A 140,941-nucleotide genomic window follows, 5' to 3' on the forward strand; every position below is an offset into this window, starting at 1 on the left:
CTGCCTCCCGAGTGCTGGGATTAAAGGCCTGCGCCACCATGCCCTGGCTACTTCTTGGGTTTTAAAGTCAGAAAGAGTTCTGAATTTAAAGCTTAAGCCATTTTAATTCAAAATGAGAATGGTAATACACCACAAGGCAAATGACTAATGAGGGGATATAACTTAGAAAGGAGGTCTATGGTTTTCTACTTTACAAATGTAAAAATGTTTCAAAACCAGCCAGATGTGGTGGTTCCTGCCTTTAATATCAATCGGCATTTGGGAGGCAGAGCAGAGGCGGGCAGATTTCTGTGAGTTTGAAGCCAGCCTGATCTACATGGCAAGTTCCAGGAAGCCAGGGCTAGGTAGACAGACCCTGTCTCAAGACAAAAACACGCTATGAAACAAACAAAGAATGTTACAGATAAAACACAAGTTTAACTGCTCTGTTGGGCACAGAACAAAATGAGGGGCTCAGTGGGGAAAGAGCTTGCCACACAAGCATGGAGATCTGAGTTCAGATCCCTAGAACCCACGTCAAGCCGTGTGCGGCAGTGTGTCTGTGGTCACAGTGCTTCTACAGCAAAGTGGACACTCACTCACCTGCTGTGCACAGGACTGACCTCTGAGGCCATCCTCTGACCTCCACAGGTCACTGGGGCACACATATACCTGCACCAACACACACACACACACACACACACACACTTTTAAAACAAGAAGCTAAGGACAGGTACCATCACAGGACAGCAAGAACAAATAAGGCTGGGTTATAAGGTGAGAGGGGACATGCTAGTGACCCACTCCGGCCGCATCGAAGGCAGACTGGACAGTCAGCCTGTTGCTGTGAAATGCTTCCACCCTGAGGACAAGACATCTCCTGTCTTCCTGGGGAAGCAGCTGGGGGAAGACTTACCAAGTGCATAGCTTGCCAGCCTCTGGCTTGTGTGCACTCACAGATCTGCTGGCATCTGTGCTCATACAATGCAACGAGGTGCCTTTCCTTAAATGGGAATGTTGCCACAGCTAGTACTAGTGCAGCTGGCCACTGCTCATCCTGTCTCCACCCCTCTATGAAAACCTGGTATCCAAAGTCCTACAGCAGACCGCACCGCAGGAGTCCCAGCAATCACCTTCTGAGAGCTGGCCACATGCAAGGACATACAGACGCATTTATGCCAGCCGTGGTGAGACTGGAGAGCAAGTTTCTAGACTCAGATCTCTCAGTCTCCTCAGGAGGAGGCTGATAACTTTGGAGGTTCCCGTGGCTTGGTGGGGGAAACGCATACAATAAGAAAAGCATCCAAAAGGATACAGCGTAGCATGATATCAGCTAGTGTGATGCAGAGCCAGGTGATGGAGAACTTTGGGAGAGGCGAGGGGTCGCTCCCACCACATCAACTTCTCTCAGAGTGGAGGGAATCTGGCAGGGGCCCAAAACCACTGCTCTATGTCTTGTGCCTAACGTAAACGAGTAAAAGGTGGCAGTTACTCCCAGAGGTGTGGGATTGCCAAAAACACTCGTTTTCTTTGAACTCTGCTGTTGCCCAACAGCGCCCAGTGATGGACACTGGCTTCACAGGCAGAGACACAACAGGAGAAAGCAGGGCTTGGATTTCAACACTTTATTGCAATTACTCAAGTTTTTACTGCTGTTTACAAATGTCTCATTTTTAAAGGACCTTTACAAGTTTGTCTCAATGATGTAGCCTTTGCCCATGGCCTCCACATGCCACCAGCCTCACCCTGGGGATGGAGGAGTAGAGCGCATCACAGGAGCAGGGACTAGGGACACATGATTCAGCCCTGCAAGTCACGTGATGTCTGCAAACTAACAGGACACCTGTCAAATTCTGGATGTCCAGAGAGTCAGTCCCTGCCCCAGGGACAAAGACATATCCAAGGGTAGATATGAAAACACATATGCACACATTAAAGAAAACCCATCATGTCCACTTGTACTACACATATGGTTTTGGGTATGTGGGCATGCAGTGGGGCATGGTCAGCGTACCAGTGGCTACTTTTAAAGAAAATGGACTCTCCCTCTCCCAGAAACTATAGCTGTTGATACATTTTTCTATCTTTGAAATCTGTTGGCACCTCAGCCACCAGTGGAAGTTGTGCAGTCAGACTGCCTGGCTCTGGGAACCACGTGACTTCTCTTAATGTAATACTATACTGACTGTGGACATGCGGGTCAGTCTCCAGACAGGATAGCTCCCATACAAAAGTATGGTCAGGCCAACAGGTGGCTGAGGTGACCACTGCATGGCAGGATGGGAAGCACAGACCCCAAGATCTGGGAGGACCCAAGGGGACCTGAGACTTAGTCCTCATTGTTGGGAAAAGCCATACATCCAGGTGGAGGGGATCGTCTGTGAATACCTGGTCCACACAGTCGGCAGGGACTCCAGCAGGCAGGTCCCTACTGGCCTGGAGTGGGGCTCTGAGAGAGGGCTGAGCCAGGGCAGGGGGAGGACTGACCATGAACAGGGTGGTGAAGAGACAGGCTATTGGGTTCGGCAAGCACCTGGGGCTGAGAACAGCCCATCAAAAAGGCTAAGGCTGTGGGATCTCTCCCTACAGCAGAAGGGATGGTATCACGGCTCCTGTGCCTTTCACAGGCTCAAGGGTCTGCTGTGGCCAGTGTAGCAGGGTCACGCCATGTGTGAATTTGCTTGGTGAGGGACAGATGGCACTGGGCATTTCTCCCGTTTTAGGAACAAAAGGGCCGAAGCCATTGCCAGCCACTCAGAGACACAGCGGGGATGTGGATGGTGCGTAGACTGGACGTCCCCACCACTGTGCCTCTGTGCGGGCACTTCCTTGGTGGAGACTTCTGATGCCACCAAAGGAGCTAATAAAATATTTTTCCCCATTAAAATATTCAAATGATGTCATTCTGATGGTCCATGGTACAGCAGTAAGTGGCAAGTAAACAGAGGTATGGGCACACCACAGTGGGATAAAAAGAAGCCGAAAGCAGCATAGAGAAGAGAGCTTTGCAAAAGTCTCCCACAGATCCCAAAGTTCACCTGAGCAGAAGCCTTCACTGTGAGCCCCGACTTTACCCTTCCTATCTGTATCACAAGGGAATAAAAATAAAATCCTTTGTTAAAATCCCAAGACCTTCAGGGAGCCACACTGTGTAAAAACTCCCTGTAAGACTCATTTCAGGATGGGTATGACAGGTTGACCAGGGACAAGGACAAGGTGTGGTATGAGTGTTTTTCAGTGTGGGTGTCTTGTTGTCTCCTGGAGCTCCATGTCTGGGCTCAGGCCTCTGGGTCAGCTGCTCCTGCTGTGGCTGCCCCTCCCACTGTGTCTACATCTGGGACTTCAGCCTGCCGATCACAGGTTTGTTGGCAGTGAACTCAGGCCACCAGGCGGCACGTTCCAGCACCCCGTTCTGCTGCAGGATAGCTCCCCACAGGTTTTTATAGAGCTGCAGGAGACAGACCAGGTAAAAGTGAAGGGCAGGGACCAGCAGAGTCGTCAGAGGACAAGTGACCAGTGCCCTGCCTTCTGGTCTTGTGAGGACAGGAAATTCTCCATTGTTGCTTTTTAGGAAATGTTAAGATGATGTATGGCTAATTTATATAAGCCTTTTATTTTTTAGTAGGAAGCAATTAAGAAAACTTAATTATAAAACTGCATAAAAGCATTTCTGATGGGAACCATCCCTTGTGGGATATTCTCTCGCGGGGAGCCATGGTGGCCACTCCTATCTGCACCCTTGTCCCTAACCCCTACTTTCACCTCCCACATCTGCCAGGCCATGCTCTTATTTTCTCTGAGACTTGTCCTCAGCTACCCTACAGCTCAGGACGCACAGGCCAGCAGTGACTAAAGAGCGGGTGGGTGGGCAGGAATGGGGGCTTGGGTCCCCGATAGCCCCGACTGGAGTCTAGCTGTTCTTAGTCTCAATGGAAAACAGCTAGAGTGGATGCTATCTAAGAGGCAGAGCTGCGCAGATCCAACCTGGCCAGATCCCACACCTGCTACAGACACAGACACATTGGGCAGGGTCAGCTAGGGCAGAGCCACAACAGAGCAGATGGCTCAGAGGGACTCATGGCATGTAGCTGCCCTCCTGCACTGCAGACCTGGACTGCAGCCCTGTGGGGTGGGCACGTGGCCATGTTCCACAATGCTGAGCACCGTGCTGCCATCAGTGCTCTCTCAGATCCCCAGCTGAGTTTCCAGGTCGGAGGCCATATTTACCTGGGAGAGCCTGGGCAGAGCACCACTTCCTTAGGGTGAGGGGTGTGTGCAGCTTGTCACCACGGCAGGCAGTGCCTCGGTGGCACGAGCCTCGGCACTCACAGCCAGAAGTCCCTCTCTATTCAGGGACAGCTCGTCTCTACCTCTAGTGATTCCTGACCAGAGAGCACGAACTACAGTTCCTTCTGCAGGTGACAGGCCCCGGCGTGTGTGTGTGTGTGTGTGTGTGTGTGTGTGTGTGTGTGTGTGTGTGTGTGTGTGTGTATGTGTCTCCTATAATGCAGGTCCTGCTTGCACATACCTGAGTGTGTGTGTGTGTGTGTGTGTGTGTGTGTGTGTGTGTGTGTCTCCTATAATGCAGGTCCTGCTTGCACATACCTGAAAGGCCCATCCTTCTTGGGGGGAGGGGGACCCACATGAGCCAACCCCACTCCTCAATGATTTCTCTACACACAAAGTCTCCCATCATAAGTTCTAATACCAGGACCCTGATCTCTGTCCACGACTGTCCATCTAGAAGGCTTCTCTGTACTTTCTGCTCTTATAAAAATTATGTGGTACACACAGTGGGCCAACAGGCCTGCCTACAGGTGCTCTTGATGCTCTCTGCCCAGCCCTGGCTCATATCTGCTCCCTGGACACCCACCCCAGGGTACATGCAGTCTGAATCTGTCAATCTTGATGTTCAGACCCCACCCCCCGTGCCCCGCCCCTCACAGGCCCCTCACAGGCTTGATCCCAGTACAATATAAAGACAGTGGACTCTGTGCCTTTACCATTGTTCTCCATTTCACAGAAGGCCACCCTGGTCTTGGGGTCAGTAAGCGTTAAACCTACCCCACAGCTCACAACCATCAGACCCCAAGCACATGGCTGGAACACTTTGCCACGCCATGTTGCCGGAATAATGGGGGCATGGCCCCATGGCTAGCCAGGTAGTATGGAATGCCAGGCTGTGAGTGTCTCCTACATGGGAATCACCTTGTGGTAGGGTGTCATACAGGAAGTTACTTCTGAGCTGTCAAGGGCCACCAGGCGTTTGTGTGAGGGAGACAGAGAAGGCAGGACTCAGGCCAGGCTGAGCAACACAAGGGTGCTCCAAACATGGTGTGGTATGTGCAACAGCCTAGCATATTAGAACAAAGGGAAGGACAGGGGCTGGGGTTGGAGGGCCGGAGCACCACAGTATAAAATGACAGGAGAGAAGCACCAGAGCCAGGTATAGCAAGGGCAGGCGGGTACAGTGAGGGCAGAAGAGTCCAGTTGCATCCTGGGTGGCTGGTTGTTGACAAGTCGAACATACTGTGGAAGGAGAGGCCTAAGCCACTAATTGCTTCTGAACAAATCATTCCATAATTTGGTAGCCAGTGGGCATCAGGAAGTTATGGGGCTGTAGAGGCAGGCACAGAGGGGAAATGGCCCCCACAGACGCGATAGTCAACTGGAGTTTGGAGGGCAGGCAGGGTAGGGGAGAACTTGAAGATGCCATGGTTATAAAGCCAACCAGACAAATGGAGTCCTGTCTGATGAGAAGGACCAGGGCCTGGGTGGATAATGGTGGTTGCCGTGTCAAGTCTATGGCTTTGATGCCTGTCTGTGACGGAGCTACAGGGCCATGTGGAGAGCAGGTAGGGCGGGACTAGGAGGGTGAGACCTCAGGCCTCACAGAGGAACTGTGTGTCACTCCCGGGCAGCAGTGCAACCTCCCTGTTTCATGGGGTACAGGGCGTTCAAGAATGGTACCCAAGACCACAGAGCTGGAGTGACAAAGGGCTGTGACACCACCTGATTTCTCTTGTCCCCAGAAGGCTCCCCAAGGTTGACAATGTCTAGGAAGGCACCCAAGAATGCTCATTACCTTAGGACCCACATAGACTCCAGGCAAGTTTCAACAGCCACAGGGGCACTCCCCTTACCTCACCGTCAGCTCTGGCAATCGGGGAGCCCAGAACAAAGTCGGAAGGGGCGATCACATCCACCAGGGCCACCGCATCATCTTTTAGCTGTTGGGAAACAGAAAGTCCATCCACTTGGCGCCGCCCTACAGTCTCCAGGGCAACCATGGAGTAACAGAGCCACGCAGCTGGTTGCTACAGCATGGTGGAAACCTGAGCAGGCGCACAGTGCTCTGTGGCCTCATCGGGTCTGGGTTGTGGGCTCCCTGGGTGTGTGTTTGCATATTTCTACCATGTCGCCATTCACTCTGGACAGCCAGCATTTGTTGTTGCGGCAAGGCTGGGAAGTTGGCGGAAGTGGTGAGTGTAGCCTGTTAGCGTGTCCCCTGAGGCTCATCCCCAGCCTATAGCCAACCTGCCGACTGCTGTTCCGAAGCTGGAAAGGAAGTCCAGAAGCCACAGGGGCAGAAAGTGCTCCTGAGCTCCTGCAAAAGCCATCATATTTGCAGCTGAGGTGGTGGTTGCGTGACCCCTGCTTCCTTACACAGACTATTATGAAGCCCCACAGAGCAATCTGCTGTGGAAACGCCCAAGGATTTTCTTGAAATGCAAACAATTTTTTTTTTCCTTCAAATAACTCCTGCCAAGCACACTGAAGTTTAAGTTAACGTTTGGGTGTTGGCAGAACTCTGGCAGACAGCCTCAGGATGATGGTGGAGGCTGCACAGTATGGACAGAGAGGATCCCAACAAAGGTGACGTAACTCACCTGCCCACACAGCGCCAGGATGGCATCCTCCATTGCTCTTCCTGTCTGGTCACCAGAAATGTAGCCACCTGAAAGCACAACCTTGTCATACATGCCTCAACCCTGAAGCCACAGCACATCAGAAATGGCCTTTCCACTCAGCCCCATTAAATCTTGGACAGAGATGTCAGGGTTTCACAGCACTGACCAGCCAGCCTACTGTGATGCCTGGAAGAAATGTGCTGGCTCTAGGCCAGTTCTGAGGTTCGCTGCCCCCATGGGCATGTGTCAGGCTTGGCTAAGAAGCAGTGAGGGAGGCAAGGTCCTGAGGCTTGGCGCTGAGTGCACTCCTACCACGGGAGGAACAAGGAATCCACGGGTAGGCAGGTGTCTGCATCAGACTGCATGGGGTGCCCAGATGCACTGCAGGTGGACAGGAGGGGCTGGCAGTAAGCAGGGTCACAGGGCTGTGGTATATGGGACGTGCAGGCCTCTAAAGCCACCAGGGGACAGAGTCAGAGACCCAGCCCCTTGGTGTCACCTCAAGGCTACAGCAGCCTTCCTGGAGACTCTCAGCAGTGCTCTGTGAATCGGGGAATGTGCTGGGAGCAGGAGCTGCTTTTGTGATGTTTTCACCAAAGAGAAAGGTGCCTGATTACCAGACTTTCTCAGATAGAGCTCCAAGTGGCAGCCTTACCTTGGTAGAGCAGAGCCATGTGCTGGCTCAGGGACCATAGGCCGTAGAGTGTGCTGAGCCGCTTAAGTACAGCCTGCAGAGTTGGAGGCACGCTGGAGCTATGTGCATGGGCGTGGAACCGCTGCAACACGGTGAACTCCATGAAGGCCAGGGCCAGGGGCCGGCAGAAGTACACCTGCAAACAGAACAGAGGCCGGGTGGGGGCTGGAGGTAGCGAATCACTGCAACTGTGTAACCAGGTCTCACATGAGGAGGGGCTACAGGGAACTGTCAACCAAGGCCCACACTCAAACACTCATCCTAGGTCGGTACTGTGAGGCTAACTAGCATGAGGACACAGTATGGGCCCCATACACAAAAGGATCTCTGAGTGAAGCTAAGCCCTTGGAGAAAAACTACAGCATTTACACACTTCAAGATAGCCCACTTTCACCTGGCCCCATGCCCGACTCTCAAGAGAATATAGGCCCAACAGCCTATCACCCTGGCACTGTGACACCAGCAAGCGGTTCCTGGGCACAGAGTGTGTCCTCTTCTGTGGCTGGAGAAGGTGAAGGAGCACAGGTTCCACTGGACAGAGCTAATGCTGCACTGTTCTGCAAGTCCCCCTGTTCCTATAGTGAGACTGGCGAGTGGCCACAGACTCTGCAGGATTCCCTCTTGAGCCATAGGCTGATCACCTCTCTAGGGAGGCTAGCCACGGAAGACTTCTTGGGTGGCCTTCTCTGGTACCCAAACTGGCTGCTAGCACATCTTTCCCTGCTCCCGGTGCACTGCCTCACCAGGGCTTTTAAATCCACAGAGGATTTTAAGTCCACACATGTGCTGCCTGACTGTGAGCCCGCCCGCACACATGCTGCCTCTGAGAGTGGGAGAGACACCAGGCCGGGTGGGTAGAAAGCAGGAAGCACTGCGGCCCATCTCCACCAAGGCCCACGGCAGTGGGGTGGGTAGGAGTGAAGGGCGGGCTGTGGGAGGCGCTGCCCCATGGAGAGCCCTTACTGTGAGTTCATGTTCTTACACCTCACGCCTCACTCCAGCTACTGGTTTCCAGCAGCCACCACTCGGCACTATAAATACCCTTCATCTCTCTCACAGGCAGCCAGGCTCGTACTGATACTTTACAGTGTAAGGGTGGGGCCGGCAACTGCCAGGACACTGACTTCTCACGGCAAACACCAGAGTGAACAGAGCAGACACAAAGTGTAAAACAGACCTACCTGGCTGTTGTTTCTCGCTTCAAAGTCATTGCCTCTGGACTTTTTCTCTTGACAGTATCTCTGATGACTCCCTTGGAGCAGGTAACAAACAAGCCAGTGGTACGCTTCCAGGGCGGCTTCGGAGGGGACACAGGAAACAGAACACCTGTCACCACACCTGCAGCCCTGGGCAGACAGCGCCACTGGCCATATGTACACTGGTGGTCATGATGGGGACGGTAGAAGATGGGGACAGGGAAACCCAGTCACTGAGGGTAGCTGCCCAAGGCCCTCTACCAGGTGGAGTTGATGGGGTAGGTGTGACTGACAGCATTTCCACACTGTCATCGCAGCTTTGAGGCTGCAGATCACAGAGCCACTTAGAGCTGCTCTGACAGTGACTGCTCTGACAAAGACAAAGACAAAGACAAAGACAAAGACAAAGACAATGGCTACTCTTTTGGGAGATGAGAGGATGGATGCTTGTATTCCCATCCTCAGGCTCACTGGCCAGCTAGAGAGAGATGTAGGTTGGCATTTGCTCTGTCAAGGCCTCAGCCTGGCATGGTGCTCCTTACAAGCTCTCACAGGCAGCAGAGAGCCAGCTACAGCGAGGGGAGGGGAGGGTGGGGGTAGGGGTGGGTTGCCAGCCATGTGGCAGAGAGGCAGATGCGGGGCTCACCCTCCCTAACATACCTACACAGACTTCTCACTACCCAGGGCATAGGGACCCAGTGAGCAAGGACATACAGCCTTGGTTGGGAAATAGGGTCTGGCCAGTCTCACGGCAGAGTCCACGCTCTCTCCACACCCCCACATGCCAGGGAGAAAGGGCCCAGTCACCTAGTCCAAAGGACCTGCAGGTTTCAGGGACCAAGGAGCAAGGAGAACTCTTTTGGGCAGCTGGTCATGGCTCCTGGGAAGGAAATAGAGGTCTGGCCATGACAGGTTTGGGCCCATTTCCTCTAGTGCCACAGAGCCTCTTCACAGGGAGATGATGCCACAGAGTAGCTGGCTGTCATATCCTCATGGCTCAACCGAGAAGCCTCCAGAGAGGTCTAGTGGCCCACACATGGCCACACAGCAACCATGAGAGAGAGCTGCAGTGGGAAGGCAGGTTGTTGTGACTTGAGCCTTAGGTGTTCCAAGGAGCACGTGAGGCAGGGTTGGGGTCTGGAGTGGCATGCCCTTCTCAGGGTCCTTTCAGGTGCAGTGTAGACAGACAGGTGGTTCCCAAATATCTACTGGTTCCTGACGCCTGGTGTCTGTGGCTGGCTATTTTAAAAGGGCCTGCGCAGATGAGAAATAGTTCCTGCTAACAAAGCGAGGGTACCCTGGATTAGGGAAGGCCTCCACTCCTTATACAGAGACAAAGAGAATATCCTGAGATGACAGAGGCAGAGGGTGGAGTGTTACAGCCACAAACAGAGAGTGCCTGGAGCCCTGGGATCGGGGAGGGGCAGGGAGCACCCAACTTAATATTGGATGTCTTCTTCTGCACTGTGAAGCGGTGGATGTCGGGTACACTGAGAACCCAGACAACCCCAGGACAGGATCTGCCCGATGCTCATCCTTGAACTGTAAATGTCATCCTCAGCATGTCAAAAACCCACATCAACTTCTGGAGGTTCCAGCCAAGGCTGGGCGATGCCCACCCATTCTTAGGTTCACATGATTCACGGCTCCCGAGGCTCCTCCCACAGGATCAAGACATGGGCAGCAGGAAGGTGGGTGCCACAGAGACTTTCCCAAGATTCATGTGTGGCAACAAAACCAAGGAAGCACTGCAAGCCAGAAGAGCACCTGCTCCCATGGATGGTACCCCCAGCCTAAGCACAACAGCAACAGTCTCCATCCCTCAGTCCCTCCTCCTGTGGCCAGGTGCATCCTAGGGCAATGACAGGAAATGCAGGATGGATGGATGGGAGAGTGCTAGTACCTGCTGAGTCCAGCCAGTCAGCCTTGCTGGAGCCCGTGAACTTCCGGCTCAAGATTCCAGGATAGGCTTCCAGAAAGTCCATTGTCCTGAGAGGGCTTGTGAAGTGAGTTCCGCCTAGGGCACACACTTCTGTGACTTTGGAGAAATACAAGGAGTCCCCATCCACAGAGCCTGGCCTGCTAGCTCATCCATCTCTGGTTAGGCACCTCCACTCGGCTGGCCTGCCCCAAGACGCTCCTGTGCTACCAGATGGATGACCTTTATATCTACCCTGCAGATGACAGGATGTTAGCTTTTTTTTCTTGAGACAGTGTCTTTTTATTTTATTTTATTTATTTATTTATTTTGGTTTTTCAAGACAGGGTTTCTCTGTGTGGCCCTGGAACTCAGTATGCACACTAGGCTGGCTTCGAACTCACAGAGATCCTCCTGCCTCTGCCAAGTGCTGGGATTAAACGTGTGCACCAACACTGCCTGGCAAGCAATATCTTGCTCCGTAGCCTAGACTTAGCCTCTAACTTGCAATGCTACCACCTTCCCCTCCCAAGCACTTAGATTATGGGACTGTGCTACCATGTCTGGCTGGAGGACACATCCTAACAGAAGCTTGGAATGCCCAGAGCCTAAGAGAGTCCTGGAGGCGCCTACCTTGGAGCCGCTGCTCCAGGAGGTTGAGCAGGTAGTTGCTAGTCTGCTGGAGCAGGACATTGTTGTCCCCTTCGTAGGTGCAGTTTGGATCGTTGTCATTTCTGAGGTTCCCAAATCGACTCACTGCAAAAAAAAAAAAAAATCCACAGTGTCACTCAAGATGTTCTGAGAAATGCCCCTCCCACAGCCCCACCCAGCCAGGGCACAGGAAGTGCTCACTCGCCTCCCTGCCCGCTTGGCCCACATCTGCTGGCTGTGCCTCTGCCACCCTTAGGGAAGAGAAAGCCTTCAGGGAGGCTGTAGGATGGCACGTGGACACTCAGTTGGAGGCAGTGGGCACTGTCCTCTTCCTGCCTGTTGGTATTACCAACTGAATCACCTGGCAGTGCTTCCCCTGAGTGTGGGGACCACTCCAGAGATGGGACATGGGGCTACTCATCTTTTATAGCTAAACCAAGCCTTAAGAAGACAATTACTGGGGTTGGGGATTTAGCTCAGTGGTAGAGAGCTTGCCTAGCAAGCGCAAAGCCCTGGATTTGGTCCTCAGCTCTGGGGAAAAAAAGAAAAAAAAAGAAAAAGACAATTGCTAACTCTGAGATTGCCACGTGAACAGCCAGGGTTTGTGTGCACTTTGTCAGATGTGCTTTGCTCAGGGCCTGCCTGAGGTGAGCTGCCTGGACTCAGCCTCTTGGCCTTCCTCTTTAAATGGAAAACATTCCCTTTGAGAGAGATGGAGCAAGAGGAGAGAGCCAGCCTCTCCATGCTATAGCTAACCCACTAGATAAAGGGCTGGGATAGACTTCATGGGGACCCGGACAGTTGACATTTAACCTTGATAGGGCTGTTTGCACTGCTGTTGATTTTGGTCTCTGCATCCTTACTCGGTAGGTCATGAGCTGTGAGTCGGTAATGTCTACATCTACGGTACTTCGAGATGTCATTTCCTAATTCTATTTAGAGCTAAACCGTTTATGTGTTTCTGTGAGTTACAGTGACAAATAAAAGCCCTACCAAGAACACTGCAGAAAGGACAAAAACACACAAATAACTCATATATGGCCATTGTGAGGTAGTGCTGGTAAGAGCCAGAGTATGGGGGAGTGCAGGCCAGGCCAGAACACGCTGAGCAGCTGGGACAGGCTACTGGGAGCAATCAAATCCAGACCATCATGGGAACATTGAACAGCTCCACAGGAACCTGATTCATCTCTCTAGCTACTGAGGGCTTGGCAGGTCTGCACTGTCGGCAGCAGCGATGGCCGTCTCTGAGCAGCTAGTTATTAGTGATTTATGACGTGAACAGCAGAAGGCCTGCAGGTGAGTGGCAGAGAGCGGAGGTCAGAGTAATCATTCTAACTAATAGCAGAGAAGTGTTACCTGGCCACTTCTCTACTATAGTATAATACTATACACTATAGTGCTATACAGTACCAAATAGCACTGTATGCTATGGTGCTATAGGCCAAGTCCTCTAACCATTTATATGCACTGACTTGAAAGAATCAACATGCTCTATGTAAAGCTGTGGGCACAGTGAGGGTAACCTGCCCAGTTACCATGGAGACCACACCAAGCTCTGACCTGGTCAGCTGGTTGTTTCCGGTCACGTAGTAGCTGTGTGCATGACATGATGCTTGGTATCAGTAAAGCTCTTGCCCAAGTTTCAGAGCTACATGAAAACTAGTGCTAGTTTCCTTCCATGTCATGTGCCAAATGTCACAATGAAATAACTGGTTAACTCTGCTCAGCTGCCTGCTGGAATTGCACACATTTCAGACTTCCTCCTTATCCCAAATGTTGACCAGGAAGCACAAGGCATCAGAAAGTGTTGGGATCTGGCTAGGACAGGGGTTGGGGAATTTTCCCTGTGACTGGCTAAAGGGTAAATATTTCAGGTCTGTGTATTGAGGACTTAGTACTGTCCACTGCAGTGTGGAAACAGAGAAAGTGTGTACCTGAGTGGGTATGGCTGGAAAGAAAGCGTGTGCCTGAGTCGGTATGGCTGTGTCCCAATAAAACCTTATCAGAAAAACAGGCGGCACTTTGTGGGACCGTGGCCCAGCAGCCTATGGGAGGACTGAGGCTGAGAAACTGCCTCAAACTAACCCAAACTTACTGGCCAGATAGCCGTGACCCCCGCATGCCTCACGGCACTCCTGGATTCCCCGTTGGGCAGTCCACGAGGCTAGGGGCTTGCCAGCTGATGCCAATACATGGAGCTCCCGTCCAAGCTCCGCCTGAGGGAGAGAACCCGGTGAGAAGAGGTGAAGACAGGCTGACAGTGCAAGTCAGGCTGTAGCTTCAGCACTAGTGTCAAAGAACGGAAACCCAGCTACAATGACGAGGGGTTAGGAAACACAGAGAACAGAGATAAGACGGATGTGCTCCACTGCCCAGGCCCACAGCATGAAAATAAGTGCATCTTGGCTCTGTGTGGAAAATACATGTCAAGGGCAGCATACCCCCTACAGGCACAGACTCCTGGAGAATGCCTCCTACTAGACTTCGCTCCTACCTAGTGGATGCGGAGTGAACGTGACCATCTGCAGAGAGGGCCACAAATCAGGGGCAGAGGCTGCCACCACACTGGAGCCAGTGCAGCCCTCTGGGGAGAGGGGGAATCTAGGATGATGGTCACGCAGATGCTTGGTGATGCTGGCAGCATGGGCACTCCTTGGCCTTCCTTCCTGAAGCTCACATTTGTTTCATATACATCCTCATTTCTAGTTCATTGAGTGCAATGCCTGCTCCATAAAATGATCCATTTAGCCAACAGTATCTGTCTCACCTAAGGACAGTGTCAGCTGCCACTGCAGCTGGCTGAGTTTCACCAGGGGTTTCAGAAAGACGAGACCCAGAAGAACGACGTCAACAGACCCGCTAGGGGGAGCAGGTTTGGCCCCTTTGTCTCAGCAGCACCTCTCAGTAGCCAGTTCCTCTCAAGGGAACCATGCCAGCATGTGCGATGATGTTCCACCTCTCACTCCAGATTTGCGCTGGGCACCCCAATGCAGCTCACTTGACAGAGTATGTAGCCCCAATCTTCAGCTTCTAGAGCCACGTCTTTTGATTCACATCTGATTTCCAGTCAGGGGACAGCGCAAGGAGGGACCAAACACCAACCTGTAGGCCACCTACAGAGAAGCCAGCCACGGACCTCACTGTGCACAGCAGCTGGCCCAGTGGAGATGCATGCTCACTTCTGGCACAAAAGCTGGGCTGTCAACTCAGAGAGAGTGGATTCAGACCTCTGTGCAGCTGCTTTTGAAAGGACAAGAGCTGAGACAGCCTCTGAGGGTGGCAATGCGGAGTGTGAAAACCACTGTGCTCTCAGAGAAGCTGTGACTTCTTCTCTGCCAGCACATCCCCAAGATATGGGGTGATAGACACAGCCCAAACTGCAAGTCACTGGGCAGGCCAAACCCCAAGATGGTGGGGCAGCGGAAGGGATTCACGCAGGCTCTGTTCCCACAGCCAGCTGCTTTTGTTTGGCCCCACTGTTGAAACAGGGCCGCTCAACCCCGGCAACAGTAAAGCAGATGCCTCACCTGCTTGGCACTTTGTTCTCTCTTGAGCAGGACACGATGGAGCCCTATCATATCCAAGAAGAGTGTCTTAGAGAAGTGGTCCAAGGCATAGGCAGCTGCCAGGTAAGGAAGTAGGCGCCATTGCTGAGGGAAACAAGACACACAACAGGTACTCAGAGTTAGCCACCCTACCACTGACCAGGGGAACCTGCAGGCAGCTTCCTGAGGAATGAAGGAAACCCACTGCTGGTGCTCGGTCAGCCCAAGACAGGCACCATTTTTCTTTATATGCTTATCTATTTTACGTGTGCAAATGTTTTGCCTGTGTGTTCTACATATATGTATCTCATGTGTGTGGGGTACCCAAGGAGGTCAGAAGAAGGTGTCAGATTCCCCAGAAGCTGGAGTTACAGATGGCCGTGAGCCACCAAACAGGTGCTGGGAATCAAACCAAATCCTCTGGAAGAGCAGCAGGGGCCTTAGACCACCAAGCCATCTCTTCAGCCCTGGCACCACACATCTTAAACCCATGTGAGATGATCAATCTCGCTGAGGTTGGGGGGACTCCTACACCAGGACGTGACACACATACCAAACACCCACTTCTAGATGGACAAATGGATGAAGAGAAGAAGGGATTGGAAGAGACAGGCGGAGCCTGAAAGGGACCCAGTGAGCTGTCACCATGTCTGTTCCATGTGTGCAGAGTGCCAGCCGTCACGCCAGCTATCTCCATGTGCCAACTCTGCAAGCCTGTTGCAGCCCCTAGGAAGTGGCAGCACCGGCAAGGACCTAGGTGGACTTCCCTTGGCACCCAGAGTAGTCAATATGTTGTTGCATGGGGAGACACTACTTTTCAATATTCATTTCCTAAACAGAAAAAGCTAATTGCCAACATAAGAGGAAAGTAAAGAGAACGGGAAGACGCTGTCTCATTTGCTCCGACTGTCACTCAAACACTACTTATGCAGCACTCAGGCACAGGCCTAAGTCAGACGTGGCAACCAGGTAACCTACCTGACCCTTGTCCTCATAAAGTGGGGCCATAGCTGCCCCCCCTGGCTGCAAAGGGCACCTGAGCAGAACATGCAGAAGGGCTCTGACTGGGGAGCACAGGAGGTGGCTATGATGCACCCCTTTCCACCGAAGGCCTTCTGTGCTTTGCCACGTAGCTGCCTCTGAAGACGAGAGGCCGGGTGCCCCTTCTACTGCTTTAAATGTCGTAGTGTTTAAAAGGGCTGTGCTCACCTGCAGTTTCCAGAAATGGCTTCCTCAGGGCCATTTCTTAGGGATGCGACACATGAGTCGAGGAATGTAGCCTGCCAAATGAGGGTGACCGCATGTGCACGCACATTCAGCTGGCTTGCACCTGCCACCAGAGGGTCTCCTCCTCTACTCTGCCTTTTTAATTAAAAGCCACCCCAGGGCCCTGGTGCCTGGCAGGAGTGCTCCTGTCCTTGAGAACTCTCACCAACTCCCAGGGGCCGAGAAGAGCAGAAAGCAGGAAATGACTCGGACGGTCAGTACCTGCAGTGGATATTCAAGGACAGGAATTTCTTCCTTATCCGTGGGTCCAAACTGACAGCGTGTGGCTGAGAATCGGACAGCTATGGACACTGCCAGCTTCAGGTTGACCACGGATATTGCAATGATGGAGACGCGTCCTGAGGACAAGCTGCCTAAAGATGCTCCGAGACGCTGCCGGACATCCTGGGGAAGAGAAGCAGGTGTCCTATCAGCCAGATGTTGTGTGGCCTCAGAGAGCATCCCAAAGAAGAAGATGCACGCCCAGATGCGTTATGAGGAGAGGAGAGGGATCCCAGCTGCCCAAGGAAAGGAGCTCTGAGTAGAGAAGCAGTGCGACTAAACTGCGCGGGCGCCTCCTCTTTGGTGACCTGTGACCTGTCCACCTGAGGGCACTGTGCCCTGCCTTTTCTTAGATGAGAATGTAGGGTGGTCAAGCATGGTGCTCTGTATCCGCCAGGCACTCTGCTGGTGCAATGGCTCCTTGGACCCCAGGTGTCAAGCTTCTGCGGACTCAGTGTTCCAGCCTTCACTGCCAACTCCACATCCATCCTGCCCTTCACTATGTATGGCAGAAGCTGGGCTCAGGCCCCTCAGTGGTGCTCTGGGACAGCCTAGTGTCCTTGCTCCCTGTTCCCACTTCCTGCTCCAGAGTTAGTTTGGGTTCTTTTTCCAAAACTGTGGTGTGTGCATGGCAGTCTTCCAAATAGGGAACATCTGTCACACTCTCATGTAAAGAGGACAGTTTTGTTGGTGTTAAAAATGTTCAAATTCGCTGGGCACGGCAGCGCACGCCTTTGATCCCAGCACTCGGGAGGCAGAGGCAGGTGGATTGCTGTGAGTTTGAGGCCAGCCTGGTCTACAAAGCGAGTCCAGGACAGCCAAGGATACACAGAGAAACCCTGTCTCGAAAAAAAAAAAAGTTCAAATTCAGCCTGGTGCATAATCCCAGCACTCAGGGGGGCAGAGGCAGGTGGATCACTGTGACTTTGAGGCCAGCCTGGTCTACAAAGCGAGTCAAGGACAGCCAAGGCTACACAGAGAAATCCTGTCTTGGAAAAAAAAAAGTGTTCGAATTCAGTGGCATGCCTGAGGAGTGGAGGTAAGCGGTCACCTGCGTCTGGCAGCACACTGTCTGAATCTCCTCTCCACTGATCCCATTTTCCCTACGTGTCCGCAGACAGCTTTTCCTTGGTCTTCCTCTTTGGAACAGCACAGATACTTTTCACCATTCTTTCTTTCTCTAGCTGGGGACATTTGACTGTCGCTTCTCTGAATCCCTGCTGCCACAGGCAGGACACCCACCTCTTCAGGACCTTCAACTGAATTCTTCCTTTTCAAGTCTTTCACATTATGCTAAATTCTAATAGGCTGTTTTCATATTCCTCTGTTTCTTATGTGGCTTCTTGGGTCATGGGGCTGATTTCTCTCAAGCAACTTTGCTGCATTTCATCCTTGCTTTCCCCCCAGGCAGAGGGTGAGGGTTGTCTGGGCAGTGTCCTTCTGGGAAGTCTCCCCCTGGAGCCCTGCTTTCAGGGTCAGCCAGCTGCCTTTGTGCTCACCACTGCCCAGGGCTGTGGGCTGCCCCACGGTCCATCTCCACATACAGGCTTCACACTCTCAGTTATCAGCACATCCAGGTACCCCATCTGTGTACAGCGTTCCCTGTCACCCGTCTGTGAATGACAATGGCCCCCCTATTTGAATATTGTCAGTGGGACTGTTTGGGAAGGACGGCCTTGCTAGAGGAGGTGTGTGACTGGGGGAGGGGCAGGCTTGGGGTTTTCAAAACTCTTGCACCATTCCCAGTGTGTCTCTCTCTGACTTGTGAATCAAAATGTGAGCTCTCAGCTGTCATTGCTGCCATGCCTTTGCCACCATGGACTCTGACCTTCTGAAACCACATGTCCCAAATTAAACACTTAAAAACTCCTTTTTATAAGTTGCCTTGGTCATGGTGTCTTTTTGGGGGGGTTGAGGTTGAGACGGTAACCTTGCCTGTCCTGGACTCACTTTGTAGACTAGGCTGGCCTTGAACTCACAGGGATCTGCCTGCCTCTGCCTCCCAAGTGCTGGGATTAAAGGTGTGTGCCACCACACCTGGCTCAGTCATGGTGTCTTATCACAGCAATAGTAACCAAGATAGTTTTCCACTATACACTCTGGGAGAGCAGCCCCCTACCCAAGCAGACCTAGATATCCAGGCACAGCCAGAAAACACTGCCAGATCCAGGCAACCTCTGCCCACCAACACTGTGGCTAAGTCCCTTCTCTCTGAGGGGACCAAACGCAACCAAGAGAGCTGTGTGGTAACGCAGGGCCAGCTGCTCCTGGGGTGATCTCCAACACCGCAGGGACAGGCACGTGGGAAGTTCGACTTACAAACACCCACAGCTCACTGGTACCTTTAAGGAGGTGTTGTAAGTGCCCTCAGAGGTGACAGTCCCAGTCCTGTCCAGGAGGTTCTCTCGAGGAATTCGAACTTTGTGGAACATGGCAAATCTGTACAGGAGAAAAGGTGGGCTTCGATCATGCGAGTCCTCCAACAGCCTGTCACATGGTTCCTGAGCTTTCCTCCTCTCCCCAAGAGCAGCTGAATGTAACATCACCCCCAAAGACAAGGCATGTGTGATGGGACCATGTGTGGATCATCCAGAATCCCCAGAACAGAGAGATGAAACCAGCAGATGGAGCTTGGCTCGGTGGCACACGCCTGTAATCCCAGCACTCTGGGAAGCAGAGGCAGGTGGATCTCTGCGAGTGCAAGGCCACCCTGGTCTAAAACGTGTGTCCTGGACAGCCAAGGCTACAGAGAGAAACCCTGTCTTAAAAAACCAAACCAAACCAACCAACCAATCAACCAACCAAACAAACCCAGCAGATGGTGGTTTTAAAATGCTAAGTGAAAACAAATGGCCCTGCAGTCTAGGCTCCCTGCTTAGGAATAGTGATCTGCTTCTAACAGGTGTCGCTACAAATACTGGGCACTGACGATCCAAGATGGGTTTGTAATGGTTTAAGGAAGAAGCTTGTCCAAAATTACGAACCTCCGTCAACTGCAAAATAAAACCATTGAAAACCTCACTGGTGCCTATCACAGCGTTCTGATGGCTAAGATGCTATGCAGACACAGAGGACCTTATCAGTTGCCAGCAACCATCTGTGCTGATGGTAGGACCGCCTGCTGCGGCTCGCCTGCCTCTGACCTCCTTCAGTCTCTGGTTGGAGGCAGCCCCACTCCACCTGAGTAGCCAGCTGCATTAAGCAGCAGGCACGAGCAAAAGCATTTCAAAAAAGGACACGCCCTACTCGAGACCACCATGCTGTGACATTGGCCCCTGGCTGGGCTCTCTGCTGACCTGCGGCTCCCTGCCTTTTCCCTGAGAACCCTCAGTCTCCTTCAGAGTGAAGCAGGCTGCCACTTCCTCTAGAAAGTCCACATGATTTCCCACCCATCCAGCAAGGATCACAAGGCAGACCTTTTTAGTTGTCCCTGTTCCTCAGTGAGCCATTTTCCTGTCAGCGGATTCTTGGGGTTGTCATGTTTTTCTTACAAGTCCCAGCACCTGGCCCCTACCAGGCACTTAGTAACAAGGAACAGAGGTGGTAGGTAGGATGGAATCCTCCAAGGTGACAGAGCCACCCCCCCAAACTCCCGTATCCTGGGAATACACTGCAGTCCTTCCTGTACCACATGACAGGGTTAAAAAGAGCCCTGGGGCTGCAGACACTAACACAGCACACCCAGCTAAAAGAGCACACTGTGTCTGGTGACCACCTGGCCTGTGCCCAGCATGCAGGCTGCACACAATGGTCCATTTTTAAGAAAACCCAGCTTCACTGCCAAGCTCGAGGTGCTCCAACTGTTTACTTGAAAGCCAAGGAATGCTTTTCAAGTGCAATGTTGCCAGCGGAACGCACACTTTTTAAGGAGTGGAAAATCCTCACCCTTTTTTTTGCCACAGAGGTAGAACAAGTCTGAACACACTTGTGCTTGTAAAATTCCCACTCTAGTTTAAGATAGCAAATCTCAGCTGGGTGTGGTGGCGCACGCCTTTAATCCCAGCACTCAGGAGGCAGAGGCAGGTGGATCGCTGTGAGTTCGAGGCTAGCCTGGTCTACAAAGTGAGTCCAGGACAGCCAAGGCTACACAGAGAAACCCAATCTTGAAAAACAAAAACAAAAACAAACAACAAAAAAAAAGATAGCAAATCTCACAAATCATCTTTGGGTCACTTTTATAGCTGCAGAAATGGTCTCAGATGGGTTCAACTGGTGGGCGACAGACACACCACGATTATGGGTTCCAGAGGGCAGGGGATATGTATACAGCAGGGTGTGACAACATGACACAGGGACTGCGTAGCACAAGGCATGTTCACACATGTGTGGTATGTGGGAAATGGGGAGGTTCAAGGAGGCGTGTGTGTATGGGGGTATATGGATGGGGGTTGAGGAGGCTTAAGGGTGTGTGTGTGTGTGTGTGTGTGTGTGGGAGTGTGAGTGAATTACAGGACAGTGACATGGGATAGCTATATGACATGAGGCATGTGGAGTGAGGAAGGACAGAGTAGGGGCTAGGGAGAATGCTGTAGGCATGTGTAGATGACACAGGGCAGCGACCTGGGGCATTTAGTGTGAGCGTGACAGGCATATCAGAAGGGTGCCAGGGGATGACACATGGCAGTGATATGGAGCATACATGTAACACGGGGCATGCGGTCTGAGTGTAACAGACCTGTTAGAAGGGGGTCGAAGGGGTGTGTGTTACAATAACTTCTACCCCAGTCTCCTGCTGCAAGTTCCAGCAACTTCCTCTCTGGAGGCCCCCTCCAGCACCCCCAGCCCAGGCACACCTGGAGCAAATCCTCAATCTGGAGCTTCCACCCCTCCCCCCCAGCTCTTGGGGAGCTTCCCTCATGAAGAAGTACTCCCCAGGGCCAAAGGCCCAGCCTTATCATGAAAAGTACTATGGCCACCTTGAAGGTTTGACTCAAAGTGTCCCCTAGAAAAAACCTTGTCAAGCCGGGCGTGGTGGTGCACGCCTTTAATCCCAGCACCCGGGAGGCAGGCAGATCGCTGTGAGTTCGAGGCCAGCCTGGTCTTCAGAGTGAGTCCAGGACAGCCAAGGCTACACAGAGAAATCCTGTCTCGCAAAAACAACAACAAAAAACTTGTCATTAGAATGTCTGATCGAAAGTGACCCGTGTGCATCTGACTCTGGATGGACTCTGCTCTGGATCCCTAGCCAGTCATGACAGGTCCCCAGGATGCTGCGCATCTCTTGGAATTGAGGCAGAGCTGCCACTCAGCTCTGGAGCTCTGGCATCCTCTGCTGGTGACTTGTGGTCAGCGCAGGCAGGAAGCCTAACAATTTAGTCTTTTCCAAGGACCCAAGGATCCAGTGGCCAAGCATGTCAGGGAGGTCCCAACAGGCCATCTTCCTGGCCACTGCTTTGCTGGAACAGCTGCTCAGGCTGCCCCACTGCGTGTCCATGGTGAATCTCAGCTGAGCCTTTGCCACACCTACGTGCTGGGGCTCCTGTAATGTGTGACTTGGTGCCTGTGATGTGTGTCCCAGAAAGAGACTACCCATTCTTTAAAGACAGGAGTTGCTGTGATGGGCCAAATACAAGCTCTCTGTGATGTTCTAAAGTTACTCTGATGGATCTAATCTGTAGCCCCGGAGGAACAGCAGACAGAGGCCCTGAGGTCACAGGCCACAAGTTACAATGTGCCACCAGGACAAGCCAAGGGTACCTGACAGATACCCTCAACAGAGGGAGTTCTGGGATTTCTGATTGCTCTCCTTAAGTTTAGACAGTTAGGTACTGGTGCTTCCAGCCCCCTCTACACTGTCTGTGACCAACCTATAGATTCAGGAGGCCTGAGCCCTCCCCTGGCCCTGCCCTAGCCTTCTGCTGATGGGCAGACAGACGAGTATCCAGTCCAGCCTTGAGAAGCCCCTGGCCCAGGTCAGGATTCTCTCTCTGGAGGTGGCTAGTCTCAGTAACCAGCCACAGCAGTTGTTCCTGGGGACTCTAAGAGCCCAAGTACACACAGAAGGAGGGCCTACATAGTTGGGCACCCCCAAGCATGAGGTCTCCTCAGGAAATAGGGAGCACCCCTAGTCTGACCTGAGAGCTGGGAGAGTCAGGTGGACCTCTGGGAATTAAGACGATGCAGGCCATAGTTGGTGCTCAAAATGCAGTATATCCAAGGCAGGCCCCGGATGAGTGTGGCACTGGCAGCCTGCTGCGGCCTGTGGCTTTGGAACGATCCCTGGGAGGTAGGACTGCAGGAGCCCCAGGGAGGTAGCAGTTGCCTGGTGAGGCCAGTGACACTTACCCATTATCCAGGCCATTCTGTCCCAGCTTCCTCCCCATGTCGCCAACCATCACCCCTGGCATGGGAAGCAGGGTCTTCGGGTCTCGAAGCTGCACAAAGCCCGGAAGGATAATGGCTAGTTAGTCTTTCAGCAGACAAAGAGGCATACCCATGCAAGCTGAGCATTGACGGGGTGACTCTGAAAAGCTCTGGCTCATTCTGGGTCCTAAGTGGAGTGATATGTCCAGGTCAAGAGATGGGGCCTCTGCAGCTGTGTGGAGCACAAACCTCACTCAACACAAGATCACCTGGATTCCTGGGTGCACCGTAAATCCATGGTGAGAGTCCTTACATAAGAGAGGCAGTGTAGAGGGAGGGACGCAGAAGCTGGCATGATAGGGTCACTAGGGAAGGAAGCCAGGAGCAGGGACAGGTAGTAACGAGCTTCCTGAACTGTGAAAAAGCACAGATTCCTGACTCCAGATTTTAGAGACCACTGGCTCTCTGGTCTTAGTCCTAGCTATGGTGTGTCACTACACCAGCCATGGGGCAGGCTGGGGACCCACACTATTTCAGGGGTGTTGAGAGATCCTGTTCATACCTCAGACAGAGGGCCTGCAGTATCATGACAAAATGGCTGTGCACATATGTGCTGTGGGAAGGACGGCCAGGGCAAGCTAGGACAAGCTCATCCCACCCCACCCCACCACACCCCACCACACCCCCAAGTGTCCACTAAACAGTCCCTACAGAATGCAGGCAATGGCTGGCTATAGACTCCCGACCTAAGGACGCTGTGGAAAAAACAGGTTTCATCCACCTGAAGTGGGACTGCCAGCCTTAAAGCAGAGGCCCCACTGTCTCTCTTCCCCTCAAGAGGGTGAGGACAATATCAAGAGCTACTGCTGTTCTCGGTCACAGGTCCTGCTGACACACAGTAGTGAGGACCAGAGCTGCCGCTTACCCACCCAGAAAACACAGGACTCTTCAGTTCAGAAGGCCAGAAGCACCGAGGTGGGGGCATTTAGAGGCTGAGAGTGCAGCCCGGGGCACAGTATGGACTTAGTGTGTACGAGGGAGACCTTGGTCCAAACCCCAGAAGCAAGAGAAGAAAACAGGGAGAGAGGGAGGGTGGGTTGGTCGAATCTAGGCATTTGGGACTTAGCTGTCTGTCTAAGTCACTCGCTTTTATTTTGTGGATCTGATTTTATTGAACTTCAATACATATGATAGTAAGGCTAAAGCTTAACATTTTAATTTTCTGTAATCTTTCAGTAAAGCTCAGCAAAGATTTAGACACAAATCCTTTTTAAATAAATGCCATAAAAACAAGATAGTTGGGAAGACAGTGGAGATGACCAGGAAGTGTCAAGGTTTGGATCCTGGTTCCCAGAGGTAAATGGCATCAGTCCACGGTGCTGTGGGGAGGAGGGACACGGTGGGAGGAAACCAGGACATGGAGAGTATGCACTTTAAGAGACTAATGAGCTGGGCAGTGGTGGCACACGCTTTTAATCCCAGCACTTGGGAGGTAGAGGCAGGTGGATCACTGTGAGTTTGAGGACAGCCTGGTCTACAGTCTCGGAAAGAGGGGGGGTGGGGTGGGGCGGCTATTGAGATTCTGGCTAATTCTTGTTTCTTCTCACTTTGTCCCCAGACACAGCTTACTCAGCCACATCCCTCAGCCTGGATATCTGGGCTGTCACAGGCTGGCAGCAGCACCAGTGCTGGGGACTGCGGGTGGACACGTCAGAAACTGTGCTAGAATAAACCTTTCCTCCTTTGAGGTTAGTTTGTTAGCGATTTTTGTCACAGCAGAAGAAAGCTAGCACAGGAGGAGCAACCAACAGGGCAGGACCAGTTGACATTTTTCAAATAATTAAACAAAAAAAAAAAACCACCGGTGGGGGCTAGAGGGATGGCTCAGTAGTTCTTGCAGAGAACAAAGGTTTGGTTCCCAGCACCTATGTCAGGCAGCTCACAACCAGCTGTGCTTCCAATTCTAGGCTGATGCCCTCTTCTGGCCTCCATAGGGACTGCATGTATGTGGCATACAGGTGTATACTCAAGCACTCTGTACACACACACATAAAATAAAAATAAATAAGTCTTAAAAATAATGTGACTAGTGGCAGTTTCCAGCTCATCTGGAAAGTGTTCTAAAGTGAAAAGCCAAACTAGTTAAGGCTATGTTTCACTCATAAATATTAACTGTGCAACTTCACCTGTCCATTCCCACAATGTGTACAACGGCCAAGCCTGCAGGGCAGCACAGGCTGTGCTGTCTACATAGGCACTCAGCTGGAGGGGGATGGTGAGGTGTCACTGAGGTGCCCTGAGTACAGGCACTCAGCTGGAGGGGGATGGTGAGGTGTCACTGAGGTGCCCTGAGTACAGGCGCTCAGCTGGAGGGGAATGGTGAGGTGTCACTGCAGTTTTCTTGCAGCTGTTATTGATTTTTGAGACAGAATCTACTCCACAAGCCAGATTTGCCTCAAACTCACAATCCTGCCTCAGCCTGCTGGGCGCTGGGATTACAGATGTGTGCCAAAGCCGCAGGCCTGCTGTGTGCTTTTAGTATCGCTCCCAGAGACTCTGGCAGCACTGAAAGCAAGGCCACTGCAAGGAAGCCACGTGTCAGCATGCATGTCTTCCACAGCAGTACAAGTCTGCCTGATAACATCGCACACATGGCTTCAGGTAGCTGTCTACCCGTGCCGGCCCCACCCAGGTCTTACCTGCACCATGAAGGAATGCAGCCCATGGCACTGGCCATCTGGCGTGTACAACTGAGCAAACACTACTGCATGAGTTGCCGTCTTCCCCATGTTGCCCACCCAAAATTTTGCAGCCTTGAAATCCGGGGAATGTAAGATGAATTCCTGTGAAGGGGAGATTGGTAGCCTTGTAATAGCAGCTGAGATCAGAGAATGCCTTTCTCTCCACAGCAGGCTGACCCTAAGGCTCCAAGCCTCTGAGGCAATGGTAAAAAATGGATGGAACATTTTATTTCCTTTGCGGGCCAACCTGACTTTATTTTTGTTCCAGGGTCACCTGACTGAGGAAATGGAAACCGAGGCTCAGTCTCTCAGGTAGTGAACTGGTGGCCGGGCAGCACTCACCCACAGAGGCCGCCACTGGTCTCACTCTGGCAGTAAAGGTCTGTTCTTCTTCTTGCCACGCCCCCTTCTGACAGCTAATGAGGGGTGTCTGTTTTCCTTCTGTTGCTTTGAATGTGTGGGCGCCCCTCCCCAGCAGGAGAGCGTTGGAAAGGAACTTTGGGGATGAACATGTGAGGCACAAAGCAGTACATGAGTTAGGGCCACACATCAGTGACAGGGATGTCTGAGACGAGCTCTGGTTCTGCTGAGTCAGCAGCTGCCCCCCACAGGCTACGGTATGACTCCAAGGCACTGCCCTCTGCTACCAGCCAGCACAGGCTTCCTACCAAGTCCCTTAGAAGCCGCAGGCACCAGAGGACAGTGGGAGCAGACAGGGCCAAGGAATCAGAAAGACCTAGATGAAAGTCTTCGTCAAGAAACTATGGGGGCCTATGTGATGGCAGGTATGACCGCCTGCATGGCGGTCCCTCTGTCACGTGTTCTGCCTTGGTAGGGCCTGGTATGAGGCTCTCCACTTCCACCACACAGGAGCCCATGTCTGCCTGCATGCTGCCATGCTTCCTGCCACCATGATAAAGGACTAAGCCTCTGAAACTGTAAACCAGCCCCAATGAAATGTTTTCCTTTAATAAGAGCTGCTGTGGTCATGGTGTCTCTTCACAGCAATAAAACCCTGAGACAGAAGCTGGCACCAGGGACTCGGGTACTGCTGTCATAGGCCTGAGCATACTTTTGCTTGGAGGAATATGGAACACCTTGGGACTTTGGATTACAAAAGCAGTTTAACACTTAAAGGGAAGCTTAGTGGGCCATCCTAGTGGGAACATGGAGGACAGTGGTGCTGGGGTGGTGACCTGAACTGTGGGAGTCCAGCTCAAGAGTTTCAGAGAAGAATTTTAGTGTGTGGCCTAAAGGCTGTTCCTGTGATATTTTGGCTAAGAATGTGTCTCTTCACAGGAATAAAACCCAAACTAAGACAAGACCCATGTCCCTCTCCTCATACTGTGTACTAAGAGCTTATAGAGGACCAGGCATGTGGCGTGTGGCCTGTCTCCACAGTACCTCTTTGCAGAGGGCAGTGTCCACACAGAGCACTGTTTAGCAATGCCCCACCAGTGGTCAGCAACACAGCTGTCTCAAGGATGCCAGAAATGTGGCAAGGAGCAGAGGATTTAGGCAGCAGTGGGCAGAACAGACTGCTCAGCCACCAAAAGGCCTGTGAGCTTGATTAATTATTGTTCGTTTACAACATGTCATGTGCTCCGCCCAGGGCCCAGAGGTATCCAGAACCTACCTGGGTAGCTGGATCATAGTGAGCTGTCGTTCGCATGGCCTTCGTGTTACTCCCATGACTCAGTTCGGTGAGAGCGAAACAGCCAAAAATCTAAAATCAAGGCGCAGAATGACTCCAGGTGAGAGGTGCGTTCCTGTGTGCATTCCTACAGGGACCTTGCCACGGTGAGCCCTGGAGGACTACAGCCACAGGCATACCGCGAAACCTTCCCTGTCTATGTAACCAGAATATGACATGGCTGAGTCCTCCTGTTGCGCCGGATACTACTCTCACCTGCTGGCAGCAGCCTATGTTGAGGATAGTCTGCAAAAACCTTTACAGTCAGAGGGGGGCCACAGGGGCATTCAGTCAGAAAGGAAAGCTAAGTCCACAGCCAGTCCGGATAGGCAAGGAAACACACCAGCCCGAGAGGACTTCGATGAGCAGGGCCTGGCTTCCCACGCCCCTTCTGTGGCCTGCCCTGTCCACGGCTAAGTGTGGCACTAGCTTCACAGCTCGCCATGGCTGACTTACCTCCATGGTAAAGATCTTCTCAAGGTATTTGAGATGTCGCTCAGAACCAGAACTGAAAACTGTAGATCCAAAAATCTGAAATGTAGCACAGATCAGGGGTAGAGGTGGGTGCTGCCGCTCCTGGCTCAGGGTAGGCACACCTCACACCTATCTCATGCACGCCTCACCCTACCTCTTCCCACTGACTGTTGTAAATTTTGAATATATTTTATCCAAGAATGATGCACGGGTACAAATCTGCACCAAAAGCTGAAGCTGAACATCTGGTCTTGTCGCTGAATCTTTTTTTGTTTTGTTTTGTTTTTCGAGACTGGGTTTCTCTGTGTAGCCTTGGCTGTCCTAAGCTCACTTTGTAGACCAGGCTGGCCTCGAACTCACAGAGATCAGCCTGCCTTTGCCTCCTGAGCGCTGGGATTAAAGGCGTGCGCCACCACACCTGGCTTTTGCTGCTGAATCTTAAATGCTGCATATTTTAGGAGCCATGTGGCTGAGGATTGTGTCTGATGTGTGTGGTCCTGTGTGGACATGGGTTCCCTGCTCTCTGCCACACACTCACCATCATGTGGAGGATATATTTGTTGGCGAGGGACCAGTCATACATGCCCAGGCAGCTAATAAACACTAGAATCTTGAGGGGGTTCTGTAACATGTCCTCAACATCGAAGAACTCATACTCAAAGATCCGCTTGCAGCGAAGGAAGGTCAGCTCTCTATGCTTCTCAAGAGGCAGATCATCCCCATAGGAGCGGGCAAAGAGAGGGTCATTCTCTAGAGCTGTGAAGATGGTTTTCTGTAAACAGAGATCACAGGGTGCCAACTTGAAGGCCAAAGGTGGGTTTCACACAATGCTCCTACACATTTGGTTTCTCTCAGGGCCATGGCTGCCTAAGACCTAGTCTGACCCAGAAACTCCCAGATGAAAACATCTGTCCCGGTGGAGAGAGGAGGACATGGGAATTTCAGAATCTTTTTTTTGGGGGGGGGGGGTTGTTTTTGTTTTTGGTTTTTGGTTTTTTGAGACAGGGCCTCTCTGTGTAGCCTTGGCTGTCCTGGACTAACTTTGTAGACCAGGCTAGCCTTGAACTCACAGAGATCCGCCTGCCTCTGCCTTCCAAGTGCTCGGATTAAAGGCGTGCGCCACCATGCCCAGCTTTGGTGAATTTCAGAATCTTGTCCATTCCTTCCTCTAGCATCCTGGGACCCATCTTGGGGCACAAGGTGGCAGACCCACACTGTCCCAAGACCACACCCATCCTACAGAACCATCAGGGCCTGGAAGGCCACTGGGTTTCAGAACTTCAGAGCCACTTCTGTGAGGGAATGAAGCCAGGACCAGGCTCCTTGTGGACCTCACCTTGAAGTGCAGCATGTCCAGGCCATCCCAGAAGAGCAGCAACTCCTCGGAACTGAAGGAGGCTCTTGCTCGGTAGGCACTCAGGGGGCCCTCAGGGACGTCTGGCCATAAAGCGCCATCTCTTCCTTCTGCTGTGGATGCCATGGTACTGTCACCTGCACAGAGAACCAAACCCACTGTGTGATACCATTGTGAACACCCACACCAGAACAAAAGCAGAGCCTGGAGCTCCAAGCTTCAGCATGGAAGCACCAGTGTTGGAAAGAGAGGGTGAGACAGCACGTCTGCTGCCCCTGGTCTGCATTCCTGAACGGGCAGTGAGAGCCAACAGCTGAGCTGAGCCATTTGCAGATGGAGTGGGAAGGAGAGCCAAGGTAAACAAGCTGTGATAAGCCTGGTAGCTGTGGGCAGTCTGGCCTGGGGCTTGCTCTGTCGTTAACAACTGCCTGCTGAGAACACTGTGGTTTGGGGTGAGCAGGAAGTTCAGGTTCCTTCTGGATAACTAGGCCCAGAGGCAAGGAACTGCCCTGCCCCTAGCATCTGACTATTCACAATACATAATGTCCCTGCTCACCTGCTGAACACAGGCCACTGGAAGCAGCAGCTATGACTTCAGGTCCTGTACTGGTCTGTACTTTTAACACTCAGGCATCCCGTCCACAGGACAGGTAAGCCCTTTTCACTAAAGGACTGTTCTGAAATTCTCTGGATAACCTGAGTCCTCTTCCAGAGATCTGATTCACCATGGCATAGAGGCAAAGAGCCAACAGGAATCTGAAAGCCAAATCCAGCAAGGAGACCCAAGGACCTATATAATACATTGAGGTGACTGTTCAAATAGTCTAGGGCTGAGCTCTGTGTTGCAGTCATGGCGCTGGTTTTTTTTTGTGTGTGTGTGTGGGGGGGGTAGTTTTGTTTTGGATTTATTCATTTTTATGTGCATTGGTGTTTTGCCTGCACGTATGTCTATGTGAGCGCGCCAGATCCTCTGGAACCAGAGTTCCAAAAAGTAGTTGTGAGCCGCCATGTGGGTGCTGGGAATTGAACCCAGATCTCTGGAAGAGCAGCCAGTGCTCTTAACCACCAAACCATCTCTCCAGCCCTGGTGATGTTTTCCTATGTGACAGGGACAGCAGGGACACAGCATGGCTGAGCACCTGCTCTCTGCAGACCAAGTCCTTCCAGACCCTCCCCAACTCTGAGCCAAGCAGGTTGTCCCCGCAGAACCATCAGCCACTAAACGCAAGGCCACAGGGAGGAAGCACAGTCGAAGAGGAGATGCAGGGCCTAAAGCCAAAGCAAGGGAAGGACAAGAGACAAAAACTCCAGGAACAAAAACGATGTCGTTGTTAAGACTGACAGGACTGGGGAACTTCCACCATCTGCTCCCAGAGGAGAGAAAGCCCCGATGCAGATGAGGAGACAGAGGGGGCATCAGGACCTGTCACAAACCAGAGCCACTGTAGGAATACACAAGCGGGAGTTAGCTCATAGAGGCAGCGAGGGGAAAGGATCATGGAGAAAATGACCAGTTACCCACCTATGCTACAATGGGTAAACTACCAGTTACCCACAAATGCGTACAGAAAAGGACACAAGGTAAAAAGGGAATGTACAGGTTAAAACAGTGAAGCCAGGGCTGGAGTGATGGCCCAGTGTTCTCACAGAGGACACACATTTGGTTTCCAGCAGCCCCATATTAGCTTACAATTGTCTCCAGTTGCATGAGATCTAAAACATCCTCTGACCTCCTTGGGCTCCTGCACACATTCGCTACATAGACATATATGCAGACACACACACACACACACACACACACACACACACACACACACACACTTGAGTTTTAAACAATGAAGCTAGCAACACTAAAGATAGAGACACAGATGCCTGCTACTGAGTTTGAGACACATGACTTGTGAGAGGCCAGAAGGCTCTAAGAAGCAAGGCCAGTAACAGGGACCAGAGGCTACTAGCTTACGCGAGACTTTTTCCCCTTAGAAAAACAGTGCTGGACACTGCTGCTTGCTGCATATTCTTGCTTCTAACACACTGCTTATAATGCAGTCAATTAGAACTTACCACACTGTAAGGATGGCTTCTAAGACTCCAGCCCCAGTTTAAGAAAGACACTCAAGAGTCAGGTGTAGTGGCACATGCCTTTACTCCCAGGACTTGGGAGTCAGAGGCAGGTGGATCTCTGTGAGTTCCAGACCAGCCTGGTCCATAAAGAGAGTCCAGGACAGCCAAGACTATTACACATAGAAACCCTGTCTAAAAAACAAAACAAAACAACACAACAACAACAACACAAAGACAAAAACAAAACAGAAAGAAAAAGACACTCAAGACCATCCTGTATACCAGTGGGTCCTCAACCTGTGGGTCACGAACCCTTTGGAGGTCAAACGACCCTTTCACAGGGGTCTCCTAAGATCACTGTAAAGCACAGATAGTTACATTATGATTCATAACAGTACTGAAGTTACAGTTGTGAGAATAATTTTATGGTCAGGGAGTCACCACAACACAAGGAACTATATTCAAGAGTCGCAGCATTAGGGAGGGTGAGAGTCGCAGCTGTGAAAAGAGAGGTTAATTTAAGTAATAGCACTGGGAACGCTTTCAAGGTCAAAATGAGCTACCTGACGTAATCAGCCTTCTGGCAAAACCAGCTAGTAACTAATGCTGCAGGGGAGGTCAACAACTGACAAAGTCATCGTCAGAGGCGAGCAATGGGGACTGTGAGCACCTACCTGGGTGGGCAGTGCATGAACAGCCACAGATCAAACCTTACTATTAATTTGACTGGATGTGGAAACTTGAAAAAAACAAAAAACAACAAAAACAACAAACCACTTAACCTCTGGGTGTGCTTGAAGTTGTTTCCAGAGAGTTTAAACTGGGGGAAGACCAAGCTAAACATGAGAATATCATCTCATGGGTGGAGTTACAGCCTAAATTAAAAAAGAAGAAGAAGAAGAGCTGGCCAGCAAGATGGCTCAGGGATAAAGGTGTTTGCTGTCAAGCCTGGAGACCTGAGCTCGATTCCAGGGGCCCCACATGGTGGAAGGAAAAAGCCAACTCTCTCAGTTTGTTCTATGACCCCCTACTTGCATGCTACGGCATGCCTGAACCATAAATGACTAAAAAAGATTTTTTTTTTATTTTAAGGGGGGAGAGATGAGTCAGTGATTAAGATCACTGGCTGCTTTTTGGAAAGGACCTACATTTGGTTCCCAGAACCCACAAAGCAGCTCACAACTCCAGTTTCAGAGGATGGGACACCCTCCCCTGGCCTCGGTAGGTACTATACCCACATGGTCATACATGTATATGCAGGTGAACACAACAAAATAAGCATATACAATATATATATATATATATGCATATATATTCATATCTCCCACACCAGACATGGGCTGGACACCTGTAATCAAGACACTTCTGAGACAGAGGCAGGAGGATCAGCTGGTAAAGGCCAGCCTGGTCACCTAGTGAGCCCAAGGCCAGTCTCAGCTATGTGAAACCCTGACTAAAAAAAAGTAACCCTTGTACATGTTGTCACTCTCTTCTCGATTAGCATGCCACAATAATTCAATGTGAAGAAACAGACTTTTCAAGAACTGTGGATAGGGCCCCGTGGAAGGACAAGGTTCTCACACACAAAAAAATTACCTCCCCGTGACACAGGTCTACACTACAGAGGAGACCTAGCAAACTGTTAGATGGAGAAGCCAATCTCTGTAATCTTAGATTCGCAAAATCTTCTTGGATAAAGCATGTGATGGCTTAACTACATCTACAATCAATGAAAGCACAAGCCCCTGGTCAGTCCTGGGATCAGATTATCTGAAGCAGAAAACCCTCCTCTGGTGGCACCCTCCACCTCCCCTCATGCCGATAAAAGGATGTGGAAGGAAACTTTGCTTCCAGCCTGTTTGTTCTCGCTTTCACCAGCAAGCCCATTTGTCCTGTTGCTGAGGCATTCATCCCAGGACTAGAACCAGCTTGTTCAGGATTCCACCGCAGACAGAAGACCAGGCGCTCCCTGGGAATCCTCCAGGGCTACAGCCCCACACCGGGACTGCTGAGACACCCACTGGCACGGACAGAGCGACTGCTGGATTCTTGGCTTGTCCAGGGTGAGGCAGCCATTGCTATACTACTAAGACCACATTCTATAAGCCAGCCTAATAAATTACACACATACACACACACACACACACACACACACACACACACACACACACACACACGAGCATATATTCACTCTGTCAGTTCTTTTCCGCTAGAGAACCCTCACACAGGCCATCTTAGGCAACAAGGAAAAGTGGATTTCTTCTTAATTAAAGATGTCTGTGGCAAACGAGCAAAGTGCTTTGGTCTAGACCCCAGATCCTCACTAGCTCCCAAAGGTCCTAGGCCACCAACGCAACCACACCACGGTACACCTGTTACAAACATAGCCCACTGAGCCAAGTTGTCTTGGCTCCAATCTCAAAATACAGTTTACTAGCCCAGTGAACTTACCGAGTTTCTTTGCCACTCTGGTTCTCAGAAGCGACAGTGACTGTGCACAGAGGGCAATGTTTGCCACGAAGGTTCCTGGGACTCAAATCAGGTCCTTCTGGTGCTTCCTGGGGTAAATGGCAGCTTCACTATCATTGTTCCAACACAACTTTTCCTCTATTTAAAATACAAAATTATGAGGCGGTAGTTTTGGCTGAAGTCCTCTATGTACAGCCCCAACAGACCAGCTCCAACCAACAGAGAGTCACTAACATTACAAGTCCCAATGTCAGACTGAAACTTTCAGGAAACCTCGGAGACTGGTACCATCTGGCCTTATGGTAAGGTTTTCCTCTCTGCTTCAGTCTTACAACAAAGTAGCAGATGGCTCAACCGTTACCAGGCTGTCCTTGCCTTTGTTCCTCTTCCTTGACTTAAAAAAAAAAAAAATCACTGTTATGCTGGGCATAACTGCCCTGACTACTGCCAAGACTGAGCCAGGAAGAGCACAGGCGGGTGTAGATCAGTGGTAGAGCACTTGCTAAGAATTTCCTAGGTCCAGAGTTCAATGCTCTTGAGGAGAAGTATAAATAAGTAATATCTTGCCCCAGCCCAGTGGGGAGCAGTCCAAGAACACTACAAACAAATTCAATCTACAGCTAACTTTGTCTGTCTGTCTTGGGTATCCTCCCAAGGCGCGGGCCAGAATCTAAAAAGCTGCGGTCAGCTCTTCTTCCCTCTAGTTAAGTACGACATAGGGGCAGAGTGCAAACTCCAGCAGTCAACCCCAGCCTGGGCTCCCGCAAACCTGTCCTGTCTGGGACCTTCCGGGACCTAAATGTCCTCACCGGCCAGATACAGCTTAGGGTCCGCAGCCCCAGTCACTCTCGTCCGGCGAATTCTGTTGACCATAAGTATACTGTCGTCTGGGGGCGGGGCAAGTTTGTAGTACCGGTTCGGTCCCGACCCCAAAACGTGACATCATCTCTCCCTTGGCGCCAGTTGCAGCTAGCTAAAGCCTTGCGTCATCATTCCGAGACGCCTCGTCGCCGGGGAAACGCGGACGCGACCGAGGGTTGAGACGAACTGAGACAAGATTTTGAACTCAGATGCTGTTCCGGGTTTGGATTTTTATAGGATTTCGTCCGGGTCGCCCTCGGACTGGCTAGAGCCGCTGGCCTATTCAGAAATCACCTTTGGCCCAGATCAGAGCCCTCAGCCTAGGTCAAAGCTATCCTGTTTTGGTCCAGGCCTCTCACGGCTTGGAGGCACTTCAGGGAGAGTGGAACCGCGTCTCCTTTAAGGTGCATTTTACCTAGAATTGCTATTTTCCCAGGAGATTTCCTTGCCGGGAACTCCTAGAATAGTGCTCTGATTGACGGACTCCCGAAGTCACTGCAGAACTAACTGCTCAGCGCACCCCTGGCTGGGCGTTTCTGAGCGAGCAGCTGCTGGCCGGCTTTCATCACTGTGGCTTTCATCACCGTGGCCCAGCCGCGGGACCTGCTGGCCACAACATTAACCGGCTCTCAACTGCATCCTCACTATACTCGCTTTCCTTCCTCTGCCTCACGGGTCCTCTCTACTGCCTCTTGGTATCAGCTCTACACCAGAATCGTTTCAGGGCCTGCTGGGGTTGGGGTAGGGATCGAAGCTAAGTTTCACATACATGAAATGTACAGACAGAACCAAATGGGACTTGGTTGTTTGCCAGGGGAATGCCAGTTTCCTTCGAAAGGAACTAAATGATGGGTGGTACAATCAAGGGAAGAGAAAGAGGCTGAATTCCTTCTCAGAGACAGGTTTAAGGCACTGGGACCAGACACAAGGGGACTTTGCCATAGTCGGCCGAGGCCGGGAGCTGCCTGCCTAATTGCATAACTACTTTGTCTGCAGCAATATCGCATTTATGGCCCTGACTCAGAACAGAACCTGCAGTCACAGGTATCAGTGGGGCTTTCCTGTTGAAAAGCAGGGCGTCCTGCACATGCCTAGTGAACTCATAGTGGAGAGGACCGACTCCTGAAAGAGGTCCTCCAACCTCTAGGAACATGCAGGACACACACACACATACACACACACACACACACACACACTAACAATAATATTTAAAAACAGAGCATTTGATATTTAATATATTTAATAGTACATAAATAACATTTAAATTTAAATAAAGAAAATATTTAAATATTTAATATTTAAACATTAAAGGAAGCAGCTTAGAGAATGGAATTATTCCCACCATTAAAACACACCACACACACACACACACACACACACACACACACACACACAAATATAATCAGATAAACCAACAACAAATGCATCTTTTCCACCGACTGTGCAGTTGTCACAGTGCCTTCCATCACCACGCAGGGGAACCTAGCAGCAGGGTCAGAAAGCAGCTATCAAACCTCTGAAAGTCCTGCTCTAGTCTAGCCTAGAAGGTTCCAGAATTGAAGGAACACCCCTACCCAGCCACCTTCAGAGTGACTGCACAGCTGGCAGGAACGTCTTCTGCCTTGCTAGGCAGTCAGATCGGACATTCAGTCTTCACCAGCATCTACAACCAAAACACTGTCATTGGCAGGGAGTGCTGGAATCCACAGGGCCAGCCAGCATGGCCTGCAAGGATGCATGCTATTGTTTTTCCAAAGTTAAGAGAGTAACAAGGTACCGTTCATTACGGAACTCATGCGTAGCTCACAAGGTTTGTCCAAACACAGCTAGTAAGAAGTCGGGTTCATGTGTGAACATTAGAAAATCATTGGTCCCTTGGGAATGATCAGTTTAGATGAAGGGTGGGAGACTAACTCCCTAAGATGAAGGTTTTCCTTTGGAACAGTGGGATTGCTACCTGGGATGTATGAACCATGGTGGATCACAGCGTGGGAGAAGACTGGGAGTATAGGACAGTTACATGGATTCTTTGGGAAAGCCGGTTCTTAGCCATAAGGACAGATAAAAAGGGTGAGTCCCTCAGAGGCTGATGGCAGTTCCTGGACCGGCTTCCTTAGGGAAGGCTTTTTGTGCAGTGCTGTGTTGCTTTTATTATGAGGCGATTATTACCAAGAACCAACCCAGGTCTCCTGACTCCATTTTGTTGGGAGTTTGTCGACATAAGGTAACTCCATTTGACTCTTGTTGAGGCTCCCTCCAGGAGTACGGGAGAGAAGAGGTATTTCCAAGCCATTGTGGGAGCAGGAGAAAGGGTCAGAACTGCTCCTGAGGCAGCTGAGATAATGACTGTGGCAATGGAGTTTGGTGGATGGGAAGGGAGCTGTCACCTGTCACGTCCATGGAGGATAGGTGTCAGGCCAGTATGAGGAGGGAACTTAGAAAACATGTTCCAGCGGGCCCCTCCCCCCCTTCCTGGTGTGCATGTTCTTCCCTCCCCATTGCCACTCTCACAATTCTGCTGATTACAGCAGATCTCATGAGCTGTGGGAATAGGAGAAAACTGCAGCTTAGCCTGGCTGATAACAGCAGATCTCATGAGCTGTGGGAATAGCAGAAAACTGCAGCTTAGCCTGGCTGATTACAGCAGATCTCATGAGCTGTGGGAATAGGAGAACACTGCAGCTTAGCCTGGTTGATTACAGCAGATCTCATGAGCTGTGGACCAAAGGGAGCGCCATACAAACCATCTGTTACAAGGGCTGCTGCAGGACTTGGCGCTAGCTCATTGGTGAAGACATACAGATGTGTTTGTGCAGGCTGTTTACCTGGATTGCTGCAATCTCAGGAAATCTCTCTATAATCCAAGCTCCAGGCAAGTACAAGGTGGGGTAGGAGAGTGGAAAGCCATGTCTTTAAACAAGGGAGCCACAGAAACCATAAGAAATCCCAGAGTGTCAGGGGAAATATGGCTAGGCTTTTGGCCAGGATCCAAAGGAGAGAGAAAAAGAAAGAAAAGAAGACAAATGCTTAGTGCCAAACCATGGATGTGATTTCAGTGAACAAAGGGGTGCACTAGGGACACAAGGTCAGAAATGGAAACAGTTTCTTGAGAAGGGGAAAGGAGCTGGAGGGTGGCTCAGCACTTAATGGGTCTCCTTATTTCTGGGCACTTTCTGATAAGTGGCCCAGAGAGAAAGAGATCCAAGGAAGAATGCGTTCCTTGCTTGCCCAGTGGCACCCTCAGAGGGCAGATGGAAAGATCCCCCACCAGCACTATGGCCACACCGGTTCTGGCCAGGCAATAACTCAGATGTCTGTCTGTCCTGGATCCACTGGTTTCCTTTCCCTGAAGGCTAGGACCTGCTTCTCCCAGGAGTCTCTGCAGGGTACCTCAGTGCTCTGCAGTGTTCCTGTCATGCTTCCTAACCTCGGTGACCTCCTTTGTGCCACAAAGGGTCCTAGTGCCATAATGCTGCAAGTTATTGGTGCCCCTTCTAGAAGAAGGAGACTAGAAGCAAACAAAATGGGGTATAAGAAGACACAACACAAGAGCGGGAGAAAGGTCCGGGAGGTGTCTCCTTGGTGAGGAGGGAGAGAAGATCTGGAAATGTACAAACCAGGGGGAAGACCCTAAGGCCGGAGTGGCTCTGGCTTGTTTGAAGAACCAAAGACCATGAAGCAGGACTCAGCAAGTGGAGAGAGAAGGCTGGGGGATAGGGGCGGCTGAAAGGGGGGATGGACTGTGTGTGGTGCTGGGGTGAGAGCCATGGGCAGAAAGACAGACACCTTTTGTTTACCTTTTTTATTTTTTTTAAAGACAAGATCTCCTTATGTAGCACAAACCCACTTAAAGCTCACTCCATAGATCAGGCTAGCCTCAAACTCAGAGACCTGCCTGCCTCTGTCTCCTGAATGCTAGGCTTAAAGGCCCAGCTGGGAACCATCTTTTCTATTATCTGATAGCCAAATGAGAGGGCACAAGTGTTTCTTTAGAATATCTTAACTCGTAGGGCATGGTGAAATGTCTTAGCTGTTAAGAACACATGCTGCTCTTCCTAAGCAGTGATGGCACACACATTTAACCTCAGCACTTAGGAAGCAGGGGCAGGCAGAGCTCCAAGTTGGAGGCCAGCCCTGTCTAGAGTGAGTTCCAGGACAGCCAAGACTACACAGAGAAAATCTGTCTCAAAAAAGGAAACAAACAAAAAACACAACACACACAAAAAAAGGAACATTTGCTGCTCACTCATGAAGACTGGAGTTCAGATTCCAACACCAATATCTGGCAGCTCAAAAACACCAGCAACAGGATCCTAGGGATTGGAAGCTGCCTTCTGGCCTCCGTGTGCATGTGCACTCGTGTGCATGTGCACACACACACACACACACACACACACACACACACACACATACACACACACACACACACACACACACACACACACACACACACGTATATATTTGAATGAAAATAGAATACCTTTATTCCTGCCCGGTCAATTGCATTTCTGCAGAGGCAGGCTGGCCTCAAACTAGTGATCCTCCAGCCCCTGCCTCCTGAGTGCTGGGATTCTGTGTGTGCCACCACACCGTCTTTTAATTAGTAGGTCACTGCTGCATGTCACAACAGTGTGAAAGAGACCTAAGAAGCCCGTAAGCTTAGGTTTGGAGCAGAGTTTGGAAACCCAGAAGCCACCGCCTGGGGAGGAGGAAGAGCCATCCAACTGATGTGCACTGGTGTCCTGGCAGACGATGATGCGGGCTTCTTGTGGGAAACTGTCCCACTTAACTAGGTGTCTGTCTTCCTGCCCGTGGCCCTCACCCCCAGTACCATGCTTTGCTGTGCTGGGAGGGATATTAAAGTCTCTGCCTCATTTTCCCAGGCCCTGACCTGAGCATCATCCACCAATCTTGGCCTCCTGGTTTGTTTTGATAGAAGTGGTAGGACAGATGGGCTCTGGTAGCAATGACCCTGCTATGGCTACCAGGGCCCAGGAAACTCTGGTAACAGAAAGGCACTGCCCTAAAAACAAACCCACCCCCAAATGACAATCACTTCCTATTCCGATAGCCACTACAAGGAGGAGTGGTGGCCAGCTTTGTACCAGCAGCCCCACGGCAGCGAAGTCTTTTCTGTAAACATGAGTTCCCTGTGGAAAACTTTGCCCTTTACTTTTGACAATACCAACAAATGTGTTGTTTTTCCCACTGTGAAAGCTTTGGTGGCCCGGGGAACTATTTGGTTGGGTTCTGGGCCCTTTATTTGGGTAGTTAGGTCTTCTGGAGTCCAACTTCTGGGGGGAAGGCACAAATCTCTTTAAATCACTTGTCAATGACTTTTCTCTCTTTGAGATTGGAGGTGCCACAGTGAGTCACTAGCTTTTCTGTGTCTCTGCATGGCACCCTCCACCCCCCACATGTTGCTTTCCAGGCCCATGGATACTGACATGTTGGTCAGCCTGCTTTGCCAGCTGGCGGCTTCTCAGGGACAGGGTCTGTTTAGCCCTGTACTCTCTATCCCCACAAACATCTGCAGTTAACCTTGGGCACCGTTGACCTCTGGCTGCCGCGGCACTGCTAAAACACCTTTGAATAAGTTAGTATTTGCCATTCAGCAAGCTGAGGTCCTTTGCTCTAAGTGGATAGAAATCAGGAGGAGGCAAAAGGAAGGTCTTCAAGGGCTGTCTGGTTTTTGATGGCTTTCGTATCCCTCAGCGTATGCCAACGGTGAGTTCATGGCTGCACCCAGCAGAAGCAACGACACGTGGCGCCCTCTAGTGATACATCTGTGTAAGCTTAAGAATACAAGCATCCTTAGTCCTACAGTGACAAGTGTAAGCTCTTATATACGTCTAGAGTACAGAACTCCACAGCCTTGTATGGCACTGCTGTTGCAGCTCCTGGGTGGGTGAAGGGTGTCTGAGTCCCTTGGCTCTCAAGTCTCACCAGCTCTCTAGAATTCTTCAAGCAGCCTATAGCTTTTCTCAGGCTCGTCACAGCACTCTGTCCTTCAGCCTCAGCTCCCTCTCTTTATTCCCTCCCTGTTCTGGCTTCTGCTCTAGCCGCACTCTAACTTTTCAGCTGCCCCTCTTGCCATGACCACTGTCATGGCTGCCGCCACTGCCATGTTTGCTGTCCTCATCGATGTTGCAGCCGCTGCCATCCTTCTCTGCCACCAACCCCTGCCAGCTCCTGTCACCCCCTCTACAGCTTCCACAGCTCCACTCTGCCCCTCCTTCAACTCCCCTGCTGCTACTCTGATGTCATTGCTGCTGCTCCACTGTCACCGCCAGGAGCTGCCATTTGCTTCAGCAGCGAGCAGCTGTAATGGTTGTGTAGCCGCCTCACGGTGCCCATGGATGAGCCTGGCTCCGTAAGAGGCACAGTGAAATCCAGGAGCAGCAACAAAGTGAAACTTTTGCCCCCACGGGTGTTGCCAAAAAGTTGGGAGGTGAGGTCGAGGGGTGAAGGCTTGGCTCTTTGGACCACAGAGCAGAGGCACGCTGTTTAATGTGCTGATACAAAACCACAACTCCCGCCTTAAAGGGAATAGGAAGTAGCTTAGTCTGGAGCCAGTTAGGAGTGACTGTGGTTTAAATACCATGTCCATACATGATGACAGGCGGAGGATGTTTTTCACAGTAACAGAATCCATAAAGAAAATTTAAAATACACTGGTGGGCACCATCAGGTAGGTGGGTTAGAACAATGTGGGAAAATCGCTGGTGACATTCTGGGCTTTCATGTTGGTGGAAGCTAATAGTTTGTACATTCCAAAAGGATTTAACAAATACTTTCTTGGGGACTTCAGGTGGCAAAGTAAGGACATCTCTGCTATATGCTTCTTCTGTTTTCTTATGACAGCCTATCTTTGGGGTTGGCAGAAGGTAATGGTCTCCAAAATTAATATATTCCAGAGGTTTTTCTTTCAGTCAAAGGGTCTGGGTCAGACACGGAGGTAGACAGTGCATGACGATGAAGGGGCTAAATAATCGCCCAAGGTAATGCTGGCCTTGGGTCTGCATTCCAACTCCTCACAATCACGAATTCTAGTCAGCCAGCCTTGTAGAATCCTCCAGCTAGGTGTGACTTTCTGCTGGGAGCATCAGTTGCATTTTGTTTGCTCGAGTAACAACACCCTCTCTACCCTTCTCTCGCTTTGCCGTGAGAGAGGTAGAACCTAGTGGGCCAAAATTTATATTTTGGGGGCGTGAGATGGATGTACAGCTCTTGGAAATTCTTATTCTCATGCAAGAAAACAAGTCAGAGAGCAACTGAAGAAGAGGCTGCGCGTTCAAGTAGGCAGGCTCCTAGGAGACTGTATCCCGGGTGCCCCACACTCTACTCACCTTTGTCAACTTCCCCGCCTCTAGTGACTCACCGGAGGGTACCTCCCGGCGTGCAAAACAGAGGCGGGTCTTCCGGCTCTAACCTCCGTGACGTCAACACGTTGCCGGGTTGCGTCATCCCAACGCGCCGAGCGCGCAGACATGGTGGAGTTGGGCCGAGTGCCGGTGAGCGACCCCAGTGGTCTGCTGCCCGAAGGCTTCTGGGCCGCCGTGACCGTGTGGCTGGAGAAGCCACAGGTGGCCAATAAGCGGCTGTGCGGCGCCCGCTTGGAGGCCCGGGGGAGTGTTTCTCGGCCCCGGGACCAGGCGGAGTGCGAACCACGGCAGGGACAGGGGCCCGGGCTGGAGGGGCATGACACCGGGAAACCTGGGCACGCCTCTCCCGAAGGAGAGCCAGGGTTGGGACCTCGGGCGGGCCGCGAAGGCGACGGCCCCGCCACTGACCTGGACTCGTTGTGGGACCGAGTCTCCCAAAGCCTCGCCCACGACAACCCGGAAATGCTGGCCTTCCTCTCTGGCCCCGCTTTGGGTTCTAATCCTGGAGCCGCGCAGGAGCTCGATCTGGTTCTCAGAACCGTCATCCCGAAAGCGAGTCCCCACTTCCCCGTTACAGAGCCGAAGAAAGAACTGGTGGTGCAAGGTGAGAGCTTGGTGAAGAGCACAAACATTGAAAAGCATCTGTTTTTTGAGACAGGGCCTTGTTGAGCAGGCTGGCCTAGAACTCCCAGAGATCCTTCTCCCAAGTGCTGGAATTAAGGGCCTGTGCCACCACCACCTGGCTCCGGCCTTGTACTTTCTAAGTGCAAGCTTTAATAGCATGCAAAGTGCAAAGCTCTTCTCCCTAGCACTGGACAGCCACTGAGGGTTGGAAAGCATCCTTGTGTTCATTGATGCTCGGTTCTACTTCCAACCAAGGGATCTGTTTAGAGCAGCTATGACCTATTGGCCTTGTCTTTTTCCCTCAGATGTCTCCAATGGGAGTGTCACCTTTTTACCCTTGGACGAAGATGATGCGGGGGATTTGGAGGTTAAGATAAGTAACGTCTATCAGCTCCGTCTCCATCACAGTGCAGGAGAATGGTAAGAGCTGGTTACTGCTCTGTTGAGCACTGCTTTGTGGTGCCCTTCCTTGACATCCTATCCCTGGGCAGCTGGAAGATTCTGGGGCGCAGAAGAGCCAAGGTCTTGAGTTGGTGGGATGGACCAGATGTATACTTGAGTCACCACTCTGCCGGTCCTGGGTTGAGGATTGCAGTGTAGCTCGAGTCCCCAGTCTCTGCATTGCATCTGGCCTTAGTGGGTGCAGCAACTGGTTGGGGTTCGCTGCTAGTCAGCTTTCTGTTGCTGTGGCCAAATACCCAAGCAAGTCAACTTGAGGCTTCAGGGCCAGTGGCGTGACTCTGTGCATAAAGATGCTTGCTTCAGATATTAGCACCTGAGTTTGATCCTTAGAACCCGCATGATGGAAGGAGAGAACCAGCATGTTCTGTGAGTTGCTGTCTGTCTTTTGCAAGCACGCGGACACACACAGCTGTATGTATAAAATTCTAAAAAAGGGTCTTAGGTTTTTGTACGTGGTTGCTCTCCTCTTTGGTTTTGGGGCCCCTAGTGAGGAGCTAGGAGCATGTGGTAGGGTCAAGCCTCTCTCTCAGGACAGCCAGGAATCAACAGAGGGGCCATGGATAAATTCTACCCTTCAAGAGCCTCCCCAACTCCCTACTTTGCCCTGTAAGCACCCATCACCCACAATAGCCGTTAAGCTGAGTCTGTCTATGAGTTAGCCTGTTGATGGGGTCGGCCTCTCATGGTCCAGTCACCCTCCAAAGGCCTTTGAACTCAGCTGAATTGAGGACCAAGCCTTCAACACAGGAGCCTTCGGGGGACATGTCAAATCTAGACCAAATTCATGTGAACTCATCATGCTACTGTTGCTATATCTTGGTCCCAAGGCGTGGGTGGCATATCCCATCATAGTTTAGAGCCCTGCTTATTATAAAGTGCTGGCTTGTCACTCATTGGAACTCTTGCCCATTGTGTCCCTAGCCAAGCCCTGAGTTTGATCTTAACACTACCATCAGCAACAGCAGCATGCACACACTCACACACACATTCACACAGTGAGAGAGAAAGGATGTTGGAGTTACTGCTGTCTTCTGGGAAATAAACATGTGACTTAGGAGTAAGAATTGAAGCCAGCTTTCCTCACTGGTATTTCTCTTATTTTCAAAGGTTCATATCTGTTTTAATTTTCTGTCCAGAGAGGTGGCATTCAGATGGTGTTGTCTATCCCAAGCCTGCCTGGCTTGGAGAAGAGCTGCTGTCCAAGCTGGCCAGGTGGGCCGTGGAGAACAGGAAGAGCGAGTTCAAAAGCACACTTTCCCTGGTGTCTGTCCTGCGCTATAGCAGGCTGTACCAGGAGCTCAAAGAGAAGTACAGAGACATGGTAAAGGTAACGCCAGTGGCATGTCCGCAGTCGGTCCCCTCATTTAACAAGTGACATGGCCAGTGCCTGCCAGGAAGATTCTGCTCCCTGTGGGTTTCCCACCAAGTTCAGGCGCCACACTGAAAACCCACTACTGTGCAGACAGTGTAAGCAAGTGGACGCTTTGTTACATTTTAAAACTGAGGAGTAAACTTCTTTTAACATTTCTCAACTCAAAAAGCATAATTTTAATTAAAACTCAATAAGCATTTTGTTAGTTACTGTATCACAAAGTTTGCACTTTGTTTAAATTTCATTTTTGGTTTTTGTTTGTTTGTTTGTTTGTTTTTGTTTTTTGTTTTGTTTTGTTTTGTTTTTTGAGACAAGATCTCTATGTAGCCTAGTTTAGCCTGAAACTCTCATGCCTCTTCCGTATCATCCAAGTGCTATGATTGTGTGTGTGTGTGTGTGCTACCAGGTGGGCCTGGCTACTCTAAAGTTTTAATTTTCTGTTTGTATGGGTATCTGTGTGGGGATATGTGCACATGGCATCCAGTTGCCCTCAGAGACATGATAGAGCATCAGATGCCCTGGAGCTGGGATTACAGGCAGTGGTGCTGAGCTGTGCTGAGAACCAAACTCCAGTGCTGTGCAAGAACAGTCAGCTGTCTTAACCACTGAGCTGTCTCTCCAGCCCTGGCCTTATTAACTTAAAGGTGTTAATAAGACAAGCACATCATAAGGCAAAGTAGCCAAAGCCACAGGCTTAGAGCCTCAGTGATTGGTCATAGAGATGTGGTTCAGGTCTGTCTGTACACAGCTGGCCTCCCTTCTCCTGAAGACGCAGGCCCTGGCTGCGTGGAGGGGTCTTCTGTCCCCCTATGAACCCTCAATACCTTTAAGAAGGTACTCCTGGTTTTCAGCTTTTAAATTGTTCCCAGGACATGGTTTATCCATCACATCACTCACTGTCCCTGTCTGCTCTGTGCGTGGCTGACTCTCAAGGTGCCTTGATTTTCCTGCCTATCCTTAGCCTGCCCCTGAGCAGTGAGCCCGTCTCTAGCCATCTGCATATTCTCATCATTTGTGTGAGTGTTTGCATTCATGTGTGTGTGAGGTGCATGCACTTGTACATACACATGCAGAGTCTGAGGAGAGTGCCATGTGGCCTGCTCCATCACTAGGGTTTAGCAGTCAGCAAGCCCCAGTGATCCTCCTATTTCCAATGTCCCAGGGCTGGGCTACAGGGGCCCACATGGCCATATGTGGCTTTTTAATGTGGGTGCTGAGGATTTGAACTCTGATCCTCATGTTTGCAAAGCAAGCGCTTTACCCACTGAGCCACCTCCGTATCCCTGCCCTCCTCCCTCATTGCATTAGTAATTGTCTCTGTCCTGATAAGCTGGCACGTCCTGTCCCTTACAAGCAGTGTAATAACTGTTTTTGTATAAAGCACTCATTGTAAGAAAGCAACTGTGAGCTTTGTCTTTGAAATGATATTATGCCTTTATTAATTATATGACTAGTTCAGTTTGACTTAGGCTGTTTGGAGATACTTTAAGTTGTCTGAGGTAACAGCTATATACACATTCTCTGAAAACATTTTAGGTTTGGCCTGAAGTAACAGATCCTGAAAAGTTTGTGTATGAAGACGTGGCCATCGCTACGTACCTGCTGGTAAGAGCACGTGGCAGTGTGCACACTCATGGGGCGGGGTGTGAAGCTTGCCTCTGGCAGATGCTACTAGTTGGGGGTAGAACATTCACCAAGTCAGGCTCATGGTTTGCCCTGCTATGAAATGATGTCACATCCAGCAGGACTTCTCATGTTCGTAGAGCACATGTGAATCAGGAGCTGGAGGGCAGATGGGGCAGGCGTCAGCGAGACACAGTTGTCACTGGGGAGGCACCAACTGTGCTCTGCCATCCAGCTGTGCCATCCAGCTGTGAGCTGGGCCTCTCTCCCTCGTCTGTCTTAACTCGTTGGCTGGCCTGCTCAAGTAGGCGCTTCTTTAACTCAGTGTTCTTGGTTTTCTTATCTGTAAACTAGAGTCTCCCAATTCCCTTAACTTGTAGTTCTCTTAGTTTAGAAAACAGGGGCGTGTTGGTTGTCAATGCATGCAGTAGTTGAAGGACGAGGAGAAAGTGTGACCAAACTTTGAATCATCTTGGTGTGCTGATGCCTAGAAATGACCACTGGACATAGATGCCCTTTTTCTGGTGCTGCGGTGGAACTCAGGACCTTATATGTTCTGGGCTCACCCTACCATGGGAACCACTAAGTTTTACCCCAGCCCTGCGTGAATACAACATCAGGGGAGAATGGGGGATGGGGGGCCGCTCCTAGTGTCCTAGGGGCCAAAGCCTCCATCTGTGGCACCTTCCGGGGAGCCCTGGGGACTTGAAAGAAGTTTCTCCACCCTTCCCATCCCCTAGGGGCATAAACATTGGGTCCTTTTTTTTTTTTTTTTAATACTTGGGTTGGAACCCAGAGACTCACACATGCCAGGCAAATGCTCTACCACTGAACCATTCATCGCCAACTCCTTTCTAAAATACTAGACAGGATCCCACCAGGGTCCCAGGCAAGCCTTGAACTTACAGTCCTCCTGCTTCGTCTTCCCATGGAGCTGCAGTCACAGGCGTGCGCCTTTACCCACTAGGATTGTTCTGGAATAGATTGAGTCAACATGTGAGTTGGCTTTACTTTGTCTCTCCTCTCAGATCCTATGGGAAGAGGAAAGGGCCGAGAGGGGAGTCACCACCAAGCAGTCCTTCGTGGACTTGGGTTGTGGAAATGGCCTCCTGGTTCACATCTTGAGCAACGAGGGGGTGAGCATAGCTCTATTGTCTTTTCTTTTCTCAAGGTTTCTCTGGGTTGGGCAAAGGGGCCTCATGTTTCTTATTTTTGTTTTTAATTTCCATGAGGCAAAGTCTCACTGTATAACTTGACTAGCCTAGAGGTTGTTTGTAGTCTAGGTTAGCCTTGAACTCACAGAGTCCCCCCCTGTCTCTGATTCCAGAATACGCAGGTACACCCAATTCAAATAACATTTCTTGATGCTGCAGTCTGGCTCAGAGTGGTGCCCACAGCTTCAAGAGCTTGGGAAGCGGGAACGTTCCGGTGTCTATACAGGAGGCATTTGCAGTGGTGTCCCTGGAAGGACCTGGAAGCCGGGGGTAGGGGTGACAGGAAGGTTCTGTAGTCCTCCTCCCAAGTGGGGAAATGAATAAGGTTTTGGTCAGGGTGCAGAGACCTTGATGGGACCTCATCACAAGCTTGCCTTCTGTGCATCCCTGAGCACTGAGCCTGGATGTGCTCTTAGGGCACAGGCCACTATGGTTCCTTTTGAAGGTCTGTCGTGATGGCTGGTGGGGCACAAATGCTCACCAGCCAGTGTTGCCAAGAGTTGAGAACTGATGCCAGGAACACTCTGCCCTGCCCTTCCTGTGTGGCAGCGGCAGTGCCTGCAGATTGTTATTTTTGCTAACATACTGCAGTGGCCCAAAGACCCATGATTTCAAAACTACTCATTTCAGCATCCAGGCAGAGGGATTGATGTCCGAAGAAGAAAAATCTGGGACATGTATGGACCCCAAACTCAGCTAGAGGTAATACTCTCTCCCTTTCCCCAACACATCCGCAGTAGATCTAGCAAGATTTGTCCCCTAGAATCAGCTGGTGGCAGGAGCGCCTCTCGATTCCGCCATTTGCCCACAGCTGCCACTGTACCTGTTCGTCCATTTGCTGCCCAGATACTGCCCACAGCTGCCACTGTACCTGTCTGTCCATTTGCTGCCCAGACACTGCCCACAGCTGCCACTGTACCTGTCTGTCCATTTGCTGCCCCAGACACTGCCCACAGCTGCCACTGTACCTGTCTGTCCATTTGCTGCCCAGACACTGCCCACAGCTGCCACTGTACCTGTCTGCCCATTTGCTGCCCAGACACTGCCCACAGCTGCCACTGTACCTGTCTGTCCATTTGCTGCCCAGACACTGCCCACAGCTGCCACTGTACCTGTCTGTCCATTTGCTGCCCCAGACACTGCCCACAGCTGCCACTATACCTGTCTGTCCATTTGCTGCCCCAGACACTGCCCACAGCTGCCACTGTACCTGTCTGTCCATTTGCTGCCCCAGACACTGCCCACAGCTGCCACTGTACCTGTCTGTCCATTCGCTGCCCAAACACTGCCCACAGCTGTTACTGCTTCATCGGCAGCAGAAAGTACAGTTTTAGAGGCTATTGCATTTTCTGTAGTCTTATTTCTTTTTCAGGTTGGGATAATATGACAAAGGCTTAAGGGGTGGGGTGGGGCGCGGGGGCTCATTGCCAGTCCCTTAACTCTATTCTTCCTTCTTTATTCATGGTTGTTTTCCCCAGGAGTCATAATTGCTTATAGATTTATGTTGTAGGAAATTTAGCCAGGCAAGATGATGAACTCCTGTAATTCTGAAACTTGGGAGGTGGAGGCAGAAGAATCAGCTGTATAGTGAGTTCAAGGCCAACCTGGCTTTTATGAGACCTGTACCTTTAAAAAAGAAAATTGGGAAATGCTCTTAGGACTGGGGCATAGTGACATATGCCTTTAATCTCAGCTCTTGGGAGGCAGAGGCAGGCAGATCTCTGAGTTCTAGGCCAACCCGGATATATAAGCAAGTTCCAGCCCAGCTAATACTAGTGAGCCCTTGTCTCCAAAAAGAAAAAAATTCAGTCTCAGGTTTGAGGATTGTTGGTAAGCTGGCGGGTGCACAGAGAGGGCCCTGCAGGTGGCTGTGCCATCCGTCAATCAGCAGGAGTAATTCAGCAGATGCCAGCATTATTGTCCTGGGTCTTAAACCCTCTGCTTGGTACAGACTTCAAACTGTCCCAGTAATAGTCCTGACTGAAGGACGTGCAGGACATGTAAGAGGTTTGTTATGAGTTGTGTGTAGGGACCTGCAGGACCTGCGGCAGACCCTTCAGTGAGTCACCTCACCGATTGGGAGCCCCTTCTAGTCTCAGTGCCAGCACTGCTGGTTCTAATGTTGGGTGTGCGAGGTGGAAGCTGACTGTGTTTCTGTTGCACTTTGTGCCTGAGCCTGGGGCCATGAGGTTTTGACCAAGCTGCATGCTGCTGTTGCTAATAGTTTGCCTCCAGCTGCAGCTGTGTGGCTTCTGTGATAGCTCTGTCTAGAAGTCCCATCCATTGTGGCTTAAGCTGCTTTCCAACCCCTGTTCAGTGGGAGTATAATTGGAATCCCTTGCTAGTACAGTGTGGTAATGATCTCAGGTTGCCTTTAAGTTTGTGCATAAAACAGGGCGGCTGCAATTTGCTATATTCAGAAGGCCTTTTGTAAAGCAGGTCTGGTTGTTTCAAGGACCCTTTGGCCTGATAATGGCAATCCAAAGTATAAGTAAGGTCTGGATTCATGGAGAGAGAAATGGGCCAATTTAAATGCAGAGTGAGTGAAATGATAACACATGTGGCTAAAGGTTTGCTTTCTGTGTGGCTATGCACTTGGCAGTGGGATGGTGTATGTTCAGTGTCGCAGCGTCTGTGTAAATGCCACCACAGTGGCTGCAACGCTTCTCCTGTGGGGGTTGATGTAGGGAGTTAACAGTCCTACCGTGAGGGCTGGTGTAGTAACATCTCTGAGTTGTCACTGGTTAGTTCAAGAGTGGCTGCTGACTACCAGGAAGGGTGGTGTATAGATACTCAGAAGGGCAGTGTGGGTGAAGTGTCACTGCTGCGAGTTCACTGGCCATGGTGACAGAATAGCCCAGAACTGTGTGGACTTATTCCCTCTTCTCAGAGACCAGTCACCAGCTTCAGTCATCATCCAGAATAGTGCTCTTTTGGGGGTCCTTAAACTTTGCTGGTGATTTGTGTCCTTGGTGATCAACTAGGGGTAGGATAGTGACCTTCTCTTAGTAACTTGGGCACAGCAGAGGCCCAGAAGGGCCATGTGGCAGGTGGACTGTGGCATGCACTGACTGGTTCATTCTGTGTGACATTTTAAAGGAAAGTTCTATCACCCCGAGTGACAAGACTCTGTTCCCTGGTGTTGATTGGCTGATTGGTAACCATTCTGATGAGCTAACCCCCTGGATCCCTGTCATTGCAGCCAGGTGAGTAGAGAGGCAGGTGGCTGTTTCTTCCTGTGCACACGACATCCACAATAGCAGCCCTTAGCCACTGTGGCAGTGCAGCATTTGACGTGGTAACTCAGAGTGTTGAAATGATGGAAGCATAGATATAGTGAGTAAATTTAAATCTACCCTCTTTTCTTTTGAAACTGTGGCTACTAGAAACCCTACACCATACACATAGCTCCTCTGATGTTCTGTCAGCCAACACTGATCCCAACGGCATCATCTCTGTGGCATTTCTAACCCATGTTGAAAGATGCTTCATTGTTGTTGTTGTTTTTAAACTGTTCTTCTGATTTTGGAGGGTTTGGCTTCAGAGGAAAAATCTTTCCTTAGACAGACCCTTTGTAGCAACCTCACCCTTAGATAGCACTTTGAGGAGTCTGAGACACTGCCTGTGCCATCAGCCCTGCCTCCCTCGGTCTTCTATTGGACCTATCCCACCACCGGGACTTTGAGCTCTTTGTGTTCCCAGCTCCACTCCAGCTCAAGTCTGAACTTAACTCTGCTGCCCGTGTCTTGGTTTCTGATTTCTACCTGAAGTTCCAGCTCCAGAGAGCTGATTGGACCTGAGTAACTGCTCAGGAAAATTATCTTTTATTTACTCAATTTCTCTATTATTGAAAGATACAGGCTGAGCATGGTGGCGCATGCCTTTAATCCCAGCACTTGGGAGGCAGAGGCAGGCAGATCACTGTGAGTTCGAGGCCTACAAAGTGAGTCCAGGACAGCCAAGGAAGGCTACACAGAAAAACCCTGTCTTGAAAAAAACAAAAAACCAAACCAAAAAACCCCTGAAAGATGTGATATGCAGCATGGTTTTTAGAGATCCATGAATAAAAATCCCAATGAGATGGCTATTGAGAGAAGGATACCAGCCTCAGGCTCAGCACACTGAAGGTAGAGGCAAGGAAGTCAGAGATAAATAGTACATTTTGAGGCCAGGCTGGGCCCAAACCAAACCAGACCAAAACAACCAGACAAGATAGAGTGCCTTCCACGCATTCTTAGCTATAAGACTAGCCAGGAGCAGTTTAGGCACTCAGCCCTGCTGCTTCTGCATGCTGTGTGAGCCTGCTCACCTGGGTCTGTGCTGGGCTCCTGAGGATTTCCTGGCTCTTTCTCCTCCAGGTCTTCCTACACCTGCAGGTTCTTTGTCCTGCCCTGCTGTTTCTTTGACTTTGTGGGGAGATACCGGCGGCAGCAGAGCAGGAAGACACAATACCGCGAGTACCTGGATTTCGTGCTGGAGGTGGGGCTGTCCTGTGGCTTCCACGTGCAGGAGGACTGTCTCAGGATTCCTTCTACCAAGCGGGTATGTGCCAGGGCAGGCACAGGGCCAGGGAGCGGCATATGTGTCCACCTGAGGCTCCTTCGGAAGTCCTTCAGGTGCTTCCTCAGGCTGGCACCTTTCTCCCAGATGGCGTCTGTGTTGGCAAGTCTTGCTCCTCGGAGTTGGAAAAGGTTCAGTCTGGGTGGCAGAGGCTTGTGTTTCACACCTGCAGTTCCACTGCTCGTCATTAATCACCAAGGAAGCTCATCAGTCTCTGACCCGGTGTTACAATGGGGTGGTGCCCAGCAAGTGCTGGGCAACCACCAGCTGGTGGGGACCAAACCATGAGATGCTGCTCTATGCCAAACTCAGCACATGGCAGGGCTGGGTGGCTCTAACGGAGCTCCATCGGCTCCCTTTGCTGGTGTGCACGCTGACTCTGGAGTGACCAGAGGGAAAGTGTGGAGGAAGTTCCTCCGGTGGCACTGGGCAGCTGCATTGTACTGAGTGTCATGCTAGAGGTTAACACACAGCCTTATTCTCTCACAGACCCCCAGAAACCTTCAGAGGTGAATTGTGTCACCCCTGGAGCAAGGGCAGGTCCAGTGAGAGCCATGCAGAGTAAAGCGTTTAGAACCCTGAGCTCGCTTGTACCTTCCGTAGGTCTGTGCCCATGTTCCTCCTCACTAGCTGCTGCTGCTGCTGCTGCTGTTGTTGTTGTTGTTGTACCATTTCTGTATCTGTTCAAAAAAAAAAATTAAGGGTTACGGGGCTGAGGGCATAGCTCAAGCGGAGTGCTTCCCAGCACACAGCAGGCTTTGGATTCCATCCCTAGTACAACCAAAAGGCTAAAGTAAGCATTTCTTCCTTAGCATGACAGACTTTGAAATATTGGTATAATTTGTACTTGAGCACACGTGTGCTCCGTGGATGTTGAAACCAGTGCCTCCAAACACAGGTCTGCTTTGTTGGGAAATCCAGAACATACCCACCTTCTGCAGAGGTCTGGATGGATGCGCAGAGAACAGAGTATCTGCAGAGCAGACAGGGCCACCCACAGAGCCCGCCTAGTGAGGGACACGCACCTTCCGCACCCCAGACTGCTGCTCAGGATGCTGCCCACCGACACCATCACAGGACCTCTGCTGCTGGGGCTGAGTGCACGCCTGAGAGACTGGCTGCTGAGCAAGGAGCAGAAGCCGCAGCCACAGGGCTCTGGGTCCCTGGATTCTGCCCTAGAGAAAAAGCCGAACGTGTGAGGAATTGCGCTGCCCTCCCTCGAGACTTCATTGATCAAGTGGTGTTACAAGTGGCAAATTTGTTGTTAGATGGAAAGAAGTTAAACACAGGAAACTCTGAGGACGGGGGTCTGAAGACCTGGAATGGAGGAGGTAGGCCTCACCCTCGGGGTGGGCTCCCTTGCTAGCATGGACAGTGGGTCTTCTGCAGCTCAGCACACCCAGAGGCTGGGAGTGAGCAGCTGCCCGTAGTTGCTGTTCAGAGGACGGCAGAGGCCAGGGCTGCTCATGCTCAGTTCTTAGAGACAGGTCACTGAGTGTCAAAAACCCCACCCACCTGAATGCAAATTCAATACTTTAATTCTCTGAAACCACAAAATACAAGACTCTTGCCATGGGAGAGACAGTTACATCCATTTGTTCTTTGGCTGGTTCCTGGGCTTTGGAGAGAAACAGGCAGAGTAGGGTTGGTGTTACCAGTTAAGTTGAGGCCGCCAGAGCTTTCAGCTGCACTCCTTTCTTCCACTTATGACCACCAGAGGGCAGTGTGGGGCCATCTGCCGGCCAGAACCAGGATTGCACGTGAAGCTGGGGTGTTGCCTAGTTCTTGCCCCACACAGGTGCAGGTGACCCCCAGCATAACTTAGAGCAGAGTGGCAACACTGCCCTATGCCACATCCTCATTTGTGACTGCTGGGTCCAGGTTACTTCCTTTTATCCTCTTATCTCCCACATATGACATGGCAGGACCCTCTTGTTTGTTCCCCTCCAGAACTAACCAGTCTTGGGAGGACCTACAGGACACTGGCCAGAGGGGCCTTGGCTCAGCTGCCCATGTAACTTGAAGACCCAGCACTCTGATTTGGGGCCAGTATCACTGTTTAGATGCTAATATGGGGTCTTTGCAGAGGGAGGCAGACTGGAAGAACAAAGAGCAGGCTGGGATAGCAATGTGGGTCTGGAAGTTTCTGAATGTTCTGTGCAGCAGGATTCCTGGTTTACCAGAGGAAGTGATGGGAATGGTATTGGGGGGGGGCGGGGCTGTGCCTGGGATGGAAAGTCCAGAGTCAGCTGGATCATCCCTCAGACCTAGGTCCAGAGATGGCTCTAGGGGCTGGGCTCATCCTGCCGCTACCAAAAAGAGCACTGGGTGCCATACCTTCCCTGAAGGAAGGACTGTCTGGAGGTATCTGGAGGTCTGGGTCTGTTGGAGACTCTCAGATGTGCCCCTAGGTGAAAAGCGTGTCTGTGAGGATGGAGTGTCCAGGGGGCCTCTGAGCCTGTAGGTGGTCTCTCTGCACTCTGCCTGATGGAGGCCTGGGCATCTCGCTCAGTGAGCCATTGCTGGACACTGAAGAAAGCCCTCAGGTCTGGGTCAGGCAATGCTGCTACTGCCTAACTGAAAAGGCTGTGGAGGCTGGGCCGTCATCAGCCTCCAGCTTTACTAGGAGGCACAGGTGTGCTGCAAGGCCTGCGAGATTCTTGGCAAATGCACCCAGGGAGACTTGGAGGCTTCTACCTTTTCCAAACCTACTTGGTTTGGTTTGTTTGTTTCTGGTTTTAATTTCATGTACATTTGTGTTTTGCTTGCATGTATGTCTGTGTGAGGGTGTCAGATCTTGAAGTTACAGACAGTTATGAACTGCTTTGTGGGTACTGGGAATTGAACCTGGGTCCTCTGAAAGAGCAGTCAGTGCTCTTAACCCCTGAACCATCTCTCCAGCCCCTATTTGCGGTTCTTTAATGCTTATACCTCGCTTCCAACCCACTTACCCTAAATAGAGAAAAGAGGTTAATGGGAACAGGAGAAGTAGGCCTTTTTGGACTCAGTTCCTGGGAGCAATTCCCCTGGTGTAGTCGGCAGGATTTCAGCAGAACCATCAATTCAACCAAAGTTGCTGCTGGAACTCGGAGCCCCAAAGCATTCTCTGGAGTGGTTCTCTCTAGGAGCGTCTCAAAGCGGAGCGATGAACAGCCAAACCCCCACCTCCTGTTTTGGCCATATATATATCTCCTCTCAGAGTCTGTACTAAGATGTGTTTCAGCTGGCAAAAGCCAAGCCCCCACAGGAGGTGGTTCATCTTTTAGTGGGTAAATAAACATCACCTGTTTTCTCACAAGCCTGTTCCCCATCCCACATTTGGGATCAAAACAAAAAACGTGTACATCCACTACAGAGACTCATTGTCATCTTAGTTGGAATAGACCTCAGTGTCACTAGTCTGATCAGAGAGTCTTCACATGTGAGCAGAGTCTTGACCAGCATTGTGAGTGGGAGAGACCTCTGCAGTTCTGTTCCACCCCCCACCCCAGTTCCCCCTGTGTGCCTGGCGCACGTGGGCAGTGCCCCTCAAAACCCTAATAGCAGCTTGACCAAGAGACACAGCAGAGGCTTGCCTGTTGGTTCTGCCCCCGCAGCTCTGGACTAGATCTCTCTTTTTTTGTTTGTTTGTTTTTTGTTTTCAAGACAGGGTTTCTCGGTGTAGCCTTGGCTGTCCTGGACTTGCTTTGTAGACCAGGCTGGCCTCGAACTCACAGCGATCCACCTGCCTCTGCCTCCCGAGTGCTGGGATTAAAGGCGTGTGCCACCATGCGCGGCTGAACTAGATCTTACTTGTATGGTACCAAGGATGTGGGGTCTGAGCCACCCACCAGGCATTGGTAGACTTACTTGATGCTCAGCCTGTACGGTGGAAGCATGTGCTGCTGTGTACTGGCACACCGTCACTGTGGCTGGGGTGATTGCCACTGCATGTCCTGTGGTTGTAAGATGTGGACTTATTAAGCTGCATGCATAGGGTTCTGCATCTGAGGCACACTTGAAGCTACAGGATTTGGTTTGGCTTCAGGAACTGACAATCTCTGCTGATTACAGACTTGTAATCTGGACTGTTTGTGGAAACCTGCTTTCCCACAGGGAGCCTTTCCCTAGCAGAAGTGGCTGCGGAACTGAACCCAGAGACGCTGCAGAGGCTGAAGCGGGAGTGTGGAGGCCTACAGACCCTGCTCAGGAATAGCCACCAGGTGTTTGAAGGTAAAATCTATGAGGACTCCATACACTGTCCATCCTGCCTGTCCCCAGAGCAGGCTCCTCCCAGTGCATTCTGTAGCACTTTGCTTTCTGTCCCCCTTGGAGGGGGTTGTGAGACTTGGGGCAGCCTAGATGCTCAGAAGAGCCAGGTGGATAGCGTGGCACCCCTTTGCCCACCGAGGCCACCGCCAGCTTATATCTTGGGGTGAGGCCACAGCCACACTTCTCTCTAGGCGCATGCCAGCCTCTGCTTAGACTCCCTGTGCCTTGGTCCAGAGGGCTCCTGTCTAGGACGTGCTGAGCTCCCGGTGCTTCTGATGCCTGCTCCTCACGCAGGCCAGGTGGTCAGTTGCAAAGCCTGCTGGCCGCATCTTGTCATCATAGAAACATTGGCTTACCTCTGCCACCTGCAGCAAGAAGCATATGGAGCTGTGGAGCCCATCAGGCAAGGTGGGGCATAAGCCTTCTAGTCTCGCTTCAAACCTCCACCCTGTGGGCCTGGCACAGGGGCTGTTGCATGGCTCTCCTGGTAGACTGAGGCTTGGCTCTGCCCCAGGGCTGGATTCCACACTTCCAGTTCCTGCCCTGCGAGAGTGTTCAGACTAAGGGTGGAGAGGAAGTGTGACGGCGTCCACCCAGAGGCCTGAGATGTAGACAGTGCTGTGAGTTCATGAGTGTGTAGGACTAGCACAAGGTGAGGAGAGCTGCAGCCTTGCCTGAGCCCTCACTCCAACCGCCTCACAGGCTACTGGTACGTCATCGACTGTGTGTAAGTACACCCAGTGTCTTAGTTAGGGTTACTATTGCTATGATAAACACTATAACCAAAAACAACTTGTGGAGGGAAGACTTTATTTGGCTTACATATCAGTCCGTTGAGGAAAGCCAATATAGGAGGAATCAAACCAGGTGGGAACCTGGAGGCAGTAGTTGATGCAGAGGCTATGGAGGAGTGCTGCTTACTAGCTTGCTCTCCATGGCTTGTGCAGCCTGCTTTCTTATATAGAAGTCAGGACCACCAGCCCAGGAGTGGCCCCACCCACAATGGACTGGGCCCCACCTCCATTTTAATCACTAGTTAAGAAAGTGCCCTACAGGTTTGCCTGCAGCCCAGGGGGCATTTCCTCAGTTGAGGTTGCCTCTCAGATGACTTTAGCCTGTGCCAGGTTGACATAAGAACTAGCCAGCCCAGCCCAGCTGGAGTGCGCTCACCACGGTGCCTCCACAAACAGCACCAAACACAGTAAGCGTTGTCTTGCTGCAGCAGTGTGCCTCAGAACTCTGCTCGGGTTCAGATGCTCAGAAGGTGGGAGGTGGTGCTCCAGTGGGACCAGAGGAGGGAAATCAGGAAGAGAGGGCCAGGAGGAGAGGAGGGAGAAGTGAGGAGGTCAGCGTGTGTGAAGATCTGGGTTGGGTAGCAGCCTCCTGTTGCATTATCCAGAGAACTGTGACTTCTATGACTAGCACAGGGGGTTGATACCCAAGTGGCCTGGGAAGGAGCAACCTGGCTTCTGTGTCTTTGCTTCTGGGACCTGTGGCATACTGCCCCAAGGTCTCTGTCAAGTCAGACTGCAGTGTTGAGCTCCGTGGATCCAGGTGATGGTGTAGCTGCTCTCAGCTCAGCGCTGGTTCCTCTGTGGTATGCCACCCAAAGCCAAGAGGCCAACGTTGTGCACCTCATGCTAACAGTCTGGGACTTGGAGACAGGTTGGGGTCAGCCTTAGCTGTATCCACGAAGGGCCACTGACTGATGATAGGGAACAGGGCCTTACAGTTGTCCCCAACCCAGCCAACACACCTTAGACCTAAGGATGAGAACATCCCATGTTACTGTTCAGTGTTATTGTGAGAGACAAGGTGTGCACTGCCTCATATATTTGGGCACAGATGTGTGCTGCCCCATGTACATGACAACATGATGTCAGGTACTCTTGCATAATGTATTTGAACATGGGTGTCAGGTGCTCTCCTGTGGGAGGGCATGGCTGTGTATGTCTGCACACCTTGGGTGGTCCAGTTGTCCGTGGGAAGTTAAGGGTGGTTCTGTCCAGCTAACTGACCTTCACTTGGGAAAGTGCTGCTTATGGTAGGTGCAGGAATGACCTGACACATCATCCTGGGGGCACTGCTGAAACCAAGAGCCCCACACCCAGATGTCCAGATAGGCCGCCCTGTGCCTGGGATCTGTGCTTGCTTAGAAAGCTTTAGTCAGTTAAAATATTACAGCCTGAGGGGCCTCTCGGGCTCCCACATGTTTTCTTTTGACCTTATAAAGGACCATCTCTTCTGTCCCGTGTAAACATGGATGTATAGGGTTAACCGCTTTTCTGTGCAGTTTGCTTTGTGGGGGCAATTATTTTTGGAATCATTTCTGAGTAGAAGGCTTGGGGATCCAGTGCCACGTGAGCATTCTCTGTGCAGTCATGCAGAAAATATGTGCTGAAGCTGGGGCTTATCTCTGGATGGGGTTTTGTTTTGTTGTGTTTTAAGCTAACATGGCTCCGGCTGATCTGGAGGAGTGTGTGCTCCTAAGGAAGCTACTTTCAGATGTATAAGGCCAGCTCATGTGAACACTGTGTCTGTGTCATGTCAGAACTGTCCCCACCTTGGCTCTGCCCCAACTCAGGGCCTGCATGCTTGTGTCTTCCTGTCTGCTGGTGGAGTAGCATCCTCATCTAGAGGACTTGGACATAGCCCAGAGGGGTTGGTGACTTACCGGAGTCTCCAGCGAATCTGACAATCCAGGCCAGGTGAGACCCTGGCGCTGGTGTACCTGCAGACACAGCACGTAGGTGCTCTTTCTGTTCCTGGTTCTAATGCATGCTAGTGAGAGGCTGTTGTTGCTGAGCAGCTGTGAGGGAGCCTTCCTGCTTCTCTGCAATCCCACAGGCCCCCCCAGCAGGAGGCATGAGTTGGGAGGTTGGGAAGGCAGCAGATTTGTTCCCATGATTCCATTTCAAATTAGTAGCACATTTCCCAGAGGAAAGCTGTTAGTAGTGTGCCTTGAATGGCTGGCATGTGCCCTGGAGGGCCGCCCCTCTGGCTCCTGACACCAGCTTTCCAGAGTGACGGCTATGGGGCCAACAGGGAGCTGCCTGGCATCTGGGTATAAACTGGGACTATTGGCACACTGCATACTAGATGCCTGGCTACTGCCCTCTCCAGGCTCCTTCTCTTACTGGTTCTGTTATTTAGTTTTGGTCTTTATACTTACAGTCTGGGCCTGATCACATGACCCTTGCAAATAGTGCCCCAGAGTGTAGCTAGGCCATGCTACTAGCTCTTAGCTAGCTGGGGGGTAGGGGGCTGATGGTGTGGTGTGTGTCTTCTACTGGCCACCATGCACAGGGAAGGCCAAAGCCAGCACTGAGGGCAGGCTTCATGTCCACTGTAGCTTGACCTCAGATTACTTAAACATGTGAGAACTTTCAGCAGGGACTTCTAGCCACAGACTAGTGTCCTGCTGCTTCTGGAAGATGCCCCAGAGGCTCCTCTGTACACAGTTCAGAGAGTTCTGGGCCCACAGTGACTGAGTTGTGTCCTTATGCTGCACTGAGAGGCTCTGCTCTGGGAAATGTCTCTCAGAGTGTCCTGAAGTGACCCTGACCTAGGCCTTAGTTCAGGAAAGACAGACCTTGGCCCCAAGGAGGTGGTTGCATGTGGTGTCATGTGACCCAGGGAGGTTCAAGCCACGCCTGAACACGAAACCCTCCTTATGTCCTGGGTGCCATAGGGTCTTCTCAGGACTCATTGCTCAAGTTTCCAAGGGAAATATTTACTCCCAGGCTGCTAATGGCGGCAGCCAGGCTCACTAGGGCCAGAGCTGACAGGAAGCTGCGTTCACTCACACATACGCTCAGTTCTGGAAGTCAGTGAGCCAGACCCCCTCAATGAGGCACTTTGATTTCTCCTGCCACGCTGCTACAGGTAGTTTTGCATAACGAGGAGAGACTAGAAGGTTTGGTTGCTTTGGCTGAGTTTCACATGTAGCTGTTGGCAGAAGGCATCAGGCCACCCTGGGTATTTCCTGACTAATACGCACTGTGCATCCAGGTCCCCTCATGGCTGGAGTCCCTCACCATGACCCTGCGCCCCTGTCAGGACTCCCCACAAGGTGGCACTTTTCAGTCCCTGTATACTAATGACACTCAGGCTAATGTCTTAGGTTTGTCTTTTTGTTCTAAACCTCAGTTCTGAATGGGCGAGTTCACATCCGGGACTGGCGGCGAGAGCTGCAGAAGGAAAAGCCTCCGGAAGCCAAGCGGAGCCTGTCTGCAGAGGTGTTTAAGACTCGTATCTGCTGGTTCTTCACTCACCATCCCGATGGCTGCGTACTGCCTGCTGCCCGTTGCCCCTTTGCCCATGGGCCTGAAGAGCTGTGCCTGTCCCAGACCTCAAAGAAACAGAGGCAGGCTCCTGAGTCACTTCTCAGTGATCTCTAGCTGTTGCCTCTGTGGCACTCCTGCCTGTCTCCCTTGTCCTGATGACACCATGTTTGGCTGGGTTGGCTTCAGTGTGACTTGTTGGTGTGCATAGCCTCGGTCAGTCACTGGCACATGTCTCCAGACTGTGGAGCCTTCTCAGCCCTTCTGGGTCTGCCGTGATGCCAGAGCCACCATGTCAGCCTCTACAGACATGAGCCTCTCATTCTCAGGGCTGTGTGCCACAGGTTTCCTCTGCCCGGAGCTCGCTGCAGGCTGGTCACAGAATCCTGCAAGCAGAGGTTCAAGGCTTTCTGGTGATTATCAGAGCCCTGGAGAGAACAGCTTCCAGAGTCACACCTGGATACCCTGTGATCAAGGCATGACTCAGAGTGAACAACACCCCCTCTTTAACCTTGTCTTTGGAACCCTCTCCCCAGAAGTATTGGGCAGTTTTTCCTTTCAGGAAAAATGATTTCCGACTTACATAAAAGATGACACTCACTACACATCTTGTCATACATCCTGGGGACCAGTCTCTGAATCCTCCTCTTGTGGTAGAAGTGTTTCTGGTGACTGACCTGGTATCAACTGAGCGATGAGCATGAAGTCGTTGATTCTGAAGAGCCAAGGGCTTTAACAGCATCCTGGGCCAGGATAGCGGCGGCCATGGGTCTTGGGTCCAGCTGGTGAGACCCCACAGAGCTTCCTCCCACCTCTTCCCTTACCAGTTTGGTAGCCCCAAACCGAGAGCAGTGATAGTGATCTGCACCCAGGCAGTACCACCACCTCTCTTTTGGAACGACTAGGCTCTGTCCTCATTAGCCCTGCCTATAATTGCCTTTACTCCCAGGTCCACGGGGGCCCATAAGCTGCAGAGCCCTCTCCCAGCCTGGCTTCCTGTCTGAAAAGCAGTGTTGGGTCTCAGGCCCTGCAGGTACCTGGAAATCTAACTATGATCCTCAAGGACTTAGTAAGGCAAGGCCCCCAGAGGTGTTTTTGGTCCTCCCTCAGATTTTACTGGAGCCCCATGTTAAGACAGCTAGACCGAGAGGTGGGACAGCAGCAGTCTTAGGTTCCTGCCCTTCCTAGTTCACAAAGCCTCATGCTGAAACCTGGCTTGTGATGGGAGAAGACACAACAGAAGTGCATTCAGAATGAGCTGTGGGCTTGTTCTTTCATGGCCTCCCCCTCTCCCCAGGGACTGCATTCAGTGAGGACAACTTCCAGAAGCCCCTGCATGGGAAGAATCTGAGCAGAGTTAGGGAAGTGCTCGTAGAGGAGGTGGGCCATGCAAGTGTCCCTTGACAGTTGTGCTGCATTGGGTGTTCTGTTAAACCAATGTCCTACCATGTCAGTGACAGGACCAGAGGAACAAGTGAGTGAACAAGTGTGCTCAGAGGTGAAGAAATGTGCTAATTCACACTGCAGTGATAGCTGGCTGGTGAACACCCATCTCAGACCTGCTCCACATGCAAGCACACACTTGTGCATAAACATGGGGTTTGCCTGGAGCATGGCCACCTTGAATCCATTTGATATCTTGAGTCTTCAAAATGACTGTGATCAACAAGATTGGAGCTCAGTGTTGGTGAGAGCTGCTGTGGGCCCAGGGCAGTTATGCGTAAGGGCTCTGGGCATCTTCTCTGCCTCAGGTCAGCAAGGAGGAACCTCAGAGCACTTGTTTTCTTTTGATTAGCAGCAAATGGCAGTGAACCTGGAGACTTAGAGCACTGCAGTAGGGGCAAGCATAGCCTTGCTGGGCCTCTCTACCCACGTCCCTCCTGGCTGCAGGGCTGAGGGCTCAGCAGAGACCAGACGGGAAGGTTCTAGATCCATGCTCTCGTGTCCCTCTCCACAGGTCAGCCGACAGCAGGAGCAGACCAGTTCCTACCTATGTCACATCACACAAGTGATGCCCTGTTTGTCACTTGCTGTTTCTCCTGGTGGGAAGCCGGCCACAGGCCCTGCCCACACTCAGAACAGGCTGGTCAAGCACATGAGCACCAGCGGGTAAGGAACATAGCTCCCCACTGCCAGCCACACCTCATGTCCAGACTATTCTGCAGCCTACCAAGCAGTGTCACCAGGTGGTGACCAAATGTCAGACACACAAGCCTTGGGGGACATTGCACATTTACACATCACAGTCTCCTTTCCTTTTGACTTCTAGCTTACTTCCAACTGGGTGGATCATGTCCCCCCAAAGTTCACAAGCCAGAACCTCAAGTGCGGCCTGGTTTGAAATGTAACCTTCACAAGTGTGATGGGCGGTGTGAGGGTAGGGTGCATCCTAATGAAGTGACAGGGATGCATACAGACACAGGAAGAAGCCACAGCCAGGGATCCTGAGAGCCCCCAACAGCCAGAGGAGGGGAGAGGGAGCCCTGGAGCCCGAGACAGCCCCAGAGATGACTTTGGGTCAGACAGACAGTAGTTGGGTTTGAGCTGGCACAGGTGTCTCGTGGGTTAGGACACCATCTGCTGAGGCTGAGTGGGAGGCCAGAGGACATTCCAGAACCACAGATTATGGCCTAGTGATCAAGCTGGCCTCTGGGACCTCCAACGCAGAATTATCCAGTGCAAAGACCCTGGATAGCCAGCAGTGTCAAGGTACCTGGGTCTTAGGCTCAGACTCCCTGGACCTTAGAAGTGGGAAACAGACATGCTTTTGCCATTCCAGACTTAATTCTGAACCAGCTGGATGGCCCAAAAGATGGTAAATCCTCACTGTTCTCCTATGTGGTGAGAGGTTGGAGACAGAGATGGCAAGTCATTTGCTCAAGGCTACACAGTAACCTACATTGCCAGAGCTAGGAGCCCAAGCCTGCCTGGGTCCATATACTCTGATGCTCAAGTGAATCAGGACTTGCCTGAGACCTGCAGGTACAGAGGGTTGTAGAGCACCCTCAGAGTAGCCCCAGACCAGTGCAGACACTGGGTGCAGGGCTGAAGCATGGGGCTTCCTCAGAACATTCCGACTGGCTCCATTAGCTAGCTAGCATCCTGGCCACCAGGCCTCCAGTTAGCTAGAAGTAGTACAACAAGCCAAGGCCACTGCCCACACCAGGCAGAAGCAAGACTTGTGCTTGCAACAGTGTGGCCAGGATCCCACAGTGCTCAGTGTCCACTGACCCAACTTGCCTTGGGTTCTGGGTTCTGCCAGATCCCGGGGTCCTCATGTGACCTGGCCAGTCCCTTTCTACTCCCTTAGCCAAAACAGTTCTGCCAAAGTGCTGAGTGTGCACTCCTGCCACATGAGCAGAGAGGACAGGGCGGGAGAGGGCTGCAGGCTTGGCTCCTGGCCTCTGGAACAGGGAGGTTCCAATGGATCCACGTCTGCAGACCTCAAGCCAGTTTTTGCATGAGTGAAGCTGTTGGAGCTCCAAGTGGGGAAGCTGCTAGCCTGGTTGGATGGGGCTGCCCAGCCCACTGAGACTCCCCTGCCAAGGGCAACAGGAAGGAACAAGACCGCTCACTACCCTGGGTTGGAGCTTCCACAGCATGGCTCATATGGCAACCAGTCAAGGAATCAGCCTGTGCACTGGCAAGATCGTAGACCTGTGGCACACCAGCTTCTCTTGCCAGGCCCACAGGACCAGCAGTCACCTACCTACCCTGGCGATGCCTCCAGCGCTGAGCCTGCAAGGAGCCAGAGACAAACTGCACCTTCCCTTGAGTAAGACTGACTTTCACAGTGCACTATGGCCTCCCTGAACCTGAAGGAGCCCCTGACCCGAGCAGTGAACAGGGAAGGACATCTCTTCCTTGGCTAATTAGCTCTCCAGACCAGGGTCACGTGGCAGCGATTTGTTCTGTTCTAGGGCTCTCCAGAGCAAACAAGGAGTTGGCTCCTCAAAGGAGAGATGTGAGAGGTGGAGACTCCAGAGAGCTACCCAGGGCCTCCTACTGAGTTCTGAAGCCATCTCCTCCAATTTTCTTCCCTCCTCCCTCCCCCTCCCTCCCTCCCTCCCTCCCTTCCTGTACTATTCCTATGTGCATCTTTGAAAGGGTGCTAGACCCATTCACAGTCCAGAGGCTGCTCTCTGGGAACAGGGCTAGGATCAGGGCTGCCTCCATGGGCTGGCTTGACTGGTGATCCTGTCCTAGTTGGGTAAGTCGCAGCCCTGGCTGGCAGGGACTGCTAGAAATCTGAACTGGGGTTGCCAGCCTAGTTCTTCCATGCACAGGGTTGGGGAGCCTGAGGCTGTGCCCCAGCTGCAGGGAAGGGAGCCTCTCTAGATTGTCTGAGGAGACCTCATTGCTGGAGTGTTCCTTGTTGCCTCCTTTGAGGTCCTCAGTATTCCTAATTGTGCTGCCTGGTTGTATGTCAGCACAAACTAGAGTTATTTGAAAGGAGGGAACGTCGATAGAGAAAAAGCCTCCATAAGCTCGGGCATTTTTCCTAGTTAGTGATTGATGGGAGAGGGCCCGGGCGCCATCCCTGGGCTGGTGGTCCTGGGTTCTGGTTTTGTTTTTTGATTTTGGGGTTTTTGTTTGCTGATTTTGGTTTTGGTTTTTCGAGACAGGGTTTCTCTGTGTAGCCTTGGCTGTCCTGGGCTTTGTAGACCAGGCTGGTCTCAAACTCACGGCGATCCACCTGCCTCTGCCTCCCAAGTGCTGAGAGTGCATGCGCCACCACTGCCCGGCGCTCCTGGGTTCTATAAGACAGCAGGCTGAGCAGCACCCCTGCATGGCCGTCCTGCCTCCAGGCTCTTGCCCTGCCTGAGTTCCTGCCCTGACTTTGCTCAGTGATGGAGTGTCACCTCCAAGTGTAAGTCGAAACATACTGTTTCCTCTTCAATTTGCCTTGGTCATGGTGTTTCATCACAGCAACGGAAACGCTAAGTAAGACAAGTTAGTACGAGGATAGTGGGGTATTGCTGTGACAGACCTGATCGAGTTGTTTTGGGAGGAATGTGGAAGGACTTTGGAGCTTTGGACTGGAAAGGCCACTGAGTGTTGAGAGCTCAGCGGGCTGTTCTGTAGGAGCTCAGGAGATGAGAACGCTGAGAACAGTGCACACAATGGAGGCCTGGCTTGTGAAGTCTCAGAGGGAAATAAAAAACTCTACTGGGCCATTTGTGTGAAGAATCTATGGTGTCTGGTCAGCTTGGGCTGAAGAGTCAGCCATGATCAACCATGACCAACAAGAGCCCAGCAGCACTGAGGTGAACCTGTGTTACTGGGACTATTGATGGTGGTCAGCTGCAGCCGGGAAATTAGTGACGAAGAAGAGACCAGCATCATTAAGGTGAAATCTGGGAAATGTTTCCTGAGAGTTAACACAGAATCTCTGATCTAGAGGCAGCTGAGGTGGTACCTCTCACACTTGCAGCCAAACTTGATAGTATAAGAGTCACCCAGGAGATTCTAATTTTTGAAAGCGTGAAGGGGTCATGGAGAACAGCTGAGGCTTGGCACTCTGTGGCAGAGCTGGTATCCCTGAGGAGAGCCCAGGAGAGCTGGTACCGGGGGATGACCATCAAGAACAATAGCAATGGAGAAATGGATCCAGCCAGAGCCGAGAAGACAAGCTGTGTGTTGCAAAGGACACAGCCAGAGAAGTGACCCTTCAGGTCCTTTGGGGGAACCTGAGTCTTCAGTGAGTCTTAGGCATTGGGCACTGAGTTATTTATACTTAGGAGTTTGGTTTTGCTTTGATTTGGTTGTGACTGTGCCCTGGTTCTTCCCTCTTGAAATAATAAATTACTTTAATAAGTTTTTATTTTATATGAACCTAGTTGAAATACTTTGAATTTTAAAAGACATTGGATTTTAAAGGGACTGAATTTTTAAGTATTTGAGTTTTTAAAGGCTGTGAGACTTTTAAATTTTGGAATGTTTTCATTGTAATGTTGATATTAATGTGTGGTCTTGGGGAAGAACGAGAAAGGAAGGCTTAACAATGATGTATTTGTGTGACAAGCTGACAAGGGGTTAATTCTGCTGGCTAGCTTTATGTCTTTATGTCAATTTGACACAAATGAGAGTTATCTGAAAAGAAGGAACCTCAATTGAGAAAATGCCTGCATGAGATTTGGCTTGAAGGCACTTTCCCAGTTAGTGATTGATGGGAGAGGGACCAGCCCACCACGGGTGGTGCCACCCCTGCGCTGGTGGTCTTGGGTTCTATGAGAAAGCAGGCTGAGCAAGCCAGTAAGCAGCACCCGTCCATGGCTTCTGCTTCATTTCCTGCCTCCAGGTTCCAGGCCTGTTTGATTCCCTGTCCTGATTTCCTTTGATGAATAGTGATGTGAAAGTGTAAGCCAAGTAAATCCTTTCTGTCCCAACTTTCTTTTGGTCTTGGTGTTTCATCACCACAGTAGTAGCCCTAAGACACTACTTAGTTGTCAAGGCAACCATCTGCCACAAGCACTGCTAACCCTGAGTTTTTTCAGATGAAGGAAGCCCAAGGAAGACAAGAATCATGCCAAGATTAGCTTCTAGTGACTTCTATGCGTATGCACATATGCACCCATCATACACACACTAATAATAAATAATTTTTAATTTAGAAATGCAATTTGCTACATTAATACATTAAAGGTGATAATCCACAAAATCACGTTAATACTCAGGAAAAAGCTTTGACGAACTCCAACACGCACACGTATGCACACACGTGCAGTTCAGACAGAATCTCACTGTAAGGCCCTGCTTTGCCTTGCGCGTCCAATCCATCTAATTCTTAAAACTGACCTGTGGTTTGTTTTGTTAAAGCCTTTTGTTTTTGAAGCAGTTTCACTGTGTGGGTCAGGCTGGTCTTGAGCACACCAAGCGTGTCCTGCGTTGGCCTCCCAGGAACTGAGAGGACACGCCTGCAGCAGCATATCTAGCTCTGCATCTGTGCCTAATGAAAACTCCCACTCGCTAGGGGCAGAAGAGAGCTTTTTCCAGTCACAGGTACCATTGCTACCACAGAAACACCCAGGGCCCCTAGAGCCGGAAACAAGCTGAGGGTATAAATACTCACCATTTCCCATTGCACTGCAGGCTCTGGCAGTGCAATAAAAGAAGAAATCACCCCCCCCCCCAGAAAAAAATAATTCAGATTATCATAAAGGAGGAAAACTGTCTTTATGGACATGCAATGTAGTCATCCATGTTCAAGATTTAGTGGAATCTACAAAACAGCAGCAACAAAACGACCTCCCCCCACCAACTTGTGAATAGGTTTGGCAGGTTGTAGGATAGAGACTCACAAAAACAGAAAAGTCTACGTGCTGTCACTGATAGTGGGAAATTGTAAATCTGAAATGGCCATGTAGAGTCACTTCGAAACTGCAGCACCTAGAAATGGACTTGACGGGAGAGGAGCGGGCACCACTGTGCCGGGAGCCATAAGACCACCTGTGAACAGTCTGTGAAGTTCTCTCCACCGTGTGGAGTCCAAGGATAGAACTCGGGGCTTCCGGCTTGGAAGCAAGCGCCTTTCCTTGCTGAGCCACCCTGGCTAATTCAGCTCTGTTAGCATAGAGTGGAATGGGCAGAGCCTGTTAGAATGAATCGTCCCCTCCTGGCCTCCGGCTCCTAGTGAGAGATTCCCTGAACCTTCCCAAGCTCAGCCCTGCCCCTGCCAGTCCTTTTTGGAGGGAAATTAGTACCTCCCTCCCAAGTGACACTGTAGCCTCACTTTTTTAAGATTTAACTTTTTTTTTTTTTAACCCATATGTATGTCTGTGCGCCACATGTGTGCAGTGCCCTCAGAGATCAGAAGAGGACATTGGATCCCCCAGGACTGGAGTTACAGATAGCTGTGAGCTGACATACGGGTCCGGGGGACCAAGCCTGTGTTCTCTGCAAGGGCAACCAGTGCTCTTACCCTCTAAGTTATCTCTTCGCCTCTCAGCTTGACTTCTTTCCCCTCCTTCATTGCAGCTGGTGGCCCCGAGTCCAGTGTGACCCCTAAAGCCCAGGGCCAAGTTCATGGGCATTCCCTGTGGGTGGCTATGGCAGCCAAAACTGCCTGGGATCTAGCTTGGGAGCCAGCATTAGGAATTCGTTGGTCCTGCGTCTGAGCTGTTTCCAATACCTGTCTTAAAAATAAAAAAAATAAGGCTGACACAGTAGTCCCTGCCCATCCATGGGGGGCGTTACCAAGGCCCTAATGGGTGCCTGAAGTGGCAAATACTGTCAATCTGATATAGGGATGGGCCCAGGATATGGAAACAACGATAAGAAGTGACTGACTGACAGGCGTGTAGTCTATATAGCATGGATGCTCTGGACAGAAGCACAGGAGGAGCAGAGGAAAAAGGGCTGAATATTGATTTGGAGCAGGTTGACTGTGGGTTGCCAAGTGGTTTTCTCTCATTCTTGTCTGCCTATCTTCTGTGTCTTAATCGTATCAGACCAAAAAAGTATGGTTAATTTCAACTCTCACAGTGCTGGGAACGAGCAACAGAAACCTATTCTAAGCACTGCCATTTTGTTTTCAGACTCCATTTAATCATAGGGAGAAACCAAATTCAAGGTCCCAGGCCCTAAGGGAACTGGAGGCTTCCCAATAAATAAACAGCTTCTGTTGTAAGGAGACAGTTGTCTGAGTCCAGACGTCTCAGAGACAACTTGTAAAGAAACAGTTGTGTTGTCTGAGTCTAGACATCTCAAGGACAACCTCTCCATCTTGCTGGCAGGGTCAAAAAGTTCATGTTCCCAGGCCCAGAAACCTACTCCTATCCTCACTGATGGAAGCTCTCTTGCTTGAACCCTTATGTCAAAATATGATTGGCCAATGCTACTGTCCACCCTGCTCCCCTTCTCTATGGTTTTATCCTTTACACATGCTGTACAGTGTCCCTTCAGGGTCATAGTTCAGCTCCCAAGTCTGTTCTGCAGCCCTGATTGATCAGTGGTGGCTCGATTACAGTAAATTCTGTCATCTGCATTGACCTGGTATTTAAGTTATGTTGGATTTAAGTGGACCCCAGAACAACAGCACAGTCCACACACCATTGCTTAGGAGTGGGTACTGTTCACCTTATGGATGCGGAAATCAAGCAACAGATGGTGCAAATAAATGGATGGATGAGTTGCAGCTGTGCTGAGCTCTTCACTGGGGCTCCAGGTGTGGCTGAAGGGCTACGTGACAGAACGGCAGGACAGGATTTGGGGGCTGCTCCTGGGTTTGAGTATGCTGAGCCCAGGGAACCCAGACCTTTCAGGCTGAGGACTTCCAGTCTGTTGCCATAACTTGCTGCCCCCATCCCCAACGCCTCTTGGTAGTGAGGCTGTGGCCCAGGACTTGGGCTGGCACCCATGGTAGAAGGCAGGATGGGATTGCTAAGACATCCCATAATCCTCCTGTGCTAGGACTGGGCCTAGAAAGGACCCAAATGTGCCTCATAAAGCTGATGGCTACAATATCAAAATTTTGCTGGTTTGATTCTAAGTCACAGCCTGGGGTCCCATGCTGAGCCTGCCCCATAGTGATAGGCAGGTGGTGCCACGGGACACCAGGACAGACTTACCAAGAGGTCTCTGCAGGCTCTGCGGAGTCCCCCACTTCCAGGCCCAGGGCTCCTTTGGTGAGTTTAGAGCCCTTTCTGCATACCATCAAAGAACGAGGAGAATTCCTTTCTGGCTTACCATAGCCAGTGCCTCCAGTTGGGGAGGAAGCCTGGGCTTACTTCCCACTGTGAGCAGGAAGCTCTGGAAGGGACAGACAGGAGTCTGGTGTCCCTGCCAATGCCAGGCTGCTCCTGCAGAAACCATTCTCACCCTGTCTTGTGACCATCCATGGCAAGTCCAGGCTGGGTCCAGCACTCCTCCCCAAGGAGTGGCCAGAACAGTGAGGGAAGTTGACACGGCCATTGCATAAGCCCTGATTGTTCATGAGACCTTCCCACAGGCATAAAACCATGTACAGATGGCTATGTACCCAGGCAATGAGCTTTGACATATGTGCGTGGTGCCTTTATGGATAAGGAGGGACAGCAGAGACGGGAATGGTGAACTGAAGTTCTCAGGAGAAAGTGTCACTCACACTGAACAGTCTACGATGTTGAGTGACTCATTAGAACTTCTGCGGCTGTCAAAAATTGGAAAGACACCAGTCCAGAGCCATGTTTTGGACTGTCACAAGTCCCCTTAATAACCATCCACTGCCCACCTCTGCATGTGATCTGCCAACCTTCTATCAGGCGAACTGTTTTGGAATGTACAAGCAGACCCCTAGCTTCCACCAACCCGAAGACCAAGGCATCCGAGACCTGTACCACATTTTCTTGTTTTGCTGTAACCCACCTACCTGATGCTACCAGCAATGTATTTGAAGTGTCTTCCTTGATTTATAACAATTTTTATTCTGTTTTTGTTTGAAAAATAATCCATGAAACTGTTACCACATTGGGATATGGTATTTTAGGGCAACCTGAGTTCACATGCCTGGACCACAGTCATTCATTCACATTTGAATATATTATCTCTTATGACCTTTGAGATAAGAGCTGGGCTTTTGGCCCATGGTCTCACACAGTTATGAGAGAAGTAACATTCAAGTTCTGCTAACTGACCTCACTTTGTGTGCAGTTTTGTATCTGGTGTGGACAGCGGGACATGGAGAGGCAGTGGGAGAGCAGAAGAGGTATCAGACACGGGCCACCTGAGGAGCTGAGAGCAGACAGCAAGCATTTGAGGGATGAATAGAAGTTAGTTAGGGAGACGAGGAGGAAAGAGCATCCCAGGTTTCTAGCAAATCGACTAAGGCAATACCATCCTCTTCTGACTCCATTCTGTGTTCACTTAGACAACTGTCTTTATGTCACCCCACATCTGTCACATCTGCCTTGGCAACACATTTGAGACTTCCATGGCCTTGACTGTGGTCCAGGTGTATTAACCAAAATAACTAGCAAGGCATGCCTAAAATAACTACTATGCTCTGCCAGAAATGAACATTTCAAGGTTACTCTGACCTTCATTTAACTTTAATAGATCTGTGTTTTTTTTTTTTAAACCTGTAAAAACACTGTTCCCCTGAACTTAGGCAGGGGAGACTTTACAAAGGTTCACGCTACTCTTGGACTGGCCATCAATTAAAAAAGACTTAAACTCTTAATCATTTAATCAGTGTGGTTGTCAATAACTACACTGTATGTCTCTTTACACTCGCTAGGTAGTTGCCTTGGCTTCCTCTCACTCAGTGTGGCTTCTGGTGAATGGGCTGGAATAATTGCTGTCCTACAGACAATGAAAACGTGACAATTGTTTCTTACATCAAGCATGAAAAATTAACTCTGGGTGGATCAAGACACTAACTGTAAGAACAAAAGTCAAACATTTGGAAAAGCGCACTGGGGGCTGACAAAACAGCTCAAAGATTAAGAGTTCTTGCTGCTCTTTCAGAGGACCCAGGTTCTGTTCCCAGCAGCCGCATGATACTCAACAGCCATCTGTACTTCTAATTTCAGGGGATCTAACGCCCTCTTCTGGCCTTCTTGGGTACTGCATACACATGGTGAGCATACATACATGTAGACAAGCATGCATACACACAAAATAAAAACAAACCTGAAAAGGCCTATTGGAAGAAGTTCACACAGTCCTAGCTCAGAGTACAATTTCCCATCCAGGTCCTGAGCATCATCTTCCAGCATTTTCCTACACTGTGGTGAATCCTCCAAGCTAAGTGCACAAGCAGACGTGGACTGGACCGTGCCAGCCACATACACAGCTAGAGACAAGTCCAAGCACAGAGACGCTGTACACTTGTAGACGGCCAGAGAATGTGTGCCTCCCCCTCCCCCTCCCACCCCCCACCCCCCCACCCCCGCCAAATTTTCTCCTCAGCAATCTCCTTGCTGCAGACCTGTACCCTTGGGGAGGACAGGGCGGAGGGAGGCATGACTCTGTCACCCCACACTGAGGGGTCTCATCAGTGTGACTCCATCTCACAGGCGGGTCTGTCTGTGTAACGTCCACTATGCAGGACCACAACAAAGGCAGAATCAGCGTGGGCCCTTCACATCTCACCTTGTTGCTCATTAGTTACTGGAGCTCCTGTTGCAACTCCTGCACACATCTGTTTGTGTGGAGAACCCCAACAAATGAGCATGCCTGGGCTCTAAGGAAACTTTACTTGCAGAGCCACAGCTGGCCTCAGCTTGCCAGCTTATAGCAGTGGAGCCCCGTGCTGAGAAACAGTCGCAAGCTCACTTGCTTTGCTAAGAGAAAACTTGGGTAGTCCCACAGAGAGTGCCAGAGATGGGGGTGTGGAGATGGGGCATGGGCAGTGGGGTGAGGAGGGCGTTGATCCAGGCCCGCTTGCTGGGGTAGAGGTTCCAAAGAGGGAATGTATCTAGGTGATAGCACGCTTGAGGGTCCTCCCTCGTGAAGCCTCTTCTCTACTTCCAAGGACCCTGGAGCAGAGGTAGAGAACCTACCTCAGGGGCCCCAGCTCAAAGGCCCTCCTGTGCAGAGAGAACTCAGGCCAGTGGCGGGGGGGGGGGGGGGGGGGAGATGCATTTCAAAGGAGGCGCAGGAATTTGCTGGGTAGGAAGTTATTTTTCTGTGAAGTCCAAGGGTGCTGGGTGGAATCCAAAACATTCCGCTGTGAGGAATGTGGACTCGGCCTCCTGAGCCAGCGGCTGGAAGTCTCAGAGATGGCTAGTCTGAACTGAATTCCTGCAAGGTTCAGGATGAAAGGCAATGGGGCAGCTGCAGCATCCAGATGCTGCAAATCAGGCAGGCGGGTCAGGGATACAGAGCACCACGTGGAGAGCATTAGTGAGCGTGGCTCAAGCCCTTGGGTCTCCTGGCCTTGTACTTCCTCGAGCTCCCAAGAACTGTGTGTGGGGCACAGCTGTCCCACCACAGTCTCTCAGCAGTTAAGGGTGAGTTCATCATCGTTGTCCCTGGGACCAGCACAGTCTTGGAGAAGCTCTCCGCTTCATGAAATCCATGAACTCTACACTCTGTTCTTCTCAGATGTGTCCTCACTTCCACACCACAGACACAGAGAAACTGCTGGCGATGTCACTGTGGCCATGTGGATGTCCCCTATTTCTTGGGCCACATCACAGTCTTGCCAAAGTCACTTTAACTTATTTAAACATTTATTTATTTATTTATTTATTTATTTATTCATTCATTTATTGAGTCCCACCATACACAGATGTGTGCATAAATGCCACAGCATGTATGTGAAAAGTCAGAGGATAACTTGCAGGATTTAGCTCTCTGCTTCCCAGGAATCGAACTCATGTCACCAAGCTTGGCAGCACACACATTATGCACTCTCACTTAGCCATCTCACTAGCTCACCAAAAGTGTTCTTTATTTTTATTTTATTTTATTTTATTTTTTGGTTTTTCGAGACAGGGTTTCTCTATGTAGCCTTGACTGTCCAGGACTCACTTTGTAGTCCAGGCTAGCCTCGAACTCACAGCGATCCACCTGCCTCTGCCTCCCGAGTGCTGGGATTAAAGGCGTGCGCCACCATGCCCGGCTTCACACCAAAAGTGTTCTAAACGGCCACGAGTCATTCTGTCTTGGCTGCTGATGGTGACTAGAGCTCAGCAGTGTGAGTGCAGCAAACAGAAAGACATGGAGAATTAGGGGACCAAGAGAAAGAAGGGAGCCCTTCATCCCTGAGTCAGGGTAAAGTCTGTCAATGGCTGAGCATCCAGACAGACAGACAGACAGACAGACGACAGCAGCAGCAGCAGCAGCAGCAGCAGCAGCAGCAGCAACTGCTGCAAGGGCTGCCAACACAGGGATAGTGTCTGTTTTCTAGGAATGCAAAATAGTGATGGGCGGGGCTCACAGCCTGAGCTGCACTGCCTTGCTCTGTCCCAGCTGCCCTCGTCTAGGACTCACACCAGTAACCCTGTTTACAGAAAGGATGAGTCTGAAGTCCCTTGTGGGCTCTGGTGGCCCATGGTGTCATCTTATCAGATTGCAGTTCCCACTAATATGTCCCCAGAGCCACTTGTTAAGAAAGAAAAAGGAAAAGAAAGATGTTCTTTAGCAACGCTTTGAGATGTAACTTGAGAGCCACCAAAATAGTGTATATGGCTAATGCTGAGCCACTTAAAATGGCCTAAGAGAGACTGACGCTCAAGCTCTCTCTCTTTCTTTAACACCTGTACCAAAAAAACCCCTAGGTTTAAAATGTCTTTTTTTTTTTTTTAAAGTCACTCCACCACATGTTGGCGAGGATGTGGAGAGAGAGGAACACTCCTTCATTGCTGGTGGGAATGCAAACTAGTACAACCACTTTGAAAAGCTATCTGGCGCATCCTCAGAAAAATGGGAATAAAGCTTCCCCAAGACCCAGCTATCCCACTCCTTGGAATATACCCAGAAAATGCCCTACCACACAACAGGGACATATGCTCAACCATGTTCATAGCTGCCTTATTCATAATAGCCAGAACATGGAAACAGCCTAAGTGTCCCTCAGTAGAAGAATGGACTAAGAAACTGTGGTACATTTACACTATGGAATGCTACTCAGCTATTAAAAACAAGGAATTCCCGAAATTTGTGGACAAATGGATTGAACTAGAAATTATCATAATGAGTGAGTTCACCCAGAAGCACAAAGAAACAAACTGTATATACTCACTTATATTGAGACACTAGTCCCATGAAAAACTTTACTTACCAGGAAAGTGGGTCAGAGGGGAAGACATCCTATTGAGACTTTAGGTGAGAGGAGCATGAAAGAATGGGGAAATAGAAGGATCCAGAGGGTCCTGGAAACCTACAAGAAGAACTTTATGACAGGCGGATCTGGGTCCTGAGGTCCTCCTCAAACTAAGACACCAGCCAAGGAAAATATAGGCAGTAAACTTCGAACCCCTACCTAGACCTAGCAGATGAACAGGACATTCTCCACCGTTGAGTGGAGAGTGAGATCTGACTCTCACACGAACTCTGGTGCCCCCTTTTCTGACCATGTCCCCTGGATGGGGAGGCCTGGTGGCACTCAGAGGAAGGATACCAAGTTACCAAGAAGAGACTCGATACCCTATGAGCATATATAGGGGGAGGAGGTCTCCCTCAGTCACAGACATAGGGGAGGGGAGAAGGGGGGAAGCAGGAGGGAGGGAGGAATAGGAGGATACAAGGGATGGGCTAACAATTGAGATGTAATATGAATAAATTAATAAAAAATAAATAAAATTAAAAAGTCACTCATCCATCTATCCATCCATCCATCCATCCATCCATCCATCCATCCACCCTCTCTCTCTCTCTCTCTCTCTCTCTCTGTGTGTGTGTGTGTGTGTGTGTGTGTGTGTGTGTTTGTGTGGTGTGTGATGTGGAGGTCAGAGGACAACTAGAAAAAGTTGGTTGTTTCCTTCATCCTTGTGGATAGAACAAGGTAGGGTTTTGTAGCATGTGCCTGATACCCCAGCACTTAGGAGGCACAGTCAGGCAGACATCTGGGGTTCACTGCTCAGTTATCCTAGTCCACTTGGAAAATTCCAGACCAATGGACCCCCATCTCAAAAGAATAAGGTCCATGGCTCCCAAGGAATAAGCCCTGAGGTTGTCTCTGTCCTCCACCAGCAACGCACACACATGTGCATCTATACACACGAACATAACATACTGGTTCGTGTCACTAAAAAAGCAAGCAAGTGATTGTGGTGGTGGGGGGGGACAGGACCCTTTTTCCTTTGGGGGGGTCTACATGATAAAATGCATGTGGGATCAGACATGTGAGACTCGGTTTTCTGGTCTGTAAATTGAGGGGGGGGGCCCAACCTTTCCACGACAGGACAGTAAAGCTGGGCATAGTCTGACTCTGGGCTGCAGAGGAAGGGTGTGGAGCTTGGGAGAGAATTCAACCACTACCTGGAGTCTCGGCCAGGCTGCCCATGTGGCATGTCCATGTGGCCAGTGTGACCAAGTCTTCAGAATAACCACTTCCTGTGCTGACTGCTGCCTTTCCTCCCCTGGGAGAATGCCCAGCTCCTGAGGTGGGAGGAGTTCCAGGTTGTCCCAGAAGCCACTATGGCCGCTGTGGACTGCAGAAAGTGAGAAGTGAGGCTCAGGGCAAATCCTCGTAGCAGTGGCTTGGCCTCCTGTGGCTCCTTGGTTTCCTGGGACACCATCCTGGGGTGTGGGCAGGCTTGGGCAGGCTCAGCACTGGCAGCAGCTGGTATCTTGGCAGGATGGAACCGTGTGGGAAGCTGTGCAGCAGCTGGGTACCAGAGGCCTGGGGCCAGCCAAGGAAGACTCAAGCCCTGCAAGTCATGACCACGTAGCAGCGCACCCAGACAGGCCCCAGAGCCATGTGCTGAGTGCTTTGGGTGGCACTTGACAGGGATGGAGAGTGGTGCTAGTGAGACATAGAGTATAGTAGGGAGAATTCCTAGAAGGTCCCCAAATTCTGTCCCCTCGTGTGTGTCTGGGACCACCAACTCCCTTGGACTGTGGATGGGACCCATGAATCTGGTGGGGATCTCCTCCAGCCAGGGCATGCTCTGTGCTAACACTGACTTTAAGAAGGGCAAGGGTCCATCCTGAATGGACCTGGCTCCTACCCCAACAGGGACCAACCTCAGGGGTATTCTCTGTGCCGGTCTCTGAGGATGGAGGGGGCCCATGGCCAGGATTGGGAAAGGGCTTTCATCACCGAGGGCAAGCTCTGAGCACCAAGCCGGAGAAACGAAATCCTGTGCATAGCCCTGGGAACCTGGAGGGTAACCAGACCACAGCTGGCCCTCCCTTGACCTGGAGTCCTGACCATGGAGCTGGCTGCGCCCCACCCAGTCTGTGACCTGAGGGGATGGAGCTGACCCAGTGGGCACTGGCTGTGGCTGGCCATGAGCTTCTCAGCTTGGAGAATGCTGCAGTACAGCCCAGGCCAAGCAGAAGGGCAGGGATGAGAATTCTCTGGGCAAGCGCAGCATCTGGAAGGTTCCTGGAATGGTGGACAATGGCTGGGCAGGATGGTCTGTGGGCCATTTTCCTTCAGAGATGAAGGTACTGAGAGTCACCTGGCCACAGATCCCTGCCTGAAGCTAGTCATCTGTACCGTGTGCTGGTCCAAGTCCTGAACCTCTGTGAAGACGCACAGGGCACCAAGGGGGCAGCTCACTGTAGCTCTCAAGCAATGGGCAGAACTGGCTCGGAGGTCACACCACATTGGTGAGCCTTGGTAAAGGGCAGGGGGATAGATGTTGCGGGTACTCAGGGTGGCAACCTCAGGCTTATGAGTGATGGGCTTAGGGTTGGTCAAGCCAGAGTCCTCAGTCCTTGCTGGCTTCAGGTGCAGGGACTCGGAGAGGGGCCACCAGCTGATGTGTTCTGAGGCAGCTATGTGCCATGGCACCTCATTATGTCCTGGAAAAGGCTGAAGGACAGGTGGCAGCCAGCCAGCCAGCCAGATATCACACTTGTGCTGTAAAATGTTAGTAACACTGTGACTTTGGCCACACGTGGTGGTGACTGTGATGGTGGCGTTCTGTATCACCTTGGGCAGGGGCTGGTCATCCAGTGGTATACTTGTAGGTTCCACCGCACATGTCCATGTACAGTGATTAAGGTCTACAGATAACTGGTTTCAAGCGAAGAAGGTCACGCTGGACCATCTGGGGAGAGGCCTGTGGACAAGCCTCAAGAGTGGATGAAACAATTGCCAGGTGGTAGTGGCGCACGCCTTTAATCCCAGCACTCCGGAGGCAGAGGCAGGTGGATCGCTGTGAGTTCGAGGCCAGCCTGGTCTATAAAGTTAGTCCAGGACAGCCAAGGCTACATAGAGAATCTCTGTCTCGAAAAACAAAAACAAAACCAAAAACAAACAAACGAAACATCAGTAACAACAACAACAAAAGAGTGGATGAAACAGCCTCAGGTCAGCTGCTTCGGCCACCCATGTCACAGCCTTCTTTGATTAGCTCTGGGATGCTTTCTACAGCCAGCTCCAGCTCCAGACACCAATTGCCTTGCAGTCTAAGCTGTCACCCGGCAGTAGACCCCTCAACTGACCTCAGGTTAGGGTTAGGGTTAGGGATAGGGTTAGGGTTAGGGTTAGGGTTAGGGTTAGGGTTACTGTGTCTAGCTGAACCACCACAACAGTGACACCCCCTCATCTCAGGTGAGGAAAGGATGGGTGCGGAGCCAAGGCTATCAGAACCCAGTGGTGAGAATACCTAAAAATACTCTTTTCTCCTGTGAAGATCTAAAATGGGCCAGAATTCAGCAGAGACCAGAGTTCATGGCCTTTGCTGGTACCTCCGGGGGACAGTCTATGATTGGGGAAGCCAGCAGTTATTGGGTGAAGGATAGACAGGAGCCACTGTGTTGTCTGGGAGCTGAGATTAACTCTGGGTATGTCTGGGGAGCTGCCTAGGACCTAGGCATCAGATCATAACATCTATCTTCTAGGCATGAGCCATGGGGCCTGGGCAGGTGGAATCCACATCTGTCTGGCTTCTGAGATGGTGGACGATGTGGCAAGATGTCACGACCCCTCCAGTGGAGTCTGTGTGACAAATGCTGTTGCACAACCCAAGGCGACAACCCCTGCCCAGGGAGAGCCTCCTGGAATGGGTCTGATGTTCCTTCCAGGAGTATTTGATTGCAGCCCTTTTTGTCATTGTGTTGGCATATTCTGTCTCTATTCTTTCTCCTAACCTTACTCCCATACCTGGACCCTTCAAACATGATGAAGTTTCAATGCAATGCCCTAACATGGGACTACAGCCAGGTACCATTCTGGCCCGGAGTTCACCGCCAAGGTCTGCTGGTCTTCTCCACTTACTAAAAGAAACATGACTAACAATTATTCATTAGTTGATAATTTATATTATGGCTTACAAAGAAATAAAGTGTTTCAGAAAGCTCCAAATAGTGGTGCTCAGATATTAAAAAGGAAAACTAACAAAAAACTGTCTTGGTTCCCACACTCCCAACACAGAAGTGTTGAGCAAAAAATGAGAGAACATTGACCCTTGACAAAGAGAGCACATGCGTACAGATACCAAGCCAATAACTTAAGAATGATGATGTCTTTACTTTGCATTTTGTACCCTGTATCGTTTCATTCAAGTCAGTAACTGAAAAATGACAATACTATTACTTTGTACTTTGTACTGTGTGTGCCTGATTGCTCCACTGCCTCTCTTGAATCTACTCCATGGGAAATGTAGCCACAAAACACTCCCTGTTTCAAAAAAAAATATGTATAAAAATCTAGACTGCTTGCCTGCAAAATACACTCAGATTCAAAGTCCCCATGGGTTTGTCTGTTTGTCACTTTGCCAACTCCTTGTCCACTGATGCTTCGAGAACTCCCAAGGGCCTACACCCGACTGAGATGGTCTGTGGCAGCAAGACAGCAGCCCAGGAGGGGCTGGCTGAGGTAACCACCTTTAGAACAACTGTTGACAAACCAGAAGCAGAGGCCCCCTATGGTGACTCTTAAGAGAAATGCTCCCTTCACCCATAAATGCATGTATGGTAACACTCCGTTACCAGTAGGTGGCGCTCTTTGGGGGTGGTTGCAGAACCTTTAGGAGATGGAGCCTTGCTGGAGGAAGCATGTTACTGAAGATGGCTTTGAGATTTTATAGTCTCACCTCACTTCCGGTTCTCTCCTCTGATTCCTGGGTTTCTTCTTCTTCTTTTTCTTTTTCTTTTTCTTCTTCTTCTTTTTCTTCTTCTTCTTCTTCTTCTTCTTCTTCTTCTTCTTCTTCTTCTTCTTCTTCTTCTTCTTCTTCTTCTGTGTCTTCACTGCCCATGGGTGACAGTGTAGAGACAGGTCATTTAGTCCTCCTGCCAATCCTGTAGGGAAGAACACCATAGTTCCATTTAATACAGTGGTTCTCAGCCTTCCTAATGCCGCACCCTTTGATACAGTTTCTCATGTGGTGACTCCCCAGCCATAAAATTATTTTTATTGCTATTTCACAACTGTAAGTTTGCTGCTGTTTTGAATCATAGTGCAAATATCTGTGTTTTCGATGGTCTCAGGTGACCCCTATGAAAGGGTCATAAAACCCCCCAAAGGGATCACAACCCACAGGTTGAGAAATGCTGACTTAATGGACGAGAGTTTGCCTCAGAAAGACAAAGCCTGCACAGTGAGCAGAAAAGAGAAGATTCCAGCATGCTCTCCTGATAGGCTCTATCACACCCTCCACCGGCAGCTCCTGGCTGAGTAGTCAATGCCAGGGGTCTCATCTAGTGCCTTTCACACAGATGAGGCTTCTAGATCTCCCTCAGTCTCCTATTGCAGAAGCCACCAGGGTGTGTCACCTGGGGTCTGAGCTTCCTGTACTGGGCTACATCTGAAGATGGAGGATCCATTACAATAGGTCCCATATACCACCCTCGCTAGCCCTGCCAGAACCCTATCATACCCCAGAGCCCCTGGGACCTGACCCAGTTCCTGGTGTTTCACAGCTGGAGTATGTGAGAGAACTCAGCCCAGGGCCTGGAGATCTGTTCCATCCTCCCACATCCTTCTTCTGACCTCTCTGGGTCTAATCATCTCCTTCCATAATACCTTGGGAGACTGGGATGGATCAGATGCCACCTTGGACTCCTGGTACCTTCACCCTTAAGATACCAGTATGTTCAAAGCCACACAACTAGGGGTTGGGAGTCCAGCCTGTCACTCCCCAGGGCCATCTGTCTTCTGCTCAGCCCTCAGGCACTGGCACAAGGAAGCCCCTCCCCCAAGCTGATCCCCGCTTCCCCCAAGAAAGAGAAATGTAGGCAAGAGCTTGCACCCCAGACTGGCCATAGGGGAGGGGATGCCTGAAGCATGAAGAAGCTCTGTGCAATTGGTAGCCTCCAGATGCCTTCATCTTATTCTGTTCCTGTCACTTGGCCACTAGGAGTTGGAAGAGTCCCACAAATGTCTATGTTTAGAAAGGAGAGGGGGGGGGAGAGCGCAGTGGGGTGGAGAGAGAGTATCCCTCCCAAACCTCTCCCTTCATTCTCTCTCCAACCACGGGACCACCAACCACTGGAATACTGAAGTTTGGTGCCAGCTGGTGAAAGGCAAGGTGTAGGACCAGAAGAAAGAACAATGTATCCAACCACCTTACACCTCATCTGCATATGAGTCAGGACACAGCAAGGGTGGGGAAGGTGTGACTACTTCAGGGGGCATCCTGATTGACAGTAGAAGGGCGCAGTGTTCTTTTCCCTGAGCTGTCAGAGGGGTCAAAAAGACATGTGGCAGCAAAGTGGCTTTTCTGTGGCCTTTGTCCACCTTGTGGCTTGTGCTTTGGGACAGTGCTTTGGGCGAAGGGATGCGCAACCACATTCAGCACCCGGGACAGCACCACTACCTGGGGCTGTTCCCAAGCAGTGCCAGTTACGCAACACCACACAGTGAATATAAGACCCTGTCTGGGTCCCTAGACCCCACACTTGCCTCACTTGAGCTGTTCTTTACTCTGCCAGGCTCCGAATCCATGGGAAGCTGCAGTGTCCTCTCCACTGCTGGACTCTACCTGGACAGTTCTTGAATCCCAGCCAGGAGCACACAGAGCCTTGCTACCACCTGTGAGAGTCCTGGCGAGCTGGTGCCGGTGGTGTTGCTGCCATACAAGGCACTAGTGCTGCTCTGCTGGGTCCAGAGCTCTGAGCTTCAGGAGATGCTGCTTCTGGGCCACTTGTTGATGGCTGTATTGGACATTTCCTTCACAGTACTGGGTGCGCCATGTTTCATTGGCTGGCCTGCATGCTGAGCATTGGCTTTCTGGACACTTGACTGGCATCCAGTGCTGCACTGAGCACTGGGGAGCTGACTGGACTTCTCAGTGTGTTGGTGGTCACCTATTGCTGGACTACGCATGGAGACGGTCACTGCTCCTTGCAGTCCCCCACTCACCCACTCCTGCCCTGTTTGCTGTGCATGCTGTCAGAGCCGAGCCCGGTGCTTTGCCACCCTTCCTGCTATGCTTATTGTCATCTGATTTGTGTTAACACAGGTCATGCCTTGCTTCATGACATTCAAGGTGTGGTGAGTGGAGCACGGCCACTGCCAGGCACATCAATGTTGGGATGTGACAGTCACTGCTGATAAAGACTCATGGGCCAGCACCCAAGGTAGCATGCGGCCTGTCAGCCCGGAAAGGTGCCTGTGCTCCGAGCCCTGTTAGTAGCCAGCTTGTTAAGAGTCCATAAGCATTGTTCTGGCAGTGTCTCCATACTCCAGCCATTCAGCCACTCTGAATTTCCATTCTGACTCTTTCCTGGTCTCCTCTTGTGACCACACACATGAGGGGCAAGTGCTTCTCAGCATCTGTATTGCCTCTTGAGTATGGGATGCAGCATCTTTAGCAGGAACAGAGGCTTGGGTTAGCAAGAGTCTCCCCACCTCCCGAAGGGACGCGGGCAGTCAGATACTCCTTCCCTGGTACGTGTAGGCATGGGTCTGAACACCCATCATTGTTACCCACTGTTCCCCCACTGGCACTGCCAACCTGAGGTTGCAAGCTGTAGGAGGGCCTGTGCGGGAGGGCCTGCCCACTACTTGGCACGCCCTAGTTTACCGACTCTCCAGCAGGTGTCACTGTTGTTCCCAGTTGTCTCCCTGGATGTGCGCTGCTGGCTCCCAGGGAGTAATCTTAGGTAGTTAGCGTCTCCCTCCCAGGGAATGGCAGCCCAGCACATCTCTCTGCACAAAGCAAAAGGAAGAGTTAGGGGTGGATCATAGAGAAGGGACCGAGAGAGCTACTCAGCATGGTGAAAGAGGGTCGGGGGAGGGCTGGCCAGCACGGGGAAGAAGGGGAGCTGGCTGGCCTTCATTGTATCGCACCTGTAACTGGAAGAGAATTGGTGCTCCCTGTCAATCATGCTTCCTCTCATCCTGGCTTCTGCCATCCTCGGACTCAGTTTGGACATATTTTATAACCCTGCATTCCCCTGTCTCTGTGCTCCAAGCTCAGGCCCCACCTAGTCCCCTATCACTGATGGCTGCCTCCTGCCCATGCAGTGTCACATCCATGATGTGGCTGGAAGTGAGTGGAAGTGGCACCGCCAGGCAGCAATCGGAAGAGCAGCACCTTTATTGTATCACTCATCATCTGCTTTGCCCCTATATGGTGACCTGGTGGGTCCTGTTCTGGAAACCCTCAGGGTAGCCTCAGCCTCAGATGACATCCTCAGGCGTCTTCCAGCCAAGGATCTGGAGGGAAGCTGACACCCACAGGCCTCTCTCCATGTCTGAGGTGCCAGGGATATTGTCTTGTACCCTGTCACAGGGCAGGACTGTCACCAGCCCCATATCCAGTCACATAACTGATGAACCTCCTTGTCTAGGAAGGTGGGTCTGAGCACATGTCAGCATTGTCTGTGTGAACAAGCACTTGGTCCTTTACAAGACAGGAAGCTTCCAGAATCTATCAGGCAACCTGAGGCTAGCCACACTTCCAAGACTACATCTCCCAGCATGCACTGGGGGAACCATAGGCGGAGGACAGAGACAAGCCATGCTTATGGAGACACCATCTTTGCTCTCCTGCCCCTTCCCTGAAGCCCTTTGCCCACACACTTTCAGGCCAGGTCTTCTTGAGTCAGAAGAGGTCAGAGACAAGCCTGTGTGAAGCGCCCACTTGTGCTACTGTCTCATGCCCAAAGGACAGCATGGCTCTGCACTCTCCATGTAGGATTCTTGGGGTTCTGACATGTGACCAGGCCCATGTGGCAGCCAGGCCCCTTGGTGGTTTCCCTCACATCTGGCCATAGCAGAAGGCTACTTGGCAGCAGTGGCGCCTGGGAAATATGATAGGCCTCAGCCTGCAGAGACTGGGCTGGTGTGGCTTAGGAGGAAGGTGTCACAAGGTTCAGTCCCCATCTACCTCACAGCCAGGACTGTCATCAGATAGGCTCCAAGGCTTCTGCATGCAGGGTTCTCTTGGGAACTGTTGAATTCAGGATGACATTGTCTCCTTGGAACACTGATGCAGTACATATGGCTGGGGGTGGGGGGAGACAGGCGTCTCCTGTAGGGCTCCCTAATGAATGTGTCAGCCCGTCCTTTCCCATTGGGGTCCCTCTGAGCTCTTCACAGGCAGCAGTCACCAGGCTTAGGGCCACGGAACAAGGCTCACAGATCACGGGCATGCGTGCTCCTCACATGGGGCCTGACAAAGCCTTCTCTCAGGCCGCCTCTTCTTTTCACTGAAAACCCCCTTTTCATCCACTTTGTCTCAGCCAGGGTTTCTATTGCTGTGATAAACACCATGACCAAAAGCAACTTGAGGGGGAAAAGGTTTATTTCACTTAACCCTTCCGTCTCACAGTCCAGCATCGATGGCAACACAGGATGTCTTGTTGGGGTTTCTAGGCTGAAACACCATGTTCAAAAGTAAGCTGGGGAGGAAAGGGTTAACCTTACCTTACAACTCACACCACTGACAGGAGCCTGGGTAAGAAGCAGGCAGGAACCAGGAAGCAGGAACTGAAGCAAAGGCCATGGAGGAATGCTACTCACTGCCTTGCTCCTCAGGCTTGCTTGTTCAGTCGGCTTTCTTGTGTCCCCCATGTCCACCTGCCCAGGTATCACACGGTCCACTGTGAGCCAGGCCCTCCCACACAAATCAAGAAAAGGCCTCACAGGGTTGCCTACAGGCCAGTCTTACAGAGACATTTTCTCAATTGTGTTTCTTTCTTTTCAGATAACTCTAGTTTATGGAAAGTTGACAAAAACAAGCAACAAACAAACAAACAAAAAACAAAAACAAACAAAAAACCCCAAACAACAACAATAAACACCACCACAACAAAAAAACACAAAACAAAACAAAAAAACCAAGAAAACTAAAACAAACCACCAACCCAGACAACGCTTATACAGTGGCATAACGGTGTTCCTTCAGAGGGTCCCTTCTTTTTCTAAGCAGGGGCCTTGGTGCCTCTGCATCAGCCTGTAGCTGACACTGCACTCAGCTCATGGCCTTGCATGCGGCTCGGCTGCCTTCCAGGCCACGTGGCCCAGGCCCTGCGGTGAGTCTGTGTCCATCACTTGTTCTGACCCAGCAGAGCTGGGAAGGTCAGAGGCTTTTGTGTTTGGCAGCGAGGCAAGGCAGAACGCCAAGGGAACCTATGGGGTCTCAGAGGCCAGAAGAGTGTGTCGGAACCCCCAGACACCATGTCGTTGCTGGGAACCAAACCGGGGTCCTCTGCAAGAACAGCTGGTACTTTTAACTTTGGAGCCATCTCTAGCCTTCCTACTTTTTTCCCCCCCGAGACAGGGTTTCTCTGTGTAGCCTTGGCTGTCCTGGACTCCCTCGGTAGACCAGGCTGGCCTCGAACTCACAGCGATCCGCCTGCCTCTGCCTCCCGAGTGCTGGGATTAAAGGCATGCGCCACCATGCCCGGCTTTAGCCTTCCTACTTTTAATAAACCCCAGATTGCTTCACAGTTGCTTATCCTGAAACTGTTTTCCATGTCAAACCCATGGTTTATCTGAGTTGAGGTCCCTAAAAAGACCAAGGGAACACCCCTCAGGCTGCTGAGGGCAACAGTGTGGAGCTGTGTTGGCTCACAGGAGTCCTCGCTCAGTTATTCGGGGTGAGGGTGGGGCAATAACTGTGTCAGGTATTGTCACTGGATCTTCCTGTCAGGGGCAGAAGGACCGTCTCGGCCTTCTGAGCCTGTCACTTTTTGTCTCCAAGTTTCCAGTGCTACCAGGGGCTATATCAAGCACACTTCATCCTGCCTCCTGATGTGCCTCACTCCAGCGCTACTTGGGCCTCACCTGAGATTTTCATGGATGGCCACGGCCTCTATGGATGCTCAGTTAATATAGGGAAACCAGGAAACCTCTGAGCTCCTGGCTCTGGCCCCACTCTATTGCCCAGCCTGAAAGCCCTTCTGCTTTGCTTGGTGAACTAAAGTTTCCCCCAGGGGCAGGGACTGGGGGTGGGGCGGGTGTGTGTGTGGGTGGGATAGGGAGGCACATCTGTGCTAAAGACTAAAGGCTAAAGGTTAAAATTTAGTGATTTTTGGTGAGTCGGACTGTTGTAGGTCTAGAGTAAACTATTTTGGGGCATCTTACCTCTCTTACTAGCTATTTGTTGTCCAACTGCGCCTGACCTAGCCACCTTGTGACCACCAATGAAACCTTCTAGAGTGTATTAACAGGCCACCAGCTTCCACCTACCCGTGGGCTGGGAATGCCATCAGATAGCTCCTGAGGCCTACAGCAGAGACTTCCCCACTTCCTACCAAGGCAGGTGGCGGGGACCTTGGATGGTGACTTTCTGTAATTAATGGCACACACTTCATAGAGCTGTCTCCAGTTAGATGTCTTGCTTGGGCCGTGGTCACTCAAGTGTAATTTCCTTCCCGGTGCTTTTGGGGCAAGAGCTGTGCTGTGTATGGAGGTGGGGTCATCCCCACCCCCAACCTGGCCCTTCGCTGAAGCCCAGGCTACTCAGATCTCTCCAGAGGCTCTGACTTTGGCCTTCTTTAGGGTGTACCAAGCCCCCTGCCCCCACCTCTAGCTAGCCCCACTCAGAGGTCCCAGCATAGGTAGCCAGCATTATCACAGATTCCTATACCCTAATACCCTCTCTTGCTGCCTGGTAGCTGTCATTTGAAGCCTTTCTACCCACGCTAATATAAGTGCCACACATCCAGCACCATCAGGGGCTAGGGAGTGACACACTTCACTTGTGTGTTCCTGCTAGGTGCTGTGCCCATTGCTTTAAGCCAGAGAAGGGCACTGATGCCATAGTCAGTGCAGAGTGCCCAGGCTGGCCAGGTTAGACTTGGGGGTTCATTCATAGCTGGAAAGAGTGGCTATGCTCTCTGTGGGGGCCTGTGGGGGCCTCTCTTCCTGCTTCAGGTTTTAAGTCTTGTGCAACCAAGCTCTAACTGCCCCTCCTGGCCACCCAGCTCCATCCTGGTGATGCGGAGGCTGCTTTGTGCCCCGAGGCCTCTGTTGTGGCTGCCTGCTCTGGTCCAGGGCTCCTGGCAGATAGAAAGGGTGCAGCCTTTTTCCCATTGGGAAGGTGTAAGCCTGTCTGTGACTTCCTAGTGGAGGGTTGGATTGTGTCGGCCGATGAGAGCCAAGGTTGGGTTGGAGGAGAGAGCCTGGCCCCGGGACGCCTGGGGTTTGAAGAGTGATGATGGTAGCTCCCTGGAGCCTATTCCATCAAGTCTAAAGGGCTGTGGACTCTAAGCTGTGTGGGTTCCTATGCACTGCTGAGGATGAAGAACAAGGCCCTGCCCCCAAGGGCTGCACAGCCAGGTCCCATAGCTGCAAGCTGCGTGTGCATGAGAATCAAACCTGCTGACAGGAGGGGACAGTGACAGACCCACAATTCCCACGGCATTTAGCCCTGCGTGCTGCCAGCTGGACTTGCAGATGAGGGACTGAGCCAGGAGCCTCCAAAGGGCAAGTCAAAGGTGGGGGCTCAGGAGGCTGGTGGGCAGATCCTCGTGTCCTTGGAAGGGAAAGGCTGAGCCCAGGTGGGCATTGTGCTGCTGCCTTTCAGAGCTCTGACATGAAAAGCTGTGGAAGTGGTCTGTGCTTCCTGGGAGTGGGCTTGCTTCAGAGAGAGACTGCACCTCTTACAAAAGGCTAAGTGGCTTGTCCACAGCCTCCAGCTCTCCAGGACAGGTGATCAATGCTACCCATGAAGGCATATGGCTGGCCCTAACAGTCATCTGGGGCAAATACTTCCTCTTAAGTGCTACCTTGGTGTCCCACAGATGCTGTCCCCAAGCTTGTGACATGTGCACACTGACTGGACCATAGCAGTGGGGCAATGGGGCAGTGGGGCAGTGTGACAGTGAGAAGGGACTGTCAGGCAGATGTGCATATAGCTATACAGCTGTGTCAGGGTCTGTCCTGCACCAAATGGGCGAGGCTCCAGGCCAACTTTTCTTACTTGGGTTCTGGCAGCCCTGTGGCTCTACCCTAGAAGCTCCAGGTGGGGAAAGCAAGGGCCAGGGGACCAGGGATATAGGAAGGATGTTACTATTCCCCCAGGTATAACCTGGAGTTTGGTGACCAGTGGGCTGCATCCCCACGTCATGGCAATCCTTCAGGAGTGTCCTGTGAACTAGGTCCCTGCTTGGCCCTGTAAGCGATGGAATCAAATTTCGGGGAGCTTCTCTGGATGGAACACAGCCCCCCATGGAAGATGAGAGCTGAGAGCGGTGCCAGCATTCAGGCAGGGGGTGCTATGCTTTGCTCTACAAACAGCTTCCCTGGGAGAGAATCCACGCAGGGGACTGGCATGAGAGGCCTGGCCGACTTCAGCTCTGACCAAGGCCTGGCCCGCTTCCAGCTGGGGTCAGCTCTGGGCCAGGACCCATCTCCACTTCTGGTGCTGTCTCCAACCCACAAATTGAGGTTGTTAAGGCAAACCATCAGAGATTTGACGACCAGCTCCCCAGAGCCTCCCACAAGGGGGTAAGTCGCTTTCTGGAAGAGGCGGGGCTCCCGGAGGGGTAGGGGGCAGGTTGGCTTTTATCTGCCTTTCCTCCTCCTTCTCCTCCCCAGGATCCCTTCTCCAGCTTCTGGCGCCGCTAGCTGTAACCCGACTCCTGCTCCAGCTCCTCGCGCCCCCCCCCTCCGCCCCCAGCCGCCGGGCCCAGCAGCGCCTCTCGGGCGCCCCGAGTGCCACATCACTGCACCCTCCAGCGCATCCATGCTCATCATGCCTACAAGGACGCTGCCTCTGCTGACCCTGTTGATCGCACTGGCCACGCTGGCTGCTGCAGTGCACCCTAGCTGCTCGCCTGGACCTGATCCCTCCGGTAAGGGTTCCAGCCGCCCCACCTTGGGTAGATTTAAACACCCCTCCCTTCCTTCACCTGGGGTCTTTTCTCTCATTATCGGTTGCAGAACTACCGCTCCGGTGGAATGTCCTGAGGGTACCACCTTGTGACCCTTAGCCAATAGGCTGAACTTTGATGGGGCACTGGGCTTTCTCAGTAGCTGAGCCACAGACCCCAGGGAGATAGCAGAGCTGGGAGGAACACAGCACCAGGCGGTACAGAGCACTGGACTGGTGGGGTCCACCAGTGGGTCAGGGTGAACAGGTGCCAGGACTGCAGGACAAGGCTGTCCTAGTCCCCTATCCTTCCAGGAGTGGGGAGGTGCTGGTCGTAGGAGACTCCTGACCCTTCCTTCGAAACTCCTGGCTGCAGTGTGGATAATTTGTCTCTAGAAGTGTCCCAGAGAAGGGTGGAATTTTTCTGTAGGGGCAGAGCAGGGGGAAGAGCGGGACCGGGGACAACCAGGGATCTCTGCTGAGGGTCCTGTGGATGGGTCTGGAGTCCTGGAATCCACTCTGGGGCCACTGCCCCTCCAGAGGCTGGGTGGGCTCCAGTTTCTCTCTTACTTGGGTGTAGATACACCTATTTCACATCCTTTGGCGTCTTCTTTATCAACAGCAAGCACCTGAGTCTAGCTGGAGCTCCCCTCCCCCCCCCCCCCCCCCCCCCCGCCAGGGTCTTCAGTGCCCATGGTATCAGGTGTAGAATGTTAAGAGGTAGAATTTGTAGTCACCTGAGAGCCCGTGGGCTCTAGCCAGGTGCATGTTGGGAACACAATGCCCCTTTTCTTTGCCCTCAGCCTGAGATTTCCTTCCCCTGCTCCAGCCTCTCCTGGACCTTGATCCTCCTGGCTGCAGAGTGGACAGTGCAGGCCAATTAGGCAAGCGTATATACACATGTGCAAATCTGTTTGGACCTATGTGCAGCCCGTGTCTGTCTCGTATACTGGTAAAACTTGCATAGGAGGGCCTTTCTCTGAATTCCTGGCACCCCAGAAAATGCATAGAATCAAAAGGCTTGTTTGGGACTCCTGCTACAGGAAGTCTTTCCCAGCCTGCCCTGTGCCAGGAGCACTAACCCACCTACCCCATAAGCAAGGATGCTTCAAAGAGCCCCGCTTCCTAACTGGGGCAGGATGCATAGGCGAGCTCTGTCCCTTGCTGACCATGACGACGCATCAGGGGAATGCTATGGATAGGCATAGAAGTCTAGTAGGCTTTCAGATCGTGGGAACCTCTGGGTCAGCCTGGCAGTTTCAGGCCAGGCTTTACATCTAAGGGTGGCCACAACTCCACTGCCCCCTTCCCCCTTTCCTCATCCTCATGGCTAGGAGCAAGCCTGCCATACCCCTCTCTGCCCGGCTTTTCCATTGTGGAGGACTCTGCTTCTTCACTGAGCTTGACTCCTTTACTCTGCTGTGTAACTGGGGGCATGCAGTGGGGGCGGGCGGACGCTACTCTATCCCAGGGAATTCTGACATCTCTGTTAGAGAGGCTCTAGCCAAGAGCTTGACAGGCAGTTGCAAAGGGAAGGTTGGACAGAGGGCAGCTTCTGTCCCTGCCTTGAAGAAATGCTGCCACCTTGTGGTTGATCATGTGGACCGTAAGAAGAAACAGGTGAGACTAATTCCGAATGATAACACAATTTAATCTGATGATCTGGACTACTACTTCAATATCCTCACTGGCATAAAATTGCGACTGGAGTATGTTCTAGTTTGCTTTCTATTGCTGTGATAAACACCATGACCAAAAGCAACCTGGGGCTTATTTGGCTTACACGTCCTGAGGAGAGTCAGGACAGGGACTCAAGGCAGGAACCTGGAGGCAGGAGATGACACAGAGAGCTCAGAGGAGTGCTGCTTACTGGCTTGCTCCCCAAGGCTGTTCAGCTTATTTCTTATACACCCCAGGGCCCACCTGCCCGGGGATGGCACCGTCCCCAGTTGCCAAACACTCCCAACACAAATCATTAATCAAGAAAATGCCCTCCCCTGCCCCCACACAGACTTGCCTATCACCCCTCAGCTGAGGTTCCCCCTGACCAGGTGACTCCAGCTGGTACAAAGTTTATCAACAAAACAAAACATAACAGCACAGAACACTTCGCCTTCCTTTAAAACACCGAGTCTGAAGTTTGCCATGGGTCTTTCTGCTTAGAGCAGCTGCCGGTTTCTACTTGCTGCATCTCAGGCCCCGGAGATAGACCGTCATTCAGTGTGGGGCTCTCCGACAGGGCGGAGTGGCTTTAGACTCTGCAGCAGCCCCTCTGTGTTCTAGTGGCCTCTGGGGTCAGGCAGCTGGAGTGTCTCAGTATGTGGTGTGGTGGAGGAGGTGAGCGCACACTAGTGATAATCCTGGCGCCTGTAGCTGTAACATAGCAGATGACTGGGTTAGCTAGTCTATCTTTTGCTTTGTGCATGAAAACCAAAGGCCTGGAGAGGCTCACCCACCTGGGAGAAGCCCAAGATCATTCTGTGGCTGGCTGTGTAATGTCTGGGCAGGTGGCCTTATTCTGGGTCCCTCCTCTGTCTCACTTCAACTTTACCATGACCAGAAGAGGCTTCAAGTTCTAAGGCCCCGGAGCTGTGAATGGATCTTACCTGGAAATAGGGTCTTAGCAGATGGCCTAGACCCGTGGTGAGGTGCCTTGAGAAGAAGAGGTAAAGTGAGGTACCAGGCACAGATTGGAGTGATGCAGCCACAAGTCAAGGCCACTGGGAGGCCCCTAGGAGCTGGACCCTTTAGCAGCTGCGTGCCAGTCACGCTTTGCCTCTGACCACAGCATACAGAACTTTGACGGGGGTGAATTTCCACTGCCATAACCCACCCAGTCTCTGGGGCTTTGTTGTGGCAGCTCCAGCAGACAGGTCTACCATCTCTGGTATGCTGGAGGCCTGGAAGTAGCTAGGGCTTAACTTGGTGATTGCTAGCCCCCTGGCAACCCCTTTGAGCCCTGACCAAGTGCTATGGTCTGAGAGGTCAGTGTGGTCAGTAGCTCCTTCTACCCATCCTGTGCCCATGCTATGTCATGCTGAGCCCTCTTAGGGTGTCAGACACATTCATGAGTTACCTCATTGCCCCTGCAGCTGGTTTCAGGCAGCCTTACTACTTTTTCTTTCTTTCGGTACTCAACAAGGAAACAGAGGCATGGGACACGTTCATCTCCGAATGTGTTTCCTCATCTGTGAGCCAGAGAAACCAGAAGGGCTATGAAGGCATCAGGTTTCCTTTTCTGATCTCTAAACAGTGGTCCTATCTCAGGGGTGGGTCCTTGGCGGCTCTGCAGAACAGCACGGGTATAGCTAGCACCTGGTGTCCTTGCCTAAAGTTTCCCTGTGGCCGCAGAGGACCCAGGGTCAAGTTCAAGTTGAGTTTTCTATTTTCTCTCCATCAACTGTCTCAGTGGACACCTAGTCTCCTACACAGTGTGTCTGGAAGTGCTATGCCTGAGCCTGTGGCTGCAGGAGCAAGGGGATGTGAGTGAAATCCCCCTGAGCTGACTGGCTCCCTTCAAGCATCCACCGTGGTCCAAAGTCAGTGTAGAACAAGACAGCATATGGACCGTGAGTCCGGGGGATGGCATCTCTAGATCTAGAGGTTCACAGGGCCCTGCATAGGGTGGAAGTCACATCAGGTCCCCATGGGATTCCTCTTCCTGTCCCAACATAGCTGATTGACTTTGCTTTACTGACAACAGATGACTGTACCATGCACAGAGGCCCAGGTCAGTTTCTTTTCACTGTTCCCAACAGTGTTGGCACGTTCTGTGTCCTCATCTGTTGTGAGTGGTAAGGCCGCATGTCTGGGACACTTAGAATCCCAGAGTCTAGCAGACTCCTGAGGGGGTTCATCCTGGTGCTTGGAGACCCCTTGCATGAGGAGAGCAGGCCCTTGGTCCACTTGGATGTGCATCACAGGGGTTAAAGCCCCTTTTGTCTGCTTGTGCTAATTTCACATGTGCTATAGCAGGTTGGTTTTTAGTGATGGGCACCTGTAGTCTTTTACATCAGTCTGAGAGCCGTGGGCCTCCCCAGTGGTGCTACCTGCTAAGGGCGTTCACAAGACTTTGCCTACTATGTTAGTTTGGCCTAAAGCAGGGACAATGACGACAGATATTGTTATCCATGAAACGTTGTCCGTGGGCCAGAAGATCATTGTTAGATACTAAATGTGGCTCATCTTCTAGAACTTTCATAATATACCCCAAAAGTGATAAGCCCTGTACACACACACACACACACACACACACACACACACACACACACACACACACACACACACATCCCAGGACAACAGTAAAGAGAGGCTTGTCCAGTCTCTCACTGCGTGGGCGGGTGAACCCAGAGCCACCCAGGCTGGAGCCCGGGCTCCTTCTCTGTTCTCCACTACACTGGCTCATGGTCAAGGTTCTCTGCAGCATGATGAGTACAAGGAGGAGAGTACATCCTGGAGCACCAGGGGCTTCTTGTGGCTTGGATGCACAGCATAAAAGAGTCTGTCTGTGTGACTCTCTCCCCATCGGCGGAGAGGGTAGAAATTGGGCATGGTGTGCCCTCCTGTAATCCCAGCATGTAGGAGGAAGGTAGGAGGGTTGGTTGGGTGTATACTCAATTTTCTTAACCAATATATTTTATTAACAACTTAGTCACCCAGCCTACCTCACTTATAACCCGACTAACCAAAACAATAGGAAATGAGGATTAATGGACACAATAATGAAACTGTAAGGATATCAGTTCCGAGGAATGATTCTCTTGGCATAATCAGCAGGATTTCTTCTGCTGGAATCTAGAGTAACCAGAACCCAGAACCTCAGCAGGAGCTGGAGCCCCAAAGCCTTCCCTCGAGCGGTTCTCTCTAGGAGCGTCTCTAAGTACAGCAATGAACAGCCAAAACTATCCCAAGTCTCCAAAAAGCCCCGCCTCCATTTCTGGGCTCATTTATATATCTCCTCTCAGAGTCTGTTCACGGGATCTTTTCAGCTGGCAACAATCAAGCTCCTGCACGAAGTGGTCGATCTTCTAGTAGATTAACCTCACCTGTTTTCTCACAAGACCATTCCAATCCTGCACTTGGGATCCTAAAAAACAGGTTTATCTCTCCTTCAGTTGGGAGCTCAAGATCATCTGTAGCTATGCGGGGGCATACAAGGCCACCTGGGCTACATGAGACCTTGTCTCAAACCCACCAAACCCAACTCAAAGACAGTAAAATCCTGAACTACCCTGTGTTATGGGTGTCTCAAATGGTGCCTGTCTCATGGGAGCCAGGATCAGAATTGAGGCAGCCTGGCTCATAGTAGGTACCCCAGGTGCACGGTGGGCTGGGGTAACCAGGGTGGGGTGGAACCCTTTGATGCTTTCTCTATAGGTGGTGGGAGCAGGTGGCTCATTCCTGTGTCCACTTGCTGCACGACTCTAGGTCTTGAGAGAAGCCTAAAGGTGCTGTGCCCCTGCCAGGCCCCTGGTCACTGCCAGGTTCCATCTGAACAGGACAGAGTAGGCGTCTGAACTGGCTCCTATGCTAGCAGAGTCCATGAACTCCCATGCATGAACACCTACCCCTGAGAGACTCCATTTCTGGCCCTTCCTGGCACACGCCATCAGGATCCTTCCTGATGCTACCCCATGACCAGTCCAGTGTAAACCAGGTGCAAAGTTTCCTCCTTAGAGCCTTCTCCTTGTGCATGGGATGTCCAACAGACACTTGGCTGAAAACAGCTGCTGGTGTTCACGTGAATTTTATGGCCCTTCCTGGATCTTACTGTGGAGTCCATGAGACCTGGCTCTGAGGAGACCCCTGAGACCCCACAGTTGTAAGGGTAGTTCTGTGTGTTGATATTTTTTTCTGGAAAGGAGGCGGGGTCCCAAATTCACACCCTATATTCTCTCATTTTTCTGGGGATTGGGTAGTCTGTTTGGATGGCTCTTTGAATAATGTTCAGTCTGAGTACAGTGGTGGGGGAGCCATGGTCACAGTCTGAGGCTGATGGCTCAGGACACTGTGGGGCCTGAAGCATGGCTGTCTATGGGGATGTGTGCACAGGGCCCTCCAGGTTAGGTCCAGGCTGGGCCGGAGCAATGCCAATGCACCCACTTTCTTAGGCAAATCCTATGGTTTGTTAGACTCTGCTTCTTGACCTGAGAGACAGGTACCCTTGCTGCTTTGGGCTCAGAGGTCACTGGTGCAGGCCAGTGGGATGAAGGTGACAGAGGATGAGGCAGGGCTGGTCCAGTGAACCCTCAACAAAGGCTATGAAGGGAGAGATGTGTGCCTGTTTCTGTTATTAACCTCAGGGTTGTCTCTCTTCCCAGGAAACTGTCAGAGGCTGGCCTCCACACACAGCGGTAGGTACCACCCCACCCCGGCCTTGTTTTGTAGGAACTCCACAGTCCCCTGATCCCCATGCTGTCAAAGCAGAGATGCTGGCTTCTAATAGGGGCAGTGGAGCAGATTTCACAAAGTTAGACTAAACAAGAGGGTAGCCTGCCCAGCCTGCCCAGCTCTGCCAGGAGCCAATGCTAGGGGCCTCTCCAAGGCCAGCCCTGCATTTGTCTCTTGCTATAAGATTCTCTTGCTTTCCCTGTGGGGAGATGCTATGCTCAGGCTGGAGCCCTGGGGCCTTCTGTGTGTTAAACACAGGCTGTGCTTCTGATCCATGCCCATCACAGAGAGACCATCCTTAGCTTCAGGCCCTGCAGGCCCAGCTGGGCTTGTAAACTTGGCCTTGCTCTTTCCCACTGTGTCTAGTTCCTAGCCTCATCCTTCCTGAGATGAGGAGGGCCACAGCATCTTGCATAGTGACTTAAAAGCTATGATTCCAAACTCTCAGAACAGGGCTGGGGACGCAGCTGCTTCTCTGGGTGAGGCAAACCTCCCTCCCGCCAGTGGTGCACATCTGGTGTATTTTATATGGAGATTTACAAATCCAGGGAAAATGTCCCCCATAGAATAGCCAGCACCATAGCTGAGCTTGGTGGCGCGTGACTTTCACCTCAGCATTTAGGAGGCAGGGGGATTACCAGGAGGTTGGAGTCAATTTGAGCTACATAGAAGTTTGAGGCCAGCCTGGGCTACAGAGTGAGGGTTATCTGAAAAAACAAAACAAAACAAAAAACCAAGAAGCTGGCTGACAAGATGGCTCAGCGGATGGGGATGCCTGCTGACAAGACTGGCCATCTGAGTTAAATCCCTGGGTAGATGGGAAAAACCAACTTCTACAAGTTGTCCTCAGACTTCCACGCTCCTGCTGTGGTGTGAACCACCTATAAATAAATGAATTAAAAAAAAAACAACCTCAAAGGCCAAAAAATAAGACAAAAATCAACATATCTAAAATGCTTTGATCAGAAAGAAGACACAATGTCTCTGCTGGGGGTGGAGGAGCAGGTGACAGGTGGCTGAGGGACAGACTGGAATAAAGGGCACAACTTTGTGCCCAGCAGCTTCCTGGGCTCCCATCTGCACCGGACAGGTTTAGAAGGCCCTGCCTGGCAAGTGGTGGCTGCAGGAGGTAGGACAGTTGGAGCCATCCGTGCTGGTCCAGCACAAAGTGTGTAATATCAGAGGGGCCAGCCTCCTTTGGCCTGCACTTACAATGTCCTTGTAACAAGAGGAGAAACAGAGCCAGGCCTGCCAGGGGCACTTCTGAGGAGACTCAACCTCAGGATAGGACACTCCCCACGGCATGTGTTCTCATGCACATCTCTCTTTGGTGGGCTGTCTTGACGCCTCTTCCTGCTTCTGCCAGTCTACTGGCCTCATCACGCATCCCCAGGCAGGGCAGGCCGACTGCTCCCAGTCTGCTGCTGGTACTCTCTCTCTCTCTCTTGCCATCCTGACCCATTTGCTTGTAGGTGGCTGGGTGCAGTCAGTTCAGGACCCCTCGCTGTGTCCCCCATAGACCCTGCTTCCTCCACCGTAGTCTCTACCACAGACTGGGTGCTCCATCATGGCAAGCCCTGGTCTTAGGTGATATCTACTTGGGCGTGAGTCACTATGTGACCTACTGACTCTTCTTCTGCAGCCACCTGCGTGGACCTGCATCTCAGTACCTGTGCCGATGCTGCCTATAACCACACGTCGTTCCCCACACCCCTGAAGCACCAGTCGTGGGAGGCAGTGGAGTCCAGCCCTGAGTACACGCTGCTGGGCGTGTTGCACTTTCTCCTGGAGGGGCAGTGTAACCCCGACCTGCGGCTTCTGGGGTGCTCTGTGCTGGTCCCCCGATGCGAGGGAGGCCACACACAAAAGCCCTGCCGCCATGTCTGTGAGGGCCTGCGAGAAGCCTGTCAGCCAGCCTTCGATGCCATCGACATGGCCTGGCCCTACTTCCTAGATTGTGCTCAATATTTCACACCAGAGGAGGAAGGCTGCTATGACCCTTTGGAACAGCTCCGGGGTAAGGCAAGACTTTACTGCTTTATTGCCGAGGAACCCTTTCCCAAAGGATCCCACCTCCCCCCCCCCTCCCCCTCCCTCTCTCTTTGGTTTTTCGAGACAGTTTTTCTGTGTAGCCTTAGCTGACCTGAACCTGCTTTGTAGACCAGGCTGACCTTGAACTCACAGCGATCCACCTGCCTCTCCCTCCCGCGTGCTGAGATTAAAGGCATCAGCCACCACTGCCCAGCTAGGCTCCTGCATCTTATGGACTCAGAGGGGAAGGCAGCTTATTCAATGGTGCCCTAGCCAAGCCTGTGAAGGAATCTCCTCATGGAGAGGCCTTTGCCCAGCAAACAAGTGGGGGTACAGGCATGATTGACAGAGTGCTCAGATACGGCTTCCTTCAGAAAACCGTGTTGCATCGGCCATGCCACTGGGCTGGGTTGGGCAGGGAACTTCTCAACGGAAGTGCTGCCCAAGGCTGAGCCTGAAGGATGATGACACAGGCTATATGAGTCTGAGTCACTCTTTAGGCAGACTCTGTGGAGTGGCAGGAGAGGGGATGCAGGCTGCAGAAGAGGTGGGGGCGGGGCTTGGCTTTCTCCAGGGCCAACCGTGGCAAAGGAATAAGCCACACTGAGCGATAGTGAGCTGCTCGTCTCAGGGTGTGTGTGGAGGTCCCAGAAGGTTGCCTGGCACAGTGCTTTAGTGAGCACGGCCCTGCCTGTTCCTATATGCACTTGCACCTTCTCACTTGAGTCTGCTGTGCACACAGGAGTAAGAAAGAGGACCCACTGGGGATCAGCACCCTTCATGCAACCCTGGCCCATGAAGCATCCTGTGGGACTGACACAAGTCCTTCCGTACTGTCCAAGGCAGGAGTCACTAGCCATACTTTAATCTTATCTCACTGTCACGAGCTTGGGAGCCCCATGCGGCCCATGTGTTGGCTGATGAAGGGAGGCAACTGGCCTGGTTGGGTCCTGGCATCCTGTGGCCTTGCTTTCTAAGTCCTTAGTCTTCTCTTGAGTTTGGGAACTGCAGGCCCAGGGAAGCAGACAGAATAGGGACTGCCATTGAAGTCACCCTAGCCAGCCATTAGTGGATGGACTGGTTTATGCATCCTTTTGTTTTGTTTTGTTTTGTTTTTGTTTTGTTTTTTGAGACAAGGTTTCTCTGTGTAGCCTTGGCTGTCCTAGACTCGCTTTGTAGACCAGGCTGGCCTCAAACTCACAGTGATCCGCCTGCCTCTGCCTCCCAAGTGCTGGAATTAAAGGCATGTGCCACCATGCCCAGCCCACATCCTTATTATTTTGAGTGCCTACTGTATACCGAGACATAGAGGCTTGGGAGAGGGTGCAGACCTAGCCAAGGATATGCGAGTGGCTGCCAGGAGGTGCACTATGCTGAGTCTGGTATGGAACCTGGTACTCCCCTGGAGAGGGCTGGTTGGGTTCAAGTACAGGTACAGTGGGTGGTGGAAAGCGATCTATGCTGGTCAGCAGGAGCTGTGTCTGCAGTGGGCTCAGGCATGGAGGTGGCAAGCAAGGATGGTGAGCAGACAGGAAGCCAACCCACTCTGGCTGGGCCTATTGCCCCAAGAAAGCCCAAGTGCTGTCTGCAAGAGATTATTTTGGCCATTTTTTTTTTAAAACCACCAAATTGCTAGTTTCATCTTTTCTTTCTCCTCAGCAACAATTTGAGTAAAAAGAAAACCAGGAAACCGCAAGTGGGACACAGAGCGAATGGCATTAACTCTTTGTGGCCCTCTGGTGGCTTGTAGGGACCTGCCTCAAGTTTCTGCTGCCATCAAAGCTGAGCAGGGTCCCTAGGGCTGCTAGCCACTGGGCTTCTGCTCTGGAGAGAAACAGGGAAATGGGGGGATGGGGGTCAGGTGTAACAAAGGGTCACACTCTGACCTATCCCTGTCCCAGCCCTCCCCCCACTCCTTCCTGGTGGGAGTTCTCCCTGTTTGCAGGACCGTTGGGGAGCAATCTTAGCAGACTTCAGACTGTGAGAAACCACTCTGAGCCTGGCTCGTGTGAATGTTGACACAGCTTAGGCCATGATGCCTGGATGCAGAGAAGGATGCAGAGCTGTGTCACCCTCTTCTCTCCCCCACCCCACCCCCTGTTCTGACAGGGTTATGACAGACAACCAAGGCTTAGAGGCAGAGGACAGCCTTTCTGTGATTTCTGTAGCTTGAGGATTCCTCAATGCACTTTCTCTTGAGAACTGCTTTTCACATTTGAAAGCTCCCAGGCAGGCACCCACATCTTGCTATCATTTACACCCTGGGAATGGAGACATGTTTCCATAGGCATCTCCTGGCATCACTGGCCGTCTTGTGGCAGTGTCACCCAGGAGGCCTACTATGTGTCCTCTCCGCACCGCCCTTGTATAGAATAGCAGTACAGTGGCGTTGTCGGGGAGGGTGCCGGGGCAGGGCTGATGCGCTGTCTGAGCCGTGAGCAGCTATAGAGTGTACACTCCAGCCCCAGTTTCACTTCCTTCCCCAGGAGAACTGGATGCTGAGGAGGCCCTGCCCTCAGGCCTGCCACCTACCTTTGTTCGCTTCGCCCACCACTCCTATGCTCAGATGGTCCGGGTGCTGAAGAGGACTGCGGCCCGCTGTTCCCAGGTGGCCAAGACCTACAGCATCGGGCGCAGCTTCGAAGGCAAGGATCTGGTGGTCATCGAATTCTCAAGCCGCCCAGGCCAGCATGAGCTGAGTGAGTGACCATGTGCATGTGAGGACCGGATGTGATTCTGCCCCTGGGAGCAGGATGCAGACCCACTTAGCCTTGGGGTGCACAAGCAGGGAGGGGCCGTTCGTTTGATGTCTCTGTCCACTTACCTACCCATGGTTGCCTGGACATGATTGGTGAGTGACCACAGCCCACGAGGACAATATTAAAAAGGTTATCTCCAAGCTGGGCATGGTGGTGCATACCTTTAATCCCTGCATTGCAGGGGAGCAAGGGGCAGAGGCAAGAGGATCTCTGTGAGTTCGAGGCCAGCCTTGTTGACATATAGAGACTCTGTCTCAAAAAAAAAAAAAAAAAAGGATTTCTCCAGAAAATCCATATCACTTGAGCATGAAATAAGTCACCTAAACGGGTGACAGTGTGAAGACTATCTTCAGGGAGATTGCAAAGTTTTCTGAGAGGTTGATGGCTGGAGGGACTAGGGAAGGTAGGTCCTAGAGAGGACATGGGATCAGGCAGGGTCAGTGGGCAGTGGCTGCCAGAGCTTTGGTCCTAGACCCTTAATGTGAAGTATGTGGCTGTCACCACCACTGCTGTCCTGTGGTCTTGTGAGTCCTGGGTCTGTGCAGATCTGGGTCGTGGTGGCTTCCCCTCTGCTCTGCTCCTCCTGCTAACCTGGTGTGTGGACACAGTGGGCTTTCTATTTCCAGACCAAGGTCTAGGGACACTGGGTATGGAAGGCCTGCTCTGAGTCCTGGAAAACGCTAGCTGGCTTGGGTCCTTTGGGACTTCCTTGCTGCGGTGCAAATTAGCAATCAAATTTTGTCACAGTAATTACTAGAGGTTCTGAGCTGGACAAGAGACACCAAGCTGGCCAGGCATGGTGGCACACGCCTTTAATCCCAACACTTGGGAGGCAGAGGCAGGCGAATTGCTGTGAGTTCAAGGTCAGCCTGGTCTACAAAGCGAGTTCAGAATGGCCAAGGCTAACACAGAGAGACCCTGTCCCGAGAGAGAGAGAGAGAGAGAGAGAGAGAGAGAGAGAGAGAGAGAGACAGAGACACACAAATAGAGACCAAGGTGATTGTATCTAGGGCTCTAGGGCTCTAGAACATTCTAACAGACTTGGCTTAGGTCTCCATCTCCTGTGATAACAGGCCATTGGTGACTCTAAAGGTTCCTACCCCTGGCACTTAGAGCTTCACTAAGTATGGGTCCATCCTTGCTCCCACCCTCCAGCCCAGATGCCCCATAGCCATACTGCTGTAGTAAGTGTCATCCTTCTGTCCAGTCCCAACAGTCTCTGAGTCTGTGGACTTAGGACTCTGCTGGGCTGTCTACCCCAACTCAGCTTTGACCTTGTCAGATTGGGCAATGTGGACAGCATAAGCTCAAAGAGCCTGCCTCTCATGGGGCCAGAGGTCATCAGGTCACATCTGGCCTCCAAGACCAAACCTAACCCAAACTCCTGCAGAGACATGGAAAGTTCTTTGTCATTTAAAACGTCTGGCATGGAGTCTGAAGGACATGGACATTCACTCTGACAGTTGAAGGTTGCTGGGCCAATTGGTTCGTGTAGGTTCTGTTTTCCACATGAGCAATGTTAAGATTCAACAAGTAAGGGCGACTTCCCCACAGCCACACTGAAGAAGGCTGCCAGGCCTGGTCTACTGTTTCTGTCATGCAGCCACCACCCACTTTTTCACCCATTCATCCATCTGCACATCCCTGCCATTGCCTCTAGCCTTCATTCATTATATTATTTATATAATATCCATCCATTCATTTATCCATTCACTCATTTGTTTTTCCATCCGACTATCCATCCATCAACCCATCTATTGAACTACCCATCCGTTTATCCACCTATCTACTTATTAGTTTGTTCTTCCACCTGTATATTTACCACCAAGCCATATATCATATATCCATCCATCCACCCACCCATCCATCCATCCACCCATTCTGTCCACTTATCCACTCATCCATCCATCCACCCATCCATCCATCCATCCACTCATCCATCCATCCATCCATGTACCCATCCATTCTGTCCACTCATCCACCCATCTATCCATCCATCCATCCATCCACTCATCCATCCATCCATCCACTCATCCATCCATCCACTCATCCATCCATCCATCCATCCACTCATCCATCCATCCATCCATCCACTCATCCATTTATCCATCCATTCATCCATCCATCCATCCATCCATCCATGTACCCACCCATTCTGTCCACTTATTCACTTATCCACTCATCCATCCATCCATCCATCCACTCATCCATCCATCCATCCATCCACTCATCCATCCATCCATCCATCCATGTACCCATCCATTCTGTCCACTCATCCACCCACCCACCCATCCATCCATCCATCCATCCATCCACTTATCCATCCATCCACCCACTCATCCATCCATCCATCCATCCACTCATCCATCCATCCATCCATCCATCCACTCATCCATCCATCCATCCATCCATCCACTCATCCATCCATCCATCCACTCATCCATCCATCCATCCATCCATCCACTCATCCATCCATCTATCCATCCATCCATCCATCCACTCATTTATCCATCCACCCATCCATTCATCCATTCATCCATCCATCCATCCATCCATTCATCCATGTACCCATCCATTCTGTCCACTTATCCACTCATCCATCCATCCATCCATCCATCCATCCATCCATCCATTCTGTCCACTCATCCACTCATCCATCTATCTATTCACTCATCTGCTTACTCATGCATCTGTTCATCCTCCCTTCCCAGAGCCAGTTTTGCTGGTTAAGCGCTGATGTGTTTGACTTGTGGCACAAACATGGACAGTAGATGTCGAGACAAGTCACACAAATCAATGGCACCATATATCATTATAGCATCCTTTATTTATGCTAATAAGTGTGGCTAAACATTAGAAATGAGTTCAAGGGGCTGGAGAGATGGCTCAGCAGTTAAGAGCACTGACTGCTCTCCCAGAGGTCCTGAGTTCAATTCCCAGCAACCACATGCTGGCTCACAGCCATCTATAAATGTGATATGATGCCCTCTTCTGGCCTGCAGGTGTACAAGCAAGCAGAGCACTGTATACATAATAAATAAATAAGTCTTTAAAAAAAAAAAAGAAAAAGAAGAAAGAAATGAGTTCAAGAAGCGAGTGTCTAGATATATCATTATTCCCAGAGACTCTTGAGTCAAAACAAGTAGGAATCAGTCCCGGTACACCCTTGCTGACCCCAGTCTGTGAGACAACACCCCACGTCACAGTTTCTCCCTGCAGTGGAGCCCGAGGTGAAGCTCATTGGCAACATCCACGGCAACGAGGTGGCAGGACGGGAGATGCTCATCTACCTGGCCCAGTACCTGTGCTCTGAGTATCTGCTAGGCAACCCCCGCATCCAGCGCCTGCTGAACACCACCCGCATCCACCTGCTGCCGTCCATGAACCCTGACGGCTACGAGGTGGCAGCCGCAGAGGTGGGAGCTCCCGCTGCCTGGAGATGGGCTGCTTCCTCCAACACCTTAACCTTCGACTTTACTCATCGGTCTTGAGGGTCTATTTGCAGTCACTTCTCTAGGTGACAAAGACTGAGCAAGCAAGCAGTACGGCAACATTCTGCTTGGTGGGTGGGTGCTGACAGAGCAGAGCTGTGGTGTGTTGCTTTAGGACAGGGCTGAGGATGTACTTCAATGGTACAGTGCTTGCCAATCATGCAAGGTAAAGAAAAATAGTTGCAAGGAGATGGTGTGCTGATTGGGGATTATGGAAACTCACAAAGAGGGACAGAGGGATGTGGGTAAGAGCCAAGGGAGGCAAGGGGCCAATGGCATGGGCTGCTATGGGGCGTGGGGCCTCCCTGCAGGGCCCTGATCCTGAAGGGTGAGGGAAAGGCTATGGGGAGGGGGAATAGATGGGAGGGAGGGAGAATGTGATTCATCCCGCACTCATCAGATGAACCCACAGAAGCCATAGTCCCATTCGAACCTGAGTCCTGCTGAAGCCTGGCCTGGAAGATGTGGGGTGGGAGATGTTGATTCTTGGCTGGGCCCTTGTGTTCAGGGTGCCGGCTACAACGGCTGGACCAGTGGGAGGCAGAACGCACAGAACCTGGATCTGAACCGCAACTTCCCTGACCTCACGTCGGAGTACTACCGGCTGGCCTCCACTCGTGGCGTGCGCACAGACCATATCCCCATCTCACAGTACTACTGGTGGGGTAAGGTAGGAGCTGTGTGGTCAGAGCCCACTCCCCGAGCCAGGGACTCCAGGCGTCTCTCCCTAGGGCACTGACCTCTCTAAGCCTCAGTGTTTGGCCTGTAAGGTAGACTCGCACATTGCTGGACCAGGAACAATGTATCAAAAGCCGCAGTCTCCAGCAGAGATGACATGGGTCTGCATCCTGCGGAAGGACTCATGGCCCAGACAGTTTCCCAGAATCCCTGAGTCCTCCCTCAAGAGTGAGCCAAGCTTGACCAGAGCTCTTCTCTGTAGCTAGTATAACCTGCTTAATGTCAGAACCACTTCTGAAGTGAGTGGGGCCCACTCCATGCAGGAAATGGGCGGTCAGGAACTGCGAGGGTGGGATGTCCCTCAGCTGACTGGAGAGGTGACCTGACCAGGAGGGGCAAAGTGAACTCCAGGCTGAAAGACCGTCATGAACTCTGTGGTGACTGGTGGGAACTTTGGTGGCTGGACAGGAGTTCTGTTTGGGTCTGGGGTGGGTAGGAAAGTCATGGATGTTTCAGAATCCTGAAAGCAGTGCTTCACCTCGCGGCAGGTGGCTCCTGAGACCAAAGCCATCATGAAGTGGATACAGACCATTCCCTTCGTCCTCTCAGCCAGCCTGCACGGGGGTGACCTGGTGGTGTCCTACCCCTTCGACTTCTCCAAGCACCCCCATGAGGAAAAGATGTTTTCTCCGACGCCGGATGAGAAGGTAAGAGATGGACACTGAAGAGGCTGAGGAGGTGTTCTGCTAGCAGGTCACTTCTGTTCTAGCTTATGAAGCCATAGGCATTACTGAACCCCCAGAAGTCCCTTTGCTTGCTGCCCTCACCTCCAGGAAGTGCCCCTTCAAGCAGAGAGCAGTTTTCCTTCTCTTGTTGATGTCTCCAATGTTGTTCCAGACTTCACCAGCAGGGGGCAGTGCTACCACATGCATAGTACCCAGAGGGCTCTGAGCTAGCTGCTTCCTCTCTTTCCTGGTCCTGGACTTTGGTGCAGAGGTTAGGCAAGGCTCTGACCCTCCTGCTGCTCACAGGGATCCTCAGGGTCCCTGATTTCTTAGGTCTGTTTTCCTCACTGTAGGTGAGACTGAGTGACGTTGGGACCCTTCCAGGCACTCTCACCCTTAAAGCCGCCTTGCTGTGCCACCCAGCCCTGTGTTTGTTAAGGGTACAGGAAGCTGATCCTTCCCTTGTGTGTATGAGAAGGCCGCAGAGGGAGGGCAAGGCTCAGCTTGATGGGTGCCCCCCAGGTCTGGGGCTAGCCCTCCATTCCCTCTTGTATTCCTGGAGGTTGCATGCTCCTGTCCCAGGTGGAGCCTGTTCAGGTCTGAGCTCGGCTTGGTCTCTAGTCAGGCCTCCTGGGGAGTCACATAGGTGCAGGGAGCCTGGTCTGCCCTCAGAGGAAGTTTTCACGACAAACTAAGGGGAAAGGACCTGGAGGTGAGGATCATCAGGATGAGCAAGGGCTAAACATCAGGCTCCTTGCTGTCTGAGCAACCTGGCCAGGGGAACAGCTGTCCCTAACCCCTGCTGGACACTTGTACATCAAACTGTGTTACCCACAATGGCAGAGGAGACTGCTCCCTTCTACTCTGTCAGTGAAGGAAGACAAAAAACAAAACCAAAACCAAAACCAAAACCAAAACAAACAAACCAAGGACAGGAAGCTAGCCTCTGTGAAGAGTCCCAGAAACTGGGGCACAGTGTAAGTAGACATGTGTGAACACGGGTGGATTTTTACTCATGTTTATGTTTGCCTGCCATCGGAAGCATATGTATGTACCCGTGTTCATATGCGTGTCAGAGGAGGAACCTCAGCCCAGCCTAGACTTAGAGAGGGCTTCCCTTAGGTTGCAGCTTCTCCTAATGGGGCACAAGGGCAAAGGTGAGGTAGAAACTCCCATGTATGGGAGGATGCTTCAGACACAGGGTGCGAGAAGCCTCTGTGCAGCCAGACCATGCTCAGTGCCCTCATACTTGTAAACTGCAAGGGCTGTGCCAGCAACACCTGTATCCCCTGGCTTCTTGGCTCTGCATCTGCCCATCAGCTCGCTCGCTCGCTCGCTCACTCACTCACTCGCTTGCTTATTCAGTCATCCACCCACTAACTCACGCACTCACACTCATTCAGACATTTATTTGCACACTCATTCAGCATGGGGTTTCAGACCTTGTGCCCTCATAGAGCAAGCGCACCCCCCTGGGTGGGCAGGTGCATGCTGAGCTGCAGCAGGAGCCCCTCCATGTCAGGCCATCCTCTCAGCTTCCGTGCCTGGGGATGTCCGTAGGGGGGAGGTTCACCTCAATGGGTCCCACTAGAGTCAGAAGAGATGAGCCTGTTCCCCAGACATCAATCCTCAATCAATAACTGTGCAGCCTGCAGCCAGTGGCAGGCTCTGTGGAAACCACAGTCTCGGGAGAGGTGAGGAGAGTGTGTGAGGAAAAAGAGCTGGCTAGTGTCCCAAGGGAGAGCCAGTCCTGGGAGCCGTGCTCATAGCCCTCAGCCCTTCCTACTTGCAACAGCCTTAGGAGTCAGCACAGCTGCAGCTCACTGTGGCACTCGCTCAGGCAGTTGCTGAGAGGGCGGGATGTTGTGTCCAGCTGACTTGCATTTCTGGGTCTCTGTAGCTGCCCTGCACAGCATTTGACTGCTTTCTTTCTTTCCTTCCTTCCTCTCTTTTTTCTCTTTTTGTTTTTTCAAGACACAGTTTCTCTGTGTAGCCCTGGCTACCCTGAACTTACTGTGTAAACCAGGCTAGCCTCAAACTCAGAGATCTGTCTGCTCCTCCTTCCAGAATATGCTAGGATTAAAGGTGTGCTGCCACCATGCCTGGCTCTCATATGGCCGGCAGGCAGGCCACTCCTCTGTATGTGCTAGCTCCAAGCCAGGCCTGAGGCTCATGTGCCCAGGATTTGGGGGAAGATGGCTACAGCCTCCTTCCAGGCTCCACCCACAGGACATGGGATGGTGATCCCAACTCAAGGATGAGAAAGAAGAGTAGCCGGGGGTCAGACAGTCCACGTGCTGGGCCTAACCCAGGAGCCAAGACCCTATTTAGGTAGATGGTGGAAGACTGTGGATCTCTCATCTTCTTTCTCCATCTTCACCTCTAGATGTTCAAGCTGCTGGCCAGAGCTTATGCCGATGTCCACCCCATGATGATGGACAGGTCGGAGAACAGGTGTGGGGGCAACTTCCTGAAGCGGGGGAGCATCATCAACGGGGCGGACTGGTACAGCTTCACAGGAGGTGCGGCCTGAGCAGGTGGGCGGGCGGGACCTCCCCCAGCAGAGTCCTGGCACTCCAGGCAGAATCTGGCTTGAGTCTTAGTCACCATCTCCCTGGAGAGGTGGGACTGGGGTGAGCTGGTCCCGTGACTTTGGCAGCTGCTGTTAAGTTTATTTTATAATCACCTGTGTGGTGGTTTCCCTTGTAACCGAGCTCTTGGTGCTGGTTAGGAGTTGAACGGGGTTGCTGGGTGCAGTGGCAGAACCCCAGAGAAGCTGACACTTCAGGGACAATGGAGGAGTTTGTGGTTCTGTGTAACAGGTTCTAATGTTTGGGATATATTTACCACCCAAGATCTTGAGGCACTGTACTCTAAGGTTCCTGAGCTTTGCCCAGCTCAGTGTTCACTGGGCTTCTGAGTCCTCACTGCCTGCTGTGTGCTGGGCACACAAGTGTGCTGTGGCAGGCAAATGCCATGTGTACCCTGGAGCACCCATTGAAGTGCCCACATGCACAGACACAGCCTCCCTTCGCTGATTCCTGCTGTACCCCAGCACACTTCCCACTTGGACCATTCTGCAGATGAGGCCATGAGACAGACAGAGCCACAAGGCATGTGTTAGCAAGGCTGGGGCTAACCTTGCAACTCCGTCTCCCACTAATCCTACTCAAGTGGCCAAGAACTACCTTTCCCATGTGTCCCAAAGCTACTGTTTGGTCCTTTCATGCTTCCAGGGACTGGCACATGCCATCTCCTTCTGGAACATGAGAGCTTCTCTTCCTTCAAGGCTTCAGGGACATTGGTTTCCAGACGCCATATAAGGTCCTACTGTTGGGGCTTGTAGAAGTCCTATAAGGGCTGAACTGAAGAGGCCAGTCGGCTTCCTTCCAGCAGGTGGCAGGGCCATGGGGCAGATGGATCCAATTGAGGACCACGCGCAGAGATAGCTGCAAGAACAGGGTCCAGAAACTCCAAAGTCCTTAGGGTACAGGGCTGTGCGTGGGTGAGCAGTGGCAGGGTAAGTCATCACTGTGTGCAAAGCAATGTTGCTCCCGGAGTCTTGTGCCTGCTCCAGGCTCTCTGCCCTTGACACCCAGCTGCCCACCCCACAGGTATGTCTGACTTCAACTACCTACACACCAACTGCTTTGAGATCACAGTGGAGCTGGGCTGTGTGAAGTTTCCACCAGAGGAAATGCTCTATGGCCTGTGGCAACATAACAAGGAGCCCCTACTGAACTTCCTGGAGATGGTGAGCTTTGCCCACTGGGAGCATCCCATTGTGAGGATGGGGTCCAGCTCCGCTTTTAGTCTTCCTCATTCCAGGCTCTGTCTGGTGCTCTGTGGATGGTTTGTCTGACCAGCCTTTCAGGAATGGGGCCCCCCACCCACTTTTCCTCCCATATACCCTGGAGAATACTAGGTAAATGCCCCTTTGGGTAAAAATCTCATGCTTGAGACCTACAGCGCCCCTCCCCGTGATGGGTGTGAGGTGTGGCTGCAGGACTGAAGGTGGCATTACATGTGGGAGGGTCTCAGAGATGATGGTTCTGGGATATGGCCTGTTCACGTACCAGAGGCCGACGGGGCAGAAGGGTAGACTGTATGAGAGGAGCTGCCTAACTGCATTGAGGTCACCAGGCAGGCAGTGATAGGGGTGGTGGAAACACAGCCTCAGAAACCCCTGACAGATTGTTTTTTGGGCGGCGTGGTGGTTTCAAGACAGGGTTTCTTTGTGTAGCCTTGGCTATCCTGTACTCACTTTGTAGACCAGGCTGGCCTCGAACTCACAGAGATCCACCTGCCTCTGTCTCCCGAGTGCTGGGATTAAAGGCGTGTGCCACCACACCCTTAAGCTAAGGGTCTGCTGGGTCAGGGGACATAGGCACCTGAGCCCAGTGTTTCGCCTAGCACAGCTCACACGAGTGCTGTAAAATTATGAAGAGGCTCCGAGGGCTATAGAGAGATAACATCTCTTGAAGGAAACAAGCAAATTCAGGTGTAGGGTGGCTGTGGCAAATGCACGGTGCTTCATAGTTGGTCCTATCCCTAAGTTAGTCCCATCCCTAGATGGCCCTGCCCTAGGCAGCCTCAGCCCTAGGTGATGGCGCTTAAGAGAAGGCCTACTGTGGCTGCAGGGACATGTGACAATGATGGGGGGGGGCAACGGGGGAGGGGGGACAGAAGAAAAGGAGTGACTACGCAATGCCTATAGTGGCAGCTGCATGGAGTTCAGGTCTAGACTTTGTGCCCCCACGTTCTGTCTTTGGCCCCTGTTCTTTCTAGAGAGATCAGGAATCTTCTACCAGGGGAAGAATAGGTTGAGGCTTGCTAGAGAGCAGTGATGGGAAGAACACTACCCGGGTTAACAGCGAACGTAGCCGTGTGCTTTCTGGTGGTGGCTGGAGAGCCATTCAGACAGGGTGTGCCTCTCTCACCCATAGGCAAGGCTTGGGGCAGAGCTAGGTGCTCAGGCCGTTTTGTGGTTGTCAGGAGAAAATGAATTAGAAGGGGCTTTTGTGGGGCTGGGTTCGCTCTGTGGATATTGTACATAAAGTCTTAGTGTATGAAGATTTAATGGCGAGCAGAGCGGTGGCCAGCCGGGCAGCACTTGGCCCTACTCCTAGACAGATGACCCCCCCAGGAAAGCAGGCCACGGGTCCTGATAAGGATCAGATCTGTCATGGCCAATTGAGGCCACTTTCATAGTGATTCTGAGCAGGCCCAGGGGTGGGGGTGGAAGAGACAGAACCAGTTCTTCCTGCCGCACAGCTCCGGGGGCCCCAGGGTGGCAGGAGAGGACCCCAGTTGAGGTGCAGATGGGAGACTAGCCAGCTGGAGAGAGGGGCTTCCCTTCCATGGGCAGGCCCATGAGTCAACTCAGACACAAGAGTCAACTCAGTAAAGGCCAGCAGGGAGAGAGAAACAGGGCTACGGGGTCAGCAGAAATAACCTCCTGGAGGCTGAGGAGTGAGTGCGTCTAGAAGTGGGGAAAGGGGCCAGTGGTGCTGATGGCCAGAGCATTCTAACAGGGTGCAGGGGGAGAGCCGAGCTCTAGGGGGTACACATGTGTGGGAGCCGGAGATTATCAGTGAGCACTGAGCCACGGGGCAGCTTTAGCCATGTCAGCTGGGCCAGTGTCGCGTGTAGGATTCAGTGCCACTCTGTGGATGGGTGGCATGGTGGCCTCTGCACCATCAGTCTTCTCCAGCCAGTAGCTTTGCATTTCAAACCCTTCCTCTTGCTTCATGGGATATTGTTTCTGGTTTTAGCTCCACAGAACATCAGTTTAGGTTCAGGAGCATCGAATCCAGGCGGTGGTCACCCAGCTGGGGTAGCCAGCTGCCACTTGTTCATGTCCTAAGAGTTCAGCTTCCATCCTGTGCCCTCCTCTCCCAAACACACAACACTGCTTTCTAAAATGTAGGAGAGAAATGACTTGACTGTTGCCTTCTTCAGTGCCACTGAGGGTCAGGAATGAGTGTGGCATCTGCCAAGGGCTGATGGCTCTGAGCCATGGGGACTCCAGGGACTGTTGAAGTCCTGCCTTTGCTGATCTCAGAGGACTGTTGTGTTGTTGGCAGCTCTGGCACCACTTAGACCCATTCTGTAGTTGCAGAAGCTGGAGTGTGAAGAAGCAAATGGTTTGCTGGAGTCAGGAGGCCCTGGGGCAGGAGTCACTGTGTGCAGAAGATGCAGGGTGTGGCTGGGAAGCGGGAGAGCCAGTTCATAGTAGAGCTAAGTGGGTCCAGCTTCGTGGCCGTCCTCCGTGGGTCCTGGGTTTTACTCTGAAGATGCCTGCTAGGTGCCATAGGCAGACATATGGTCTGAGGCCCTGGTCTGTGTCCGGCTTCTTTCTAAAACCTCTGCTCAGAGGAGGCTAGGAAGATATTTGGAGCTCAGATGCACCTAAGGGTGGACAGTGAAGGTTGTCCTCAGTGTCTATGGCCAGGAAGGAAAGTGGACAAGACCCTTAGGCAGAGCTTCGGTGTCAGTCAAAAACCCCAGAATGTTCTAGACAGTTTGCCAGAGATATCTCAAATAGGAAACAAAGCCCAGAGAGCGACTTAATCGATTATACAAGCAGAACCCTGACTCAGAAGAGCACTGGTGAAAGTGACACTGGAAAGCCGGGCGTGGTGGTACACGCCTTTAATCCCAGCACTCGGGAGGCAGAGGCAGGTAGATCACTGTGAGTTCGAGGCCAGCCTGGTCTACAAGCGAGTCCAGGATAGCCAAGGCTACACAGAGAAAGCCTGTCTTGAAAAACAAAAACAAAAACAAAAACAAACAAACAAACAAAAAAAAGCAAAAACAAAAACAAAAAAAAGAAAGGAAGGAAGAAAAGAAAAAGAAAGTAACACTGTAGGCAGGCATCACTTATATACCTTCTCTCTGGTGCTCCAGGTCCACCGAGGCATCAAGGGTGTGGTGATGGACAAATACGGAAAGCCAGTCAAAAACGCGCGGATTCTAGTGAAAGGCATTCGTCACGACGTCACTGCAGGTGAGCGACAGCCTTCCCCCATCTGTGGGTGAGGCCGCTGCGGGGCTCCCCTTTCACCAAGGCTCTCCATCCATTCTCAGCCAGGTTGGTTAGGGAGGATGGCAGCATGTGGGCCCCAGCATGTCCACCCTGTGCTGTGTCTCCTGCGGTGTTGGCGTGGGAAGAGATGGGTCTGCTGTGTTCCCAGAAGCACATTGCCTTCCCAGAGGTGACAGCCTGGGGTCACCTCTCTCCAAGATCCTATACATGCAGGTCCGGAAGGTCACACTGGGACACATAGGATGTTTAGTTATTTGGCTTGTTGCTGTGACAAAACACCTGGCAAGAAGCCGCCTAAGGACGGAAGGGCTTGTTTTGTCTCATAATCCATCCTGGTGAAGAAGACGAGGCAATGAACGCAACCTCCTAAAGGTTCCACAAGCTTCCAAAAATGCCACTACTAACTGGGGACCCATTGTTCAACCAGATGAGCACATGCGGGACACGCCACACCGAGCCCACAACACTCTGAAAAGGTGGTTTTATCTCCCATGGACTCTGGCTGGCCTCAGCCCTTTCCCAGCTGGTTAAAAAATCATAGTCCACGATGCTGGAGAGGTGGCTCTTCCAGAGGACCCTGGTTAAGTTCCCAGCACATATGGTGATTCATGGCCACCTGTAATTCCAGTTCCAGAGGATGCAATGCCCTCTTCTGACCTCTGTAGTAAAAATACATACATGCAGGCTAAAGGCTCATCCACATAAAATAAAATAAAACAAAACAAAGCAAATCTCAAAAATAGACACATATAACATGAGACTTGGCAGCATCATTGTCTGGTGGAGGGCAGGCTTGCAAATTAGATGCCTGGGGACAGGATGAAGTCTGCTAAGATGAGGTGTCACCTTAAGTAGGTCTTTGAGGAATGTACAGGGGCTTGACAGAAGAGGTCGAGGCAATGTCCACTGCACCCCGTGCTAACACCCACTTACCCACATCTGCCGTGCAACCTCCTCACCCCAGCTATCACATTTCTGCCCCCAACCTGGGCCTGAAGCCTCTGAGGATTGTTTCTATTCTCTCCTTTTTTTTTTTTTTTTGTAAGATTTATTTATTGATTATTATGTATACACTGCTTCACCTGCAGGTCAGAAGGGGGCACTAGATCACATTATAGATGGCTGTGAGCCACCATGTGGTTCCTGGGAATTGAACTCAGGACCTCTGGAAGAGCAGACAGTGCTCTTAACCTCTGAGCCATCTCTCCAGCTCCTGTTTCTATTCTCTTTGAAGCCCCCGATGGTGACTATTGGAGACTCCTTCCCCCGGGTTCCCATGTCGTCATCGCTCAGGCCCCTGGCTACTCCAAGGTTATGAAGAGAGTCACCATTCCCTTGCGCATGCGAAGGGCCGGCCGTGTGGACTTTATCCTCCAGCCCTTGAAGATAGGCCCTACGAAACTCCTTCCTGGACCTTCAAGAGCTTTACCGTGGTCCCAGGAGCCACAAGGAGAGCCCGCACAGATGGATTTCGAGCCCCCCAGGGCGCGTAGGCAGCCAGCTAGTGGGAGCAAGCCATGGTGGTGGTCATATTTCACATCCCTGAGCCCGTACAAACCACGCTGGCTGCTCAAGTACTAGGACCCCTCTCAGGCCCTGCCTGATGTCCACCTCCTCGGCCTGGGCTTCTGTCCCGAGTCACCCAGCCACGGGCATCACACCAGCCCCTTGCAACTTATTAAAGTGTGTTCACCTACTGTGATGAAAGGCTCCGTGAAGAGGTGTGTGTGTGTGTGTGTGTGTATGTGTGGTCCTTGCTTACTATGGGAAGCTCAGACTGGTCCTAGTAAAAAGACTCTAAGTAGTGCTCTCCTTGACCCCAGTAGCAGGACCAGAGCTGTCTGGACAATGCCCACAGGACTGTTTGGCCTTTCCCAGACCATGAGGCCTTGAAGGCCAAGCTCTGGATCCTGTTGCTGGGGGTTGAGTGGCTAGGAGTCACCTGAATAGGAAGAGTGAGAGGACACAGAGGTGTCTCCAAGGCAGTGTCAAGACCTCAAAGCCAGAAGAGTCAGTTAACACTAGGATCCTGCCTCACGAGCTCCCTGGGGTCTGAGTCTGGGGCCCTGGTCTTCCTTGGCTATTCCTTCATTCTTTTGTTGCCATCAGCTCATGTCCAGGGACCTTCCATGGCCCCATACTCCCCATAGGTGCCCTTTCTCGATCATCTCTCACACTACAAGAGGATGGTTCTGTCCCCAGATTCACCAGACTGGGAGTTCTATAGCCTCATATGAAAGTGCCAGCATAGAAGGTGCCCTGTGCAGCTAGCACTGCATGTCAGAGTCAAATCGGGGCTTTTAACAACAGAAGTTCATCATCGCCTCGTCATGGAAGGGTTTCTCCCTGCTTGGCTTATAGATATCTCTCTTCTCCTTGTGTCACTTGGGGGGGGGGTTGTGGCCACACAATTGTCACCAGCACTGAGTTGTTCTATGGCCTCTTGACAGCCTGGACCCTGACACAAAATTTCAAGGCCGCAGCCTACATGTTTTCTTCACTGGCTAGGGCTATGTGATAGGGTCTAGAGCTATAAAAACATCATCACACAGGCACTGCAGTCCCACAGTGGCCGAGCCAGGTGTGTGGGCCTCCAAGAATTGTCTGCAGTGTTGGTGGAGGGCTTTGTCACGCTTGGAGTCCTTGTGCCCTGCAGCTCTATATGTGTCTGATGGTTATTGGGTCAGCGTTTATTTGGCCCCACTATGTATAGGACACCATACTGAAGTCACTGTATGCCCTGGAGCAAGGATCCCAATGGAAGAGCCATGTGGGTGCAGCAGAGGGAGCTGGCCCAGACTGCCAGGACCTTGGTATGTGCTGGTGGCAGCCGGGTCCCTCTGGCAGAGAATGTACATGGAGCTCCCCTGAAACTCCCTGTCCTTTTCACATTGCCTGGAAGGACAGAGCTCAATGCTATGGGAGTATAAAGTTCATATAACCAGCAGTCCTAATAATGTCTGAGTCCAAGTGTTGGGCCTCAAGGAAAGGCCTCATGGGAGATGGTCGGGGAGCAATTGGAAAGGTTTTGCAAGATGGGCAGTGGTCCAGTCAGGAGCAATGAGGCTATAACATCTAGACCAACTCCACCGCTCTGTCAATGTTCACATCAGTGAACGCCTCAGTGGCTTCTGGTTCTGCCAATGGGATCCTGGCCATCCTTGACGACATCCTGTCATCTTCTGCAGAGATTTGGGGAGGGAGGATCCTTTGATGCTGCAGAGCTCCAGAGATGGGAGAGTGGTACATGGAGCCCCTGGTGGCCACACTCAGTTTGCTTGTAGAATGGAAACAGCTTTTTGCTAGTATGGAGGAAGGGACATGGGGAATGAGTGAGGATTGAACCACATCAGTAGCAAGAGGGCTTGGGATGATGGGGGTTGCCATGGTAATGGGTGCTGCCATCATTATTTAGTGCTCTTCCTGGAGAGAACTCTGGACTATTGACTCTGGAAGAATCTACATGGTCACTTATAGACACATCTACTAACTACAGTCTCCTTTCCCACTCACTGATAGCAGGTACAACTCTGCTTATGACCTCAGGACAGGGATGGGGGTCATGCACTCAAAGGGGTAGTGTTGTTGTCTGGTGCTCTCTTTCCGCCCTTCTCTGGTTTTATGACATTTTATTGGCTTTTTGGGAAATAAGTGATTCACGTTTACCATCAACAGTTCTAGATGTTGCTGGGATGTTTCCCAATGCAACGTGAGGCTGACTGCACTACAGTCAGTGTCAGAAGAGACTCTGTACTGCTGCAGGCTGTGCATGCTTCTTGCTGTGATGAGCTACTTCTGTGAGAAACACCTCCTTTGAGGACTCTTTTCCTTTAAACTTTCTGCGGACTGCCTCCCCCCTCTAAAGTGGCCTGGCTGGCTCTCTCTCTCTTCCCTCTGGATGTTCTGCCAGCCTGGGATAATCCTGTGACCTCACAGTGAGATCCATCTTCCTTGCCTCCTCAGATAGTCGGCTCACAAGCAGGGTTCGGCAACCACAAGGCCTCACTCTGCCTGGGCACGAGATCACGAACCACTCTCCAAAGACTTTATGAAGGTCATTTTTTTCCCTTCCATTTTCGTATACAAATCTAATCACTCTCTTCTAACTCATTCTAACTCACAATATTACAGGCTTTCATCAATAATAATATACGATCAATTACTCAAATGTAATTGATTAGCCGAGAGGACCACATTTCCCCTCTTAGCCTGTGTCTGATTGGACTTAAAGCACATCAATTGCCCCCAGAGGGTGGCCTTGCCCCTGGCTGTGGACTGTCTTGCCTTTTTAGCTGAGATTGAATTTATATACAATTTGCTAATGTTAGCTTAAGAAAAACCCAAAAGGGCACTTTATGTCCCGGCCCTACCGATGACACCATCCCAGGGTGCGATAAGCCGCCCGTGAGGGGGATTAGCGGCCGAAATTGCCTCCTGAGTTAGTTCTGAGCTCCGTTTGTCTTTATTTGGTTGTACAGATAATTTTTTTTTTGTCATCAGAAAGTTGAGCTCCATAAATACATCGTTCAATTTAATAACGAGAATCAGAGCTAGCTTTGTCCAGTCTGCTTCTCTCTTCGCTGAAACAAATGCAGGATGTTTCTCCAAGATGGCGGTGACACACAGAACATTTCTAGCAAGGCCTCTCTGCACAAGCCAGGGACAGGCTACTGAACCCTGGGCTGGGACCCCTCTCTATGCTGACCTGCCTGCAAGCTGCAGCATGGTGCCTTGGCACTGTGGTGGCTGGGCACTGTGATGGCTGGGCGCTGTGGAGGCTAGGTGCTGTAGTGCCTGGGTGCTGTGGTGGCTGGGCTCTGTGGTGGCTGGGCACTGTGATGGCTGGCTGCTGTGGTGGTTCAGTGCCCTGGTGGCTGGGCACTGTGGTGGCTGGCTGCTGTGGTGGTTCAGTGCCCTGGTGGCTGGGCAGTGTGGTAGCTGGGCAGTGTGGTGGCTGAGCAGTATCGTGGCTGAGCAGTGTGGTGGCTGAGTGCCATGGTGGATGGGCAGTGTGGTGCTAGGCAGTGTAGTGGCCTAGGCAGTGTAGTCACTGTATGCTGTGATGGCTGGGCAGTGTGGGAGTGGAAGGCAAGATGTGGATTTGGGGGCAGTAGCTTCTCTTCTTTCCTGGGGCGAGAGAGACAGTCTGCAGCTAGAGCTGCTGAAGCACTGTCAGACCTGGGGCCTCCTGTCCGCCATGCTTTTCTTGAAGCCAGACTGCAGGAAGCTGGCTCCAGGGCCTCCCTGCAGGCAGAAGGTGAAAATGCCACTTTTGCTTTCTGAGCCCTTTTCTAGACACTCATCTCAGCCAAAGACGGGGAGGTGACAGCACCTGAATGCAGGTGAAAAAGTGGGTGGTGGCTGTTAAGCTATCCATATGCTGGCATGGGGGTGGTGGTGGAGTGGGTACATTGTGAGGCCTGGGCAACCTTGGCTCAGCAGAGCCCTCCACCACACTCTTCTACACGCTAACCTTGTGATGCTTGAAGTGGTACTTTTTGGGGTGCTTAGGTTCGGATGAGGTCATGGGGGCCCTCGTAAGGGAGTTAGGCTTTCAAAGAAGGACACACTGGAGGACTTTCTGTTCTCATCACCCGAGGATGAAGATCATGAATGAAGTCTGGTTGGAAACAGAACCTGTCAGCCCTGTGGTGGCCTGTGTAGCCGGTAGCACTGTGAGGGACAGGTGTCCTTAGATCCAGCTGCCATCTGTGGCCCTCGGGGACTGAGGCCTGCTAACGGAGGTTTCCAGTGCCTGACTTCTCTGTAGAACTGTTGTCTCACCAGGGCAGGGCATGCTGGGGCATCTGCCGTTGACTGGCAGGTATTACAAGAAGATTTAGAGTGGCCACGTGGTATGTTCCAGAACCTATGGCTCTACACTAGGTCTGCAGGACCCCCTGTCCTGACGGCTGTCCGGGCCTCAGCTGTGTGGCCCCCAGAGACTGATTAGTTGGTGGCAGGAGCGTGTCGGTCCTAGCTCCTCAGGTCTGCCTTAGAAAGTGCCCAACAGTCTGGGGCCTCTGTGCAGGGAGGGACTCTAGGCCTCAGGGACCACAGTCAGCCCGAGGAGAGGACGTCTCTTTGGAATTCTGATGATACTGTAGCTTCAGTTTTGATCTGCACACCCTGAGGTTGCTTTGAGGCCCAGCAAAGACATGCCTCTTGCTGTCGCTCTGCTTCCGTTCCGTTCCGTTCCACCCAGAGGCCTCTCTCTGTGTCTGTGGGCCACTCACACATTTTCTTCTTTGTCCTCCTGGGCTGTAGTTGAGAAGAAAACCCAAAATGGGGGACAGGCCCAGAATGCCTTTGTCCTGTTTGGAGCAGGCCTTCGGCAGGAACAGTGGGCTCCTGTCAGTCGCTTCACTCCTGTGGAGGAGGTGAGGGTCAGTGGACTCCACACTGTGACTTGGGCAGGCCTCCCAGGACACTCCCCTGCAGACTGCCCTGCCCATGGACCTTGCTGGAATGGGATCTGTCCTCAGGAAAAAAAAATAGACTGAAACTCCAACCCCAGAGCTCATGACTGACATGCAGAGCCAAGCAGGGATCTCCTGTGCAGGGTTTTTATGGGTCTGAGACTGGGGGTGAGTGACAGTGAGTGACAAAAAACCCACCATTCAAATTTTTTGACTGGGGGAGGGGCGCATTGAGATGAGGTTTCTCTATATAACCCCAGCTGTTCCGGAGCTCACTATATAGAGGCTGGCCTCAGCCTCACAAAGATCCACCTGCCTCTGCTGCCCAAGTTCTGAGATGAAAGGTGTGCACCACCATGCCTGGCCAACTTCTTTTTAATGGTGGCCACTTCTGTTTTCTAGGACTCATTTGTCACCACAAACATTATCCCTTAGACATAATGTTCACCATCAAAATCCAGGGAGGAAGTAGAGGTGTCAGAGACATAGATAAGAGCTACACCTTCTGTGACAATGACTGTGCCATCTTGCAATCAAAACTGAGCGGGAGGGTTGTTTGTTTTGCCATCTCCTGATGTTGTTTGGTGACTGATGTGCCTTCCCTGTGCCCTTGCTTCTTCATGGGAGTGCAGGGAGGTCACTGCTCAAGGTCCATCTTTCCCATTCCCAGGGCAGCACCACCAAGTGCTCAGGGATACCTCCAAAGATGGTGCCATCTCTTCAGGAGTGAGTCTGCGTGGGTCAGGTCTCAGCAGCCTGGCTGTGGTCTGTGCAGCCTGCTAGGACCACTGTTGTGAACCCCCACAAAGCTGCTGGGAGGAGGAGCCAGCTGCCTCCCAGTGACAGCCCATTTCCACAGTTAAGTCAATTTGTCTCCACTGAGTGGAGAGAATTGCAAAGCAAACAGATTATGCTCGCACCATTGAGCTGCTGGCACTCGGCCTCCGGCCTCCAAGGCTGGAGGGACGCTAGGCCTGCCCTCCTGCCTACTGAGCTGCCAGAACAGACTCCCTGGGTTCTAAAGCTCCTATGCCCATTGTCCTTTCTTGTCCTCTGCAGAAGTGACACCTGCTCCTTTGTCCCTTAGATGTGCCTGGGAAGCAGTGAATCTTAGGTTGAGGTTACTTGAGGGCCTAGTATATCTTAGTTCCTTCAAATCTGGCACCTGCTCCTGGCTTCTAATTCTTAAGACTCCAGAAGCATCCTTGGCCATGCCAGGTAGGTTCTGATGACACCCACTAGCAGAAAGTGGCATCTTGAGCCAAAGTGGGACAGTTAATTCCACACTCCACAGCCTTGGTTTTATGTTTCTTTATCACTTACTCCAGGTTTTCCATCAATGGGATCTAGGGACTCATTGATGTTTAGGAATGTCTGAGTCTGCATTCCCATTGGTTTGAGCCAGCTTTCAGGGGGCACCATTGATAAGGCCAAATATAATTAACAAATGAGGGAATTTAGGCAAAGGAAAAATATGAACAGAAAAACAAGATAAACTCAGGGTGAGGAAAACACACAACAACTTCAGTCAGAGCCTCACATAGGCTCGGGAGAGGGCTAGGGATGATAGATATAGCACAGGTGCTGTTTGCTGGAGCTGAGACTTGCTCATGCAGAGGAAGGCGATGCCCTTATCCTGGGCAGGGAAATGGTGGAGGAGGGGCAAGTAGTGCCTCACCACTGTTCTCAGCAAATATCTAGTGTGTGTACACGGTTTGTCCGGTGTTTGCCTAAGGATGTGTGCCAGGACATAGGTGGTGGGCTGAGGCTGGGATGGGAATGGCTGACATAGTGGATGAAACTTGTAGGCTATGGACAGGATATGTGGGCCATGGGTGAGGAGCATGGGCTAGGCATGGAGCACGTAGGCTATGGGTGAGGAGCATGGGCTAGGCATGGAGCACGTAGGCTACGGATGGAGGGCATGGGCTAGGCATGGAGCACGTAGGCTATGGATTAGGGGAATGGACTGTGCATGGAGCACATAGGCTATGGATGGGGGCATGGGCTATGCATGGAGCACGTAGGCTATGGATGAGGGGCATGGGCTATGGATGGAGCACGTAGGCTATGGATGGAGGGCATGGGCTATGCATGGAGCACGTAGGCTATGGATGAGGGGCATGGGCTATGCATGGAGCACGTAGGCTATGGATGAGGAGCATGGGCTATGCATGGAGCACATAGGCTATGGATGGAGGGCATGGGCTATGCATGGAGCACGTAGGCTATGGATGAGGGGCATGGGCTATGGATGGAGCACGTAGGCTATGGATGGAGGGCATGGGCTATGCATGGAGCACGTAGGCTATGGATGAGGGGCATGGGCTATGCATGGAGCACGTAGGCTATGGATGAGGAGCATGGGCTATGCATGGAGCACGTAGGCTATGGATGAGGGGCATGGGCTATGGATGGAGCACGTAGGCTATGGATGGAGGGCATGGGCTATGCATGGAGCACGTAGGCTATGGATGGGGGCATGGCCTATGCATGGAGCACGTAGGCTATGGATGGAGGGCATGGGCTAGGCATGGAGCACGTAGGCTATGGATGGAGGGCATGGCCTATGCATGGAGCACGTAGGCTATGAATGAGGGGCATGGCCTATGCATGGAGCATGTAGGCTATGAATGAGGGGCATGGGCTATGGATGAGTGGGTTACCTGGAGACAGAGCTTTGTTTCACATGTTGCTCATTCTCATCCACTGCCCTAAGCCTGACACTGGTCCCTCTGGTTGAGAATCCCTAGCCTTGCCTACGGTCGACAAGTACAAGTGTGTTGTCAGGCTCAACCCAAGAAAAGAGAGTTCTGAGCCCAAAGCCCAGCCTCTGTGCACACAAACCCTGCGGTTGCAGAAGCCCCAGCCAGGCCAGGGTCTCAGGGTCAAGCCCATGCTGCAGAATTAATGTGCAAGATAAACAGAGACCCGCAGGCTGCATCACAGTCTCTGGCAGGTCAGAGGTCTTCTCTTGAGGTGTGAGAAAAGGTTCAGAGGGATAAGGTCAGTTGTCTGCAGCCCAGACTGGCCCACAGAGGACTGGCTGAACCTCTCCCAGCAGGTCTCTGGCTGTGAAGGGGGAGGAAAAGGGGAGGGGGGAGGGGGCAGGGAGCAGCCAGGGTAGACTGATTACTCAGAAAGGCCACGAAAGCAGCTGCCACTCTCGGCTGCCTGAGTCCATCAGCATCAGCACACCCCTCCCCCTGGCCTGGGGCCCTGTATCTCCAGCCCCCAACCTGCTGTGGCCTGGGGGAGGGGATGGACACTGGTGAGTGTAAGGGTTGAATGGTAGGGCAGGAGGACTGAGGTCCCCAGGGCTACAATCGTAAACAGGTGCCCTTTCCAGGGTACTTCGGTGTTCTCAGCTATAAGGGTTTAAATGGGCTTTAGTTCTTACGACAGTGTCATCTGGCATCAGGAGAGGGGCTGGGCCCAGATTGGGTCTCTGTTCTCGTTCTGGGTCCAGGGACATGGTCAGGCCTTCAGGTCCTGTTTCTCAGTCAGGAAGTCAGGGCGGGCAGGCTGGAGCTGCAGAGCCTGACTTTGCTACTTGGTTTGGGCTACAGCTGCAGCCGCAGGGCTACTCCTAGCCTCGGTCATAGGAATATGGGACACTGGTCCCCATCCTCCTGGGCCAGCTTTGCTCAAGCTCTTCCTAGGGAGCAGGGAAGAGGCAGGGTACATTGATGAGGCTGGTAGAGGGCACAATGCCAGCCTTCCATGGTCTGCAGGGGAGGAAGGAGGACAGGAAGTGTGCTCCTGTGACACATGGCCCCTTGGTCATCTTGTCAATTTCCTGTGTGCAGTGTCAGATGCTGAGAAAGAAGGATGCAACCCCTGGTCCAGGAAACCCAAGAGACTGCACCTCTTGTGTCTGCTTGGGCTGATCAGCCTTAGAGACACAGCAGGCACGATGGGGTGGGTGGGAGGGTCATATATTGTGTTTCTCACTGTCCAGCCCCCTCTGATCCTCCCCACAGTGAAGGCTAAAAGCAGGAGTGGAGATGAACGTCTCTATCAGCCTACCATGCCTGGCCAAGGGCTGGACTCTGCCCTGCAGGACCCCAGGCACTGGCCTCTCCCAGCATCTCCAGCTGACTCTCCAGGGAAGGAGCGGGTGTAAAGATCTGGGAGCAGGGCCAGTGTGAGATAGTGGGCCCAGGGGGTTCGGCCAGGCTTTGTCTGTATAAGAGAGCCATGGAGTCTGTCTTGGTGAGGCTGGTGAGGGCAAGAGGCATGCTTCACAGCTGGGTAGCCACTCTAAGGGCCATGCTGAGGATCCTGGCCTGGGGTCCCTGCCCTGCTGGAGCCTGCCCTCATGCCTACCTGCAGACATCAAAGCATCTTCCCGTAGGGCTGAGCAAATACCTCCTGCCTACTGACCAGAATGGCCCTCTGCTTCTGACCTCTCTCATACAGGCCCAAATGGAAAGCAGATTCTGCTCTCCCAGACGAGGGACTCCAACCCAAGAAGTTGGGGGAAAGAGGCTGCTCCCCAGAGACAGGGGCAGAGAAGTGCCTGGTTCCTTCCCTGCAAGGGCATCTGGGAGAGGGAGGTAAACCAGACAGAGGCTGGGGGTGGGAAAGGGCTGGCCTTTTCCACTTCTGCAGCCAACCTCCTTTTATCTCCTTCCTGGTGACACTCAGCACGATGTGGTGTGGGTCCCTAAGTCCCACAATGAAAGCCTTCAGATTCTAGGGCCCCTGTAGGGCCTGGCACATGGCTGGCAATGACAGTTGCAACCTTCTTTTTGCTGTATACGGCCTCTAGGGCACTCAGAGGACAGGCACTGAGTGACGCAGCCACAGGACGGCCGCAGTCTCCATCCAGAGTCAGCTCCTCTGGTTCCTCGATTTCAGCTCCATGAGAGTCATTTTAGACCTCTATTCAGAACTACAGAGACCGTCTCTGTGTCATGTAAGCCTGTTTGTGGCAGCCGTCATGGGCACTTGTAGGAGAAGTCATGTCATCTCCTCTCTTTGTTTCCTTCCTAAACCAGTAATTTAATGAACTCCTATGTATTCTTCAAAGCCCCGTGGGCCAACATGTCTAGCCAGGCTCCATCGGCTTTCTGTGTGGATTGATTGACATTCACTTCTCCACTGTAGCCATAGCGTTTGGAAGCAGCAGCTCGCCCTTCCCCCCATTTGCACTTGCACATGGGTGCGCTTTACCCTAACATGCCTATTCACTTCTCACTCCAGCCAGGCCTTCTGCTGAATAAGTACACAGCCACCCCTACCCAAAGCGATCGATGGCTTGAAGACGCGAGGTCCACCCAGGAGTCTCCCTGCACTCTCATAATAAGCATTTACTGGGGGAGAGATTTATGGGCCTGGGGAGATTTATTGGTAAGGCCCTGATCAGCAGGACCCAAGTCTGCTGGGTAGACTGCATCCTGGGAAAGAAGCCTGAGCATCTCGGGGAGAATCTGGGGAGGGAGGAGCTGGGGAGAGAGGAGCTGGAGAGGGAGGGAGGAGCTGGAGCCGGCATGCCTAGTGGAGGAGTCCCCAGCTGCCTGAGCTCCAGGCATTCCGACCAGTGTGATGGGAACATGTCTTCAGGGCCATCTTCTTCCACGGGAGGTTGGGTTTGAGGTCCTTGGGGCCCTGGAGGCTGATTCTTGTATAAAGGACAGTACTCTGCGGTACTCGATGAAGTCAAAACGCAAGCTCTGTGCGCTAGCAGGTGTTGCTGGCTTCTTTCCAGAATCAGGGGGAACTAGTCCAGGGTCACTTTTACTCACAGGGTCACCGCCCTCCCCACCCCAACCCCGAGCATTCCCACCCCATGAAGATCATGGGAAGGGCTCAGGACCCTGGCTGCCAGGGGAGAGCTGGGTGATGTCTGCTAGACAAAGTCCTCGACTGCAGGGTAAGGAAACTGAGGCACAGAGTACCAAAAGGCTGTTGCTGAGGGAGGTACCCCCCACCCCAGAGACTCCTCCAGACACTGCCAGCCTGGAGCTTTCCCTGGCCGGTCCTGATGTAGAGGCCATTCATATGTCTGCTCCTCTCTGACATTTTTTAACCATTGTTCAACTTTACTTTTTCCAGTCCTGACATTGAGCTGAGGGTCTGGTAGGCTAGGCAGCTCTATATCCCCGAGCCACGCCCCAGCCTGGGCATCATCTTATTAAGTTACAGAGCTGGAGAGAGGGGCTGTGTGGTGCACGTGGAGGGAGCCATCCATCAATTTGAGAAGGACAGATATCTTTAAGCTCAGGAGCCTTGCCGCCCAGGGTTATTGGGGTCCCCTGGTGCCTGCCATGCTCCTCAGGCCCTTCCCATGGGGACTGTCTTGAGATTTATCTCAGGCTGCTGTGACTGTGCTGGTTGCTGTTGTGGTGATTAGATTTTCAGTCTGTGAAGTTTAATCTGCTTTCCTTTATTTCTTTTTAAAATTACATTTGTTTGTTTACTGTGTAGGTTGAGAGGGAGAAGGCATGTATCACCGCATTGTGTGTGGAGGTCAGATGATAGCTTGTGGGAGTGGAATCTCGTCTTCTACCATGTGGGTCCTGGGGATTGAACTCGGGTACTTAGACTTGGCAGTAAGTGTCTTTAGCTGCTGAGCCATCTCGCCTGCCCTGATCCGCTTTTGAGAACAGGCTGATGGAGGGTTGTAATCTGATAACCTCCCAGGTGTCTCAACATGGCCCTGTAAGTTTGATGCCTAGGGAAGCTTGGATTCTCACTCTTTTCACGGCCTCCATTTCTCAGACTGAGCCAACTGGGTCCTGTCAAGCTCACCTGGGAGGGTGGGGGGGAGGAGGCACTCTGGCCTGTGCCTGGAGCCAAAGAGCAAACTTCATGATGCACGTCACCTTCTAGCATGCCACTTGCCATGGCTTGGGAGATTCTTATAGTCAGCTAAGGGAAGTCTCTCCTTGGCTTGTCAGCTCATTGGCTTAAATGCCCAGAGCGGTGGCAACTCTACCTACATTGATGCTGCTCTTTGTGTGATCTGTAAAATGGAAGTGCTCTTACTGGCAGAGGGGTCAAGTTGTCCGACAAAGTTTGCATGGCTAGAGCGGTGTCTGCTTATAGGTTGCCTCAGGTTCTGATAAACCCGTTACCGGTTGTAGGTAAATGTCCTGGCTTCCCCTGAAAAGGTGACCTGTCAGCTGTAGGGAGCCAACCATCCAGTTTCCTCATCCTGATGCTCAGCAGCAAAAGATAAGATTGCACCAGATTGGGAGACGTGGCTCTATGGCTAAGATCGCTGGCTGTCCTTGTAGATGACCTGGGTTCAGTTCCCAGCAGCTCACAACAGCCCATAACTCCAGTTTTAAGGGATCTGATGTCCTCTTCTGCTCTCCCCAGGCATTGCAGGCACGTGGCACATGTACATGCGTGCAGGCAAAACACTCACATGCACAAATAAAAAAAATCAATCAATCTTTTTTTTTTTTTAAAGAAAGAAAGAAAAGATCTTACCTTGTGCTCCTGCCTGGGAAGATATCTGGACTCTAAGCTTAAAGTGTGGTCTCTACCGAAGGCCCTATCACTTTTGTATTTTATAAAATAAAAAATTTCTAAGCAGAACCACTGTGATTCAAGAGCCAAATCCAGCCAAATCCAGCTCTGATTCTTTGAAAATAGTCAAAACCAGCCTACTGGGTAGAGAAGAGAGAGAAGTCAAGGCTGCATAATACCAGAGAAGAGAGGCCACCACCGGATGCCACAGTGACCGAGAAAGTGGAAAGATTGCCCACAGCGTCATACTGTTACTGTTAGAAAATTGGGAGAAAAAGCTTGGTTTATTTTTAGGAGAGACATGTCACCAGATTGATTACCTACTTGCTATACTGGGTCATGGAGCCCAGGGCCTCATGCTTGCTTAGAAGTCTGATTCTGCCTCAGCCGTTTTTTGTCAGGAAGGAGTAAAAGAGACCACTGCCATGAAAGGTGATGTGCACAGGAAAGGTGAGTCTGAGCAGTCTGTACAGCTGCTAGATGCGAGCAGGGTTGTCTCTGGGAGGGGCGGAGGATTGGCGCTCAGGTGCCCCCTGGAAGAGCGCACAGCACCAGGGGAAGGACACTATGCAATGCTCTGGTTTTGAGTCAGGGTCTCACCCTATAGCCCACGCTGGCCTTGAACTCACATCCTCCTGTCCCCACCTCGTGGATGTTGTGATTACAGGTGAGCCCTTCCATCCCTGGCACAGACAGAAAATCTTAGATGAACAGTTAACATGTAAGCCCAGCAGCTGATCAAAAACACTGATTGTGGAAAACCAAGATTTGCCCAGGAATGTGGAGCTATTTGGGCCTTTAGAAGACTTCTAGAAAGAACAAAGCTCTCCATGAAGAAAACGAAGCTGAAAGGAGACAAGAGCTGAGGCCAGCTCTAAACATTCTGAGTTGGGACACGATTGGAGTAATTGATGAAGGCGTCACCAGGGTGGCGGGGGAGGGGGGACATGTCCATTCATCAGAGTTTAAACTAGGGGAAAGACATTCAGGTGTGGGGCAGGCATCTGGAGGAGACAGGATGGAGGGATGATTCGCAGAGGCAGAACTCACAGCTGCAGGCTGGGAAGGACGGAGGTGGGCACAGAAACGGGACGTGGCTGAGATCAGAGGAGTAAATGAGCAGGTAAAGAAAAGTGGCCCCGCTTGCCCTGTGTCTCCACCACTGGCCTCAGCCATACCCAGGAGCTGCCTGACCACCCGTGCAGGTGGCAACATAGTCTCATGCTCAAAGGCCCTGGCTTATACAGCTGTGCCGAGGGTGACAGAAAATTAGAAACAACTTATATGTCTATCAGGCAGAGTTAAGGAAAGACGCTCACACGGTGCTGTGCCACCACACCAGCGAGGTGCAACTTTATTTTTGCACAAGCTTTTAGATGTGCATCATAGGACAATGGTGGGATGACAGGTTCTCTACAACGCAGAGTGCATATAGGTCAGGACAGTGACCATCTCAGAGCTGGGGGATAGGTGTGGCTTCAAGGGACAAGTGGGAGACCGACCGGCAGAGCCAGAGACCATTCTGCCTTTGTCACAAACATTACAAGGCCTGACTGTGTGACTCCAGGAGCTGGCAACCCGGGAGGATTTTTTTCCTCTGTGCTTTTTCATGCCTAGAAACTTCCCCCCCCCAAAGAAGCACAAGGGGGTAAGGGACAGAAGGGACGAGATCAAAGGTGGGCTTCCTTAACCTTCCCAGACCAAGATTCACCAGGCTGACGGCCATGGCTCTTCATAGTTCTCTGATATTGATCAGAAATTTCTGGACACAAGCTCCTGGGGTTGGGGGTCGGGGAGCCGGTGGAGGTGGGGATAGTGTTAGCGACAGGAGCAGGAATCACTGAATTGCCACCACCTAGTGTAAGGCAGGGCACAGACGGCATAGGAGGGAAAAGGTTGGGCCGGGAACTCTACAGCCTCCTCGTACATCCAGTGGCAATTCAGGATTGCTGGTGGTCTTGGGCAGGTCAAATGACCGTTTTCATCGACCTCCTGGCAAGGACAGTCCGGCTGACTCTCAGAATGGTTCGGAGAGCCCCTGGTTGTCTTCATCTCCCTATCATCATTGGAAAGCTGAGGAAAGTAGGAGGGTCTGGAGGATGCAAGGGGACACTGTGGTACAAGGAGCTAGCACTGACGAACTGCAGAGGCATGAAAGGACCTGGCCAGCTCAGGAGGCTGCCTACAAGAGAAATGTGGGGTGCAAGCTCTTCTGAGCCCCAAGTGGCTTCACGCTGGGACCCAACACTGGAAAGCAAGAAAGCAGCCTGCATCACAGAGATGCCCGTTGTTGCCCAGGACAGCCGCCTCGCTCCCTGTCCGAATCGATACCAAACTGCGGAGTCTAGACACATAAACGCCAGGCAATTTAACAGAGGCAGTCAGTGCAGAGAAAACACTTAACTGGCGATCCAGGGCTCTGCTGAGCCTCAGAGCCGCTCATGAGGATTTATGGGAGATAAAAACAGTTTAACTAAGCTGGAGCCGGCCCCGGTGGCCCACGGGGCCATTGGCTTTCTCTTCCTTCTGCAGCAGCTGCTGGTGGGAGGCAGGGAGGCCCTGGTGGTTCTTTGACTCTTTCCGCCTCAGTCCTACTAATCGCGGCCGGTAACCGCCAGGCCTCTGATGTAGCAGCCTTACCACAGGCAGCTTTGGGTTCCCGGGCACTTGCCCATCATTATCCATCAGCCTAACTGTAGGCAGGGGGTATACAGGTGGTCTCTGTGGTTGGGGCACACACATTACCTCACACGGCCTTCCCAGACAGCCTGGGGAGGGACCTCATTTCTGCAGCAAGGACGGAAGCCCACACTCAAGGTCAGCTTCAAGTAGTCATTCAAGGTTGGCTTACTGGGTCGGTGCCCAAATCCTTGAGGCAGAGACCTGTTTTCTGCCCACCTGTGTGCTACCATGTCCAAATGATGTTCCAGACCCAGTAGCCTGTCCTGCAGCATTGGCCTGCTGCTCAAGGGAATCAGGTTGGCTTTTTAATTGTTGGTCATGACTTTCGGCCCATCCAGTTACAGCCACTCTTAACAAAGAGCCATAAATTGCTTTAAGTAGACGGCTGGAATTGGAGAACAATTCGGTTTCCTGGGACCATGGGGCCAAGGTCCTTTTCTCCTTTTTAGGGAAGACAGACTTCCCACTCAAGGCCTCAAAGTCAACAACACACCTATTCTCACTACAGATGGGCTAACTCTGCCGTGGGGCCTGGGCCTGGCTTCACAGTCCCCAGGAGCCCCACCAAGGGAATAGTGTGGGCTTCCTGGCTCACATAGCCTTGGGTTGAAGGCAGGTGGCTCCCTCTACAGCTCATGCAGCCTGCTCATTGTTCTCCACTGGACAGGGACCCCTCAGCCAGGTCCAAAGTGGACACATGAGGAAGTGTGTCCAGCTGGACCACATAGGTGTGCTGGATAATTTATTTATGTTACCTGGACACAGCTAGGGGTCATCTGGAAAGAAGGGATCGGAACCAAGAAAATGCCACTGTAGGCTTGGCCTATAGACAAATCTGTAGGATGTTGTTTTGACTGATGGTGTGGGAGGGCTCAGATCCTGGTGGTCCTATTTAAGAAAGCAGGCTGAGCTAGCCATGGGGAGCAAGCCAGAAAGTAGTGTTGTCTCCAGTTTTTGCTTCCAGGTTCCTGCCCTGACTTCCCTGGGTGATGGACTACAAGCAGTAAGATGAAATAAACCCTTTATCCCCAAGATGACTTTAGTCGTGGTGTTTGTTACAGTGATAGAAACCTTAAGTCTATAGCAAACAGTGGCAACTCATGATTATAATTATACCATTGCTAGAAACCATGGGATTAGACTCCAAAGATGGCCGTGGTAGAATTGCCTGATAATGAATAAATGTGCCTTACGGGCTTAGAGATTTTAAAGATAACACAGCAATCTCAAGAAGGAGCTACCAACATTGGCCATGTGATCTGAGGACCAGGAAAAAATTCTAGGTGTGAAAAAATGTCGAAACCAAACTCAGACACTTGCCATCAGAGTGAAGACAGCTAGAGAGAGAATCATCAAAAAGTGAAAAAGACATGAGGAAGTGTCACAGGAGCCACAGGCAAGAGCAGTGACCCAGAACACAGGGAGAGGAGTTGCCATGTGACAGAAATGACTGGGCCAGTGAAAACCCCAGACTGGAGAATGAAGAGGAGATGGGGTTCAAAACAGTATCTATTGCTGTCTGTGGAAGAGAATACAGGACACAAGAAAATGCTAAAGACCCCAGAAACCGCTGTCCTAAAACCAAACCAAACCAAGCAACAACAATGTTGTTGGGATGACTCTGGCCAATGGAGTTCTCGGGAAAGCTCAACCGCAGACCAAGAGCCAAGAAATTGGAACAGAAGCGCCTACTGTGCTGTTCACACCCAATAGCAATTTCAAAATCCATAAAGCAAATTTTCTCAGGCTGCAAAGAGAACTGCAAAGGAATCTGGGCATCCCCTATCCTTCAGGGATATTTAAAAACATGATTTTTTTAGTGACTGATGGAGGAGGGAGACAAAAAAAAAATTATTCTGTTGGCATAGAGAACATTCCCGATACAATTAACAAGCTTCGCCTAACAAGCATAGAGAGCTACCCTCAGCAGCTGGAGGGCCTGTACGGTTTTCAAACACCCACGGAGCCTGTATTAAAAGTCATACCAGGTCATAAATAACATAAGCTTCAATAAACGTCAAGAGCGGCTATCAGAGAGACCACACACTCTCTAGCCACAGTGCAAGTAAATTAACATCAATAAAACATCAGACGGGCACTGATAATTAGCTCGTAAGTCAGACAAGGTACTAGGAGACTTAGAGACGATTAGCAAAGACTGATATAGAAAAGACTTGCATGTGAGAGCAGCGCGCAGGAAGCTAGAATGAAGGGGACAGCCAACTCTAAGAAATGGGTCGTGAAGATGAGGGTGAAAGGGGTGCAAAAAATGTGAAGGGCCCGCAGCCCCAAACTGCAAATGCGAGGCAAGCTACACTCTGTGTAGAATGCAGTGGGATTCCCGATGGTCTTGTAGGGCACTACAGGAAGGGAGTCATGACTTCTGCTCGTCCCAGAAACAGGGGCCAGTGCCCTGAAGGTCAACCCAGCCAAGCATTTGAAGAACAACCAACCAACCCCGATAATAACATGAGTGTGTTTTGAGAGGAAAGTAAAAGAGGGACCTGGGCAGCTTGCTCAGGGACACTGGGTGGAGTAAAAGTGACAGGGTGTCCTAGTTTCATTTCCATGGCTGTGATGAAATATCCCTACAACAAACAACTTGGAGTAGAAAGGTTTATTACACCTCACAATTCCAGCTTCTAGTCCGTCACTGTGGGAAAGACAAGGTGGTGGGCGCTTGAAAGAGATGGTCACAACACATCCATAGCCTAGGGCAGGGCGGAAGGAATGCATGGCATATGTACTCAGTTGCTCGCTGGTGCTCAGCTCAGTTGTTTCACTCTGACACAGTAGGGGGACCCCCTTGCCTAGGGAATGGCACCACCCTCAGTGGTCTGGGTCTTCCTACATCAATGAACTTAATTAAGACAGCCTCACACACAGATACACCCACAGGGCAACCCAGTGTAGCCCATCATCCCTCACTGAGACTCTACCCAGGCGTCAAGCCGACTGTGACAGCTAAGCCTCATGTCACCACACTGAAAATGAGGGCTAAAATGAAATGTTTATAAGCTCGTGAAGAGTATTTACAGAACCAAGTCAGAGCAGACATTCTGCTTGCAATGGACACACAGAACGCTGACCACTCAAAGAAGCCCCTTGGAAATGAGATCAGATGCCAACCATCACAACCTCATTCACCTGGAGCTAGAGATACTGGCCATTTTTATAAGACATGAAGAAAGAGGCAGCATAATTAGTGCAAAGGGAGAGACACAGCTATCATCAACTCATTAGGGTCCATGCCTACCTCTCCTGGGTGAGCTCTTCTGACTGCTGCCTACAGCCCTGAGACCTCTACAGGCCTGTGACCCAGCATGTGCTTGCTAAAGACAGAGCAAGGGAAGTTGGGGAGGAGCTCCGGCCTTGAGACTCCACAGGCTTGGATGAACCTAACTCTGCCAGACTCAGCAGTAGTGATCCAAGGGAGCTTACTCCATCTTCAGAACCTCAGCAGCATCAGCAACAACAGTGTGTCTTTCCAGGACTTTGTCGTGTGGCATACATCCCATGGATGAAAGCTGTCCTGGAAAGTAAGCCATTCCTCTTCCCTGTGGGGTCCCATGAGGCAGTGGGGGCATCTTGGAATCTGGGTGGCCAGGCCAGAGACAGGCTTCAGACTCCAGAGTTCCTGCCTGATGGAGGTGGGCTGTGAGGGAGACTTGGACTCTGTCTCTTTGTGTGTGAGAGAGGCAACAGGTGACCATGTGGGCTGTGGGCAGGGACAAAGAAGGAGCTAGCTTAAAAGAAAACTTTGCCCCCTGATTCCAGGAACAACTTGCTAGCGATCAATTGACTGTGAGGGCTCGAGCAGCCACGCTTGGCTCCTACCTGAGTGCCCACTGCCTGTACTGAGTGTCTCTTACTGGCAGTGCTTGGCTTGTCATTGAAAGCAGGCATTGCTTAAATCTAGAAGCTTTTCTGGGAAAAGACCGGCATGACAGTGAAGGGCATACAGGCAGGGCCAGACTCCTCCCCACAAGGCATACCCTTGGGGACAAATTCTGAGTCTCATGTAGGGTGAACAAAAGAAGATGGAGGCAGGTGTTGTCCTTCTTCTGCTGGGATTTTCTAGAATAACAAGCAAGAGGTGAGGAACTCAGGGAAAGAGAGCAGCTTGAAGCCTCCTCATGGGGACAGCATGACTTGGAGGTGATTGGGCCTGCTTTGTAGGGGAGTAAGCCCGGATCAGAGAGGTGGGACCTATTCACTCCCATCTTTGTGTCCTCATCTGCTTCTGGAGATGGCTGGCCAGGCAAGGAAAGCCGAAAAAGTGACTGGGTCACTGCTACAGGGAGCTAGGGGTTGCATGGAGACATGATGTGACTTCTTGGGGTCAGGTCTCTAGGAGAAGGAAAGCTTTCTGGTCCCCGCTGGCCCTCCTGGCCCTGATCTGAGTCACCTCTGGGTCAAGGTGCTCTTCTTTGCTTAGCAGAGTTCTTTCCCCCACCCCCACCCCCAACTCCAGAGACAGGGTTTCCTTGTGTAGCCTTTTGGCTGTCCTAGACTAGCTTTGTAGGCCAGGCTGGCCTTGAACTCAGAGCGATCCGCCTGCTGGGATTAAGGGCATGTGCCACCATCCCCTGCTACTTAGCAGAGTTCTTATTATACTCAGTTGGGCCTCCACAGTCTCCTGCTGTGAGCCAGGAGCTGTCCTGGGTGCTGAGCCAGCCACTCGCCTCCTCCTGCCCGGTCCTGGCTGTCCTCTGTGGTCCTTGCTCTTGCTGGGTCTCTGCCAGTTCCACCCTTCGCTGAAGCTGCCATCCTCACTTGTCTGCATGGCAGTGTCTGCTGTGGCCCATGGGGGAGTATGAAGAGTAGAAATTAATGTCCTACCTTCCTTCCAGGAACTTCTGTTACCAGGGACCACTAGGACAGAGCTCAGAGCAGGGTCTCCTGATTCTACCCTTCATCCTCTTTCCTATACCAACAGTGTCCCAGGTTGCTCTTTCCCACTGGGCCACTGGAGGACAAGGTGACCTTACTGTCTGACACATGGATTTGTTTGGGCTTGGGTATAGGTGAGTAGGCTGTCCTTGAACTCACAATATCTTCCTGCCTCAGCTTCCTGAGCACTGAGATTACCACCGTGTCTGGCTGCTATTATGTTTTGTTTGTTGTGGTAAAAGGGTGGTGGTGATGGTGTGTGTGCGCACGCGTGTGTGTGCGTGCATGCATGTGTGTGTGTGTGTGTGTGTGTTGTGCATTCATGTGTATGAGTCCTTGAATGTGTGTGAGTACACATGTAGATGCAGGTGTTTGGGTGTAGAGGCCTGAGGTTGATGTCAGATGTCTTCCCCAATTATTTTCTACTCTATTTATTAAGACAGAGTCTCCTGCTGACCCCTAGCTAGCTAATTCCAGTTAGTCTAGCTAGCCAGTTTGCTCCATGGGTTCTCTGTCTCCAGAGTGCTGGAATTACAGGCAGCCACCACACCTGCATGGTTTTCATGTCAGTTCTCGGAATCCAAACTCTGGTCCTCACTCCTGCACAGCAAGCACTTTATCTTCTGAGCCTTGTCCTTGACCCCTGACTACTCCGTAAAATGTGATGCTGGTGTCTGGCCACTCTCAGGCCACAGGCCTTTCTCCACCACCAACTGCAGCCAATCCTGAGAAGGCACCCCTGTACCAATCCCCATCTGTTCGTGGAAGGACCACAAGAAAGCAGGGTGCCTTTGAATTCCCACAAATCATAGCGAGCACACATGCTGTCTTGTTACCATCCTCACCCCTCCTCAGGAGTTCAAGTCTGGTCTCAGTGATGACTGCGGCCAGTCACATCCTCAGGTAACCTAGCTGTGGCCCTAGGAAGACAGCCCAGTCTCTGTGAGCTTACTCTCTCCTCTGTCAGGTGGAGATCTTCCTGGGACCCCTGGCACATCCTCCCACCTTCCCTCCCTGCCTTTGTCCTCCTCACCCTACACATCCACTCTGCAGAGTGGCAAAGGAATTCATTCCCCTATGACTCGAGTCAGAGGATGTCCCATGTCCCCATTGCTAAGTATCCAGTGGCTCCCACCAGACCCAGGGCAAGATGCAGTCTAGGCCTGTTCCCTTCAAGGCCTGCCTCCAACAGCTGCTCCCTCTGCACCATTTGCTCAGGGTGCTGAGCACACATGGTGCACACACACACACATAAACGCAGACAAAACACTCACATATTTAATATGATAAATACATAAAAAGAGGAAAGGAAAAGAATTGCCACTTTCATCCAGCCATGCAGACAGCACAGCCCTTATTTGGGCAGAAGGCGTGGAGGAAGAGCTTGTGGACTCAAGCTCTCCTGTACCACCCAAGTCCTGGAGGGCTTGGGGATCTTAGGTCTGTGAGTAAGAGCAACAGCTCATGCTTGTATGTTAGGAGTGGGGTCCTGCAAGCCAAAGGCAGCCTATTCCAAGTTCTAAATAGGACCAGAGTGTGATGCTCATGTAAGCATAGGCCCCACCAGAGACATGAAGAGGCTGCTGGGTGTAGACCAATACTACTGGACCCAGTGGGGGGAGCCCTCCACTGACACATTCAAGAGTTTTTGGAGCCCACCGATGCTCGAAAACCATTTCAAAATGTCTGAACGGCTACAAAGACACGTGGCTTCGCTTAGGCCTGACGGGAGCTGGCTTTCTTGTGGGATTCGGCCCTGTCCGCTCCTGGAGCCCAAGGAGCCAGAGGAGAAAATGAAAACCAAAGTTTCTAGAATCACCAGGCCCCACTCCTCCCTCGCCGTCTCTCCTTCTCTTTCAAGTTGACCTGGCAGGACTTTGCCCCCAGCCCCCAGCTTTCGTGCAAAGGGGGGAAGAGGAAGGCTTTGCCACGCAGGCGCCACATTTGATTCCGATTTGCGCCTGGCGTGTGATGACAAGAGCCCAAAGCCGATAATGGACGAGGCCAGCCCTGGGAGGGCAAAGCCCCTGCACCGCCATCGCTCTTGCTGCCGCAGCTGTCACTGACTGAGTCGGTTCGGGTAGATACTTGCCGAGCCTCAGCCAGCTGTGGGGGCTGGGCCACAGGGCCCTAGGGTCAGACCCACAACTCTGCAAGGCTAGCCACCAGGAGCCCAGAAGGGCAAGCGACCACCATACCCTGTAGGGACAAAGACCACCGTGGCAAGCAAGTGGCTATGCGAGGACAACTGTACAAGTAGACAGACTGGCAATCAAGTGACCCCGCAGGAGAGCGGGCAGTGGGGTTACAACATGTCTTGCTGTGGTAAACTAGGCAGTGGCTGGCCTGAAGCCTTGCAGTGGCCTCTGCCTCGGGAGACGGGACAACTCTGTAGGTTTATAGCCAGAGGTTGATGCCCATTGTTCTGCCCCCAGCCTCTGCAGCATCCTGGCAGAACTTCCTTGCCTCTCCCTGTAAGTACCATAACTGCTCCCCTGGAGCTCAGGCAGGAGTGATACAGAGCTACTTCTGCAGGTGTCAGGCTTCGGGGCCTCATTCGCACATCCATTCTGATTTCCCTGTGAGCATGCATCCAGGCCGGAGTGTCACCGGCACGTAGTGCAGGGTCCATGGCCCCAGCTGTCTCAACGAAGGCTGACACAGTGCGAGCAATGAACCATTGCTGTTGTGTGCCACAGGGCCTCCTAGCCAGCAGAGGCTTTCTAATGCAGAGCCAGCCATGGGCCTTTCTCCGATGGCCCACCTATCCCTTTTAGATCCTTCTCGGCTTTGTTATGGTAGAAAACCTTCCTTGAGTCCCAGTATTTTTATCCCCAGAGCCCCAGATAATAGTATCTGCTCTGCTCTTGAATCTAGCCTGCTCCCAACACAAAGACCAGAAACTACAAGGAGCAGCACCAAATACCCAAAGGGATGCCAACCTCTGAAGACATGCCCAGCTGTCCCCATGCCAGCAGCAAGGCCAGTCCCCTGGATCTTTGTGGCAAAGTACACTGTTACCTGTACCTGCTGTCCAGGTTGCTCTGCACACGCCTCTGACTGGAGGTGAGGCGTGGGGTGGACCATTAGCAGGCACTTAGATAGGGACTCTCTGCAGCACTTCAGAGAAAGCACAGATGGCAGGTGTCATGTGGGGTGGGCTCCAGGCCCCAGCCCCCCATGCTGAACTGGGTTACCTGCACTTGGCTGGACCTTTCTTCCTTTCAGGAGAGTGTACAGAAGAGACTCTGCCAAGTGCAAATTTGATAACCAGACACCGTGCTGAGGCCCCGGACAGCCCAGCCTGCCTTTGATCCAGGCTGTCTGGGCTAGCCGTTCTCTAGCTGCTGAGAGTCTGTTTTCCATTTTGAGCTTGGCTGCGCCCTCCTTTATGGAAGATCGGTTTTCAGGCCCCAGCAGACAGAGCTGTGGGCAGGAAGCAACAACTCCTCTCTTTGGATCTCCAGCCTCCAGGAGCAGGCAGGGGTCCTGGGAAGCTGCCGGATTGGATCATTGTGGGATGGAGACAGTGGTACTTTAGGGTGAGGGGTTCTCAAAGCAGCTTTGCATGGAAACTGTGTTGCCCGATGACACGACCCAGTGTCAAAGCCCTGGGAGCTCCTGTCTCTTCAACAGTGCAGTAAATGAGAGTTCTGAGAAGGAGAATCAACTTGGGAACGGAACTCAAGACTCTTGCGCTTGGTGGCTGCTCAAATGTTAAATAAATAGATGGGTGGGTGGATGGACAAATGATGGACAGATGGATGAGTGGAGAAAGAGACTGGTGGGTGGATGAGTGGATGACAGGTGAATAGAACTGATGGATAGGTGGATGGGTGTAGGTGGGTGGATGAGAGATGAATAGATGGATGGAGAACTGGATGACCAGTTAGATGGGTTGATAGATGGGGAGCAGGGAGATAAGTAAGTGGATGGTGAAGCACATAGGTGAGTGAGTGGGTGGTTGGATAAGCAGGTGGATGATACATATATAGGTGTATGAGCTCATGGATAGATAACTTGATGGACGGATGAATGGATGGGTAGGTGTGTGGGTGTGAATGGATGGGTAGGTGTGTGGGTGTGAATGGATGGGTAGGTGTGTGGGTGTGAATGGATGGGTAGGTGTGTGGGTGTGAATGGATGGGTAGGTGTGTGGGTGTGAATGGATGGGTAGGTGTGTGGGTGTGAATGGATGGGTAGGTGTGTGGGTGTGAATGGATGGGTAGGTGTGTGGGTGGATGAATGGATGGCGACTAGAAGGATAGGTGGGGTGTTATTGAATGGATGAAATCTACCTTTCTTTGGTTCTAAATCAAGAATGGCCCATCTTCTCAAGACTAATGATAAGCCTTGTCCCTCTAAGGAGAAGCAAGGTCATAATGTGGGTGTCATATTGTTTGACAGCGTTGGGTCACAAAAACCAGGAGCAAGGATTAGAGGTAGGATCCTGTCCAAGCTGCCTTATGAACTTGACTAAGCCAGTAGCATGCCAGTTTCATGGGTGAAGCAAGACCCTGTCTCCTTGGGTCCCTCTTCATGACTGTTGGGAACTGAATTTTGTCCCCAAATGTGCATGCTTAAGCCTGAAGCCCTCTGAGATGTCTTTGAAGCTGGTCTGTGGGAGGACCTGCATTTTTACGTAGTCCTGAGCTGAGGCCCTCCTGGTGGGATTTCTCCTTGTTAGGAGGTGAGGCCTGGCCACAGTGAGAAGGCAAACTGTACCCCGGTGCTTTCCACTTCTGTGCAGAGGGACACTTGAGCACAGGCCAACATAAGAAATCACAGATGAAGATGCCATGAACATCCATTTGTACAGTTGAGGAAGACAGAAGGCCGAGGCCAAGGCTGCTTCCTGGTTTGCATGACCCCTCGCCTACAGATTTTGAAGGTACAGTATGAATTTCCTTTTACAGCTTGGGGAGCAGAGGCACAGAGCTACAGAGGGCCTGATGGGTCTGAGAGTCCACACTCCCACAAATTCAGGTAAGCATGCAGGTGAGGAAAAAGGGGGTCAGCATCATGGGGTGGGCCACCTTGCAATGTGGATGGCCTGGTGCTCAAGTCTACTGAGAAAGCATTGAGGTGTGGAGTGGATGCGGTAGACTAGCCATGTATTTATCATGTTGACAGTGTAGCTTTTATCTTTTTTTTTTTTAAGACAGGGTTTCTTTGTGTAGCCTTGACTGTCCTGGGCTCATTTGTAGACCAGCTGGCCTCGAACTCACAAAGATCCACCTGCCTGTGCCTCCGGAGTGCAGAAATTAAAGGCGTGGGCCACCTCCCCCCCCCGCCCCCTGCTGACAATGTAGCATTTTAGTATTTTCATTTTGACTTCCTGCTGGCCTTGGTACAATGACAGGAAAGGATTTGAGAGGCCCCGCCTTTTTCTCCCCATGGGGATAGTTTGTAAAGTTGGGGACTATGCCACGGGGCAGGCACCTCTAGCTCCTATTGTCTCAGTTTGGATGGCAGTAGTGTATGTGAATCTGTTCTGTGCAAGTTCCCACGTGTGGGGATTCAGACCGTCACTCCACAGAGAGGACACAGGGCCTGGGTTTTGAAAGCAACCAGAACAATAGCTCCAGTGTCATTAAAAAATGTTTTCTCGAAGGTTGCAGTGGGTGGACACTCTAAGCATCGCTGTACTCCCTGAGTCAACCCTCCTAACCTCTCCCTAAGGTGCCACATCTGCTGTCCCCTTGAGGAAGGCTCACAGGTTTCAGTAAACCTCAGCATGCCTCTTTTGCTGAGGCAGACACCCAGGCTTAGGGAGCTAATGCTATTTGCTTTTTGAGGTGCCATCTTCCAGGGACACTGGGGACCAAACTCTTCAGCCTGGGGAGGAGGAAAGACCACACAGGCCGCCTCAGCTCCACCTGCACCCCATCCCCCACCCTAGTCAGTCTGCTCATAGATGGCTTACATGTGTCTCCATGAAATCGAAACACAGGAGACACCCAGTGAGAGAGAAAGAAGGAGAGAGTGGGGACTGCTAGAGGCGTCTCAGAGATAGTTGCCCTACACATAGCTGAATTCTCAAGGTCGTCTCAGACACACAGGACTTCTTCGAGCCTCTTACTCCCAAGCCCTCCAGGGTCTGACCACACTCGTGGGTTGCACTTCTCTTCTCAGCCACTATGGGGCACACTTCCCACCAATGAGCAAGAGCCACGACACATCCCAAGCTTGTTTTTTCTTTCCTGCATGGATTCTCCAGGCCTCATTGCCAGCACAATTTCTCTAGTAAAACATCGTAACTATGGGAAATTTGCCCAATATAGATGCAGGCGTGCTTTTCTGTCCCAATGTTCACCTCCATCTTTACCAAGCCAAGTGCTGGGCTGGCAAAAGTCTAGGGCACAGTGACCCTCACTCCCAACCCTCTGGGGCCCTGGGAAAGTCCCTGTCCTAGTCTGAGTCCCCCACAGGTGTGTCAGAGGCTGGACATCCTATTCTCTGGGGTCCCCATCGGGGAGGGCTGCCTTTGTTGCAGCCTCAGATTTAGGGTAACAGGGTCCCAGTTGAACTCAAGGGTAATGAATCCAAGCCTACTGGTCACACCAGAAAAGAAACACTGGTACCTCTTAGAAGAGGGTACATGTGGTAGGGAGCATGGCTGCTCAGTATGCCCATGTTTGCAGAAGGCAGGCGAGGAGCCTTCACATATCTGAAAACTAATCTAAATCAAAGAAAAACTAGTGCATGTTCATCTAAGCCAGCTGAGGCACTGGGCTCATGTAATCTCAGTACTTTGGAGGTTGAGGCAGGAGGATCAGAAGTTCAAGGTCATCTTCAGCTATGCAGTGAGTTAGAGACTGGTCTAGACTGAAAATCCTATCTAAAACAACAACAGTGGCTGCAAAAAGACCTGCTCATCAAAGAACTTTGCTGTACACCCACTATGTTCAGGGTGGGAGGGCTGAGCAGGCTCACCTCCCAGGAGCTCACAGTAACATGCAAGAGACAGATAGATGTGGCCAGATGGCAATCCAGGGTGACAAGGAAGCCCCCCAAGGGAATCAAGGAGGCTTCCTAGCCACATAAGGAAGCCTTAGGCAGGCTGGAGAGGAGAACCCACATGAAGGGAAGGACAATGAGAGCAAAGGTCCATAGCCAGACAAAGCTATAGACATGAAGAGAAGAGGGAGACATTTGGTCCCTGAGACTACCAGGCTGTAGATCTGGGGACCCCCCTCAAGGGTTCCACTCCATCTTGATCCACTGTGAAATCATATATTTAAGCTAAGCATCCTTTTGTTTCTTTGTTTGCTTTTTGAGACAGGATTTCTCTGTGTAGCCTTAGCTGTGCTGGACTCACTTTGTAGACCAGGCTGGCCTTGAACTCACAGTGATC

The 140,941-nt window shown here is 51.7% G+C and overlaps 3 protein-coding genes across 7 annotated transcripts; 2 read left to right on the plus strand and 1 right to left on the minus strand.

Annotated features, from left to right (window-relative positions):
- Positions 1–1,589: 1,589 nt before the first annotated feature.
- On the minus strand, positions 1,590–41,772 carry ACOX3 (acyl-CoA oxidase 3, pristanoyl). 3 transcript variants are annotated; one of them, XM_084799725.1, is made up of 19 exons: positions 41,754–41,772; positions 33,526–33,632; positions 28,993–29,147; positions 28,195–28,428; positions 27,639–27,713; positions 27,126–27,215; positions 25,448–25,591; positions 22,731–22,819; positions 18,788–18,884; positions 16,386–16,568; positions 14,880–15,002; positions 13,448–13,568; positions 11,332–11,454; positions 10,684–10,797; positions 8,766–8,881; positions 7,546–7,720; positions 6,870–6,937; positions 6,123–6,209; positions 1,590–3,427 (listed from the first exon to the last, which is right to left on the minus strand). In XM_084799725.1, exons 3-19 carry the CDS (start codon positions 29,134–29,136, stop codon positions 3,308–3,310), a joined length of 2,103 nt encoding a protein of 700 aa, XP_084655851.1. In that variant the 5' UTR covers positions 29,137–29,147; positions 33,526–33,632; positions 41,754–41,772; the 3' UTR covers positions 1,590–3,307. The 3 variants fall into 3 exon arrangements, with proteins under 3 accessions (XP_084655851.1, XP_084655850.1, XP_084655849.1); XM_084799724.1 differs by lacking the exon at positions 41,754–41,772 and adding an exon at positions 34,353–34,517; XM_084799723.1 differs by lacking the exon at positions 41,754–41,772 and adding an exon at positions 34,353–34,516 and having other exon boundaries at positions 33,526–33,681.
- An 89-nt stretch (positions 41,773–41,861) lies between these two features.
- Positions 41,862–60,795, plus strand: TRMT44 (tRNA methyltransferase 44 homolog). Of its 3 annotated transcripts, none has more exons than XM_084799720.1 (11): positions 41,862–42,393; positions 42,719–42,833; positions 43,983–44,202; positions 45,784–45,852; positions 46,899–47,006; positions 47,715–47,786; positions 50,184–50,290; positions 51,443–51,626; positions 52,543–52,975; positions 55,740–55,856; positions 60,045–60,795. In XM_084799720.1, the coding sequence occupies exons 1-11, from the start codon at positions 41,895–41,897 to the stop codon at positions 60,293–60,295; spliced, it is 2,175 nt and encodes a 724-aa protein (XP_084655846.1). In that variant the 5' UTR covers positions 41,862–41,894; the 3' UTR covers positions 60,296–60,795. The 3 variants fall into 3 exon arrangements, with proteins under 3 accessions (XP_084655846.1, XP_084655847.1, XP_084655848.1); XM_084799721.1 differs by having other exon boundaries at positions 43,983–44,196; XM_084799722.1 differs by lacking the exon at positions 47,715–47,786.
- A 27,917-nt stretch (positions 60,796–88,712) lies between these two features.
- CPZ (carboxypeptidase Z) lies at positions 88,713–113,805 on the plus strand. Its single transcript, XM_084799825.1, has 11 exons — positions 88,713–88,969; positions 95,307–95,339; positions 97,019–97,393; positions 99,894–100,106; positions 103,386–103,582; positions 104,166–104,327; positions 104,884–105,042; positions 107,447–107,582; positions 108,675–108,814; positions 111,970–112,069; positions 113,343–113,805. Exons 1-11 carry the CDS (start codon positions 88,861–88,863, stop codon positions 113,687–113,689), a joined length of 1,971 nt encoding a protein of 656 aa, XP_084655951.1. The 5' UTR covers positions 88,713–88,860; the 3' UTR covers positions 113,690–113,805.
- Positions 113,806–140,941: the final 27,136 nt, after the last annotated feature.

The sequence above is a fragment of the Acomys minous genome, assembly GCF_964271855.1.
Source record: "Acomys minous genome assembly, chromosome: 10".
Lineage (NCBI taxonomy): Eukaryota > Metazoa > Chordata > Mammalia > Rodentia > Muridae > Acomys > Acomys minous.

Excerpts from the sequence above, each read along its gene's own strand:
- ACOX3 (XM_084799725.1), bottom strand. The coding sequence starts at position 29,136 with ATGGCATCCACAGCAGAAGGAAGAGATGGCGCTTTATGGCCAGACGTC. Across the intron at positions 22,820-25,447 it reads TGCATTCCTTCATGGTGCAG|CTTCGAGACCCGAAGACCCT; the intron begins GTAAGACCTGGG and ends GGCTTTGTGCAG. Across the intron at positions 3,428-6,122 it reads TTGCCAGAGCTGACGGTGAG|CTCTATAAAAACCTGTGGGG; the intron begins GTAAGGGGAGTG and ends TGTCTCCTGCAG.
- TRMT44 (XM_084799720.1), top strand. The coding sequence starts at position 41,895 with ATGGTGGAGTTGGGCCGAGTGCCGGTGAGCGACCCCAGTGGTCTGCTG. Across the intron at positions 42,834-43,982 it reads CATCACAGTGCAGGAGAATG|GTTCATATCTGTTTTAATTT; the intron begins GTAAGAGCTGGT and ends TTATTTTCAAAG. Across the intron at positions 51,627-52,542 it reads GGATTCCTTCTACCAAGCGG|GTCTGCTTTGTTGGGAAATC; the intron begins GTATGTGCCAGG and ends CTCCAAACACAG.
- CPZ (XM_084799825.1), top strand. The coding sequence starts at position 88,861 with ATGCTCATCATGCCTACAAGGACGCTGCCTCTGCTGACCCTGTTGATC. Across the intron at positions 95,340-97,018 it reads GCTGGCCTCCACACACAGCG|CCACCTGCGTGGACCTGCAT; the intron begins GTAGGTACCACC and ends CTTCTTCTGCAG. Across the intron at positions 97,394-99,893 it reads CCCTTTGGAACAGCTCCGGG|GAGAACTGGATGCTGAGGAG; the intron begins GTAAGGCAAGAC and ends TTCCTTCCCCAG.